We start from the raw sequence: 122,436 nt of genomic DNA on the forward strand, positions 1-122,436 counted from the left end.
TTTTTTTTTCGACGACTGAACTATGATTTCTTTTTCACTTTGATGCAACAGAAATGCTGCCTACAACATTTTGCGTTACATAACTAAAATGGGTCTGTATTTGCCGGTTGGACAAACGTCAAAAGAAGGACCATCTCCCTCAGATTCAGAGAAAATGGATAACCTGTGCAATTGAGTGTCAGTGAGTAAAATAGAAATTGTATCCCCTGCATATATTAAATGACGCTCAGAAGGGAAAGAAACCTTTAATTGCATCAAATCTGGCTCGACACTATAACTAAACTAACATAACCCAAATGTGTTTGTGGAAAAAGGATAATATGCAATAACAAATGTAAAGCATGTTTTTGATGAAAAAAGGCATTGCTTGCGGGCATAAATTACTTTTTACTTGGTGCACAGGTTTTGCAACATCTATCCGACGCTCTTAACAAGTAAGAGGCTGTCTTGACAGGTAGCCAGTAACATTTGCATCATGATTGGGGAAATTAACAAATCACTTAAAAAAAATGCAGTCGTCTCATTGACGTTGCAGAGTCTCAAAGAGCTGCCGCACTCAGGCCCTACAATGAGACGCCCCTGTTTTCAGTCTGGCTCAGACTGAGAGAAACATTTTTACCAGGATGATGGCAAAAGAAGCTTTGGATTGCCACAGCGCAAGCTGTGAGCCAGGACTGGGTTTAGGGTGTTTTGACCAGTTGGTGCTACGTTCACGACGGGAATTGGCTCGTTGTTTCCAGTAAAAACAACCCGATAAAATCCTGAGATATCGGATTCATCGATGGAGGAATGAAAGACCACGGTGGCTTTTATCCTTCAAAGGAAAATAAAAAACATCCTGGAAATTTTACCGACGAGAAAAAATAGGAGGTTTTATTTCCCGGTATCTCTGCACTCCGTATGTGCATTCTGTAAAAAAAAAAAAAAAACAAAAAAAAAAAAAAACTGCACATACCCACAAATGCACCTTGGAGCATGTGAGCGTGACAGCAGGGAAGAGGGGTTCCAGCTAGTTTTATTTGCTGCAGGAAAAGACGGCTCAAAATTCTTTGTAGGAACCCACCTGTTCTAAACCCATCTATTTTAGCTCTAGCTTAATCCATATTTCCATCACTGGGACCAGCATCCTTTTCCCCGTTGAAAAAGAAGCATCCATCAGTGTCATGCTGCCACCACCATGGTGGTGTTTTCATGGCGCACAGAATTTAATTTGTATTTTAAGAAAGAAAAAAAAAGGTATTGTACTCAAACCAGCCAGATGTTTGGCAGCTATGTGGCCATACGGTGTACAAGTCAACCAGATAACTAATCCGTTACAGATACCACTGATCCTAACGTATTCAATTGGATTCAACTCAACTCATGATACACTCATCTCGAGGCAGTTTCCTGTGTTTATTCCTGGCGCTTCCAACATCTCCCACAAGCACTGGAAGGACCAGAGAGCAGACGAAAAGACGAGGGGTAGTAAATCTGCACAAAGCTGCAAAATCATCACAGGACGCTTGGTGTCGAGAAGAGAGTCTATGTGCAGAGTTGTGGGGTAAAATCCCAGCTGAGATGTGTGCAAACCTGGTCAACACCTTCTACAAACATCTTAACACTGTGCTGGCCTATAAAGGTTTACTCACCAATCATCTCTTACTAGGGGATTAGATACTTATTTATCTTTCATGACACTCAAATAAATTTGCAACTTTCTTATGGTATTTGGTTTTTTTTTTGTTTATATTGTGTCGCCTCTGTCAGTCTTCCCCAGGGCAGCTTGGCTACTAACATAGCTCACCAACGTCAGGGTGTGAATGTGTGTGTGAATGGGTGAATGACTGAACTGTAGGTGTAAAGCGCTTTGTGAGGTCGTCAAGACCAGTTAAGCGCTATACAAGTACAAGCCATTTACCATTTACCATTAAAACTAAAGCAGATATAAAAAATTAGAGACTGTTCATCCTTCCATAAATTGTATGTTACGTCTATCACTTTATGGAATTTAGCAGTAGTGTTTTGAGTGTAGAACAATTTGCCCAACATTTAGACTTCTACCTTCTAAATGTTATTGAAACCCCTGGTGTGTTTGTTTCTTTGCGTCGGCAGCCTGTTTTCCTTGAGTTCAAAGGATCCCTTGTCAGTTGAAAGTAATACACGAGCTGAAAATAGACAATATGGCATTAGTTAGACCAAAATGATCAAATGTTTCAGCGGGAACAGGTGGAGGGATGCTCTCACGCCAGTGACGACGCGGATGTGACAACCCGATTTGTTTTTTTTTGTGTGTCTTTCGAGCAGTCTTCCATCCGGTCGAATGTTCTTATTGCCGGAGTGAGAGCATGATGGGTTTCGCTACCGGTGCCAACAGTGCCATGGCTACCAGCTCTGTCAGAGCTGCTTCTGGCGCGGCCACGCCAACGGCCCCCATAGTAACCAACACCAAATGAAGGAGCACTCGTCCTGGGTAAGGAAACAATCCGGTTCTGGCGTCGCGTCTCTGCCGTCTCCGCACAATCTAAAAGTCAATACGCCTTGAAGAGCGGGGAGTGATTTTTTTTTTTATGACGGAACAGCTGTCTCTATGCGGTTAATGATCTTTCAGAAACAATCTTAGGGGGGTTTTATGAGGTTTAGCTATTTTGAAAATGAAATTGTATTGATTGAAGTCGCTGTGTTACCGCCTTCCCTTAGAGCTCAATCATGATGTCATAAATTGAAAGCAGGGAAGTGATATTACCCAGGATCCTAAATCCATATCCAATTCCACAGGAAAGGACAACAGCTCGTCCGGCTTCAGGACTAGAATGACATGATTGAAAGTATTATTGTGGGTTAGGTAGATGCAGCTACACTCAATGTGTTCCTGAAAACTAAAGACAAATGTCCCATTAAAATGAATCTGAAGCGTCTAAGTGGCATTTAGGTCCCATCTCTCCTTAACAGTTTGGTTTTGGCAGCTTCTCTACTGTAACAGAGTCCCAGCTGCCTCTCTTCCTTCATAAAAAGGTTTATGGAAAAATCCAATCATGTTTTCATCCCTAAACGCCTCGAGGCGCTCCGCGTACACGACACCTTTTTTATTTCAGTCTCCGAGCAGTGCATCATAAAGTCGATTTTTAAAGGCAAGACATTTTTTATTCGGATAGTTCATTTCATTGCAAGAAATTTAAGCGCCTTGATTAAATAAGTTACAGGACCAAAGGGTCATTTTTGTCTCTCCAGATATGAATAATATGGATCTTAAACGGTTTTTAAAATGAGTTGCAACCACGAGTGTTAAACAACACACACTGAGAAAATCCAGCAGTTCATATTTCTGAGAAAAAAAAAGAATCCAATAAGGAAGATTCTATGAAAAACAAATTACTACAACAACATAATAATAAGGTAATAATAAGATATGTACATAAGAAATACAATTTAAAGGCAGCTATTGTTTGTTTTTATCTTTACTGTAACAATAGTAGCCCTAAAACCTTTTCACAGTTATCTCAAACTAGAAGGAAAGTATCACCTCACCACAAAGAGCATAATTTCCCTTTGGGATAAATAAAGTACTTATGAATTGAATTGAAATCTTTAGTAAAGAATGCTTGAGTCTTTCCTACTCATCCATAATGTGATCTCCAGCTAAGCCAAGTTTGCCACAGACTTTTTAGAAATACTGTAAAATTTGACTTTAGGGTCGCAACTCACACAGCACATATATTTCACACATCTACAGCTTAATTTATACAACCATTCGACTCAAAGGTTGCTTTGTTTTTGCACCCTTTGGCCAAATACAATATTACAAGAACGGGTTGATCAAAACACATTTAGACAAACGATTCAGAACTTGATGTTTCACAAAATGTGCCCAATTTCCTTCACATTTAGACCCACATTAAAATGCCCTTTTATGATTCTTCATCGTACCTAGAGGATGAGAAGCAGCGACAGAAAGATTGTGGCCGAGACGCTTTACTGCAGAGCTCCAATTTCTAGTTACGTTTTTGACAGAGAGCTTGTGGAACAAGCCTGCATCACTTTTTACATTATATTTTAAAATTTAAAACAACTGCTTTGGCAACGAAACCCTCTGCTACGTGTTGTAATTGCATAATTTAAGTTACAGGTGTGATTTATTTAGCAAATTGCATCCACTTTCGAAATCTTTTAATTTTTTTCATGAGCAGCGTAATTAACACTAGAATATATATCGACCATTATGTTCAGCAAGCACTCCCAAACGGGGCACAGAAGACTAGTTTGAGGAGAAATGAGGAGATAATTTACAAGTATTTATCTCCTCATTTCCCTCCTCCTCCGGTTACACGCTGACCCCTAAACAAGGCACACTGCCAAACGGGATGGTGTCTCCTCACGTCTACATCAGTAGGAGAAATGTGTCGCAACCTGCCCGTTTATCTGTATTTTGCATATAAGATAAGAACAGTTGTAACATAAGACCTTTATTGTCCCACATGGGGGAAATTTGGACGTGACAGCGGCAAAGACACAAACAGAGTTACACAGAATTTTTCGTAATGAAAAAAAAAAAATCTAATCTGATCTAGAGTTGGTTCTAAAGGCCAATATAAAAATATAAATAAGCATTGCACAATTATTGATAATACCGCATACTCAGGTAAAAATAAATAAATAAACACCATCCTATTCACAGAACCGAGCAATATGAGATAATAACATGTTAATAAGCAATACTATGCAATAATATTTAATATGCATTGGCAGTACAGCAACACCTCAGAGTAGCTAAGGTGTGTGCAAGTGTACCTTAGCATCTGAGAGTCAGTGTAAACAATTCATGATCAGATCAGAACCTGTGCAACCATTAACACGTTGTTAACAGTTATTGAGTCTGTTGTGAGCAGCGGATAGTTTAAAGTCTAACAGCAGCTGGGAGGAACAAGCTGCAGAAAAGCTCCTTTAGACATCTGGGACGCAGCCCAGATGTCAGCTACATGCATGGCGTGGGAGAAATTTTCCATCAGTGATGTGATTTTTCTTACAGTGCTTTTGTGTCCCACCACCTGCACTGGGTCCAGGGGACATCCTTGTGAAATCCTTGTTTGTCTGAAGTTTCTAAATAAATGCACGCATCTAAACCACACAGCACAAATGCTCCAATAATCAAATCCACTGTATCTCAAAATCAGTGGGACCAATTCTTACATTTAAAAGTCAAAAAATACAAACATTCAATGAACAAATGCAAGATTCACACAAAAAAAATAATTTAAAACATAAGATTTTACTTTTTATACCACAACTGCCTTTGAACAGATCAGTCACAATTTGGCCAGGCTCAAAAAGTCATCCTGCCCTATTTTCTTTTTTATCACAGAGATACACCATCATTTGGAAAATCCTCTTTAAACTGCGTTAAGAAATGTTAGGACTAGAGACTGAGAGCCCAGACTAACATTGTAAATACTCACTTTGGCCCAACATCAAGGGACAAGCACTGTAGTATTTGAGGGACTTGTAAAATAACCCAGCATCATTAGATATATGTCGCCCTCTGCTGGTTATTTATAGGAGTACATATTATAAGAACTCTAGAAAGATAGATAGAAATCTATCTATCTATCTATCTATCTATCTATCTATCTATCTATCTATCTATCTATCTATCTATCTATCTATCTATCTATCTATCTATCTATCTATCTATCTATCTATCTATCTATCTATCTATCTATCTATCTATCTATCTGTGTGTGTATATATATATATATACTTGTTTAGGTCAGATATCCTAAATGCCAAACTAGAGAGAGTTTTTTTCCCCCATTACAGTACAAAACTCTGAAGTTCACATACCCTAGAATTACACCGCCTTTAAACAATTTGAAGAAGCCCAAAAGTCGATATTGTTGCAGTATAACCACTTCATTCTTTATTGATAACATTTGAGCCATCAGGAGGCACGCCTTTGGATGTGTTTTAATGTAACACCTCACATACACGCTGCTTCAGAATGTGACATCAGGAGAAGATCAGAAGAATGGTGCAATTTCCAGATGCCAGAAGGTGCCATGTTTATCAGTTTATACAAGTATGAACACAATTGCGAATTCACTAAGGGACAAAGACGCAACGTTTATTGGACCTATGTCCTGTGGTTTGATTAGACTGAATTGAATTTGAGATTTGGCCATTACGACCTTCGTCACATTTGTAGGAAAAAGGCTAAACCTTGCTAGCCTGAGAACACCATCCTGACTAGTGGGTACATCATGTTTAGTGGTTGTTTTGCTGCAAGAGGAAAAGGTGTAATTTAGAAAAATGGATGACCAAAATGGAAGAATATTGTTGGGAAACATTGAAGCAACATCGTGAGAGATGCTCTTCCTTGTTCATACACATGCTGCCAGATTGGTTACAAAGTGGCTTTAGGAGAACAAAGTCAATGTCTTGGTGTGCGATCACTAAGTACTGACCTCCGTATAATAGAAAATGTGTAAGCAGAGCTGTAAAAGTGCGTGTTAGCAAAATAGCTACAAAACCAACGGACTTACACCGGTTCTGGCAGGAGGTAGCTATTCTGAGAAGCTTGCAGAAGAATACCCAAAACATTTTACCCGAGGCACACTGGCAATTTTACGAAAGACTAAGTAGATGCTTATAAATGTCTAATAAAAAAAAAAAAACTCTAAAAAGTTCACCATCATTATTTGGGCCTTTGGCAAAAAAAATTATTTTATTCTAAAAAAAGAACAGGTTCACTCTGATTTAGACCATGACAAAATAGTAGTTATACAGTGTATGTAAAAGAGAATATGAAAAAATTATAAAGTTTGATGGAGTGAAATACCTTTATGATATATGTGGACATGCACCATTATACATCCAGCGTACACTTGCTGGTAAAAATATTTTCTAGCAAACAGAAATTCTAGGTCAAAGCGTCGCTGGGAAGAATATGATTCCCCCAAAACGTCTCGTTAAATCAGCACCGTGTATGCAGGAACCACTGCTAACCCACACCTTGCACAGGGCAGACATGCCTAGGTATGGTTTCTGAAATGAAGTAAGCCGGTGTGCACAGGAGCAGGTGACGAGTGCTGTCTTTCCTGCCCACTTTCACAGAAGTCTCCGGCCAAAAAGCTGAGCCACGCAATCAGTAAATCTCTGGGCTGCGTCCCCATCGGAGAGCCGCCGCACCCCGTGTTCCCCGAGCAGGCCGAGAGACCTCAGGAGCTCCCCCACACCGTGTAAGTGCTACTCTCCACACTATTAGTTATGCCCACAGCGCAGTAAAGGCTCGATGTGCTTATGATCTGTAGTCCTGTGCCATCATGTAACGGCTTCCATCCTTCCATTACGCCGACATCACACGACTGATGTGTGCCGTCTCACCAGGATGTCTAGTCCCGGGTTATTTGTTAACGGGGGGAAACGTGATATAGTGCGCAGGCTGAGGCGCTGCTGCCGCTGACTCCTCGGCCGTCCTCGTCAATCTGTTGGCAATGAATCCGGGACGACGGCATCAATCTCCCATTCCAGGCTTTGCGGCTCCTGCAAGGCATTATAGGAAATGCGTTATATTCTGCTGCTGTCCTAAACTCTGCACGCTCATTTACATCTCAGCTGAAAAAAAACAGGCCGGTTTGTGGAATCAGCCTCCGCTGCTGCGACTCATCCACACGGCGCACATCGCTGAGGCCCCCCTTGGTTTTAATTTTTTTCTTCAGCACCATTTCTGGGCTATGGAAGCCCATTTCCGCCACTCTGTTAAAAAAATAAATAAAAGTTATCTGATTATAATGAGATAGTATCTCAAAATAATGAGATACTATCTCATTATAATGAGATGCTATCTCAAAATAATGAGATACTATCTGATTATAATGAGATAGTATCTCAAAATAATGAGATACTATCTCATTATAATGAGATGCTATCTCAAAATAATGAGATACTATCTGATTATAATGAGATAGTATCTCAAAATAATGAGATAGTATCTCATTATAATGAGATAACTTGAATTGGCTCTATAGCTTGAGATATGCTCAACGTGATAGAAAGAAATGGATATTGATAATTATGGAAGCCCTCTGGTTGCCACAAAGCAAAACTCAAGGTTAATGCTTTAAAGACATGACGAATAGCTTTACTTATTCAGCGCACAAAGCGGAAATAGCTCAACTTTCTGATCAGAGTTTTCTACATCTCCTATGGTTTTTTTTTCCATTACGGAAAGCTCCTTCATATTCCGCGCACAACCATAAATCTAAGCTGTCTTTTTATGCCGCTGCTGCAGGCAAGTGTCAGCGAGTAATTGATAGAGAGCCGCATTTTAGCAGGAGGATGTAGCTCAGTAAACTGCAGAAAAAACAGACTTTTTTTCCCCCCCTGTTTGCCCCGTGTTCCTGCATGATGGATACCATTAGCTCCGAATCGGTTCTCGCATCCAGGCTCCTCCCTCTAGCAGGAAGTTTTCCTTCTTTCCTCCGCCGTGTCATTCACTGAAGACGGAGGTGACATTTGCATAAATGTATATTTCATCACATCGTGGAGAATAAACTGTGGACCCGAGTGTTTCGTCTACTCAGAGATGAGGCAATTGGATTAGGTTGTGCAACGGAGGCTGTGTAGCATGAAATTACATCACACAAGAAGATTAATTTAGTGATAAAAAAGAAAAGAAAAACAAGGCCGAGACTACATTGGATAATATCTTTCCGATGCCCTCAGCAGGCATTTATCCATTTGGTTGCTCTTTTTTTTTCTTTTGTTCTTTTTTTTATGACGTTTGTTTTTTGAGAACATAGATCTTTAATTCAGCATATGTTTTTTCTTGATTTATTGTTCGGAAACAAATGTGGTCACAGCCTTAAATATAGTAACAAAATAAAAAAACTGGCGGCAATTTTGGGGGGAAAGAAGTGGTTCCCAGAAGAAAAAAGGAAAGAGATTTTATAAGCCTTACAGATTGGGCGCTTCTTTTATTTCGGATTTTCTTTTTTTTCTTTTTTTTGTGCCAACGCTTTGTTGTTATCATATTCAAGGACCGTTTTGAAAAACGTGTTCATTTCATTGTTGCTATTAACTTCTTCTTAAGTTTTGCAAGGTTATCATCAGCGTTCCTGCAATGGGTTGTAATTATTTCTCTAAAGACAATATTGTACATCACAAAGTCCTGCGAATCCTCACCTAAACGTCAATACATGTGTCTTTTTTGTAGTCCTTCACAAACTCCAGGGCCTATGTTTGTCTTTTAACTACGTGTGGTGGTTTTATTTTAGTAATTTTAGTAATTTACCCCATTTAGGCCTGATATTATTAGTGTATTTATAGAAAGCTTATTGGCCAATGCTGAGTCTAGAACATATTTCACCCAAAGGCACTATAAACTATATTGTGCCGTCATATGATATCGTGCCATATATTACCTCATCACATTGAAATACACAGTCATATGGCGTCATGTAAAACATATGCTGTATCAAATCTAAATGTATCGCACTATGTCAGACCTTTAGCAAATATCGTAAGAACCCCTATCACATAGGGTATCATATCTATATATATGATTTTGTATCAAGTCGCATCAAAATGTATCATATTGTGTTGTATTACATCAATATGTATTATGTTGCATCATATTAAAATCTATCATATCGTGTCAAAACCAAAATACACAAAAGAATATAAGGAACCCTTTGAAAACACACCAGTTCTCAATTGGAATGAAACTCACGCTGCATATCCATCCAGATAAGGAATGGCGAATGTGCGAGGAACAAAAGGATGCCACATCAGCCCGCAGGGGGCTCAATCCAAAGTCAGAGAGAAATTGACAGGGAAAACCTGATGCAGCAGGCTGGTGCAAGTTGCTGAAATGTCGTTGCACCAACTCCAAATGATCTTCAGTAGTTTGTATGACCCCATGTGTGCTTGTATACAAGCCTGACAGCGTCTGGCCATGCTCCTTATGAGATGCAGACGGTGTCCTGGGGGATCGCCTCCCAGATCCTGACCAGGACATCACGGAGCTCCTGGACAGCCTGAGGTGCAACCAGTTAGCATCAGACAGACACAAACATGTCGTCCCAGAGATGTTCTGTTGGAGTTAGGTCAGGGGAGCATGGAGGCCAGTCAGTGGGGCATTCAGCGTGCTGTTTGTACTTTTGGAAGTTCATTTGAGAGGTTTATGCCGTTAAAAACCCCATGAACGATGATTAGAGAGTGGCTGTTTTTTTTTTCTGCCTGTCTGCTATCAGGTCATCCAGCTGTTTTTTCTGCTTCTGAAATGCAGGCTTGTGGTGGGATGTAAACACCAGCCAGAATAAAACAAAGCAAACTCGCTCAGTGAATATTAGGGTTTGACTTTTATTTAAAAATGACTCCACGTGAGGGCTACGTGTTTTTCTATAACAGTGTGACATCAGAACACCAGCCTTCATTTACATAAAATCAGATTCCACCTCCCCTTTGGCTCGCAGAGAGCGCCGTGCTGCAGTCCTCTTGAAACAGCTGGAAGCGGTCAGAGGTGTGTTCCTCAAGCCAGGCTTCAGTGAAGCAGAGGAAGTCAGAGTTTCTTGTGCTGAGAAGGGCATGCTGGTCCGTTTTGTTCACCAGGGAGCAGACATTTGACTGGTGGATAGAGTCGTCCCTCCTTACTGTCGGAGAGCCGCACCTTTAACCCATCGGGCCGCTGAAACTAATTAATTTCCCTCTACAGGGATGATGAAGCTTATCTTATCTACATATTAATAATTGAATGATTATTAAAGAAGTGTATGTGCTCATTTCCTCCACTGGTTAGATGGTGGATCAGCCCATCAGCTCTCTCTGTTTCCACCATCTTAAGGCACTCTTGGCTGGCTAAAAGACCTCCTCACCACTCCTAACATTTGTTCACTTTAGGAGCTCTCTTAAGGCCTAGGCTGCTATGTGAATAACTTTTATCTAACCGAGGTACGGGTCCTAAAATGACATCACCACTACTTTGGGATTTTCTGTTAAAGGGTTGTTTAATTCAGTCAGAAATATCATAGCTGTTTTGTGTTTCTTAAAAAGGTCAAAGTGCTTTGGTAGGATAGCTTCATGGATGGAGAAAAAACCAGCATGAAAGCTATTTGGCAAACCCTGAAAGCTCAATAATGCCATGCTTTTCTTTAAATTGGAATTAGGCTTTTTAGATGTGCCACAATCCAGCAGTGTTGATGTTGGGGAAACCATGGGGCAGTTTTAATCTGGTATGAAGGGGACCTTGGTACGACATAAAAACTAAAACTGGCTCTCAGCTTTGAGCCTTGCTTTGCTAATAAAATAGTTACAAAATGCATCTAAAATCACTTGGTTTATAAAAATGTAAACCCTAACTATATCTTGAAACCCCTTTCCCCTTTTGTTGCCACGGGGCGATAGATAGCTGACCCAGAACAAATCATTCCCATATTTAATGGGCATTTTTAAAGCTCTAGTGGTTGAATTGTCACCATAATATTCACGGTTCTAGAGTGTTTTCCTCCTACTGATTCCCTCACATGATGAGTTCCATTTTCTTTCCTCACATTTGCTTAACGACATTGATCCCAAAAAAGAGTAACACTAGCCTACGATGTGGGTTCTAAAACTTGAGCCGCACTTTGCCAAGTTGGATAAACGTTAACTTCGATGAGGTGCCCTTTCATATTATAAGTCACCGTTATAGCGTGTGAGTGTGTGTGTGTGTGTGTGTGTGTGTGTGTGTGTGTGTGTGTGTGAGTGTGAGAGAGCTGACAAAGCCTCTGTGAGAACGAATGGCAGAATCAGGCTAGAGCGTCAGGTTTGATCAGGCCACCCAAATGGAAGTGACGCGAGCTCCCCTGCTGTCCAAACCTTCACGACGTCCTTTGACAAAGTGCTGCTGTTCTCGTGCTGTTTTGAAACACGTACTGGCGTCTGAAGCGAAGTCTAGAACCGAGAACCGAGCTGTGAGTTTTTCTCCTCACTCAAACTGTCAGGCGGATTCTTGGGGATTTGTGTTTTGGAAGTGGAGATGCCGGTTTGGGAGCCGCTGTCTGTTTGTCTGAAAACGTATCTTACCTTCGGAGGTAGTTCTGCTTCTGCCAAAATGGATTTTAAGTGAAACGGCAGGCATTATCTATGCTTTGCATTCCAATTTAATACACGCTTTGTTTTAAATCGTGTGCCACATTTTATATTCTGTAAGTAAATTTCCCTTTACTATGAATTCATAAATTTTTTTTAAAACACTCATCCAAGCCTTAAAATTGAAAGTTGTCTCCTGGTCAATGCAAAATTCATCAAAGTCATAAAAACAGACATTTAAGCCACGTAACTGATCATTCTGAGATTCTCAGGATTGGGTTTTCAGGCTTGTTTCAAGGCGCCGTCCATCGTGAAGCAGCTCCTGTCACAAATTCATCAGCTGTTTAAACGACAGCTATTTCATGAGCCATTAAAACTTTATCAAATTTGCCTAATGGAAAAGCAGAGTAATGGTAAAATCTCTACTATAGTGTGGATTTAAAAAAACTGAATTGTTTTCGCTGTTACTTCTCTTTACTTTTACATCAGTGACTATCATTGGAAACACTTTGGTTGTTCCATATGAAGTCTGTATTTCATACAGGAAGATCGTTGGTGGTGCACTGCCTCCATCCTTCCTTTCCTGTGTGAGTAATCATCATCTTCTATGTACAAAGAACAATAATTTCTATTGCAAATTTCCATGACCATTTAAAAACGTCGAGATCGCTCCAAATCTGGAAAACTTAAATCCAATATGAAGGCCTGATTGCTGTTACCTGACTCCGCCAGATAGATTTGCTTCGCATATCCATCTGGAAACCTTCCGTTGAAGTAATTTTGGGAAGGGGCGAAAATACTGGTTAGCTGATTGGCCTATGCTGGTGATAGACGGGCCAAATGAACCAATCAGATTCGTCGTCGCTCTGTTACGAGCGACGACAAAAACACAACCACAAGCCAAGCTACTCTTGCTGCTGCAGGTAAAGGCTCGTTAGCTCAGCAAAGAAATACTCTGTAATTCCGATAAAACTTGCTCGATAGCCACGTTAACGCTAGTTTCATCGGCTGAAGCCGCCATGTTCTTTAGACTGAACTGTCGCGCTTCCCGTTGCGTCACACCTCAACCCGCCTCAAAGCCAACGCTGATTGGACGTTCGTTTGGTGAACGGCTCCAAATTTTCTTTAACGGAGAGTATCCAGACTGATCTGCGAGTGAAACCTTGAAAGCTCGCGAGATCAGGATGGTCTCACGAGGTTATGATTGCTGGTCCTCTTATCCAATCATAATGCTACTGTCTCAGAAATCACATCTGTACTAAGATTGTTCTTCACAGACTTCAGAATTTCCCTGTAAACATGGGAAATGTGGGCTCCTCGCCTATGAGGTTTAGCCTCGGTGTGGAGAAGCAAACATCATCTAGTTGAGGGCTTTGTGGAAGAAAAAAAAAATTCCCATAAGTTGCGATAATATTTTAGTTTTTTATCGTGCTGCCGTTGCTTTTAAGGCTTATGTGACAACCTACAGAGCCGTCTTGGTGAATTGTTCATTAATAAACCCAGATTGGTTTGTGCCAAGGAGGTTGCTTTGTGAGAGCTATTCAGCGACCTGCTTCTAATGATTTCAGATTTCAACAGGAGAAGAGAGACCGTCCGTCAGAGAGGAAAATTGACGGCTTTGCGAGTCAGAGGACTTTGAACCGGTTGTATGTCAAACGAACCTAAGCCAGAAATTCTGATGAGTTAGGACTGTCCAGGTCAATATTCATAGCATCAAGGAAGAGAGCATGGCGTCTACTGAGCTATAGGACAACTGTGTAGGTTTTGACCGGTGCAGGTACCAAGATGGCATGGTGTTTTAAAGGCGGCGTATTTAGCCGCGGGTAGCGGTTGGTTGTGTTTCCATTAGTCAGAAACGAACAGGCCCGTTCCACCACCTCGCTTCAAATGTATGAGAGGTGTGGGTGAATGCGTGGTTGGTCATATGTTTGCTGGAAATAAGCCAAATCCTCGTGCCGCCGAGTTTGGTGAGGCTATTAATGAACCAATCAGTGCAGGTTAAATGTCCTGATGACAAAGCAGCACCCTTCTGCTTCCAGTGCCGGTGTTAAGCAGACAAACGTGCTTCAATCATGCCAGCACGTGTCAACAATCCATCATTTTACCCTCAGAATAAACATTAAGTAGATGGGGGGTAAAAAGTGCTATAATTATGTGCTGTTAATTGTCCTGGCTAAGGGCTATTTTCTTTCTTTATTTATCACTTCATTCAGTCTTATTATAAGAAACTGACAGCTTAGGAGAATGTTGTCAATACCACCGCTGCTTGGGAAGCCCAAAACCTTATCCCTAAGCCCCCCAAAAAAATACAAAATAGTGAAAAGAGGTGCATGGTGGTGAGATAAAGCCCCTGTGACAATAGAGTTTAGTCGTTAGTTAATTGATTTAGAGTCATCAATGTCCATAAGACGACGCATCCAATTAATTTCCCCGCGCTCGCCACGGCCAAATGACAGAATTGATGATGTGATTTCACTCACGAGAAGCAGTTACAGCGGGCCTTGGCGCGCTGCAGGCTTTGATCCTTTAGTGCCTGAAGGTTGACCTCTGAGTCACCGAACAGACGTCTGGGCCGCATGTCCTCCAGCCGCGTTTTATAGGTAACGACCCACAGATCTGCAGGCAGTTGTGTGAGCCAGTAGGGATGCATATTAGATGCTGACTTATTTTTGGAAAGAAAAAAAAAAAGTACTCAAACCTAAACATCAGGATAAGCTGTTTTTATTGGACCGTGCTCTTACGCAGGCGTTGCATTAATAGATTCAGAAAGCGCCGAAGATTATTTTTAGAAGGCTTGCGCTGAGGAGCTTTTGATTTATGTAACTCGCAGAAGGTAAAGGGAGGAGTTAAGACAGGCAACCGTGAATATGGTCGCAAACCACACGTTTTTAAATAAGACAAATTTTGCTAGTATTTGGTCCTCCTTGTAAGCGAATGGCATTTCGCAGCGTGTCTGCATGTGGTGAGGTGAAAATACAGAGACGGAGCGAAGCCTCAGAGAGGAAATAAAAAGGAGCGCGAGTGAGACACAGAAAATCTACGTCGTCATGAAGTCATGTGACTGCCGAGTTTCCTTGGAGACAGCAGCAGTGTAGTACATTGAGATGCTCGCCTGCTCAGTTGAGGGCAGATTAGGCATCTGGCAGCAGCAGCAGCAGCAGCAGCAGCAGCAGCAGCAGCAGCAGCAGCAGCAGCAGCGGTTGGATGTGTTTTGCCACCGAGGCAGGTGCTCTCTCTCTCTCCTCGCGGAGGTAAGTCTCGTGCCTCGTCCTCTTGTCTGCACTCGATGTGGCGGCGTACAAACCTTTTTCATATGACTTTTTTCTTTTTCTTTTTGCATACTGTTTGTCTTTTTAGTCTTTCTAAGGAGAACACAGACAGCGTGTGCGACGTCCAGCACCGACACGTTTTCTTTGCTCTCCTAGTAGATAAGGGAAAGTTGCATCAAATGGCTTCAGTGAAACAACAAAACATGATTTTTTTTTTTTACTTGTGTTTTTTAATTCACTCTGTTGAGGGGGAAACGTAAAATCATCACATCACACCCCTCGTGGTATCTGTGAGCAGATAATCCTGTTATTCATTCAAAGGAAATGTGTCTTTCTGGTTTGTGTTTTGTTTTATAAGGAGACTAATGCAACAACGGTATGCTATTAATAACTGTGTTCTCCGGATGTAAATATCCTCCTTTAACTATAGATTGCTTCTTGGACCAGTAAGCACAGATGGGGGCACGGGGGGCTCCACAGTGTTCTACCCCTTATGTTGTAGTGAAAGATGAAAATGAAATTAAACCAAATGGAGGTTAGTAACTAGAATGAACTACCAGGGGCAGAATCAGGGGACGTTGCCACAGAGAAGGGCAGACCTCTGTGCCTCCGTGAGCCGCCGCTGTTTTCAGAGGGATGTTTTGATCCGTTAGTGAGACTCTGTGGTCCTGATGAGCCCCGCCATGAATCCAGACACCACCTGGGCCGTGTGGCTTTGTTTACTCTTCCACATCACCTCCCGCAATGTCACCTTCCCCTGTTTTTGGTTGTTTTTTTTTATATATATATAGACTTGTGTTTTAATTAGACTTCTTGTTTGCTCTTGTTGCTCTTGCACTTGTTAATTAGATTTGAGCTAATTGCCTAAGAAAAAAAAAAAACCATCTGCCTCTGTTTGCAGTAAAGTCGATTGTATCACAGCGGTCCTACCATGCTGCCGTTTTTCTTTCTTTCTTTTTGTTTTTTTTTGGTGCACCGTAATCAGTGGTTCTTAGTGATTCCTCTTCCCTCTTCCCCTCTCACCTCCTTAAGTACAGCTGGATGAAGCTGAAGTTATAGAGGAGCTGATTTATGATTAATGATAAAAATGCAAATATCCCTCCTCCCGTTCCCGGTGTCAAGCAGCACAAGACCTCTGCAGTGTAGCAATAAAAACCTGTAATCTTGTCTTGTTTTAGTCAGCCGAAAGCGGCGACCGTCAACATGAACGACACATTGCTCATGACCTCTGGGGCACCCACTCCTACCAAAAGGTAAGCATAACCAAGAGCCTGGTGTCTTTTTTGAAAATGTAACTTGAATATCCTCAAAAAAATGACTAGACATCTGGGCTCGGATGCGAGTGTTAAGGTAGACCGACGTGTAGAAAAGTTTCAAAACTGCTAAAAACTTCGTCATACCATTGCCAAGGTCCTTTTAGTCGATTGGGTGAGATGCCAGAGAAATCTTTCCTCCGGACGGGAACGTTCACAGCTTGGTCTCTCTGTAGCAGCTCGGAGAAACGTAGCATAGCTAATGTAGATCTGAAAAACGTGACATGCATTTGGTATTAAGTCACTCTTTCTCCGATACTCCTTAGAAAACAAATACCTTGCAAACCATTTGTCTTTGGAAGGCACTTCATTTGAAAATGACTCCACCTTTGTATAGTTTAAGCTTCGACTAAATCCAGCTGTTCTCTGTAGGCCTCAGAGGCTTGTTGGAGAACATTAGTGACCAAATCATGAAGACCAAGGAACAAACAGGTCAGGGATGAAGTTACGGAGACGTTTAAGTTCGGATAGAAAATAATATCCCAGGCTTTGGGTATCTCACTGTGCACTGTTCTATCCGTTATCAGAAAACAGAATATGACGACAAATCCCACCAACACATCGCTAAAGAAATATTAAAAGAGGCAGCTAAGACATTCATGGAGACTTTGGAGGAGCTGCAGAGATCCACGGCTCATGCGGGACAATCTCTCGTCGGGACAACTAGCGGTCATTCACTCCACAAGTCTGGCATTAACGGAAGAGTAGAGAAGAAGAAGAAAGTGATTAAGAAGAAAGCCGTAAGAAGTCCTGTTTGCGGTTTGCCACAAGACATGAAGGGGACGCTGTGCGAAAAGGGAGCTTTGGTTAGATGAGACCAGAGCCTTTTGGACCTACCATACATGCTAAACGTGTGGCAAAAAGTTAATAAACCCTTCCCTAAGTGAAACATGGTGGTGGCAGCAGTATGTTGTGGGGTTGCTTTTCTTCAGCAAGGCAAGGCAAGCCACCTCAGAGCTATGCACTACTGTAAGCTTAGCTTCTAATGTCAAAATAACATTAAATATAAGGTATATAGATAATATGATTGATGCCTTTATTGTCAATATATTCCCTTTCAGACTCAGGGAAATTGTTGTTTTTGTTGTCAATTTTGGCGTGGATGGCCTCTTTTTTCATTTTTTTGCTCATGGTTACTGTAGCATTTATATATGATTGCAGTTCCTGCACAAAAATGGTCAATTATTGCCGTGAGTTGCCCAAAATCCAGGTAAACCCTTTTTTAATCACTCCTGAATTGAGCCTGTGCTCAAATTGTCTCTGATCTGATCTGATCAGTGGAAAATAAGAACAGCAAATCCTACCGTTCCCTCAAAAAAATCTTTTTCTTTTGCCTCCGAGCGGCATGACCTTCTGGGTGTATTTTTAGTCGAAAATATGCTACGCTGTCACAATGAATACGCGATCACTCCTACCCAACAGGATGACATGGCAGAGAGATTTACAACGGAGCCGGAGCCTGGTGATGGGAGCTGACGGCGGGCGAAGAGAGGCCCTAAAAGCAGCGTGATCGCCCCCCTCATTTCAGCCCCTCTCATGTGAGAGCCGGCTCTGTTATTATTATTTACTCACGGCGGCAATGAAGCGCCGTGGCTATGAATCCATGCGATGGAGGGCACACTGAGGGAGCTGTGATGTAAACACGACCTCTCCTGTGGGTCTGTGCCGATTAGATTTCCCCCTTCTGTGTGCTGTATCGCTCCATCCCATCTTTCCAGCAATTCTTCTGCTCCCAAGATCAGAGCACTCAGAGACTCAGGAGCCCCTGCGGCGCATTAATCAAGACGACTTTGTCAGAAATTCTGGGAGACCGTGAATGAGGGGTGTGGATGTCTCATTTTCACTGGTGCTCCACCGTGGGGAGAGTTATCAGCCTTCACCAAGGTCTTTGTCAGCTGAAGGGCAGCAGGAAAAATTGTTCGGGGGAGAAAAAGGATCTGGCAGTGTGAAAAAAAAAAAAAAAAAAAAAAAAAGAACCAGCCAATTTAAAATGTCTTTTTACTACATCTTTGAAATCGACTGAATCTGACACTCAAACGAATCAATTATAAAGATATTAACATTTAATTGAGATGAGCAGAACTGAACTAAAATATTAATTTTCACAGCGCAGTGACTGCTTTAGGATTAGAGCTGGTGAATCTAACAATAGGGAAGACGTAAACCGGGTCTTGCATCCGAACCCATGGAGGTCCGTGGATGGCATCGTGTTGCAGCTACGATGCGAGGGAAGGCGACACTCTCCTAGGTTTCTCTATCCGTGGCCGTAATGCAGAAGCCCGATAACCTTTGTCTTGACATTTTGCTCTGTGAGTCAGTGCTGCTTTGTGAAGATGTCACTTGCGGAGGATGCTGTTGCCTTGGAGGACCTCGCAGCGACTGCCAACCTGCCATTTGAAGGGCGGAAGTAGTGCGTGAAGTCATACCGAGGCTTTTATAATAACGCCGCACCGATTGTGCGAGGCGCCGCTCTGGTTGTAAATGTTTAATGTTCTGGTTACCCTGTTTTGTTGTTCATTGGCTCTCTGTGATTTCCGCGCTTGTTTGATTAATGAGAATATTTTTGATTAATCTGCAGTCTTAGTTGATCACAGCTTAAACCTCTAGCAGTCCCTAACAACTCGTATGATGAGAAACTCCGGAGACAATCGTTGCTATGCTGCAGCAACCAGCGCCTAAAATAAAAAAAATAAAAAAACGTTTTTTGAAGAGTTGAAGAGAAGACATGAAGGATTTAGGGCTGAGGGCAAAGACAAGATGGCTGAAGTGATGTTTCCTCCTGACTGTCACCGGGATCACAGGGATGTTATGTGTTTCACTGAGAACATGCAGTGCCATGGAAGCCTTGTCAGACCCTTTGAGCTTTTTTTTCTTGCATGTTGTCACATTGCAACTACAAACTTTAACGTGTTTTATTGGGATTTTATGCGATTGATAAGCCCAAAGTAGTGCATAATTGTGAGAAGGAAGGTAATTGATATATGGTTTTAGATTTAAAAAAATGGGAAAAGTATTTATTTTGAGTCCTTGTGTACTTTGTAGAGTCACTTTTTGCTGCAATTATATTAAAAAGCTAGACTAGTCCCTATTAAAGAAAAACAACCCCACAGCATGATACTCTCACCACCATGTTTCACAGGGTTATGTGTTGTTAAATTCTACCACATATAATGTTTTGTATGTAGACCAAATACTTACATTTTGCTCTCATCTGAGCAGAACCCTTTCTCCTACATATTTGCTGTGTCCCCTGACAAGCTTGTGTCAAACTACAGATTGGACTTCTTGTGGCTTTCCGTGCGTAAACGATTGCTTTCAAAAGCCCGATCGGTGGAGTACACGACTAAAAGTTGTCGACGGCTTGTGCCACCTGAGCTGTGGGTCTCTGTAGCTACTCCAGAGTTACCACGGGCCTCTTGGCTGCCTCTCAGATCGATGCTATCCTTTTTCAGTTTAAATGGCCGGCCATGTCTTGGTAGGTTTGCAGTCGTGCCACACCCGTTCTTAGGAAGGACTGGATAGTGCTCAAATGTTCAAAGCTTGAGATGTTTTTTTGTTGTTGTTTTGGTGATTGTTATTAAATTGTTTTGTTGTGATGTTCCATTGTTATTACTATTATTTGTGGGCTGTGCTTGGCTTCTATAAAGATGTAGGCAGCCATCATTTGGGACTCTTCCTTTTTCCAGTATCGATAACTGTCGAGAGAGCAGCCTCAGTGCTGATATCTGTAACCATTTCTCTGGATTGTTTAGATTAAAAGTGTTGAAGTATGGTTTCTGTTTCGAGAATCATTTCCTTCAAAAGAAGTTATTCAACGTGCAATCGCTTCTCCGGGGGTTAAAGGACCGGACAGGGCGCAGAGGTGTCTACCTGCCGACAGAGGACGGTACCTTTGACATAACCTAATCCTGTTTTAAACTTCTCCAGGACTTTCTCCATGGTCTTCATGGGGCTGTTTGTTCATTAACCTTCCCTAACAAACCTCAGAGGCCTTCTCAGAACAGCTGGATATAGACCGAGACTAAATTACTGGACTCTATTTAGCAATTAGACCTCATCTAATTTTATTCAGCCCTTTTGTTGTAATTTTGATTTAAAAATGTTTTATTGATTTTTACAATTAAATGTTTCCCAGGGAACTTTGATTCGGTGCCGCATTGTGTTCAGCGTGGTTGAGTCGTTCCCTATATCTGACAGTTTGGTAATAAATATTAATCTGCTGTTATGATTTCCCAGCATTCTCTCGCCCGTTGTCACATGAAAGCCCAGGGAGTCAAATATGTTCCTGCTGAATAATGCAAAGCTCCCCGTCGCTCCGCTTGAGTTTAGTCATGCCGAAATGGGAAAAGCGGTGGAAAACATTTTGAAAAGATTGAACTCAGCTTTCACAGACAGGTGACTAACTGTACTCAGCTGTGTTTCAGTCACACTGTGTTGAAACAAATTAGGGATGTCCTGATCCAAAGTTCGTCAGCCCCATATACCGAACCGAGTCACCATTGATAGGCATTTATTGAAACTGACACCCAGTGCAGCACTTCATTAAAGTTAATGCCATGCATCCAGTAGAGTAAAATGCTATGTTTCATCAGTATTGCATGATTCACATTAGCATTGTGATTGTGCCCCACTCACCATGAGCTTCCGGATGCTGCGGTATTTTTCTTTTTTTCTTGACAGCGAAAGCTGGAGTTTCTGCAGAACGACCTTATGTTGCAAGAGATTTATCTGACTCTCACCTACAGCTTTGAGTAAACTCTCGACTTGCTCCTGGCTGCTGACATTAGCTGAACTGCTAAGCTAATGGTAGCATATTTACTCTCCGTTTTCAAGCACGGAATCCAGTTGACTGTGTTTTGTAAACAGACTTCTTTGCTTCGAGCGTCATAAAATTGAATGAATAGTGTCTCAGTTGGCCTTTGCATAGCGCTCTCTTCTGCCTGTGTGAAACAAATTGGGCAGACCACATCGCATGAAACAGACAGGTGCAGCGGCCAATTCAGTCTCTCGTGTAAACATCAGAAAAACACTCAGAAGTCAGAGCTCAACGCTGGGTGTGACATCCTACCTTGGTTCAGAGCATTCTAGTTGCAAGTCAGACATCAGTGACATTAGATATTGGCATGGGTATCTTGGTACCGACTGCTATGAGCAATACAAGCTGATAATGATGTGTTTGTCTTGTTTCAATGTGTTAAGAGAAAATACTTATTCTATAGAATTGTGTTACGCAGTTTAGAGAGATACAAACTGTCACAGCTGCTAATAAATAGTTTATATTGGCAACATTTAGTTGCTGAAAAAAAACCATTTATGACCTTCTGTATGTGCGGAAGCCATACTGCAACTTGTTCCTGTTCCAACAGAAAAATTGGAAAATCCGACTCCCGTGAACACAGAGAATGCACCATCAGAGTCATTAAATCAGCTAAATAATGTGCATGGTTTCTAAGATATATTTGGAAGCCAATCAAACCAAAAAGCTGAAATTTCTCACAATTATTGGTGCACATTGTAGCGGCATGGGTTGACGGGGGTGCGGCGTATACAATTTTTAACAACATGAGTAGGGAATTGAGTTTAGTCGGGGGCACTGATAGTGGTCATTTAAAGTGTCTTCATCCGAATGTCAAAATTCTGATTAGCCAGGATTAAAACCTCATCTGCTGTATTACATCCTTCAAACCAAAGCCTGGACTCCATTAATCTCACAGGACCAAGCAAAACACAGTATTTGAAATTACTTAAAGAAACTAGTCACAACTGGTAACCATCCAATAGTTGCTTAGGAATGAAAACTGTTTTAGATGGACTCTATTTTAAATCTGATTGCTGCAGAGCTTGATGGATGAGATTCATTGACTTCTGTTGTCTCCTGATTGTGAAAGCCTCAAGAATAACCAATGTGAATTCCTCAATGTTTCATATGCTGTGATTTGAAAAAAGTGTTAATTCCCCCTAAATATATTCTTTTCCACATTTTGTCACATTACAACAACAAACCTTGGTGTATTTTAGTGGGTTTTTATGTGACCGACCAACACAAAGTAGCAAATAATTGGAAAGTGGAAGGAAAAGGATACAGGTTTTTAAATGAAGGTGACACAGCAAACATATGGAATAAGGTAACTTTTTTACCTCATAGGTAAATATTACATGCGGAGAAAAACTAATAATTCACACCAGCCAAAATTCAACCTCCCCACTGAGACACACGGTAATGGCAGCATCAAGCTGTGGGGAGGCTTTTTTTTCCCCAGCAGATGCAGGAAAGCTAGTCAAGGTTTTGACGTGAATATGGAGGGAAGAGTATTAAAGATCAGCATTGAAGGACAGCTTGTTAGAGGCTTCACAGCTGGCACAAAGGCTCAACTTCCAGGAGCATAACCCTAAATATACAGTTAGAGCTACAAAGAACTGGTTTAGATGAAAGGATATTTGTGTTTTAGAATGACCCAATAATATAAAGAGAAACAATGTTTTAACAGCAGAAACTCTTTTCTGCTGTTAAAACATTGAATAGCATGCGTCCTTCCGCTTCAGCTCTGCATTATTTTGCGTTGGTCTGTCGCATAGAATTCAGTGAAGCTTGTGGTTGTGGCGGGAAATTATTTGACATGGTTGAAAGGGCCTGAATACATTTGCAAGGTGGTGTAACCTAATAAATGCAAACTTAAGAAAGTGTGTCATTTAACATTGCAGGACATAAAAGTAACTTTGCCTTGACTCTGCTGTTGTAATAACTTTGTTTTGAAGTCATGCAATAATGCAACGTGACCTCACAAAGCAGCGGTGGATGAAGTGACTATTTTTGACATCTCTTTTTATTTTAAGTAAAGATAAATGCAGCATCTTCAGCTCCCTGTGGGGTAGGGCTGTTCGATTGCAAGGTGAAGCAGTGAAAATGCTCCAAAAATAGCGCTCACCTAAGCTCATATTGACTTTCTGTGCCAGCCTATATATATTATTGGAGCCCCCAAACTAGGAACCTGCCGACAGCTACCTGGTCCAGATGACACTCTGAATCTGGGAGAAGAGCTGTAAAGAAACCACACTATCAATATGATGCTCCAAAATTTCGAGTAGACAATTCAAGTTTGGTCAAAATCATTCAGAGAAAGCGACATGACCGCATGTAGGACAAAGAAAGATGTTGAAAAAATTCGACATTTTTCAGATGTTGATGAAAAATGCTTCATCTGTGACGAAAATAAAGCACAGTTGCCAGCAAAAGTATTCACCCCCCTTGGCATTTTTGACTTTTTGTAGCCTGACAAGATGGACTCAAAACCGATTGCTAAAGAGTTTTCTCCATTGTTTAGAAAACAGGCCTATTGTGGTCATATGGACAAATCCTCCAGTCTCTGCTGAGGAGCTCTGCAGCTCCTTCAGGGTTAACTTTCGTCTCTGTGCTCTTACTCTGATTAATGCCCTCCTTGCCCGATCTGTGAGTTCTGGTGGGTGGTCCTCTCTTGGCAGATTTGTTGTGGCACCATGTGCTTTCTGTTTGAAGATGATGTATTTAATGGTGCTCCAGGGGAACATCAAAGATTTTGATATTTCTTATAAGCTCACCCTGACTTGTACTTCTCAACAACTTTGTCCCTGACTTGTTTGGAGAGCCCCTTGGTCTTTATTGTGTGATGCCTGTTGCAGAAAGGTGTGTTTATAGCAAGCGAACACGCGAGGCTTACATTGCACAAAAGTAAACTTCCTTCCACTAATTATGGGACTTTTGAAGGCAATTGGTTGCACCAGAACATTTTAGGGGCGAAAGGGGTGGATAGATATGCACATGCAAATTTTTAGTTTTAAAGTTATTTTTACCAACTTCACCAACTGAGACAATTTTATCCAGATCCAACACATATGGTAGGATTAAAAAATATTACATTTTGGTTGGGGTTGGGATATAACAAAATCAGTAGAAAAGTCAAGGGTTATGCAGCTCCCTCATGTGTCGCTATACTATTACAAGAAACCACAGCATCTGCGAGTCTGTGAATTATTCAGAAAGAGACCCATTTAGCAAGATGTTTTTTTCATCATGTCACACATAAGATGACCTTCTTTTCCATTAGTTTGTGACACAACGTTTAGGCCTTAAAAAGATCTGCCAAATACTTTGGCTCCTACCTCGGTTCATTCAGCGGTTATTTATGCAATAATAAAGTAGTTACAATTATCACAGTACACCAACCGTTTTACGAGGCTGTGGCGTAGCATTTTTCTAGTTACATGTCTCATATATTTTTTTCCTTGTTCCCACCTAAATGTTTCAGTTCATCAAAAGAATTTCTAATATCAAAGACAGATACTCTAAGTGAGAACAATACACAGTTTTCAAATGAGTATTTTATATACTAAGGTAAAATAGCTATACAAACCAAACTGGACCTACTGTATATGAAAATATAATCACACCCCCACCCCACATGTCGAATCATAAATTTACTGGGACCAACCAGGGTCTTTGGTTCAATTTTTACTTGCCACACTTTGCCCTGATTGTTACAGGGCAGATCACCTACCGTATTTATAAGGTGCAATAAATATTCTTCCCAAGTGTGTAATATCACTCCGCCCCTCCGCGTACACAGCTCTCTCCTGAGAGAAAGCTATCCTTTTCTGTCGGGTGGACGGAGAAGTTGGACTACACTGCCCTGCTTCTAACATAAGGCCAAAATAAATGTAACAATAATAATTTTTATTAACTTACTAGGTTTATTGTTGCTAGCGCGGGCTGTCTAAAGGCTCCCACACGCTCGGGCGTACTGTGCGCATACTGTGAGCTAGTCAGACTCCACCCTGACTCTCCGCGGATGTTTTACCCTTTATTGTGGAGCGTACTGTTGTCTATATTTCTTGTGTCAAATTCCTACAATTCACACGCTTTCTGCCAGTGGGACGAAGCAGCATAACGGATGGTAAAATGTGTAATGAGCTAGCTGAGCACCTAGAGCTGTCTCTTTTTCAGCAGGCTCCCACCTGTCAGTGAGAACAGAGACGGACTGTGATGCCACACGTCCTTGCGACCGCCTGCTTGGAGCAGCTCAGTGTATCAAGCTCGGTGTCACATATAAAACAGTTCGATGTAAAGACTTCTTGCCTCCGAGAAGTTTACAGTGTAGCACGTACCTGTATGCGTGGAGTCCGCTCAGAGTCCCCCTTGAGTACACCTCAAGTACGCACAGACCTCCGCGGAACGCCCCAGTATGTGGGAGCCTTTGCATGAATGCACTTCTAGTTTCGACATTACAGTCAGGCAGTCTTGTAGACAGCTCAGGGATCCGATCAGGTAGTGACACAGTGTACCGTCATGCTCCGAATATCCATCGAGCGACTTTGTTGCTTACCAAAGTCATATTTACACATTTTAACAGATTTTTGAGTGCATTGTACCACATAAAATTGGTTAGTAAGCACAACTTTAATCACATATAAGGTGCACCATCATTTTTTGAGAAAATTTAAGGATTTTAAGTGGGCCTTATAGTCTAAAAATATGGTATATAGAACCTGTCTGACAACATGAAGTAGGCTGAAAGATCTCAAAAAGCAACATATTATTTACCAGCTTGGACAGGATTACAAGGGACCTTTTAAGGCTTTGGGGCTCCAGCCAATCACAGTGAGAGCCAGTTTCAACAAATAGAGAAAACATGTTAACAATGGTGAACTTTCCCAGGAATGGCTGGCCTGCCAAAATTATTCCAAGGGAACATCAACAACTCCACCAGGATGTCTCTAAAGAACCACATCTAAGGCACTGCAGGCAACACCTGCCCCGGTTAGGGACAAGGTTCATGTCTTCAACAATATGACAGAGACTGAGTAAAAATGGCATCCATGAGAAAGTTCAAAGGCCAACCCCTGCTGACTGAAAACAACATTAAAACCCAGCACAGATTTGACCAAAAAAACCCATCTTGATTATCCCGAAGGTATCCTGTAAACTGGCACAAAGATGAAACTTACAACTGCCCTAAAACTAACATGGCATTTCAACAAAACAGCATCATGCTCACAGTCAAACATGGTGGGGACAGTATCATAGTGTAATGGTCTGGCAGTGCTAGGCTGCTTAAGGACCTGGACAACTTGATGTAATTGATGGAAGCATGGATTCTGCCCTCCGGCAGAAAATCCTGAAGGAAAATGCCAATTTAGCTTTGTGACTTTAAGCTAAAAAGCACTTGGGTTGACATACAAAGGTTTGGAAACGACCTAGTTAAAGTCTGGATTTAAATCCAGTCAAGGTGCTGTGGCATAATCTTAAATATGCCTTTTAGGTTTCAAGACCCTCCGATGAAGCAATTCTGCAAAAGGCAACAGGTCAAATTTCCTCCACAGCAACTAGACCCACTCATATTCAGTTATCTGATAGCCGCTGTTACCACCAAGGGTGACACAGCCAGTTATTAGCTTAGGTTTAATTAGTTCCCCCCCCCTTTAATAAATAAAACCGTCTTTTTAAAAGTGCTTTATGGATTAACTCTGGCTATCTTTGTATGGGTTTTAAAATACCTTTGGTGATCTGAAACATTAGTGTGGAAAAAAAGCAAACAGAAGAATCCGTAAGGGTCAACTACTTGCTCAGAATCCAACGTGGGACACGGAAAGGCTCTGTTTTTCAGAAGGTGTGTCGATGCAGTGGGTTTGCAACCACAACGAGTTTGTTGGCTGTTGGTCACTCTCCAGTAGAAGTTGGATCGCTCCCCACACAATTTGCGCTCTCATTCCCTCCTCATTGCAGATGACCTGCAGGGAAAAAGCAGCATATGTCCCATCATCTGCCCGCACCATATGTCATGATCATTTTTTAACCCTTTTTGCTTTATCTGAAATCTCCTTTCACGGCTAAAATGACCAGAGCAGGCGCTGGTACTGTCATGAATGTGTCTGGCATGCTGCTTATCCGATCATCATCATATCGTTGTTCTGATCAGTCGTTACTCAATTTCTACCAATTCTCGGCTCAAAGTCAAGTGCATTAAAATCAAATACAATCGACATCATATAATGATGTTGGTTGTTCTGTTTGCATACATTAGAGCTCCGTTACAGTGATCATGTGTGTGTGACGCGTTGCTCTGTGTTTGACTTTAACCCAGCGTCTTGGAGAGTCCCAGCCGGTTGGATGAAGAGCACCGGCTCATCGCGCGATACGCCGCGCGCCTGGCAGCTGAGGCCGGCAATTCAGCAGTAAGTCCCTCACATAAAGCCTCTTAGGGTTTTATTAGATAAACCCTAAGAGGCTTTATCTTAGATAAAGAGTTATTGTGTCTTGTATGGAGTTGTTTCTTTATTGTTTGTCTCTTTGTTGGAAAACTGTAGAGAAGTTTATCAGTGACAAAAAAACCCCCGCAGTATTAAAAGCTTTTCTCTGAAAGTTAGTGTTCATGTATCCCAACGTCAGGACACAGCATTATGACAACTATGTGGAGGTTTTTTTTATCTTTACATTGCTGCTTATTGCAACTGTACCCTTGCCTCTTTGTCTCTTTAAAACCTCAAAACTTCATCCGGGGAACGACCTAAAATCTGGAAACAGTTCAGGATCCGTTTTCAACACAAACAGGGTCTCCTTGCAGCCCCTATATCAGCTAATGTACCATTACACCCCTCTTTGATTAAGTCTGCTTTCCAGGCTGGGCCAAGTAAAGGTATAAGCACTGTAAAGGATCTTTTCAGGGAAGCCAAACTGTATGTCCTTCTGCAGGGAGTATTCGCTTTAGCCTCCACAAACTCTTTTAGATACATGCAGCTGCAAAGCTTTGAAATAAAATCATATTCAGGCTCTCCATAAAAATTTTACTGAGCTTTGGCTATTTTTATGAGAAAAATTTGCAAAAATGTCACTTTCTAGATTTGTAAAACTCATAGAGACATAACCTGGGGATTTATTGAGGTGTGACAAAATGCAGTTCTACTTAGTCTCAGGGGAGCACACTTATCAGATTTTTATTAGTAAAAAAAAAAAGTATTTTTCCTTCCACTCCTCAGTTATGCACGACCCAGTAGAACGCACAGATGTCTGAGCTCGTAGCGTGATAAATTGTTTGAAAATTACATTGAGCATGAATAATTCTGCATGGTGCTTTATAATGAACTCCTCCTCTCTCGCCGGTTTTAATGAGCGTTTTGTTTTTTGCAGCAACAGTGTCCTCCAACAGATCTGAGTTTCAACTTTGACGCCAACAAGCAACAGAGACAGCTGATTGCAGAGCTGGAGAACAAAAACAGGTACGATTAGTTACTGACTCTAATTTATTGTTGTTCATTTTTTTTAGATCAGAGATCCTCAGATCCTGACTCTCATTACGTTGATACGTTCTAGAAGAAATAAAAAAAAAAAGATGATACCAAGATGTTGAGCAGCCCAAATGCTGTATTAAGCCTTTTGTAAGGAAGAAAACCATCTTCCTTACAAAACTACATCGTCTAGCGCTGTTGAATTCAGCTTTGACTTTCTGCCTACATGTTAAAGTGTCATCACTCTGTCTTCCTGTTTCAATGACTCAAAAGTCCATCATGAGGCCTAATCCCGATTTCCTGCCTTTTGCGAGTCTTTTTTTGTTTGTTTTTTTAGCTGGCAACGCTTATCTGCTTACTGTCAAAACTGTCAGACTCAGAATTTGCTTCTCCCGCCCCAATCAGGGAGATCCTGCAGGAGATCCAGCGGCTCCGTTTGGAGCATGAACAGGCCTCCCAGCCCACTCCGGAAAAGGCCCAGCAGAACCCCACGCTGCTGACTGAGCTGCGACTCCTCAGGTATGAGCCTGCCGCTGAAACAGCACCAGAATGACGTGCCTTATAGCCCACAATAACCGGAGGATCCACACAGATAGAGGGCAAAGCGTTGCCTCGAAGACGCTCCGGCTCGCCTTCCTTTTAGCTGAAATAACGTAGTCGTAACTCAGACGCTTGTTTTCAGATTCACTGCGACAGCGGCAGCTTGTCGTGCTCCAGAGCCCTGCTCACCCTTGGGTTCGGTTCTCGGTAGAGACGTCTGCAGGAAGAACGGGCCCTGAAGAACATCTTATATGTGTTCTCTGTCCTAAATAATAAATCAGAAATCGTGCTGAAAGCCAACAGAGGCAGAAATGCCTTTTTTCATTTCAATCTTTTTGACTGGGCCACTCCAGCGCCTTCATCCTGTTTTGGTGTTTTCTGAGCTGTGCAGAGGTTAGAGTCGCTGGTGTGCTTTGGATCATTGTCCTGCTGCAGAACCAAGTGTGCTGGAGGTTCTGCTCACCAGCCGATGGCCGGAGATTTCTCTCTCAGGAGATTTCATGGTAGAAAACAGAGTTCATGGTTCCAAAATCCTAGAAAACATCCAGCGATTGGTTGGAACCCATGAGTCAGCAGTGGTTTTAGCCTTGGGACTCTCCCATGGATGTCATGTTTTTTTTTTTGTTGGATCAATCATGAACCTGGACCATGACTGAGTCAGGTGAATCCTGCAGTTCTTTAGTTTTTTTTTCCAGTTTTTTTATATGGATGAACAGTGCTCTAGGAGGAATGTTCAGCCCCTCCTGGGAAGGTTCACCACTGCTCTTTGTTCATTTGTGGTTAAAAGCTCCCGCTGTGGTTCACTGGAGGCTGGAAGCCTTAGATAAGTCTCTGTAACCTTTTCTGGACTAATAGATACTAATGCCTTTGTCATCTGTGACACTGGTACACATTGTGTTGCCTTTTGAAACATTCAGGATCAAATGATGTCGATCATGTTTAGTGGTTTGCTTTAACGAGGGGAGTGAGGTTTTTCCACACATGGCCATGTGGGTGTGAATAAAGACACGATTTCATAGCCGTGTATTATATTTACTCGGGTTGACATTGTTTTATATTAATTTATTTTAATGTTTTGAAACGTTTAAGTTTGACCAAAAAAAAGAGAAAAAGAGAAGATATTTATAAGGGGAAAAATATGTTGCACACTATAGATGCTGTACTTGCCAGGTTTGGCTTGACCTTTTCCCGTCCCAGACTAAAGGATGTCTCAAGGAGAAGGACCGGCCGATTCGACAGCCTGTAAACATGGGATTCCCAAACACCGACACAATCACCCTTTAAACCTCCGTTGTTGTTTTTTAGCCTTCTCTGCTCCGCTGCTGAACCGCTGGTTTAATGTGCTTAAAGGGTAGAGCTCCGGTCTCATTTCATCTTCCTATAGGATCTGGAAATGGACAGTTACACACTGTAAACACCAGAGGGAGACAATTAGCCGCACTCCACATTCACTTCTGCACTAACTGGGCTCAGATTGCAAAAAGTGTAAATCTCATCTGCCCTCCTTATGGCTAAAATATTTCTTCTTTTCTTCTTCTTTTTTTTGCACATGTTTCAAGCTGTTTTAATGTTTTTTTCCCCCTTGTCAAGATATTAAACAATAAAAATAACCTACTAAGCTCTGGCAGAGTGAGAAGGAGAGGTTATGCAGCAAATAGTCAATCGCAACACATTTTCTAGTTATTTATGGTGTTCTCCTGTTGTCTTTGTCTAGATTATTTTATATTTGAAATTTTAGGTTATAATCGCTTTCTAGGCGTGTGTTGATTTTAAACTTACGTGAAGATGCTTTCGTGTATTCAAATGAAAACTGTGACACAATGTGTGCTACCACACCGGGAGCCCACATTACGGCTACATCTTTGTTTTCATTTTACTGTATAACAACAACGTGAAAGGTCTTTTGGTTGGTTTTGCACAAAGATCCGTGTGCAGGTGAATCATGTCAAACGCGTGCCGTGTCGCCTGCCGTCCACAGACACAGGAAGGACGAGCTGGAGAGACGCATGTCGGCCTTGCAGGAGAGCAGGCGGGAGCTGATGGTCCAACTGGAGGGTCTGATGAGGCTGCTGAAGGTAAAAGTGTCTCCTGATTCAAGAAGATTTATCTGCGGGTGGGAGGATGAGACCTTGGTGCAGGTAGAGCATCAAAAGCCTTGGCTCTGCTGTTCTTCTCTGGATATTTACTGGCTTGTTGGTGCTAATCTACCCTAGATAATTGGGATTTGAATAGCTGAAATGTGTGCACCTCTCCAAACCCAAGAAACTACCTTGATGTTGTGCCATGTGAATGTGCCATGCGATGCATGCCAAATTCACTCTCTCCTTCCTTTTTCATTAATTCTGTTGCTCTCGCTCTTCTTGCTTTTTCTCTGCTTACCTTTGTTGGCTGATAGGATGAGGAGCAGAAGCAGGCTGTAAGTTGCTCTTAATTCAGTTTGCAAAGCGCTTAGTCGAATGTCTCTATACTTCCCCCCCTCCTTCTCACAGATACAGTCTGCACAAGTTAATAAAATCGATTTAGGAACATAGCCCATTTTTCAGTGACCCAGACCCGGTCATGCTGCACAGCTTCTGATCGAACCTGAGCATTAAGGTTAGTCTTGACGGTCAATGCCATGTCCAGATGTCAGAGACCTGCTCCTTTCATCAGCTTTACCAGCCCAGATGTAAATGTGACTGCAGCCTGGCTGCTCATATGCCTCCTGGCTCTGAGCCACCAACCTGGACTTTGTCCGCCTCAGCGACACAGCGATCCTCTCTGGGAGATAAAGCTCCAGACTCAGCACAGGACCCACTTTTACACCCATCACATCATATCCATTACATGAAAGATCTGCATATATATGTACATCTATATGCAAAAAAAAAAAAAAACTGAGCACATTTCTTACAACATGAAGCATTACGTGTGAACTTGGACCAAATGTGTGAAATGTACCCCCATCTGTGTCAGGACATTGGACCATGCTGGGCTGAGAGTCCAGTATTCTACACAAGGTTCAGGAGTATCTCAAAGTGTCCACAAAATATGATCTAATTTAATCAGAAAGTATCCCAGACTGACTTATTTTCTGATAGGAGCCATTCGTACTCTGCATGCAGAATTGAGTGAATTGTTTCATCAGCGCAGACAGAGCGTCTGCAATCATTGTATGCGATTTAAGTGATGCGATTATTAGGTCATTGCTGCAGCTTTTGATTTGCTCTGGTCTGTGTCCTGTACCGCTCACATACTGAATTGTGTTATTATGATGCAACACAAGCCACAATGCTGCTTGACATGTCTTAAATATGGAGGTCCAGGTACATATTCTCTAGCATCAGATGCATAGAAAGGGGGTGCTAGAGTATCTTCTGCGGGCACATCATAGTGTGAGGAATGCGATTGGGTCGGGGTTTTTCCTCGGACGCTTAAATGTAACAGGCAGAGAGGACATGTTTAGTGTAAACATGACCTAAAATTGCTAGTCTAGGAGAAACTATTTAATATGATCCTTTGTGTTAAAGCGGAGGGAAGCCATCCTTCTTATTATCAGTGAATGTTTCAAATGTCAAGGAGCTCCATTTACACACATGTTTACGTTTGTAAAATCAACGTTACAGCTAAATGGTGTTTGGCTGTAATGTTTGGTCACAAAAGAATGCCTCTTTTGTAAAGATGCACCAATCAGTCAGCCAGAGATCAGAGTTGACCAATTTTCCCTTGATGGGCTTTGATCTGTGATCAGAAGTGAGCGGATTGGATGTTAAAATTGTCACTTTTTTTCCAAATTCATTTACTGCATAAAAACTAAGAATTTCCATAACAGCTCTATTAATCAGCCAACAGCATACACTTTTTAGTATAAATCAAATCTGCTAAAAGTTGAGGATATTTTGATTCAAAAACATGGATCATTTTCTAATTCCATCTTTTTCTGTCTAATTTAACTTAGTCAAAAAAAATCTTTTTTTGTTGTTTTTATAATCAAACAAACTGGTTTAAATTAGAATTGACAGGTCAGACTTTAAACAAAACCAGATTCTTTAGAAAAAGCCTGATTGGTGCATCTCTTGCTCTTTAATTTACCTGCAACCAGGATTTGTTGTCTGCTGAAACAACTGGCAAAATCTAAAAAAAAAAAGTGAGCAAAGTGAGCTTTGGATCAGCTAAAATGAAATAATAAAGAACAAATAGGAAAATTTCATTTTAAAATTTTGAGCAGTGTCGCTGGTCAGTGTTCCTGAATGTTTATTGTTATTAAAAGAAGCGATGCTTTAACATTTAACGTTAAGTTTTTCAAGACATCTCCGACTAAACAGAATATTTGAATTATGTGCCAGGGTTGTTGTTCTGCTTGTTTACTTGTGATGTGCAATCCAACTGCCTTCATTCTAGCATTATAAATAGGAGTGCCACAGAGAAACTTCATGTAGCCCAAACAGTTTAATAAGGCAGTAAATAAATCCATTTGCCAGATACGTGTGTAAAATAAAGCGTTGTTTGACTGGTTTTACCTTCTGCAGTCCCAGTCTGGAGGCTCTCCTCATTCTTCTCCCAGCCACGGTGCCGGCTGCTCCATGCCGATGCCCATTCGCTCCACCTCGGCCGGGTCCACCCCGACTCACACGCCGCAGGACTGCCTGGCAGGCGTGGGAGGAGACGTGCTGGAGGCCTTCGCTCAGGGTCAGTCTGAACCCACACCTTAAGGAAAAAAAAGATATTAAAACCGTTAACAAGCTTGGTGCTTCCAAGACATTCAAGTTGGCAGGTATCTGAAGCAGTGCCTTAAGCCGGGTCATTTATTGTTTTTTTTTTACATAAATCAAAAAGCTGGAAAGTAGCTTTTTTCTTCTGTTGATGGGTGCTGCAGGAGTAATAACGGCCCGTTTTTGCTGTTCCCCAGGTGTACCGAGAAACCTTCGGAACGATCTTTTAGTTGCTGCTGACTCAATCACAAACACCATGTCGTCGCTGGTGAAAGAGCTCCACTCAGGTCTGTCTCCAAGCTGTGCTGAAGGAACCTTCACTTGTACTTAATCCCAGTTCCCAGAGCGGAAATCACTGCATCTAAAATGTTGGCTTCTGTTTTCAAAGTGGATGACGTGGGAGAGGACGATGAGACCCACATGAGGAACGGGGGAGACAGAGGTGGGTCCAGGTACTTGCTGATCCCTAAAGTCTTCTAGCTGAAATGATCAAGGCCAGGCTTGCTGTAACGTTTCTAGTATAAAATCCTTTTCTATAAGACTTAGACGTAGACATGCAACATGTTCTGTCTTTATTTCAGCTATGGCAGAGGGAAAATGCAGTTACATTTCCTATACAGTGCCTTGCAAACGTGCTCATTTCCCATAAACTTTTATCACCTTTTTGTCACATTTGCAAACTTCCTTGTGTTTTTTTGGGGGGGATTTTATGAGACCCTTCGACACAAAGAGGTGTATCATTTTGAAATGGAAGGAAATGAGGGCATGAGTTTCCATTTTTTTACAAGCAGAGATTTGTGAAGTTGTGTTGATCCGCTTTCATATCGCCAGTGGCCTCCAGTTAAACGAATGTTTTATTTTAAAATACTTCAAAGATGGCTTTACAGCATCATTAAGGTCAAATAACTCAGGGAAGGTGCCGGTTTTATTAAATGAAGCAAATGAGTCTAAAACAGCAGAAAAAACCACAAGCATTTTCCAGCACAGCTTTGTAAAAAGACGTGGTTTCAGCTGAAAGTCGACGAACTATAATAGCATCTGTATGATTCGGCAACCACTCGTCATTTGATTCACCAGCTTATTTTATTCTCACTGACACAAAACAAGGGTGTCTGGTTTATTTCTAAATGTCAACCAAGCCTCTCTTGACAGACACGTACCTCTCAGAAATGCACACTACTCTTTTTAAAATGATCGGTGAGGCAAAAAGTAGAGACGATGATACTTTTAAAAATTTCCTCTCCACTTCCCGCACATATATGATGTGACACTAATCTGCACAATGAAAACAGTCGTTCAACAAAGGGTTCATTTAAAAGTGTGCATGCTTACCCAACCAGGTTGGTGGTCTTTCTCCCTCTAACATATCTTTTGTTTTTCAGTTAATTTACACAGTTAAAAGTTAACATAACTCCGATGAGTTGAATACATTTAATATTTCATAATGTGCACATTTATTCTTAATATCACAAAAGAACGTATCTCCAGTGTAAAACATAAAGAATGACATGTGCAAAACTTTATTTATGCATTGCCTGATAAAGTCATTGAGATTAAGCTTAAAGCTAATAAAACTCTTTCTGGGTGACAGCTGACGAAGCCAATGTATATAAAAAATAATAATGAACAAAAATAACACCAGTAAACTATGTATCCAGGGCCAAAAGTATCATTATCAGTATCAGTAACATCAATATTGAAATTTAACCTGGAAGTATATACATGAAATAAATCAAATTTTCTATAATTATGTCAGTGTTTCAATAATTAAAAAAAAAACTGAGTATAAAATGTGGAAATAATTAATTAAAATAACTCATTTCATTTAAATATGAAAACAGGGTGGGCGGCTCTCCATTTCTCAAGCTCGGGTCCTCTACTAGAGTTCTGGGAGCTTGCGGGTTCTTCTTAGGAACTTAGCTATTCTTAAAATAGCTAAGTTAGCTATTCTTAAAATATATATATATATTATTGTATATATATATATTATATATATATATATATATATATATATATATAGAGAGAGAGAGAGAGAGAGAGAGAGAGAGAGAGAGAGAGAGAGAGAGAGAGAGAGAGAGAGAGAAACTAATTAGGCTTTTATTTGCAAAAATCAAGTATTGCTTTTAAAAATACATTTTCTGGCAAAAGTCTAATAACCTCGCATAAAAAATTAAGGCGTTCTCATTACTTATAATTAGTAGTTTATAAATACATAGGTGCCGGTGCACCCACTGGGAGACGTCATGTTGCGTCACCATTTCTGATTTCTGCAGCCGAAAGGGGCCAAACTTGTCAGCCATACGAGTGTCAGCCATACGCTGTCTTATTTGTTAAAAGTCAGCAAATGTTTTCTTAAAATGAACATAAAAATTAGAAAAAACAGAAATTAATAAAGCCAAAAATTGCCTCCAAAAAACAAGAAAACATGCAAGACAGAAAAATATTTATAACAAATACGCAAAAAGAAAAAAAAGAAAAAAATACAGACTTTCAGAACAAAGAGATGGGGAAAAAAAACAATGAAAAACTAAAAAGACAGAAAAACTAAGAAATATACAAGAAAGAAAGAAATAACTGTATAAAAGACAACATAAAAAGTAAATGCAGAACAATTCCCAAAGCAAAGAATAAAGGGAAAAAAATTACAACAAAAACACACAAAAAAGCAACACAAACAAAATTAGTTACAGTATCACCAAAAAATGAAAAGAGACCATTCCTTAAACAAAAATAAAAATGAACAAAACGGAAAAGAAAAGGCTTCATCTTACTTTGATACCCATAAGTGAAATCAAGGAGGGAAAAAATAAAAAGGGAATAATAATGAAAGTAATTAGAAAAGGAAAATGAAAGAAAAATGTTGAAAACAACAAAAGAAAAAGAGGGAAAGAAAGAAAATGAAAGTGAAAGGACGAGAACTGAAAAAGAAAATGAAAGAAAGAAAACAGGAGCAGCTCTCTCCCTGACCTGCACCGCGTCCCTTGCTCTTCATGATGCTGTGCGACCTCTGAAGGCAAATTGTTGCTCCAGGTTCTATTTCAGGGGAACAAAATCAAAGGATGCTAAAAAGAAATGCATGCCACACTTTTTCCAGACGTCACCGTTGTTTTTAGTTATTTATATATCCGAACCATTTCTCATTTCCCTTCCACTTCACAACCAGGTGCTCCTTTGTGTCGCTCTATCGCACAAAATCCCAATAAAACACATATAAGTTTAAGAAGTTCAAGGGGTGTCAATACTTTTTACAAGGTTCTGTAAACATGCTGATTAGCAAATTGAATAACTATCCGTCTAGTTTGCTGCTATATTTCCTCAGCTTGTTTGCTGAAATAATCAGTTACCAAACATCCACACTGGATTGTTGACTGGATGAATAAACTGAAGCGACCAAACAAATTGTAATTTGTTTCGAAACATTTCTCACCAACAACACCAAAAAAAAAAAAAAAAATTGCTGCTTCAATTCCCACGATACGTTAAGAGGACTCTTGAGTTAATGAAATGAGATGAAGTGTTTGCACTTTCACCTGTTCTTGACTGCCATGACAAGAGCACTAAAAATGAAAAACTGAAGTGCAAGCACTTCCTAGTGCAGAAACAGCATCTGCTCCCACTAATGACCGCGTTGCTGCTTTATTTATTTGGCCCGGAGGCGCTCCGGCTGCTGTTAAATATCTGCGTGGCACCAATAACGGCTCATAATATACTCGTCTGGCTCTATTAAAACGGCCTACCGCTGCCTTTGCTCCGTCCAAAATGAGCTGGACGTCGTTGCGCCTTGCCACTGAGACAGGTTTTCATTCATTTGCCCCCGGGACTTTTTCGGGGGGGGCACTAAATCCGCTCGCTCTGTTTTGCGCAATCCAGGCACAGTGAGACTACAAAAGCACTGAGGGGAAGAGATCCCTATCCCCGCCTGCAAGGACATCCCGTCATCAGCTGGGAAGACTCGGCGTCAGCAGGAGGCCCCTGGCATTAGCACGTAGAGTAATGCATGCGTCTAACCCTGAAAAAGGATTTCACTATGTGAAGTTACAAAAAAGAGAAAAATCTTCGCACCTTTTGCGCCTCGCAAGATGTGTCTAATTAGCAAGTGTGTCTGTTGTCCTGTAAAAAAAAAAAAAAAAAATTGTAAAATTACTCGAACAGTTTCCCTCCTGACTGCAAGGGAATGTCTTGCTGTGCTTTTTTTTCTCCCCCTTCCCATTCCAGCAGATCGTCCTGTACATAAGCTGCTGTGAGCACACTCACCAAGGAGACGTCCCGACGCCACCTGTTCTTGGTCACGCCATTTTTTGTTTTTTGTTTGGAGTGGTTTACGTTTATCTCCGACGTTTCCTTTCCTTTTCGGGTTTCGCACGAAGTTGCACTCGTGTCTGGATTTAGGTGCTGTAACTGTGCCGCACAATGCTACGCCAGGCCTCTGTTAGTCTGTGAAGACATGCTACGGTGTCGGAAGTGTCCTCCAAATCCACGCCGGTTGTGTTGACGTGCACGGCAAAATTCTGTGAGAAGAAGCTCGAGGAGACTCAAACTCATTTTGGTGCATTTATTATTTAGTTTTTTTTTTTACATACTTTTGGAATTTGCTTTACTGTCATGAGTTATGTGATGGAAAGAGCCAGCCGGAGGAGTACTCAAACTCCCTGCTCACGGTTCCCACACCAGCAGAATGTGCCCAGGAGCTCCTTGAATTCCCCTCACAGCAGATATCTTAAGGCACGCTTTGACAATGAAAGCAGGAACCTTTTTTTTTTTTTTTTCCCCTCTGAAGGTTAATTTGTGGAGCGGGCGACAGCAGAGTCCACCGAGATTTACCTCAGCAGCTGAGCGAGGGGGGGGGGGACGAGGGGGGCAGGCTCCTGTCAGGACAATACAAGCTGTGATTGTTTTCAGCAATAAAACTATTACCATAAATCTAGCACAGCGATTACGTTTTAAGTACCGCATAGGGTCACCACGAAGCCTCTGGTAAGGTATGATTGTAACAACTTTTGAAGGGTTTTTATCGCCGCTGACTTCCAACGCTCTCTTGCTTTAACTGACAGGATAGAAGAGAAAAGACCCAGCGTTCTTCTAGCTCTAAAACTAGTGCTCGTTTCCACGGATGAGATTGGGAAACTGAGTTCCAATCTCATCAAGGTCAAAGTAAGTTTGTAACATTCACAAATATTAAAATAAAGCCTGAGAGATGCGGGGGTAAGACCTTGTTCCTGAAAAGGCTTCCACAGGGACTGTGCCTCAGAGCATAGGGTCGTTTAAAGCTCTGACGCTACTTTGACTAAATGATTTACTCCCTCTTTCACCATAGCTGGCTGTAAACGTTGCTAATTTCAAAAGTTAACACAAAAGCAGAAAGTGTGAGCTTTATACTGTTTTAAAGGCGATGTGACTGAATTATTAGCACTCTGCCTCCACAGTTCCCCTACAGGAGTTCATGGTAAATGAAAACGCACCATCTCCCTACCAGAGCCTCTCTCTGGGGTGTGTTTCTACCCTGGTTATGTATTTTTAATCTTTATAATCGGTGGCTCGGCGGAACAGGCACATGGTGGAAATGCTTCCTGTCGGGGGAAAAGCGCCCGTCGTGAACTCACGTTCGTCACGTTACTAAAATAATGGCCTAAATAAAGTCATTTTTTTCAGGTTTTTCAGAAAACACACAAAATAATATGGCAATAAGTCATTAAATTGATTCAGGCAAAAAATATATATATATATATATTGGGAAAAATATGACTTAGACCATTATACTATTATTATTATCTGGCTCGTGCAAACCTTCTTGCTGCTTAGAATCAGTAATTTGAATTCAGACGTTCTGAATCCTGCGACGGACGCCACATATCACAACTTTTATCTAAAACAAGTCATTGCTGTAATTTTTATTTATGTTTTCTTTTTTTGTTTGTTTGATCGATTGTTCAAAGGACAAACCAAAGGAGATACGGTCCAGGCTGGTGCTTGTATAAGTCGTCTCATAAATCTCTTGACAATAGAGCAAATTAAGCGAATTTACCTCGACTTTAAGCTGATGATTTCAGGGAATGACGCTGTGCAAAAAGCTTTGGATTAGGGCTTTTGGTCTTCTGGTACTTCACTATAAAAGGGCAAAGAAGCCGCAGATGGCCTCCAGAACAACCCGTGCACGTGAACACACTGGCTGAGTCTCATACTACTCTGCTGCTAATGCGCTCCCAGAGAGCAACGCTTGCCAATCAGAGGGCTACCGCAAAACGCACCAACGAGCCAGGTGTCCTTTACCCCCAGCGAACGGCGCCTGAAGGCCTTCGTGACACTCAGCACAGCGCAGTGCCTCCCTCCAGAGGACGCCGAGCGGCTGCTGGTCTCTGCGTTTGTCATACGAGGAAACACTTCAGCACATTTTAGCTCATTCACCGTGTGAGGTCGCATAGGCCATAGTGAGCAGGTAGGTAGCGCTTCAAATAGTTTTCCGTAGGTGACGAAAGACAAAGAAACAGAAAAGATTCATGTGCAATTGAAGGTATGTGCTCAGGGACTGCGGAGCTGCAGTTTGCTGTTAAAGTCTTTAAATGTGAGAAATAGTTCCCCTCAGACCGGGGAGGTCACGTTTAGTCAACAGGTGCGGCGGACGTGCTTCTGATCACATTTACACGGTTTTTATCAGGACTTCCCAAAGCCCGTCTGAATCAGTATTCCTGGTCTGTTTTAGGTAGAATGTCTATATGCCTGTGCAGAAATTAATCGGTCAGCAAATCGTGAATTAAGCAGTAATTAATTATGCATTAAGGTCACATTTGCAGGCCCCACCTTGGGAAGATGTGTAAACGGCCTGAAAATAAAATCATGTTGTGCTGCGGCTTTGTAATCTCACCCTGAAAAATGAAGAAAAATCCTTGAGGCTTATTGCAGGGGGAGAATCCTTCCTATGATTGCAAATAGTAGGTTTTTTTTTTTAAATTATTAATAGCCCGATCATTGGTACTCCTAACAATCCCACTAAAACAAGTGTGCCTAAAGCTTTTTTTAATGTATGTTCAACTTTTTAAAAGTTGATCAGTGTTTTTAGGGAGTTCTAATCACTAATCAGCGGCCTTCTGTTTCTCTGGTTCATAAATATGGCCTAACGTGGAGGCCAGTTTCGTTTAGTATTCTGTGCATCTGGTATTTGGTGGTCACAAAGTCTCCGCTGCAACCACCAGACGGTACCCACACGTCAACCAGTTGTTTGAGAGCGATGTGAGAAAATAAGCCTTTTTCTTTTCACAGCTGGAACGCTGTGCTTCGGCGAGACCGAGATTGCGTTTGTTCGGGAACAAACCCTTGAGATGCGTTTGATGTGACACAGAGGAGAAATATGTAAACAAAAACAAAAAAATACTAGCACACGGGAGAATCCATGATGCTGGAGGCCTGTTTCTCTGCCACAGGCTCTGGGAACTTTGTTAGAGCGCATGGCGTCGTGAAACCTTTGAAATACCAGAATCTTTCAAACAAAGACAAAAAAACACTGCCCCACTGGCTATTGTGATAGAAACAACTATTTCTAGAGATGCGCCAATCAGGCTTTTCCAGGCCAACACCCATTTGCTGTTTTCTATGAGCTCTGACCTGCTGATTCCAGTTACTCCGTTTATTAAAGGACTATGACACATGAAAGGCTCTTTGATGGCGGTAGGAAGGAATTACAGGATTATGAACCGTTTAATACATCAAAGTTGATCTCTAACCTTGCTAAGTTCTAAAAAATCAGCACCAGAGAACATGCTCTCACTTGATGCTTTTTGCTGACTGAAAATAATAAAAGAAATTTAATAAAAGAAAACTCTAATGGCTTAGTATTGACCTGCCTTTCAATCTGAGCCAGTTAAGGGGAAAACTGGCCAATTTTGATCTGTTACCAACTAACTTAAGCGTTTCTAAACGAGTTAAAAATAAAATAAAAATCAAAGGTTGGATTTCTCTAAATTCTTCTGTGAGATTACGCCGCTGCAGTAAAAGATGACTTTATTCTAGGGCTTTGGACATGTCCGTATCAAGGGGGCCAAACAATGTGACGGAGATGGTAAGCGAGAAGTTTTTTCTTACGTGCTACTCGGTTGGAAATCGTTTGTCTGTCGGTAACTTTGTGTCTTTTGGAACAAAAGCAAAGTGTCCCGTTACAGTCAGACAAGCAGGTTTATCAGGCAGGCTTACCTTCACACGTCTGTTTGGATTTAATTTCAAGTGATTTAAGGTATCAGTTTCTAAAAGAAAAGAGTTTGTTTTTTTTTTGCTTTGGTTCTCCAATCCTGATTTTAATGAACTGCAGAAGGTACATTTTGTTGTTGTTGTTGTTTTTATATTTATTTTCTAGTTCATGCACTAAGCCTGTCCTATAAGCTACATATAAAAGGTTTCAGCGACCTGCTACACACTGTGTCAAGAAAAACGAACGAAAAGAGGCTCCTATGTTGTCGTCTATCTACATGTGGATTTATATATATATTTTTTTTTTCCTTTTTGTTTTCTGTTCTGATGTGTGTTATCTTTTTTTTTATTATTATTGCTCTGATTCTGCTCTGCAATATTGATGGCGTATAGTCGTTGTAACGGGCTTATCAAAAACCGCTGATTAACTGGTACTCGTTCATGGTCACAAAAACATGAATTCATTCGAAAAGCAGGAACAATCATTTTAAACCTCTGCTGCTGTAAAACATGTTTAGGTCCACAAATTATAAAAAAAGAAGAAAAAAAAAAGCTGAGATGCAAAACAAAAAAACAACCGTCACCTTGTCCCCCTTCATTCTGATCCTTTCTTTCTGTTCTTTCGGTTTGTGCCTGTAGCTGTACTGTAAAGTGCTGTATAAAGTAACCATTCAGCCAATGAGATAATCCGTCAGCCTCTGTGTCAAGCTTTTAGTCTGTGACTGTAGACATTTTATTTACTTGTCAGTTATCGTCAATTATTTGATCGTGTTTTTTTTTTTTTTTTTGGGGGGGGGGGGCGGACTCTTATGCTCGGCCTTTACATTTGTGCCAAACTGTTTGCAGACGTCGTGTGTCATATAAAATACAGGTATATATCACAAGTATATCTGCATTAGTCTGTTGTCAACCTTAATCTGTTCACAGAATGCCTGGGGATGGAAAGTCATCTGCTGCTGAAAAGAAATCACGTTTAATAGTTACAATATTATTATCAAAATAGGGGAGGAAAAAAAAAAAAAGAAGTATTTCAGAGTGATTTGTTTTATTTTAACCAGTGCTGAGGCAATACTGTATGCAACCCCACTGTCAGGCCAAACTCGGGGGTAACACAGCTGGTCACACAGAGGTGCATACGTTGTGATACTTTTTTCTCTTTTTTTTTTTTTTTTGTTTCTATAGTTTTCTCAGAGACGAGGTGCAAAGCAGACAGCACAGCTTCCCTGATGTTATTTATCTTAGTGTGTATTCTGTACGGTTACGCTTCTTGTACACATTTGTACTCATGTTGATTTGACAAAACATAGTTTTATGTCACAGAACCACAGTCTTTTGTAAATACATCAAATGTGAGATATATTAAAGAGATTTAAAATATGACGCAACGCTGGTCTTGTCGCTTTTTTTTTTTTGCCAGTCTGCCAGGACTCTCGCTCAGAGTGCTGGGCGGAAAACGCACACAATCACTGCTTCTTCTGCACCACAGCCTAGAAACTGCTGGGGTATTTAACCCAAATGCTGAGATTATGCTATTGGAAGATAAATTGGATTATTTTAACCAAACGTTACATTAAATGATAAATCATCATTCACTACAAACCATCATTTTGAACCATGCAACAACCTGGCCCGACTGCACCAACCATCTACCACTGAATGAAATGAGAGATGCAAAGGTGGTAAATTCATGCTGTACAATCATCTTAACATCAGTGGGCGGTGATATTAACTTAAGTTCACACACGAGAACCTTTGTTGACCTAGCACTACATTAGCTGTTTATCTGTTACGTCTTTAGTATAAACTAGTTATAAGTATGGCCAACATTCACACGTCGACTGAGGATTCTGAAAGTCAATAAAAGCTACAAAACTACGCCAGCTGACTTCATGTCCGCCATTGTGAAGGACGTGCAAGACACGGCTACTGAAAATGCAGCTCCTGAGCTGGTTGTAAGATGTGGCAGTCAGAGACGACGAGATGAAACTGCACGTCTAATCGTTTGAGGGTCCCCATCACAAACTGGGACGAGTAAGCGGAGAAACCATGAAAACAAAGATGGTGGGATTGTCATAGAGAACCGTGTTCCTGTCTGCTCATATTTCACTTCAGGCTGGTCTCTGATGACGTCATATTTCCTGAAGGAAGAGTTGTTTATCGTTTTTCAGACATCACCAGACCGGCGCTTGAGTTAGATCAATGAAGGAAATGTCATGACCCATGAATCCAAAAGAAATGGTTAAAAAATGAAACAACTAGACTTCTATTCTGAAGCTGAAGTCCAATTGTTTTATTTTTTTAACCTTTTTTTTGGATTGCTCATGACCTGGATGACTGGGAATCTTCACTAAAGTCATGACCCATGCTTGCATACCCTGCTCTCCTGTTCTGTTGCCTATTTAAGCCCGCCTTCGTTTTTGCTTAGTTGCTGGATTATCTCGTCTCGTCCCTGTCCGTTACCTCATGGTAAGAGCTTTGCAGCCTCTGTTTATGTTATATGTCGGTTACCCTGAATTATCTGTCCTGTTTTTTGAGTCTGTCCCAGCCTTTTTGTCACCCTGGAGGATCCGTCATCTTTTTCAATAAAAACCCTTTTTTTTAGCATTAGCTCCGTGTTTGGCTTAACTTTGGATTCACCACAGCAATTCATTACATGCATACGTTTTCCAAAACAGCTACACCTTAGTGGTCCATTTTTGGCAGGCTGGGCACTGGTTGGATTTAGGCTTGGTGCATTGTAGCTTGCGCCTCGTTGAAAGGTTTTAAACCAAAAACTTGTTGCTGTGGGCATCGCCGACAACCCTAAATAGTTGCCCACATGGACGTTCTGTGTGAAATGTTGGGTAGGCTAAGCACACATGGCTCTGGGTGCATTTGCATCCTTATATCTCATATGGCTCTAGCCTAGTGATTAATATATTGTCTTAAAAAAACCATCCTGTTTTTTGAATCGCTGCTTTTATTCCTGCTGTTCTCCATTATTCCTGCATGTGTCACCATGTTTATCCTGGCAATCTCGACAGCCAACAGCTCATATCGGGGTGTTGTGCATCAAGTTTATTCTGTGTTATGCACATTCAATTGTTTGTCTTTGAAAATAATGTTAGATTTGATGAAGTGGATGTCTTTAACTGAGCTTTTTTAATGCAGTATTAAACTAAAAATAAAATCCTTCAGGCATGATGGGTAATGTAGTTCTCAGCCCTGTTCTCTTATATCAGGAAAGACCTTTCTTTCAGTCCCAGCCGGGGCCTTTCTGTGGGAAGTTTGAATGTTCTCTGTATGCATACGTGGGTTTCCCCACGTATGACCTGAGAATGGGCTATATCAAAATAACCCAAATGTAACAAATAATTAGTAGCGGTAGTAATTTTATTTATACAGCACATTACATTGTATGTGAAGTCAGTGTATGCTAAAATAACTATATAAAGCATGTAGAATACAGACTCCTAGTTATGCATTCATTCACTCAGTACTGGGCTACAACCATAGCATGAATAATATTTTTGTCTGATCTTTAAGCACTTTTTAGAAATAGCCAGTAAGAAAGACACATATTGTGCCTTTTATTCAGATCAATCAATTAGAAACACCAAAGATGACACACTTTGATAGATAAAATTAGTCCAGCACCTACACAGCGACTTCCAAAACTCACCAGAAGCATGATGCATCCGCTAGGACTTGCCTTTCAGATACTGTCCGTCTACTGCAGACGTTTTCCAAAGCCTTACGCTTCGTCCTTTATTCCCTGCTTTTCCACTTTTTTCGTTTTTACAGACACACCCTTTACAGTATGTTGTCATGGCTGGCACACGGCTTAGACCGAGACTGAGCAAGCATCCCAGATCCAGAGGAAAACCTTTAAAAAGTCTCACACAGGTTTGTTCCAGATCACTTTAAAAGTATCCAATAAAGAGGCAATGGAAAATCTAATTAGGGTGTGTTTAAAATGTTTTCACTGTACCGTAGCTGTTCAGTAATTTGACATGGCTGGATCGCTCCATCTCTATATGACTAGTAATAATGCCTGCTTTGAGATCTAGCATGTTCAACTCTGAATGTAAATAAGAAAGTCAAATTTTTTCAAGGATTTAAGTTTAGTTAATATAATGACAAAATCCCACATAGCAAAAGGGGAATTAAAAGCAGACAAATTAATTTTGTATTTGCCTGAGGAGCATAAATTGTATAAAGATCTGAGCCATGTTAAGAAGCATTTTTAACAAAATCACCAATGCCACACACTTATTGAAAATTCACAGAAATAGATGGAATGGTAGCATGTTTTAAATTCTAACCTTACCTTTTTAAAACTGTTTTTAATGAACATTTCATTTGTAACTCATGACTTCCTGTTTCCATGAAGTATAAATAAACAATAATAAACAATTTTTTTCCAAAGTTGTCCGTTGGAGAACCTCAGCAGGACGCTCCGTCTCGAAGTCACAGTGTTTCCCAAACAACCATTAGATGATTTCTACTTTCTAAGTAGTTTTTTGTAAGGCATGTCAGAAAAAAAGCCTGCCTGTCCTGCCATGACAAACATAAATAGGTTGCCTTTGCTCGGTCCTACAGAGATTTTAACTGGAACTATGTGCTTTGGTAAGACAAAACGAAAATGTGATTATTCGGCAACAAGTTCTAAAAGTGTGATACGAAGCAAGAATGTGTGAGGGAGCGCCTAATGCCAACTTTCAGAGGATCTGTGATCCTGTGGGCCTGTTTCTTTTCCGTGGGCCCTTGGAACCTTGTTAGAGTGTATCAAATCAAATCATCATCATCAAACTGAAAATGCGACCTCAGAAGTAAAATGATCCAAAAATATGTAGCTACAATATAGCAACCAATATTATAGAAGCCAATGTTATTGAAAAAGGTTTGGCCATTTTAAAAGGAATAAAAAGCCTAAAACTGGACATAGACTTAGTCTTGTGACGCCCTCCAAGGCTGCTGGATGGTGCTGTGGTCAAAGCTGACGCACACGGATTCTCTTTTGTAACGTAGCTTTGCGGCACTACAAAGTTAAGGACATATAAGGAAAGAGGTAGTGCCAGTTTATTTGTATGTTTTCCTTGTACGTCAACTCCTATTTTTTATTTATGTATTGTAATTCAGTTTTCATGTACTATTTGGATACATGCATGTCGGCACAAAGAGCCAGAACAGTGCCAGTTCAGGTATCTAATTACTGTAGAAAGTGAGGATTGAGTTGTTTTAATGAATTCCTTGAGTTTTAACTAAATGATTTTAGCAACAAAAAGTATCACAATGCAGCGTCTGAAACTGACATGAAAATATGAATTTACATATCTAAACCAGGGAATAACATTCTAAATAAAGATTTTTGTCCAACCATAGAAACTGGCTGTTACAACCATAATCAAAGAAAGAGAGTGCTTCATATCACACACCCTTCATGACAGAATACAAAGATTATGGCATCCGCCATAGGTACGTTGGATGAGAACACTAAAATGAAAAAAAAAAAATAAAAATATATATATATATACACAGAGAGAGAGGGAGAGAGATAAAATTGTGTCCTATTTATATGTTATTACATTATCAGCGCAGTTATAGCATTTTTAAACAACCTTTTTCTAATGCTCGGCCAGTAATAACAATCAGACAATGACATGATGACATAAGACAACGTTGTACGTCATTGAAAATGATTACATTTAAACATTGTCCAAAAATATCACGTTATTGACAGTTATTAGAAAATAAATAAACACAGAAATGGACAAAAGGGCACAACATCAATCTTCTTCTATGACGAGCACGACTGTGCCAACAGGAATGGTCAAATATCCATCTATGTATAAGCTCCAGCATATGAAATGTGGTAATAGAAGTATAAATGTGGCCTTAGTGGCCAATTTATTAACTGCAGTGATGAATCTGCCTGGATTTGAAAAGATCTTTACCCAGGCTGTCAGACTGGGTACAGATCTCGATAATAGAGCTTGACATTAATAGATCTTGATACATGAGCAGACCAAGTGGTAAATCAAGCCTATTGTTTATTTAGTAATCCGGCAGGTGAAGCCCTCGGAAATTAATATACATCAATGTCATGAAGCAAATGTTTACTTTGGAGTGTAATCTGACCCAAAATAGATACCATGCTTCACTTCCATAACCATAAAGTGGACTTAAACATCCACTGAGTGCAAGGTTTATGTTGTGATTGGACATTTAAATTACTCAGAGTACAACATCCTGGCAGAAAGGAACTCAGAGCCATGTTGATTTGATCAAGCTAATAAATCCAGTTATGTTCAGTTACAGATGAATAGAACGATGTGATATAAGTAACATAAGTAAGCAAATGATAGTGGAGAAAAATATTCTAAAATTTCCAACCTTCTTTTTTTGTTGTCGTTGCAAGTTATCACAAAAGTGTCATTCGGCCCTTTTACTAGACAGGTTAAAATGTTGAGTTATACCTGATAATTTCCCCACATATATGCAGAATAAAAAGATCCAACATAAATGTTCAGATTTAGACTGCAAGTGTAACTGATTTCTCTTTTTTTTTCTTCCTTTATCTGTATTTCTGGAGTATGGGAAGTCATATCTGCTACAGTGATTCAAATAAAATAATTTGCATCTCATGACCATCAAATACTGTTGGGCCAGAATTATTCAGACCCTCAAGTAAATTTAAGTGTGAAGCAATCTTTAAATTTTATCAACATGCTTCTCCTGTCTGGGGGTAATATTAGGAGTTTGGAGTAGGGGACGTAATTGGGGCCATTATAAGGAGACCTTCCAACCTAAAAAACGTTTAGCTCCCCACCAAAGATAAATCATCAGATACTAGTGGATACGTGCAAAAAGCAATTAGCAGAAAGACATGACTAGATTTATGCCACAAAATAGGTTTTCATTGATTATTGAGAAGGATATAAATACATTTCGTCAAGCCATTTCAGGGTGGTTAAAAGGTATGTGCCTGTTTTCATCTTATATTCCTATTTTTATCAACATAAAATAGCCACATTATCGTTTTCAAAGCGGATACTTCTAAAGAGATACTTGTCTCGTTTCTTATCAGAAACAACCTTCTTGAATAAATTAAACTAATTTTATATCTTAATCTGTCAGGGGCAATAATAATTGTGCCCCGAATTTCTGCTGTATCCTGATCTTGAGAAACTTTCTCATTAAAATCTTATAACTTGTCTGCCTGCTAATTTACCTAACTCATAATTATGCAATGGCTCAATCAAAGTTCTGACGTGCCCTAGCTAGGTCATTATTACACTAGAAGGTGGTTAAGATGAGATAGTAGCCTATCTTTTTACAATGAGATTGGTAATTATGAAATCGCTATCTCATAACCATGGTTCACAGTAATGATTATGATATGACAGTGATGGAATCCCTTTATTACAAAGGATATGATTTTATCATATCTATATATCCTTCCGTCCATTGTCTAGACCAGTTCATCCGTGCAGGCTCTTGGTGGTGGGGATCATTGGGCGAGAGGTGGGTACACCCTGGATAGGTCGCCAGTTAACACTGGACCGTGAGAGGAAGCTGGTGTATCTGGGAAGAACTGAGACATGCACAGGGAGAACATGCAAGCTTAATGCAGAAAGAACCCAAGCTAGGATTCGAACCCTGGACCGTCTTGCTGCAAGGCAACAGCGCTCCCCACTGCACGTAATTCTAACTTAGCTGCCACATGGGTATAGAAACTATTTTTTGTTTTCATCTCAGAGATACCTGAGTTTAAAGCTCGGGTAGGGAGTTTTGAGAAAGCCGCGGACTTAACCTGAAATTTAAAACGAGCACACCTTACAGGCCCCTCCTCCTTGCTCCCTGCTGCCCTCCCACCACACCTCATCCCCCCCTAGCGGAGCCTGCAGTGCTGCCCCACTGGCCCAGAAAATAAAGAGTACCTGTCTTTATTTTCTGAGCAGGAGCCACTCCAGAAATTGGCAGTTTTCCTATAAAGCAGGTTGTTTCTCCGTTATTTCTCCGCACAGCTGTAGCTCACTGGCAATTGAGCTTGAATGACAGTAGCTCTGTACACGGTAGGTGGTGGGAGCACACTGCTAACTGGGGGCTAAAACCCATAGACCAAAAATAATATCTTGATATTTTTAAGCAGAAAGGGCGATATACAATATTCATCTCAATATGTTTTTCTTTTCACAAAGTAATTGTAAAAAGGCATCTCTGAATCAAAGCTTTATCCCAAATGTCTCAGAGGCATATTTCTTTTAGCAAACAGCTGTAGATAAACATGTGAAACAGATGAAGAACAACCTTCTGGAATAGATAAAAGTATAATTATAACTAGCGTTGCGCCGATGCCATTTTTTGGCTCCGATACCGATACCCGATACCTGGCTGTGCAATATCGGCCGATACCGATACCATCTGTTTGAAATTGATGTGTGTGTGTATATATGAAGAACTGCATACTACTTAGGATAGTAGAACTTTTTATTGCCTACCTGGAATGGGTGACAATAGTTGAATAAACTTTTGGCTCTCAAAACCCAAAATAGTGCAACATTTGTGAACTTCTAACATGTATAATACTAGTCGGGAGAGAGAAGACTGTGTTCAAGTGACATACAAACATCAAAATGCTATCGGTGCCCTATTTGTTGGTACTCGCCGATACCGATACCACCATTTTAGTGCTGGATCGGGGCCCCGTCCCATACTGGTATCGGTGCAACACTAATTATAACCAGTGGCGGCTGACCAGTAGGGGGCGCTCGGGCGCCGCCCCCTTTAAATCGTTTAGATAATAAATGATTTCTGAACTGCAAAGTACTTAGAAATGTATTTATTCATACTGTGTGTCCAATAGACATGTTAGAATTTATTAAAATAGTAAATACATAATTCTATTTAATTGCTCACATTGTGCACACTTCCTCCTTTCCTATGTGCGGGGCGCCGGTCTAATGAGAGTGAATGTAGGCGCAGAAACTTGGGCAAGCACGTGACCTGAGGCTGACTTTTAATTGGTTATCTAGGTTTTTTCATTGGGGCGTACCGCTCTGCGTCCCGGACACACCTATTCTGTTGTGTCATTACTGGTAGAGTGTCAGTACTGGCTATTTTTTTTAAAAACATTGTGTGATTGGACAATCCCCGATTCGACTCATTAGCGCAGCTGCAGTTTGTTAGGTTGATTCACGGCTATGCTTGCAAAGTTGAGTAGTTTCAAAATGAGAGAAAATTCTGTTTTGTCTTTACAAAAAAAAAAAAAATGCTTTTACAAAGCGTTCACTTGAAGAAAAAAACAGGATAAAGGAGCTTGGACCGGATCGTCTTAATTTACAAATTCAGCAGCAGCCAAGTGATCTCTCCACTCCATGGTTGGACAAATCAGTGTAGGTAGTAGTCAGCCAGTGAAGAGGCGTCGGACCCTCAGTGTAGAAGACCATGAAAGGATTGCTGCAGAGGTGAGTTGTTGTGGAAAATCACTGTTACACTGGTTTATAGTAATGTTATTTAATATATTAGGAAGATGTGTGTTGTAGTTAGAAATACCTTTAGTTGTGTCTATGCTGTGTAGGTATGTTGATGTAATGTTTGTCAGCAAGATATTTTATTATTTAAGTTGTACTGAAGTTTATGGGTTATGGGGAATAAAACATTTGGTTACTGAATTTTGTATAATCTTGTCCCACAAAAATGCTGTTACACATTTCATAACACAGCCTTAAAAAATGGCAGCAAATGTTATTAAAATCAGGAAAACAATCTAGAAGAACTCTTTTCAGAAACTGTCACGCTCTTGAAGATCCTCATCACCACACCCATGACCACAGCTGAAAGCTGAAAGATGCTTTTACACTCTGAAAAGAATCAATACTTTTCTGAGAAACTCAATGACTCAGGACAGGCATTGGCCATGTTGTCAATGGAGAAAAGACTAGTCACAGAGATGACTGACTTTAACAAGAATATAATTGAGAAATTTGCTGGGCAGAAGGAAAGGAGGGTAAAATTCATGTTCAAATAGTGCTATTTTTTAAGATTTGTTTTGTTTGTTTTTCATTTGTTTGTTTGTGTGCGCCCCCCTCAGTTTTTTTAGCACCAGCCGCCACTGATTATAACACAGCATAGACCACCTCAATATAAACAACATAGCCATTCATTTATTTACCTTAACATTTATATTTTAATAACAAATTTTAAATGAATGTGTTTCACTTTTAGCTTCAGCCGTATTCAGGCGGCCATTGTGAATAAGAACTTGTTCTTAATGACATGCCTGTAAAAATAAAGGTATAATAATTGCGACAGGAACAGTTTTCAGGGGTCTGCAACCTGCAGTTCCAGAGACACACGTTGCTCCTTGACTCTGTAGCTCGCTTAATATATCAAACGATTACATTTTGCCCCGATTTCTCTCGTTTAGTTCTTCATCTTCTTTTTCCATGAAAAGACACTGTCCCCCACCCTGCCTCCCCCCTTGGTAAATCTGGTCTAGAACCGCCGCTGCAACTATGACACCAGCACTCGTTCTAATCGCGGCAGTGAAACCGACTGTGTTTAGGACCCGGCGGAGCAGAGCGTCTCCAGGCCTCCGCAGTCGGTGCATCTTGGACCGGAGGAGGGCTGGCCGGCTGGGGTGGCGGAGGACGGGGGCGAGAAGAGGAAGGAGGCTCCGGGAGCAAAGCGAGACAAAAAAAGGGTCAGGCCTGGGACTTGGGAGACTGGGTAATGAACACACGGCGATTCGCGCTTTTCTCGTTGACCCGCTGCAGCCGGCTGTCTGCTAAGCGCGCAGAAAGGGTAACCTCTATGCGAACAAAAAGCCCGAAAGCGGAAGGCGCTCGGTGGAAACGGGGAAATAGCGAAATGTGTGGGGAGGGAGGAGGGGAGGTGGGGGGTTCGCTTTCCATGCAGATGATGCTCATTGGACATCCAGAGGTGAACTTGACCGTGTTTAGACCGCGGAAGCAGCTTCGTGCCTTCGTGATAACCCCGTAGTCTCGCTAAAGGAAATAACGGGGATTTACCCATCAGAAGCCGTGGCCTGTATAACACAGCCGCCCTCCCGCGGGTCATGCTGCAGACTTCCCCCGGCTGCAGGACACGTCTGAAACTTTGCCATTTTTTTTTTTAATAGACGGCCAGGTGAATTACAGACGCGCTTCGCTCCAGTCGCTCCCCTGGAAGCGTGCGGCTTAGGGCGCATATGGTGCGTCGGAGCAGAAAGAACGCATGAGTGACCCCCCCCCTCAGATCGGCTGAAACAGCCTCCCCCCCCTGACACTTTCTGCTTCCTGACTGCAGAAATGAAGCCCCCCGTTACATGTGGCTTCTAGATGGATTCCGTACGAATTATAACAAGCTGTAATTTGACCGCCAGATGATATGAGAAGATCAAAATCCCGTTTCCAGGAGCGCCACAATGAGTGCCGCTGCGTGCGCATGGCTGGAGTAACTTCAGCCCATGTGCGGATGAAATATTAATGCACAGAAATATGTGCAACAGTCTTAATAGCCCCGCAGCATTAAACAAGCCAGCGGCTCGCACATTTAGCACCCTGCCCCGTGCAATGAAGACTTACAGCTCAGCCACACACACATGCATGTGGTGCGAAAGGGCCTGCGGGCTATAGTCGCCATACAGTACAGCTATAGAAGCCCGAGTGGGTCCTATAGCTGCGTGACGTGAACTCCACAAAGAGAAATCTGAGCAGCAAAGCCAAGTTCAAGTGAGCAAATATGCGCAAAGTGGGTCAGATGTTGGGATGGACTGTTTTGCAAGGCCCTGATCTTAAAGCATTGCCACGCCAGTAGAAAAGTTGATTTAGATTTTTCGCTTTATTATCACTAAGATGCATGCAGGGTTAGAGCAAGTACATTTTAAAGAGAGATGAACGGAAAATAGAAATAAGAGAAATAGGCCACAAGGCAAAGTGTGTTCTAACGTGTTTCTTTTTAAGAGAAGGATCCCTTTTTTGTAGAAATTCCCTGATCTCGCCTTTCCTGGCCAGTACCGATTCACAGTTTTCTCTTTAGTTTTCACCTGCTGGTCCTGACTTTGACCAATTCCACTATTTAGAATATAGGAAAGAGAAGGAGAGAAAAAAAAATAAGTTTTTTTTTATTGATGTATTCAGAAATTGCAGAAATGATCCCCTTTGCCTCAAAGCATATGTCCTTCGCTTAGATTTTTACAAAGCTCTTTATAAAGAATTGTACATATAAATAAATGCTCTTAGTCGATGCGCTTAAAGACCAAAAATTGAAGGACATCTTACTGTGGAGGAATTTACTGAGTATAGGAAAAAAAGTGTTTCCATTTTTTTCAGTTTTGGACCCACCAATCACCAGACAGCCTACCGAGGCAAAGTTAGCCGTTTGATTGGTGCATCCCTAACGATTATGTTATAGTCTCATACAAGTGATGAGGTTCCTTAGCTTCACTTTTCTTTTGTTGCATCCTGAACACAACTCCTTTCATAGTTCTAGTTTTCTAGTAACTATCCTCCTGTCATGTCAAATGAAGATAATCTCACTGATAAATCTACACAGGTAGGTAATGAGAGTATTGATTTTCACTGCAGGATTTCACAGAAATACAGAGGTCTTTAAAAAAAAGTGCATAGAAGAAGAAAATAAAATGCAAATTCTGTTTTTTTTTTTTGTTAGTTTGGGTTGATAAAATCACACGAGGCACAAGAGTCGAGCTGATCAGGAAGAATTAGTTTGAGAAAGTTTCCTTCAGATTCTGAATTATTCCTCTTCAGTTCCAGTAGGTCCTCCTGGCCCACTTCACAAACCACTTCCAGGTGTTTACTGCGCACCAATCTACGGCGTTTTTTTTTTGTTGTTGTTGTTTTTTTGACGCAGCTTTACAGAGTCCAAACAAACACCTTTGTGGTGGGGTTTTTGAATAAAAACACGTTAACATAGATCAGCAGACAAAAATTAAAATCTTCGATCACCTGTCTTGTGCCTTATGTGACGTCACCAGAGGCGTGTGCGTAAAGAAGCTTATTTTTAGAGAGTAGATTTGATCCTGAATAGATAATTTACAACAAAATCACAAAACAAGTAGAAAACCGGACCACAGCTTGTTGCTGTTTACAGGTGATGGACTAAATATGAAGAGACTCATTGATTGAGGCTAGTTGCTTTAGACTTTTTCACTGGCCTGTCGCAGTCGTCAGATTTTAGTTTATTGATCCTAGAGTCTGAGAGCGCTCGCGTCGACGGAAGTTGTGTTTGCATTTTTGAACTAAAGCACCGTCGAGCGTCTCAATATCACAGGGAGGCATCAGCCAAAAATGCGGTTTCCTCCACTGATCGCAGTCAGCTCCAGTATTCGGTGATTCAAAGGGGGATCTAACACGTTTCTCATCTATTTTTTTTTCTTCTCTATTCCAGGAGAGAAGAGTGGAAGGGTCATCTCTGATTTCGTCATTTTTTTTCTTCCCCTTTTGAAGTTCATTTTCACTGGAAACTTCCCCCCGGTATTACCGCACATCCCCTCATAAGCCTGTAAGACTCGACGATGCCATCCAACACTGTCACCAACACCAACTCCACCTCATGCAAAGGCTCCGATTTCGCGGATTCGCCCGGACACAGAATGGTGAGAAGCTGCCGTGCGTGCGACGGTGCAGGTTTCCACGCGGGGCCTGCTGCTGTGTCTGCGGGACACGGCAGCTCTCTTCTGTTGGATTGCGCGGCAGCAGCTCCAAAGAGTGCATGCATGTGTGTTAGGACATTTGTAGTTAAAGCTAGCAGGGCACTTGAAGAGTCCATCGCCTGCTTCTGCCTGGACTCATAAAATACAAGCCGGCAGTTTTGCATTCTGCTGACAGATAAACAAGGATATCATCCCAGACTAGACTTACCTATTTATTGTATTATTACATAGGTATTACACAAGTAAATCACAGAAATTGAACTGATACGGATATTGGTTTGGTAAATTTATATTCAAAAGATTTATAAAAGGTGGATAAATTCAATATCGTGCAGCATGGACGTCCCCTGCAGCATCCCCCCCCCCCCCCCACCCCGTGCAGAGGCCGTAGCATCGCTGATGAAGAAGTGTAGAGGCGCAACTGTATAATGTGACGTTTGCAGGTGTAATGGTGGTTGCTGACGTGGGCGTTGGCTGCTGTGGGTTTAGTCAGAGCTGGAATGGCTCCACCGCTCTTCAGCTGGAGGGGGGGGGGGGTCTGTCCTCTTCCTCCATGTTCCCATTACACAGCGCTGCCCCTTCGTCTAGTTGCCTGGCAACAGACGTTGCCTTAAATACCCGGCCACCCAGACGGAAATAGTGCAGAGGCATCGACGGTGGAGCAGGGTTCACTCCAGGCAACAGCAAATTGCATTTCAGGCTTTTTTTTTTTTTTTTTTTTCATTGTTTCCGAGGAAATGATCGCAGGGAGGGCAGTGTGCGGGTTTCGTTCGGCGGGTCGGAGCCGTGGGCGCTCTTCCTGCCGCAGACGGGATTGTGCGATTCACCAAAGTGGTTCCCAAATGAGCCTGCGCACCAGGCTGCACTCAGAACATGCCATTATCTATGCAAATTCTGCTGGCCCGGTAGGGGGGGAAAAACAAAAAACGGAGCACCAGGCACTCTATTAGAAATCACCCAATAAACCGAAAAGCATCTGCACAACACACGCAGAAGGACTCCTAATCACATCAGGCCGCAGGTATACATCTAAAGGCCTTTTGGTAAAATCTGGATTACGCTCTAAAATGAGTCCCCTTCCTTTTCATTTTCACTGATCAAACGTACAGCAGCGTCAGTCGCTCTGTATTTCTCCACGTTAATTAAGATACCCCCTTGGGACCGTCATGGTTGATGGATTCATCTCGTTTCAGCAGCAAACAATCTAAGGGTGTAAAGCAGCTCGACTTTTAAAATAGCTGTGCACGTATGATAACCCCTTTCAAAGACTAAAAACGTTGTTTTTAAGGTTCTTTGTTATTTTTTCTTCTGTTTAGTGGGTCTGTTGATCGATTCTGCAGGGGAATTTTATTTTTTTTCCCCCCTGTGAGGCGTCGAGGTTGTTGCAAGTTATCACAAAATTGCAACCCCTAAAAAAAAAACATCAACAGTGCTGTCAGACTCAAAGCTACCTGGACCCCTCAGTGCGTCTCGTCGAGCAGTGTTTGCTGCTCAGAGAGCCTTCTAATGAAGTGAAATAAGATAAAAGTGAGAAACCTTAGAAGGATCCGCTACTAGGGCTTTCTTGATGATAGGTGTTGTGTGTTAACAGCCGAAAGTGACCGGTTCTTCATCCAATCATCTGCTAAGCGTTGGTTTGAGGGAATGCTGAGGAGGTTGGTGTGCAGTGATAGCTTCCCAGCATATAGTGTTTTATATGTAAGCCAAAAAGTTCCCATTTAATTTCATCTGACCAGAGCACCTAGCGCTAGATGTCCGCTGTGTCGACGACGTGGCTTCATAGGCTTTAAACGGGGAGGTCTTACTGCTTTCCTTATTAAAAAAAAGCTTTTTTTTTTTCTTTCCGCTTTGTTCTACACATAAAGGCCAGGTTCGTGGCCTTGTCCTGTTGACAGATTCTCCCACCTCAGCTGTCCAGTCCAACTCTCCCTGGTGCCAGAAATGCCCTCGCTATCAGTCCTATTTGCATTTAGACCTGGTGCCTGCATTCCCATTCTGTCAATACTGAACCCGGAGCATCCCCATTCCTCTCTCTCATCAACCCCAGGGCCGCGGCGTGGTGGCAGACGTGAAGCTTTGTTCATGCCCGTTGACAGTTTGTATTAATCAAAGGGAAGCCGCAGCAGGGGGGGGGGGCTGGGGGAACGCGGGGGCAGGTCTGTGCGTTTGCAGCCGTGTCAAGAGGCAATTGTCTTGAAGGTCAGAGGTGCATTCACGGAGCTTTCACTTCAGCCTAGTTCAGAAGGGCATGTCGCTCGGTTTCTGTCTCTCTCATTGTCTGCCAGAGACGCTCAGTGACCTGCTGCGCTTTCCGCTGCTCTGCATCTTGTTTCATTTCTGCATCGCTGCAGAGTTTAGCGTCGCTTCTGCCGCGACGCTTGTAGCGATTTCGATGTTTGACTTGTGCCAGGTTTAAGGACGACGATCCGTCAGAGATGATTTTTCACGAATGTTTATCTTTACTAGCCGGTCTTACTGGGTTGCTTTCTCTTCACAGGGTGAGAGCACAATACTAGGCACGGACCTAATGGAGGAGCAGAGGTCAGCTTTTAGCAGCGCCTCTTTTAAAGCTGGAAAACCTGGAAGGAAGCGTAAGCAGTTTCCAGTAAGTATTGACCCGACACGGTAGAACAGGGGCCTCTACACCAGTGCCTCCATGCATACTTGTTATATGGCTCAAACTTAAAAGCTGGGCGCTTGCATTGGTTTACCGCATCTTAACAGTTTTTAAATCAAATACAAAAGTAGAAAAAAGTTTTTTTTTTTTTCCATTTCTAAATTCTGCTTGAACACAGTCTATGATGTAACCTAAAAACACCTACCCACCGTTTAGACAAAGTTTATCTTTTAAGTATTGAAGCCCAGTTGCAGTGTATCCCACTTCCAATCAGCTCTGACTAGCATCCCTGCCCCTGCTGAGCAAAAGCCCCCCCACAGCATGATGCCGCCACCATAAGTTTCACGAGGGAGATGTTGATTGTTGAAGCAGATGTGCGGTTTTAGTTTTCCAACACACATAGCCTTTAGAATGGAGGTCTCGTCTGATCTGACCGCAGCATCTTCTTTCAAATGCTTGCTCTGCCCTATAAAGGGGGTTTAGCAAACCGCAAACAGGACTTCTTAGGCATTTTTTATGGTTTCAAGAGATTTTCCCTCCTGAGCTTGGTATCTCTGTAGCTCCCCCAGAGTTTTCTTGGGCCTATTATCTGCTTCTCTGATAAATATACTCCTTACATGGCCTGGCAGTTCATTTTGGAGGTCAGGAACCAGCGTCTTTAGGCCCACCTATGGCTTCATAGCCCCAATACAGAATCGAGAAGCTTTATTGTCATTACAGGTTACCATAATTACATTTTTGGTGAGGCAGACACAGTGGACATAGTCTGGTTTAAGGAATCTTTCTGTCCAATTTTAGGCAATACCTTCATAGAGCTTGCGCAACAAAATGACATTAGTTGTACAAGAAATGTGCAATTTTTCAGTCTTTTTAGATTGCTGGGGTGTCAACAGTGCTCCATGTTTCTTAAAGTGGGTTTAATCTTTTCATTTTCCACAGACCTGGACAGGATTGAGTCGGCCTTATTCTACTCAGTAAACTATATTCTCTCCCTCATGTTAAATGTTTGACTGAAAGATTGTTTTCTTGGTTTCAAAAACAGTAAGAAAATGAACTGTGGCAAATTTATTTGAATCTAAAACTAATCATGGATGGTGTATATTTATATACTTCTAGGTTTTTCTTTTTCTGTTAAGGAACGAGTGGGTTTTGCCGTTCTTGACAAATGTTTGTCTTGCAGAAGCAAAAGCAGAAAAATCACTGCTTCTGCAGCCATGCCATACCAGGCATGCAGTTGTGCCATGCTGGTCATGATGGTGGATTTGAACAGTTCTCCGGGACACCTTTCAAGCTCGGCATGTTGCGTTATACTCTAACCCGGCTCTAAACTTCTTCATGATGCTCTTTGTTCACTAATGGTCTCCAACAAACAGTTCAGGTCATGTTTCGGTGCTGTTGGGGACCCAGATGCAGAGACGATGGCAACGGGAGCATAAAAGGAGGATGATTTAATGACTGGGAAAATTAGGATGAGGACAGCAGAGGATCTGACATGGCGTAACTGAACCAAGGGGTATTTATACTGGGTTCTTTGATTACTGGATGCTGTGGCGATGAGTTGATGAGCAAATAGAAAACAGCTTTTAAATATCAGGAAACTAGGGAACTGAGGTAAAAGCGGCGGTAGTATCCTAAAACGCAGGAATACAACGGACCCTGTTGAGTAATTAGTCGCCTTCTGACATCACGGGTCCTATTTAGGGGTGTGACAGTAAAGGGGGCCGAATACAGATTTCTTTTTAGATTTTCCTTAGTAGAATCTTTTGAAAACCATGGACAGTTTTCCCTCTGTTTCACAATGATTCACCGCCTCGTGTTGGTCTGTCAGACAAAATCGCAGTACAACACATTGAGGACGGCGGGCGTAACGTGGCAAAATGTGAAGAAAAGTGCGAGGGATGGGAATGTACCAGCGAGGCGTTGGAGAAACGGGGCCTTTGTGTCGATATGTTGCAGCGACGTCAGGTCGGACTAGTTAGGGTTTGGCTTTTCATCTGTGCCGTCTGCCTTAGTCTGACGGCTCCAAATCAACCAGCCAGTCAGTCGTGCGTTTGTCCCCGGCGCAGAAACCTTTCTGCTGTGGCTAATGACGCTGGATTTATCATTTATTTAGCATCTGGAATGAAAAGCAAAAAAACGGTTCAGGGCATCAGACGAGAAGACGCGGTTGCTCCTTCTCACCCCACCCTAAGCGTTTCCAGTATTAGAGATACACGCTGGGACTGCAGTCGCTGGGTGCACTGCAGACGGGAACTGTCGGCGATGTTAGAAAGACTGCAGTCAAATCGGACAACCTTTATTTCACCAGACAGCACCTAACGGGTGCAAACACGAAAGCGTTGTTTTCAGCCTTTGGTTGTCTGATAAGCTGTGAGACAATGTAGTCTAAACTACGCTGCCTACACACGCACAGACATTACCTTATTTCCAGTGTTTCTAGAATTATTATTTTTTTGAAGATCTAAATTTGGCAGAAAAAGGTCGTCATGGTCGTGCGTCTGTATTTGGCAGGAGCGGATTTTATGAAGTCCGACTCTGAATCAGGGAGTGTGGTAAGTGGTTTCCCAGCTGTTGGGGGGCCGGATGCCTCTGGTATTATCCTTCTCCGAATGACGCAGGCATACCAACATGTCCTCGTCCAACGCTTGATCCCATCAGGAGATAAAACACAGAAACCGTAGCAATCAGAGCCCCGATAATCGGAAATGGCCGGCGTTCCCTTGATCGGATCTGACCTGAGATCACCGGGAAGAGAACGTTAAAAAAAAATCAGCTTTTTTTTCAGGGAGTGCTTTTAACGCACTTATTTTTAAACACAAGAGGTGAAGGGAATAACCGATCATATTTAGGTCATTGCACCCGTCTGCAGATGGAATAATATATCGAGGCAGCAAATGAACATGTGTGTCCTCTACTGCTGATGACGAGACTAATGTTACTTTTACTAATGTTACTTTTACTAATGTTACTTTGGCACACACCGTTTAACTAGACAGTTTTACCAAGCACGGCGACTTTCAGGGGTGGACTGCGCCTTTAAATTTCCCAGATCTCAATCCAATCAGGCATCTGTGGGACGTGCTGGACAAACATGTCCGATCCGCTCTGCCGCTTCCCGAACTTAAACCGTCTGCCGCTAACGCCTTGGTGCTAGATTTCACCACACACCTTCAGGAATCTATCGGAGCCCACCCCTCCATGGATCATAGCTGTTTTGGCAGCAAAAGAGGGGCAACCAAAGGACTATCAGGCATGTCGCCACTAAGTTTTGACCTCATCTGCGTGTTTTTCGACCCATAAATTAGAATAATCGTAAAGTCGCATTACTTTCTGTTGGATTCAGACCTAACAGCACTATTTAGGAACGTGCAGCAGATATATATGTATATTGTCTTTGCTGGTCAATGTTGCATAAATGTGCTCGTATGTGTTAATAGTCATGAAAATCAAAATCTGACTAAATCTGAGTTAAAGCAAGCTGGAAGTTGGAGCAATAATTACTAGACAAACTTTCAAAGCCCTACATGGACAAAAGGATTGTTTTCTTCCCCTGTAAACCCGGGGAAGCTCCGGTAAAGACAAGTATCATCGTTGTCTTGGTTTTACCCAGAAAGGTCAAAGAGCATCATTTCCTCCTTTACCCATTAACTGACCCTGTTGTTTTTCTAACCTCCATGAAGCTTTCCTTTAATGTTTAAGGAGGATACTCCTCCATAAAGCACTTTCCTGCTTCACTGCGCTGCTTCTTTCTGCTTCTTTCTGCTTCTTCCTCTCTTCTAGTTCTAGTTTAGCATACATTCAAACTGGACTACATACATTTTGGTTGTAAAGCAGGTTTTTTTGGTCAGAAACAGAGGAGTATATTGACTATTTTCGCTAAGTCTCTTTTTGGCAAGGCTTTGAGTTTAGCATAAAGACACACATCGTTTGAAAAATACTTTTCAAACGATGATTTCATTATCCACTTTTTCATAGAATTTTTATTTTTTCCCCCTCGGGTCATAATAATATTTGAACTTTCTAACATTTAGCAACTTGTATGATCTTAAAATCAAGAAGTACTTTAAGCATGAACAGCCTTTTTAAGGCTATGCCACAGTTTATCTTCTGGATTTAAGTCTAGACTTTGACTAGGCCACCAAAACATTTTGATTATATTTTGTGCCTCTCAGATTCCCCGTTTTCTCCAGCTGTGGGTAATGGTTTTCCCCATGGTTGTCTGGGACACTGTGTCTTAGAAATGGCTTTATAAGCCCTTTCTCATACGCGTCGGTGGCTTTTCTCACCTGTTCCTGAATTGTATTGCTTTTTGTTTAGCTCTTTTTGCCTGATTCATGTTGTCAGACTGGTTCTTTTTAAACGGATCTTGATTCTGTGGGTCAGGCACTGAACAAAAAAAACTGTAATAGATCACAGTTAATTCCCGACTCTACGTTGGAAGATTTTTTTTTTTTCCACATATGGCCAGGCAGGTTTGGAAAGCTTTTTTCCCTTAAAAGGGATATATCACTTTTTTTATATTTTAAATACATTTTGTTGTGTACCTGGAGTTTCTAGGCATGTAGAAAAGATGAACTTAGTCTGTCCAGGAGCTGCGTAGATATCTTTATGTTCTGCTTGGGCCATAACTTTCAAGCCATTTTCTCTATTCTCTATTTTGAACAATTACGTCGCAGTATTGGTTGCGGTACTCCTAAAAAACAACGTGGACTTCCGGCTTACCAGTTCTGTGTGAATCTGACGTTCTTTATTTATCTTTTGCGGCGATTCTGTAGTCCAAGCTCAAGGATGTTGAACCTACAGCTGGATAAGTGAAAATCTTCGACTGACCGTCAAGATTCATTGCACCGTCCCCAGCATGCTACAAAAATGGCCGATGGGGGTGGAGTGGAAGCCTCTGCCACCTGGAAGGGGGTTGGGTGTAAAGTGTCTCTTGTAGATTTAAAGAGACAGCACCAAAATGAGTTTCTCTTGACACACCTCAGAACAGGGGGAAAAGTAGGGGCTCTATGGCAACATTAACGAGGAATTCAGACCAAAGCATCGCAGTTGCACTTTATATAGACCACAAATGAATGATTCAAATGTGGAAAGGAAGGTATTAAAGGCATGATGTGTCCTCTTTAATAAGTGAAATCACCATTTCAAAACCGCTTCCTCTATATACTTCAGTTATCTTTTTCTAGGATTAAGATTTGCTGATCTGATACATTTAAGGGTGACGCTACGTTTTATCCAGTCATCAGTTACAGCCATGTTTGCATATAAGCTGCGGCGCACCACGTTGGATTAGCGGTTCAGCGTTGTGCTTTTGACCCCTGCCTCCCTGTCTGGGCTGTCTGATTTACCAAGCTGGGCCTCTGACCTCTGGGACCCGCCACATGTGGTTCACTGGGTCACTCCTTGGGTTGCGTAATGCTTTCAGCAGCAGTAGGGTTGCACCAAACATGTTCGTTCATGCACTCTTTTGCCTGTGTTTGCCTCGGTTATTGTGCGTGTGTTTGCGCGTGCTTGCTTTGTAACATAAACACGTCTTTGTGCAAACCTAGTCAGTCTATGAGACGGAGCTGTGGCTTTGTTGCTTTCCTTCATCGCGTCAGACTAATTCACTGGCAGGCTGCTGCTTGTTTGGCTGGACCTGTTCAGGTTTATGGATCGTTAGTCCAGTGAGGCCAGACGTCTGCAGCCTGAGAGGGACACTTGAAGGCCAACTTTGGTCTTATGGCGGCTTTGTTTTTATTGGACATCACTGCTTCGACAGAAGTTTGCTTTGCGTGGCGTTATTGCAGGGTTTTGCTTTGCGTCCAGGCGGTCTTCAGCTCTTTGCTGGCAGGGTCACATCAAGAGCAGAAATCTTGGTGTGTTCATGCTGAGCCCCCAGGGAGTGTGTTGCACAAATCTCATGAGGTTCTTGCTGTTTATCCACGCTGCACTAAGTCCAGAATGTTGTTTTGTGTGAAACTCAGCGGCATTCTTGAAAAATGTCTTTTCAGACCAACTTTATGGTCAAAGTAAACCAGTCATGTGTTTTCCCAGGCTACAGCGGATACGCTACAGAGTCGTTCAAAAGCGGTCACACTGCTTGAACTTCTTTAAAAAACGTAATAAAATTTAACGCTGAAACCAAAACTTTGAATGTATTTTGTGGTGGGTTGATGCTTATTGACCAGTGCATCGTTTGGAGGAGGAAGGTGAATGTCATATAGTTTTCAGAGTTTCTCACAATATCAATCTAAAAGGTGTGGCTTCCATTTCCATTTGCAGTACCAAGTTTTGCTGAAATTGCAGCTTCTAGTATTTTGAGTTGTGTCTCTACCAGGTTTGTACGTCTAGAGATCGTGAGATCTTAAGTATTATTTGAAAGAAAAGTCAGACTGGATGTAAAACATCAGTATGAAGAGCATTTTTCAAAACCCACCATAGATTCACTTCTAGACACGGATCTAGAAGAGATCCGTGGCTTCATGGGCCACTGTAACCCATGAAGGCTTTGATCTAGACCAGGTATTCTCAAAGTGGGGGTCAGGACCCCCACCCCCCATCCGGGGTATCGCGAGATGATCCAAAGTCTCTGACTTGTCAATGTCAGAGACATGCTTGTTTTAATGTACCAGATTTATTACGATTTTTTTTCTAGAAAATGTACGACTTGATGACATCAAAAACCATCCAGGTTTTGTTTTCTCACAAATATTTACTTCTCTGTGGCCAGTAATTTATATTCTTTCATCTACAATGATCATAATACATGGGGGGGGGGGGAGTCACAAGAATAAAGTCACAATATGTGTACAAGAATAAAGAACATTATAAGAATAAAGTCACCCAGTCGTTTGCATAATCATTTCAAAGTCCTGACACTAATAAAAATTTGGTGCTGATTTGCCAAAAAGATTTAGTTTTTTTTTCCCTAATTGTGAATCTGATACCGAAGTATAACTTTACAAAGATACTCATCGTTCCTCACTTTAACACAGGGGGAACGGTTCTTATAAAATCACAACTTTATTCTTACAATTTTATGTATTTTCATAGCCCCAGCCCCCCCACCCCCCGACGTTCTTATTGTTGGAGTCAATTTTGGAAACCCCTGATCGAGACCCTTCCATTGCAGCTCTTGCTGCACGTTTATGGTCGTGGCCGCGCTGGAAGTTGAACCTCTGCTCCAGTCTCAAGTCTTTTACTGCCCTTTATTCAGCTTTATCCATTTTCCTATCAACTCTGCCAGCTACTGCCTCCCCACGATTTAATGCTTCCACCCCTTGTTTCACCATGGGTTTGGCATGTTCAGGGTAATGTGCAGTGTTAGTCCCCCCCCCCCCCCCCCACCCCCCCCCCCCCCCCCCCCACACACACACAGGTGTTTTCGGGTGTAGGTCACAGGGTTCGTTTTTTTGTATTCTCTATCTGACCAGAGCCCCCGTGATGCCGTGTCCTCCGCATTGGCTTGCAAGCTTGCCAGATTTGTGGAGTTGAGCTGCAGATCTCTGCAGCTCCCCCAGAGTTACCATTCGCCTTTTGGCTGCTTCTCTGATTAAAGCTCTTCTTTCATTATATCAACCCGTCAGTTCAGGTGGCGGCTGCCGTACTATTTCCAGCCAACCCTGCTTCGAACCTCTCCACATCTACAGAAAAGATAACGTCCCCTTTAAAATACACTGAAGTTTGGGCTGTACCATTTTGCCAAAAAATCCAAATTGCGCCATATTTCAATTACGTAATTACGATTCCGATTTAATTTTGACTCTTCTCTGCATTACCCACAAGCCACAAAAATGCCCCGTAGATCGAGATGTTTGTAAACAAGGACTGTTTAAAACAAGAAATTTAACTGTTTTTATTAATCAGAATATTATTCAAGAGAATAGCTTTTAAATAAGTTGTTGAACATATACTGCAATGTGCAACCAACAAACCGGTACTTAAAGCTATTCCTAAAAGTTTCTGGTAAAAAGGTATGATTATATGAACTCTAAAACAAATAATAACATTAGATTATCTCCCTGCTGCGCCTCTCTTCCCTTCCATGTGGAGGCAAACCCACTTTAAACATATTACAGACACCTAAAGGACGCGTCTGATCCATTAATGGTTACATAGCCAAAAATTGCAGACCTCTGTGATTTGGAAGTTTGCGATTATATTGCAAATGCGATTAGTTGTCCAGCCCTAGTGTAAATAGTTTAGCTAGACAGCGTATTTGACATGTTGATACACTGTACAGCTGGAACGACATCATTAGATCCTGGAACATGGTGTCAGCTGCAGACAGGCCAGCTCCTCTTGAATGGAGGCTACATTTATGGAGCAAAACCAAGCGGACGGAGGGAAAACCTTCTCTGTTGTCCAACAGCCAGCATTCCTGGCATAGTTCTGTGCTGCTGTAACGGTTAACGCTCGCCTACAGGAAACGTACTTTTTGGAATGTTATTCCTTCCCCGCTTGTAGGTTAATGGCCGTGTAGCAGGTTTCCCGGCTCAAGGCTTTGAACTTTCCAGCTGAGGGAGAGTTCTGTGGGAAAACACCGCGACTCGCGCCCTCATTAGCCAAGCCTACCTGCAGTTTAGACGAGATCTATGTGTTTCACGTTTTTCTCCCAGAATTCCGGCATTAACACTCTCACCCTCCCTCTACCCCCCCCCCCCCCCCCCCCCCCCTCTCTTCGCCTGCAGGCCGAGAGCTGCGCCTCTATCACAGACTGCGCGGGCGTCGGCAACAGCTACCCCGGGCTGTGCCGGCCGACCGTATCGCAGGTCCACAACGGAGACGTGGATGCGCACGGAGACAAGACGCCCGACGCCTGCTTCCCCAAACAGGAGAGGCGGGAAGTGGAGAACGGAATCCCCAGATGCCTGTCCTCCTCCTCCTCCTACCAGGAGGAAGAGGAGGACAGCTCCCAGGGTCGGAGCCCGAGTCCCTGCCAGGAGAACGGCTTCCCGTCTGAGCGTGGCCCGGAGAGCGACAAGGACGACGGCCTGATGATGCCGCGCAAGAAACGAGGGAGGCGGAAACTGGAGCGGCCGACGAAGTGTGAGTGGTCGGGCCTGTCCGTCTGAACTCTGTGCGTGGCGGACGGGAGCGAGAGACTGCAGCGCTGAAATTTTCTTAAAATCATTGTAATTTTCCTTGATTAGAGCAGGTAAATGAGACTATTTGCCAATGGAATAAGATTTTTGCACTTAAAATAGGAACAATTCATCTCCATCGTCTTATTTCAAGTGCAGGATGTCTAATTATATTATTTTAGTGATGAATTGTTCCAATTTTAAGTGCGAAAATCTCATTCTATTGGCAAGTATTCTTATCTACCTGCTCAAATCAAGGAAAAATACAATTTCAAGAATTCTTTTACTTATTTTTAGTTCCCTTTTTGCAGTGTTCACCTAATATCACAAAACAGCAGAAGAAATCTTTATTGCCAAGAATTGTGCCCAAAAATCCTTAAGATAATCTTGCTGCAGCCGAATGTCACACAGAAATGCTCAGAGTAATCCAACCATTAGTTTGAACGCCTTTATTCAGCTGGGTCAGAATGCCATCGAAAGAAATATTCACCTCCTACCAAATCTGGCCTGGAAACTTTTTAGGAAGCCACGCTGTCAGTTCTTTCCACCAAAACCCTTTTTAGCCAAGAGGAAAACCCTTCCAGTAGTCTCTGGCATACAGGTCCAGCGTGGGTCCTCTCTTTTGCTCTGTTCTCTTTTTTTTCTGTCGGATTTATGGCTGAAGACAGAGATGGCTGTGGTAAAAGGTGCCTGTGGCGTCTGGTGAACTGTTTTTTGCTGATTTATCCGTATGGTTTGGATCTTTCTCTTGCTGAAAGACCTAATGATCAGCCTTTTAAGTTTTCCTCGTAGAGTCCACATTTTGTTTTGTCAAACAACCATCCTGGATTCTTTAGAGTAAAAAAAAAAAAAAGCACACAGCATCACAGATCCTCCATCGTACATGACAATGGGCATGTGTTGGTTTTTTGTTGTTTCTTCTTAAAAAGCAACAAACAACGTTACGGCCTTTTTGATTTTCACTCTAAACCCACAGAAAGTGTTTTTATAGATTAGTCTCGTCTGACCAAAGCGCGTGGTTCCAGATGAAGACTTACTGGAGTTCTGCAAACCACCGGATTACGCTGCTTATGGTAGCAGGAAAAAGGCTTTTTTTTTTTTTTTGCTGTTTCGAAAGGTAGAGTGCAACTTTATTGATGGAGACATGGTGACCCAAAGAAGACTCCTCACAGTCTGTAGTGGCAAGGTAAAAATAAGTCCTGGTCCCCATTTATTTGCCTCAGTTCCAGGTGGCTTAAACGCTTCAGTTCGTAGATATGGGTGAGTTCAGGCAAGCGTCTGAGCTCTAAAAGCAGTAGCCAGGATTAATGGACCTGTGTGGAATAAAAAGAGAGAGATTATTATCTTAAAAATTGTAATATGGATTTTAAAAACGGTTTAGTTACAGGGTTAATTGGCCTCTCTAAATTCTCCTCTCCCCAACAGGGATAGACGTGTTAGAAAATGGATGGATGGATGGTTTAGTCACATTTAAATGATAAGAACCGAATAAATGTCTTCAAAATAAAGGTTGGACTTTTAAAAAAAAAATACATTTGTCTGACATTAAAGTTCTGGGATTGAAGAAAAACATTATTTTCAGGCTTTTTACTCATCTTTACCAGATGTGGGTGAGGGCATAAAGAGTCCTGTCACTAATAGGTAGTGTTGCGTCCGGACTCCCGCGATCGCTCCCTCTGCCACGTGCCTCCCCGCTCCCCTCTCGTGGGCCACAGAGTCACCGGCTGTGACCTTGATGAGGACCGAGGTAAATAAACGTAGGGGAGGAGCACCTCGTCTCCTGGTAACGCGCCTCCTCAGGGAGCTGGCAGGTCCCCCGGCGGCAGCCGTGCCAGCTGGATGGCGCGCTGCCCAGAACTCCTTGCAGACCGAGTCGGCGCTCTGTACTCACCTGATCTGGGGTTGTGGGGCTTGTTACGTCTCGCCCAGGCAAACCCTGGGTTAACCCCGCCTGCTGCTGCTGCTGTAACAGGCTGAGCATTAGGACTCTGACCTGTGCCTCCAGTGAAATAGCTTTGCTTTTGTTTCTGCACGTCTCCTCCACTGTTTACTTTTTCACTTCTAATGTGGAGTTTTCTGACAGGGCGCAGGGTACAGCGTTGCCAGTAGGGTGTTCATCCTTTTCGGCAAAAGGATAATTTCACGAGCAAAGAGGGGTTTTATTCTCGCCGGCTGGGAACTGAGCCTCGGCTCTGTTGCCCAGGAAGGCAGCCGCCGCATTATTTGCACACTAATTACTCGCGTTTGAGTCTGCAAAGCTTTATAGCAGGGGAAATTAAAACTCTGCTTGGCGTGTTGTTTTCACGGCAGCTCTGTCGTCAAAACACGTCAAATCTGCTTCAACAGAAAGATGTTGTTTTAAACAATAAAAAAAACCACCTGATCAATAATTATTAACGGTGCCATGGAATAGATAAAGGCTGCAACGGAATAATTTGCTTTCTTTCGTTTTTTTTTTTTTATAGGAAAAAAAATGAGGAATTCGCTGCTCTGTGAAAAAAGTTTCTAGCATTTCAAAATCCCTGCTCTGAAACTAGATTTCAAAGCAACTGTGGCTTTATGAAAGTCTTTTTCCACACACTTTTATGACGCATTTATGAATGCGTCATAAAAGCCTTCAGACCCCTTGTGTGGTTCCACATTTTGTGTTACAACCACAAACTTCTATGTAATGTTTGGGGGCATTTTATGTCTGAGAACAATGAAAAGTAGCACATAGCCGTGAGATTGGAGGAAAAAAGACGACATTGCTTGTAACCGTTTTCGGGAACCGCTTCCCCTTCAGTTAAAGCTGCGCATCTTCTTGGGGTATGTCCATACCTGCAGGTCTAGAGGTGAACATTTTTGGCCTTTCTTCTTGCAGAATAGTTCTAGCTCAGTCAGACTGGATGGAGAGCGTTTGTGAGCATCGTTTTTTTTTTTTAGGCTAGCTGCAGGTACTCGACGGGATTTATTTCTGCGCTTTGACTGGGCCGTTCTGACCTCCGTTCCATTGTTACTCTGGCTGCAAGTTTAGGGTCCCTGTCCTGCTGAGAGACGAAGCTACTCCCCAACCTCAAGTCTTTTGCAGCTCCTAACAGGTCTCCTTCATCCCATCCACTCTGACTAGTTTCCATGTCTCTGCTAGAGAGACGAATCCCCACAGCATGACGCTGCCACCGCCGTGTTTCATCATGCGAACCGCGTGTTCAGGGTGACGTGCAGTGTTAGTCTTCCACTACGGGTGACGGTGGTGCACGGAGCTAGGGATTTTTCTCCTATAACCGGCGGGTTGCCGGTTCGAACCCCTGCTCCACCTGTCTCAGTCGTTGTGTCCTTGAACAAGACACTTCACCCACATTGCCTGCTGCCGATGGTCAGGGGAGCTAGTGGCACCGATGTATGGCAGCCTCGGTGAATGACTGAATGCAACGTGAAGCGCTTTGGGGCCCTCAGGACTTGATAAAGCGCCATTCACACATAGCATTCTGCACGTAAAAAAATGTATCGTTGTTCTTGGGGCGGTTACTGCTGAATAAAAACCTGCTGTGGTTGTAGTTCTACTGTTACAATCATAGAGTGGAGAGCTTGGCAGAGGGTGGGTGGGGGGGCTGGATCGATAGTCAGCTAAAAAGGGTTCCTGTTATCTCACTGGAGGGCACGGGAAGGATTTTAGCTCCGACCGGAGTGCAACTGAGCTCCAGCGACGCCAAAGCTGGCACCCGCTCAAGCTGGCAAGGTATGCTCTCTCTGGGCATCACAGGCCGGCTCCTCTCACAAACCCAGTGACCTTGGCACTCTGCATGCCTCACCAATTTGTTGTGTAGTCGTTATGTAGTCACTTATTCCAGAGTATCACAATGAGAGCAGTGGGGAGGGGGCGGTGGGGTCCAGCCAGACGTGGATTAATCTTGAAGTGCTAAGTGAGAAGACTTTTGCTTGGATAGGTCTTTGAGGTCGCTTCACCAACAAGTGTAAAACTTGCCATCAGAAGTCGCCTCCCCCCCCTTTGGTGGATCAAGAGTTAACACAGTGCTTGGGCATCAACTGTTCGCTCACTCTGTGCCATCTTACTAATTTAGGACCCGGCCGCCTCACAGCTGTCTGCGTGTGTTCTGCAGCGGGGCAATGCAGCGCTCACAGAGCCGGGCCACTTTTAGAAACAGTGCGAACCTATTAGCAGAGATGTTGGCAGGAGCTTCTGTGATCGAGCTAAATTTGGCTTCCTCGTGTTTTTCGTCTGATCGTGCCATGGACAAAAAAAAACTTCCATTAATCGCGACTCCAGACAGCTGCTGTAGTTTTTCGGTTCTCAGTGGCCTTTGTCTAACCTCATCAACGCGCTGCTGAACACAGACAGCCAGCGCTTTTGAAGAAACAAACAACATACCCATGTTGCTGCAGATATCCGGAGCTGAAACCGTGGCCAAGCTGGAGGGAAGTCCAACTGGAGCGTTTACTGAGCTTGAGTCGGTTTTATTAGACCGCGGTTTGAGGGCCCCTGACACCGGGCTATTTTTGTCTGATTTAATCTGCTGCTGAAGTTCTCACTGTAGCTTGAGCAACTTCCTCTTGTGTATCTACGCCAGTTTTCTTCCTGTGCGATAGTATCGCAACAGTCCTCTACATAATTCATTCACTAGTAAAAGAACAATGGCCATTAGGAGGGCATCATCCACCCGGTCTGTTTGTAGGTCAAACAAAACAATTTGAAATCTTTAGTAGAGATGCACCGATTTCACCTTGTGGCCAATTTATTTATTTATAATTTTTTTTGTAAACCTTTTAGCTGCCAAAACCGATTATAGCCCGTTTTGATTTCTCTTTAAGAACCATAACGAGATACAGTTAAAAAAAAAACGCATTCAAAATGTATTTTTTAAGCGGCCAATAATTGTTTTTGGTTGGAGTTAAGGTTTTAAAAAAAAAAGTTTAAAATTCCGTATTTATGGAAATATGATTAATGCAATTAACACAGAAGGTACTCCCAGAATTAGCTTTTTTAAGGCTTTGCATTTACAAATATGGCTCAGTTCAATGTTGCCTGAAGCGATTAACTGGCGGGCTGTCCACGGTGTATCCGCCTCTCGGCCAATCACCACTGGAGTTAGGCACCAGCCCTCACTGCGCCCCTACGCGAATAAGCTGGTGTAGACGATGGATGGATGGATATTAAGAGCCCATTTGGAGGCCCTGAGAAAGTGGATCCCTACCTTAACCCTAAAATTTGCAAAATGCTGCCACATCTCCAAGTCCTTCACGTTCCGTGACAAACAGATGTTGAGCAACTGTACTCCGTTCAGCCTTCCTGTATTCAGCTAAAAGTCTTGTTCTCTCTCGCTTTTTCACAGCCTGAATGAAGAGCCAACATGTCTGGACATGCCATACAGAACTACAGTGCCCGTCCTGTTTGCTCGCTACGATACAACCTTTTCTCCCTGGGCTCACATACTTGTCTTCCAGCTCCTTTTTTATCTCGTATCTTCTCAAACGTACCGACAGATAAATGGATGATTTATTTTCTTTAATAATTGTGCTCTCAATGGTTGAGTAACGATAGGATTTTCTGAGATTCTGACCATCGTAGCCGTTCAAGCTGGAAATGGTTCTGTTCCAGTCACCAGACAATTTCTTGATTCATCTCTAATCCTCAGCAGGGATTTGTTATCTCTTACTTATACTATGTTGCATTTCTGGACTGGTATTTCTTTTACTCGATGTGTTATGTGTGGCACTATGTGGGCAGAAAATGGAAACAATCACTAATCTCTATAACAAAGAGGAAATCTACCAGCTTTTTGCCATCTTGAGAGGTTTTAAGCTGTAGGGCTTTAACAAGCAGATCTTGCCCAAATGATCTCTTTCGGTTCTACAAATCAAATCATTTGTTCAGCTGATCAAGACTAAACTATGAAAGCCATGGCTCCTTTTTTTTTTCAACTACTTGTTCTTAAATGCTTGAATGCCACACAAAAAAAAAACATCTGTGCTCTGATGAAAAAGTAAAATTGAGAGCTTTTCCACCCAAAAAGTCTCCCCCTCTTTCCCACAGTTGATCTGCAGTCCAAGGAAACTTTAGCTGTTGGTTGTTCGCCACATATACTTAACTCTGTTCAGCTTTTAATCATTTCTAGACACATTATATACAGCCACCAAATCACCGATGTGAAACAATATACGTAAGCCGTCGTGACTCAATGTGCGACAGCGAGGGCGGGGCCATGCTAATAGCAGCTGGCTCTGCGTTTCCCGAAAGGAAAAATGTCAGGCCAGATGTTAAACGGTGGCCAAAGTAAACTTGGCCGCCTTCCACTCTCATCAGAATCTGGGCAGTAAACCCAGGCCCTTATGACTCCGCTTCTTCATACTGTACCTGAGCTCTCAAGCCACTCTGATCCTAGACAGAGTAGCTTGCACATTTTTGAATATGCTCCACAGGATTCCCTGGTCCACCACCTCCTCAAGGATCGTATTGATTCAACTTTATTTTTGCTCAAATCCATCGTCCCAGGTGTAACTCATTAATGCTTGGCGTGGTCTATTGATGAGTGAAAGGCGAGATGAGTTTTGCATGGATGAAAGGACTATCAATGGCAATTTCCTCTCCCCAAGTGAATGATTCAGGTCATCCATTTTGTCACTGTCTTCCCTCTAGATGTGGAGCACAAGGAAGACGACGGGTGTGACACAATCAAGACCGAGGTAAGATTTCTGTGCCGTCGTGTCTTTACTCGCTCAAGTTGTCTTTTTGCCTATGACGATATGGCGTTTCGTTTAGTAGGATGTCTAGTGTGACTGTAATTGCTAAGAGTAAACATCAAGGAAAAGAAGAAAAAAAGTCTTGCTGAGATGCGGACGAATGATCCGTGCCGCTCTTACTTCTGTTCATTGTAAAGGACGCATACCTCTGTCAGCATGACGACAGGAAAAAGGAGGCAAGGGTGCGCCTGGCTCCTAAAGGAAACGATCAAACATGTTGAGCGTTAGACTGACTGCACATACGTGTTGAGGTTACATATGATTATATGCTTGAATCCTCTGGCTAAATGACCGTTGCCTGTTGTTCTGGGATTGCTGATACGCGGGCACAAGGTCAAATTTGCTCAGCATCTTACTGGCTTGTGGGGGCTAAAAGTAGGGCACAATGGGGAGTTTTTCTTCCCACTGTCGCTTCATGCTTGCTCAGTATGAGGGATTGCAGCAAAGCCATGTACAATGCAGACGACTCTCCCTGTGGCTCTACGGTTCCCCAGGAGTGAATGCTGCTTGTCGGGACTTTGATGCAATCAACTGGTTCCCTTATATAGGACATTTTTGACCAATCTGTATAATCTGACCCAATCTGTATAATATGATTGAACTTGATTTTGTAAAGTGCCTTGAGATGACATGTTTCATGATTTGGCACTATATAAATAAAATTGAATTGAAAATTGAATTGAAAGTGAAGTGAAGCCTGTTCTTAACTCATTGGGTAAAACCTCTAGCAGCAAACATTTTGTTATATCTTCATTGTTTGTAACGGCAGGGCCGCCATCTTGTTTTACAAGCATGTTTCACAGCTTGTATTTAGCTGCAAGTTGAATTCAGGTCCACTCCCAGATGAAATGCTTGACATAAAAGCAAGTTTTAAAAACAATGTCTTTAATTTTATTTTTTTGTGAAACAAAAAGGAAAGAAAAAAATTGATTCATCGGACTTGGTATAATAAAATCTGAGATTTTATTTTTAAGCCATATCGCCCAGCCCTAGGCTAATGCCCGATCGTTTTCTGGTAACGTTATCATCTCATGGTGCTGTAGAAACATTTATATTTGTTATGATAGTTCGTTCACAACAAAACAAGGTACAATCTACCAGTCCCCGCACATTACACCATCCAAAGATAAGATCATCTCTCAGCCCTCCTCAGGTGACCAGCAGATATAGTTCTTAACTCGGGGCTAGATCATTCCAGACCTTAACTTTTCCTCTCATGAAGTCGTCGTTTTGTTTATTTGGATGCATGCGAGGAGTCACCAGGATGCTGAGCAATAAGTTACATCATCATCTGCTGGCCTCTAGGAGACAGCTGAAAGTTTTGTGTTAAAACACCAAGTTTCCAATTGAATAAAAGTCACCTCAGGTCACCACCACCATATTTTATTGTAGGTATGGTGTCCCGTTGGGGATTTTCCTGTGATTTGTTGCCCAAAGGTTAACGTGTGGTTTCATCAGATCATCACACACTTGAGATTCTTAGCTCAAAGTAATTCTGTCTTGCAACCCTCCTCCTTAATCCAGAATTAATGAGAAAATAGCAGATTGCTGTGACGTGTAAAAGACCAGGAGTACTTGTTGGAAATACCTGCAGCTCCGTCAGTGTTGCTGTCAGCCTCCCTCACCAACCTTCAGATGAGCTAACGTGAGGAAACGCCTACTAGAACAGCTAACCTTTATTTTAGCTTAGATTCTCTAGGACTCCTGAAACTGAATTAAAAAGTGCTTCAACAAAGGATTAGGTAAGGGGTTTTGTTTTTTTATGTGTGAGACATAGTCCTGTTCTGGCTTAAATGTTTGCATCCTCCTTCTTTTCTTTTTCTTCTTTTTTTTTTTACTTTTTACACAGGAACAAACAGGTACAGGCTAGTGCGCACATACAATAAACTAAGCAGTGTGATTTACATTGCATTACTGGTCTGAATCGCAAAAACAAAGAGAAATAACACACACATAAACAACAACCGCAGGAGCAAGGTATATACCACACAGAAATGGCAGATATATTTCAAATTCCCAATGGGAAATTCTTTGAATAACTATTCCATTTTCCCCGAGTCTCTTCTTTCTATCCTACTTCTTTTTAATAGCAAACCTACCTACACCCCCGTCTCATTCCAAGCTCCGCTGACGTTCGGCAAGCGTGGCGAACACTTGGATTTACTCACTTTTTATATCACCTGCTAATAATTTGGCTCGTGATATATTTCAGTGCAGTGATTTTCTCTAGACTAACACAACATGAAAAAACGGAATAAGTTATTTCTCCTGCATTTCAAACGTGACTCTTTGCTTTGAGCTTAAAATGTAATGACTGAGTGTTTCTTCCTTCGCGCCCTTCACGTGACAGGAAGCGGCTACAGCCAGATACTGCATCTTTTTCCCTGTCACCGTCATTACAAACATCTCAGGTTATTTAGTTCAACAAAATAACACGAATGACCTATGGTACAGTTCAGCAAGCCGTGGACAAGAAATACTTTAGATCAAACTGGGGCATTTCTACTAATGACTCATCCTCAATGCAACCCTTCAAGGATGTTTGTCAACCCTTTTCTGTCTTCAAATAGTGTTAAATGTGATGCTGTTGTCTTTTCCTCACAAATGGCTTTTACCACCCTATCTAACCTTTGTCACATTTATAAAATGTGCTGCTGCCAACTTAGCTAAAATGGTGCAAGCACTAAATCCCAGATTGAATCAATGATTTCACAGCAAATCATCAATAGCCCTCACTTCCATTGCCACTCAAAAGCCTGCGACTTTTGAGTGGCAATGGAAATGAGGGCTATTGATGATTTGGAGGTGAGGGCACAGCTAAAGGTTTCACTCTTGGAAGACGAGGCGACTGAGGCTTCAGCCTCAGACATAAAGGCCCAGCATCAGAAGCTCTAAGGGCCGCGCAGTCACTGGCCCCGTCTTCACACATCAGAGACGCTGCAGAAATTCACAAAGTTTTAGACAAAAAAAGTCATCTTACTGAAAAGCTAAACTGCCCTTTGTGCTGTTTGGTATGGATTAGTCACCATTCATTTCCCAATCCTATTACTCATCTATCACGCTGCTCTGGAAAACTCTGAAAATGTCACTGTGCAGCCACCAGAAGTGTAACAAAGCCAAAAAGTACATATTTTTAATTGGAAGCTTACAAAATGAACAAATAAATCTCAGAATTCATGAAAAAAAAAATCTTCCCCAGCTCTTTAAAAAAGGTTTTGCACTTCTGTACTGTCCAAAGTAACAAACAGCTGACCTTATGCACAAGTTGATGATTTCAGCATCTCCTACTTTACCTGTAACTTCAACTAGACCCTACTTAGCAATCTGCCATTCCTCTGCTCCATTTTCATAAAGCCAATTTACATTTAGACCTTTATGACTTTCTTTCACTGTTCTCCTTTGGCGCGTCAAAAAATGACTCAGTGGCTTGATGGCGGTAGCCACCCATGCATCACAAAGTAGAGCTATCTTAGTAGTTAGCTTGGTACTGTAGTAGTTGTAAGGCGATATTATATACAAAGAAAGCCCCATAACTCGAAAGCCAAATTTCCAACAAGTCTTGAAGTTTGCAGATCCTTCGCAGTAACATTTGCAATGAACTGAGTTTAGGGGGAGCTTCGATCTCATGAGCCCAAATGGTTTCCAGTTAGTTTTAGCCCTGCCTCCTGGTGCAACCATGTAATATGGTTCCTCACGTTTGTAATGCTTTAAAAGGATTTTCTTTTAGTTTAACGCATATTTAATATGCTGTGGCTGGTCGCCAAGTCATTTTTGCTTTAAATCACAGCGCATGCAGTGAGTGTGACCTTTTCATGTTCAGCTTAAACTGTCCTGGTGCCACACTTCCACACTGACCGAGGTCCTTTTTCACATTCTTTAAAATGAGGTCATAAATTAGCATGAAGAAAATCAAAGTTTAGCAAGTTGCTATTCAAACCATAATCACCCATGTCCACATGTCGATGCATCGGAAAATAGATCTCCAACCCCTACGAAGAAAGATTTAGAAACTATACAGGAATGAATGAATCGTAAACGCAGATCCTACATATACAGGTGCAATGAGATAAATTTGACTCTAAAAATTGTGTTTTTTGCAAAAATGAAGAAGTTGTGGTTTAGAAAGCTTTCATTTTGACTTTATTCAACTGTATATGTCACAACGGACATTTGTTACTTTACCACGTTTTACCAAAGAGCTCCAGTAACTTTAAAAGGTGGCTGTAACTTTAGCAAACAACACCTCGGTCAGTTCCCAGGAACACTGTAAAACCTTAAGGGGATTTTCCACGAAGCAGAGGCAGCGTCTTCCATTTTTAGCAGCTGTTTTGCTCCCGCTGTTTACTTCATTTCTGCACTCGATCAGAGAAACACATTGTGGTGAATACATTCAGGAGTAACCCCACCAGTCAAGTCCAACAGGTAGGAGCAATTTGCTTCTACAGCATTTTTTGCATCAGGTGGGAGATGTTTATTTTTTTTTTTTTTAGTGTTGCGGGTCTGAACTTGAGGAATCAACAAATGGTGTTGTTTCTTAACCAGTGTGTGATGCTACAGACTGTAAAAGAAAGTAGAGGGATGTATCCCTTTAACTCGTTCATTTTGGGTTGAAAAGCACTGACGGAAGTTAAAAATGAACCAGATTATATACATTTGGCATGAAGTCCATACAAATGTGCTAAACGCTAACTATACTGTATGCACATCTACCTGTAAATATATCACACAGACCTCAATTCTTCTTTCTCTGACGTCCCTGACCTGTTTCCTCATAAAACCACCAGCTCATCTCGTCTCTTTTTATTTCCTACTGCCCTAAAAGTACCCAAAATTTCCACTAGACATGTTATTCTGCACAATCTGCATAAAGCTCAAGAACTTTTGATGTGGAGAATCAGGAGTTATTTTCTCTGACTTAGATTCACATAAATGTCTATGAAAATATGCAGGCAAAACAATAATTGTCTATAACGCTAACACATTTGTGAGTTCAAAAAACAACACATCCAAATCTTTTTTTTTTAAACAGCGTTAGTGTTAAAACAGCTCTACTGGTTTGAAGACATTTAGACTCGTCTCACATGAGTTAGATTTGACTTAGAATCAATTCACAAACGTAATGCTTTTGGACTCAGCAATATCACAAAAGGCTTGGAACTTGACTTGGACTTTAACACCAATGATTAGTGACTTTACTAGGATGCATCTAGCCTTTGAACAAACCCAGGACCTCCAGATCTAACACACCACACAGGTGGAATCACAATGATGAGAAGTCAGTTCCAGCTGGAGAAAGTAAAAAAAACCTGATATTTTCCTTTGCGTACACTAACTGTGAGAATTGGGTTACAGAGAAATAAACTACAGCATGGAAAAACCTGCGTTCACTATGATCATTGGAAAGATAATTTTTGGCGGTACAGCAATCATTTATCTTTGTTGATTAGCTCCAAGTCTATCACATTGGAAGGCCTCCTAGCTATCACCTGAATCTTTTTTATTTTTTTTTATGTTGGACATGTATTGGACCTTGCATGCCTTTACTTTGGACTTCACTCGAGACTTCCGCGGATAAACTTGGGACTTACTTGTTAGTTAGAAAACAGTGGCTTAATCCGCCTTGTTTGCTATTTTAGCATCAGTATAAATTTATGTTCTGCTGACAACCGAATATTCCAGTAGGACTCAAGAATCTACATCAAAGGTCAAAATATGTTTATTATATATAAATTTGTTTATACTGACTTTCCACTATTGTTCTCTAATAAAGTAGCAGATGTTAAAGGCCTTTTCTATAGGAGTTTGAAAGAGATCAGTATATAGCATGCATAGTTTATCTTTCAACAAGCTTTGCTTTTGACTAGTGTCTGTGTCAGAAATCCACAAACAGCTACGTGCTTCTTCTCTCTTTGAACCGATGAAAGAAATGGTACCTAATGGTCTATAGATCTGAAATATCAAATACACTTGGAAGCATCTGAGGAAGGTTTGTTCCAATGTTTTTTGAAACTGTTGCCCAAAGATCTTAGACGCTGTGACCTCCCTTCACAAAATTGCCCAGTTTGCTTAAATTTAAACCAGATAGATCATCAAACTACCCATTTTAAATAGAACCTCTCTCATAAAATACAGTGACCGGTTAGACACACGGTTTTGATTTGTTTCTTTCATACCTTAAACAGGGAGGTCGAGGCAGGCTACGAGGGGGAGTTGGTTGGGAGATCAGCCTTCGACAGAGGCCAATGCCCAGAATAACCTTCCAGGCTGGTGACCCTTATTACATTAGCAAGCGGACCAGGGAGGAGTTGATGGCCAAGTGGAAAATGGAGGTGAGTACCCCAACGCTAAACCAGCCACCACAGACTGCAAGGGAAGAGGCTAGCATTGACTGAAGCGCTTAGAATCATGGATAGGGCTCCCGGCGCATTCATGACCAAGTGTATTTGATGTGTCATTTGATATTTCATGAAGGTACCATTTATTTCAGTGAAATTTCCTCACTTGCCTTCTGCTTTTCATTGCTCTGTTCTGGTCTTTTGCGTGAGCAGAGGAGAAATCACATCCACCCGAGTGGGTCACATCTGGTTCATGCTTCCCTGCTGAAGGCATTAAGTTTAGATTTATGCCGTCCTCCAGGCTTTTGATGTCTTACTTCAGAGGAAGAAGTGAATGTTGATAAAACTGATCACAACACGCAATGTGTTTTTTGCTATAAGCGTCTGAGATGAGTTGATTTAATTGAGCTGTATTGACCTGGGTTACAATGAGTTAAGCTCAGTGTAGACAGATTGAGTTGAACTCACTTAAACCGACTTAAGATAAATTGAGATCAGTTTAACTGAGTTAAGTCAAGCTGAGTCAAATTAAGTTGAGTTGAATTAAATTGAGTTGAGTTATGTTGACTTTAACATTAACAGCAATAAAGTTAGTTAATCTGAGCTGAGTTGAATTAAATTGAGTTAATCTAAGCCAATTCTAGGTAAGGTTGGATTGAATTCAGTTAAATTGACTTCAACCTAGTTAAGTTGAGGTACACTGAGTTGAGTTGATTCAAGTTGAGCAAATTTGAGTTAATTGAGTTTAGTCCAGCTAAATTAAAATGAGTTGAGTTAAACTGAGTTTTGATAAACTGAGTTGAGCTGGGGTAAATTGAATTAAGTTGAACTAAGATGAGGTAAACTCTGTTGGGTTAAATTGAGTTGAATGAAAGTGAGTTAAGTTAAATTCAACTGTGTTAAGTCCAGCTGAGCTGAATTGCATTAATTTGAGCCACATTGAGCTAAGTTGAGTTAAACTGGGTTAAGTTGAACAGCAGCAAGTAGTTTCCCAAATCAGGGCCTTGTTTGAAAATGTTTACTTTCTGGATCCAGATATATTGAACTCGTGTTCCTCCACTTGACTGATTTGTGTTGGCATGTTAACCTCAAATGTTGATTTTGAATTGAAGGAAATGATGTTGACTCATTAGTGTGTTATACACGTTGGTAGACTTAAGTGATTGGTTTAAGAAAACAAACAGGAAAGTGTTTTTACATCAGACTGAAGCTGGAGACGATTTTTTTTTTTTCTGGCACAACAGCAATGTTTCTTCCAAGTAATCATCAGGCGAGTTGTAACTATAAAAATAATAAACTCAAATTATCTGTTTAAGAATAGATCCTTGCCAAATGATTCTATTGAACCTTTTCACATTTTGTTGCATTACAACCAGAAGCTTCAATGGATTTTACTAGCCTTTTATGGAATAGACCACCGCAAAGTAGTAAATATTTCTAAGTTGGAAGCAAAGGGCATACAAAACTTCTTAGTAATAAAAACCTGAAGAGTATGATATGCGTTTTGATCCAGCTTACATTACTCTGATAAGCCTAAATACAAATCAGTGCAACCTTCAGAAGTCAACTAATTAGAAGATGAGGTCCACCTCTGTGAACTTTAATCTTAGTCCAGACAGAGCTTTTCTGTGAATGAAGGTCTCAGAGATTTCTTGGTCGAGTATTATCGAACGACCAGCATCAGGAACACAACACACAGGTCAGCGATAAAGCTGTAAGTCTATCTTTTGAAAATGGAACAAGTATGGTGCAAACCCACAAAAACATGACTTCAGCTAAACTGTCAGGGTGGGAAAAGAGAGCCTAAATGGGAGAAGCAGTGAAGAGTGTCATTGTTACTCTGGAGGAGCTGCAGAGAAGCGCAGCTCAGTTGAGAGAGCCTGTGGATTGGACAGTGATTGCCTGTGCACTCCACAGATCTAGTGTTTGTGGAAGACTGACTAGAAGAAAGCCAGTTTGCCTCATGTCATACAGGGGTCATCGCAAACGTGTGTGTAGTGTTCTTTAGCATATTGTTGTTTTGAATGTAAATGTGTTGAGATCTAAAACAAGGAGCTCTTTCAAATGAGACCATCCATCCATCCATCCATCCATCCATCCATTTGTTTTCTGTCACGCTTATCCCTCATCGCCAGTCTGTCCCAGGGTGCAAATAAGACCTTCCGTCTCAGTTTTATTTAAGAAAGAAATGGATGAAGATGCTCTGGTCAGCTTTTTTGATCTACACTAAAATGCTGTAGCAGGGTTGTCCAAACCTTTCATCATACGTGTTAAAATAGTCAATTCAAAAGTACTGGAGAGTCAAATGTATTTAAAAAAAAGTACCAACACATTTATTGCGAATATTGTTTACCTGCTCCACAAAGTATTAGCACGTAACACTTTAATTCCACAAATTAGTCAGATTATCTGTAAGAAAGATTCAAAACTTGCAAAGGGTTTACTGAACATTTCAAGTTGTAAGATGACTGTAATTTGAATGTAATAATTTTGTCATAATTAAAAAAAAAAAAACACATCCATCCCCATCAACAGCCTGTGCAGGATGACGAAATCATTTATAAATTGTAGGTGGGGGCCGCACAAAACCAGTCCAGGGGCCACAAATGGCCCCCGGACCACATTTTGAACACCCTTGTGGGACAACAGTCTTGAAAGGTTTTTGTAAAAACAGCCGAAGGTGACTCCACAAAACTAGGACTCTTTGGACTGAATACAAATGCGCAGCACACCTTTCAGACATTTTTCCAGACATGTTTTTTTTTCCACATAATAAACCAGTTTGATGCATTGAGGCCTGTGTGGAGCCATCAGCATGTGGTCCCTTGATCTGGTGATAAAGTTTAATTAACAACAGACCATTGAAAGTTCATTTGTTACCGTATGATCATAGATGGAAGAAAAACTACTCCAGTCGGGCATTAGTGAGGCATACAGGATTCTAAAAGTAATAAGTAAAAGTAACAAGAAAGGATTTCTTTTTTTTGCCATTTCCCTACCATATTGCTAAAAATCACTTTTACTGTCAAATGTTTTAACTCAGCCCAAACTGTTTGCTCCTGTGGAAACGTTTATTCAGGTCAGATATAGTACCTTTAAATGCATATGCTCTGCATTACTTATTAAAGCCTACATAATCAAAGTGATGCTGATCAGCTGTTCCATAACAGGAAATCTTTACAGTACGAGCAAGGGTTTTCATTTTTTTTCCCCCCGCTTCTCTCCCACTCAGCACCAGTAGCGGTCATAAAAGTGTCTCCCTGGAGGAAATATTGCCAAATTAGCAGGACATGTCGGGGCCCCTGCAAATGAAACGTCGTAAAATATGAGTCAAGTGTGTATTTAAAGCTTTTTAAACCGAAGTGTATTTTCCTTGAAAGTTAACCACAGCGTGCTGTTTTGTTTTGCTCCTTTTTCTTTTATCCGCCAACATTGCAAAACCTTGATGCGATTCGCATAAACGCTGGTTTGCAAATCTTGCCATCAAGGTTGTCCTCTTGAGTTCTTTTGCATGAGCTGCAGAGGATGTCGGTGTTGCAAACTCCTGCAGCAGGGACAGCGCGGCGGTTTAGAGAGTTAGTTTTGGCAGTTTTTTTTTTTTCTTTCTTTCTTTCTTGCGGCTTGCGTGTTTTACAGCGAACTTCTCCCTCACTCCCTGCTCATTTTCTTCCACCGTCCTTTTTCCGCACCCCTCCCCCAGCTGCTGAAATGAACCTTGTGCTATGGATATGAGGGTGAAGATGAGGTTCGCTGCAAATATTCAGCCACGCTGAGTCTCCTGGCCCCCCAACACTTGCAAGTCCTGTCCAGCCAACCAGAACTGCCTTAGTAATCACCTGACCCTGAAGTCCCTAGACAAAGAAATGTTTTTTTTTTTCTTTTTTTTTCTTTTTTTTTTGCGCTCTCTTCCACCCCAAGTGTGGGGGTGAACAAACCCAAGCCCCACACTGGATTATGAGGTTAGCATGCTGGCGTATGTATGGGTATGTGCACTGCGTTGTTTTATTGATAGCACATGGCGATAGTGTCTGTATCTGAGCTGCTTGGTTACGGTGAGGAGAATATGCTGACATAAGTTAATTTCCGCGAGAGTTGTGTTGTGGACCATCTGTGCAGCATGGCTTAAAGGGAACCTGCCTCTTTAAAAAAAAGGGAAGGGAGCGCAGGCTTTAGCCATTTTTGGGGAAAAGCTGCTCTGGCTTGAACAGAGGGTTTTCCCGTGATGATTTTTTTGCTGAAACATTTTGTCACCTGTAAAAGTTGTAACGGAATGTTGTTGTATTTTTTAAAGCTTATTTGTCAAAGAGACTATTTCTGGAGGGCATCATAACTTTCGAACAGGAAAAGGTTAGAGTTGTTGTGCTGGCCTTAAAGGAGCCTCCTCCTACTTTTGTGGACTCTGTGTTCTGCTTTATTCAACCAGATTCTTTTTTAAAACACTTTATTGTTATTCATGAGACTTTAAGGCCGTTCTGACAGCATGTGTAAGGAGTCTGCTACGATTCTGCAGAAGTTTGATTTAATGCATTTGGACTTACAAAAGCCGGGTGTTACTGAATATACTTTTAATTAGAGAGGCGCTGATTTTTGTAAAGCTTTAACCTGTCTCTTTAAGGAGTATGACTTATGAAAACAATGCTGATTATTTTTTTGCTAGCCTTTCTGCTGTGACCGGCTTTTAATTATTTGTAATTGGAGCATATTTGACGTCACTTTATGTGTGAAAGAGAAGAGTTGTTGTAATTTTTAAATGACAAGGAAACAAATATAAGGAAGTTGCTATTTTAAATATTTCCTGCAATACTTTCAACCTTCCTGTTATCTGCTAGAACCCTGGCGCTCTCTCTATCCGCATAAACCACAGACGTCATAAACATGAAGTTCCTTTTTTATGATCTTCTTTCATCACCGTCTTTTCCTGTGACTTGATTTTAAATACCTTAATGATACTAACACAAATGGGTCATTTTCGGTCTTCCTTCCTCAGCAACAACTCCAACACAGAAGAGTGTTGTTAGCATTACCTGACAGGTTTAGGTATGGTGTGTTCACTGATTGGAAAACAAATGGATTTTTAGGTTTTCTACCAGCTGGCCAGATGTCAGGATCGATCAAGTAGAAAATGAGTCCATCATTGGTACTTTTCCTTCTTAGTTTACAGTCCTGTTCAGCAGAGCCGATAAGACCTTTTAACTAAAGAATGGTGCATTTCCTGCTTGCCGTGCACAAGAAACTGCTGTAGAAGTAAAAAAAAACAAAAAAAAAAAAACATTCTGTTTTAAAGTTTCAGGTATGGTTAAAAAAGAAAAGTACATAGTCGAAACAAATTTTACGTTTCCTTTTTGTAATACAAGTTATCGGGGTGCTTGCGTTGCGGTGCTTTGGTACATGTTTTGCCATCCTAATGTAACTTTGTTCATTTCAAACCTTTTTAGTAAACTGATGTTAGGTTCGGTTTATTTGCAGCTGAAAGCTTTCAGACATTATGCGCAACACTCTTTGTATCTTAGCAACTGCACCCGTGAGTCTCTGACCATATAAGATTAAACGTTTCCCATATAAAGTTAAAAGCCTCATTAAACACAACTGATGTTTAATCGTTTACTGTAACCGCGGCGTTAATGTGCGCTTCGCAGCTAGGGTTTGGTGGAAAAGTATTATTTGCACTCGTACCTAGAGACTGCTTTTGTGTTCTGGGAGTTTTCTGCCACCCAATGCACTCCGTCACCCTTTGAGCCCTCGGGGTATCTTGCCGCACTGCTACTAAGTCAGATTATCTGCTATTGTGCAACCAACATGTCTCTACACCCTGGCAGAGACCTGAACAGCTTCTGTTCGCGCAGCAACAGAGCTTTAATCAAAGTCTTCCACGTCTAGCTTTTGTGTTTTAAGGGGCAATATGTGGCGGTTTCTTCAACACATTTGCTTTGTTCCTGTTTGTACGTCTACAACTTGTACATGTGCTGTTTGTCTTCAGCGCTGTTCTGACAGGAGCTATGAATTAGTGGCATTACTGAGGTGTCAGTGACAGGCAGGCATGTGCAAATGATAAAGACCGCATTGTATTATCTCCTCTACCTCCTTTTCTATTTGCCCCTTTTTAGACTCGGAGGGCCTGTCTCACTCGTAAAGCGACACACACACACACACACACACTGTGAGGCCCCCAAAAGGGGGGCATTTACCGCTGAGAAGAAGTCCAGAGACAAATATCTGCTTCTTATAGGCCCTGTGCTTTGTGTGCTTCTCCAAATGATGTGTTCGGTGTCACTTTCTCATGGACTCTGGGTAGGAGAAACCTCAGAGAGAGTGGGATCTTAAGCAAACTAAATGTAGCTTCTTGATTGGCCTTTGCAGATTTCTCAGTTTTAACTGATTGCTCAGCGACGGAGATGAAGAAGGTCACTTTGGGCCACTTTGCCAAATTCACCTCCTAATATCAGTCAGCAAGAATCAACAGTTTGCCGGTAATGATTGTAGATTTTCCTCCCGCTTTCTTTGACCAAACTGGCTGTCATGTGATCGTTTGTGTAGTTTTTACCTCCTGGAACTACAGATCTAAGCAGAACGTGGAGCCCTAACTCCAGTTTGCTTGTGTTGGAGCCAAGAGGCCTATCGTGTACGGCCAGGGGCTTTGAACCACTCTTTCAGCACTACAGAACAGTTATTTATAACGCACAGCTGAGCTTCTTGATTGTAGAGCACATGTTTCTACTCTTCTGAGGCAAACCCCTCCCCATTCAGCCAAGGCACCCTGTCCTCTTAAAGGCACTATTGTTTACGAGTCACACTGGGGAGGAAGACGAGAAGGGGATTCTGCTATACTCTCTTTCCCCCCTACTTTCCCAGCCATGCCACCTCTGGAGATTGATACCATGTGAATCCTGAGAAGCTAAAAAAAAAAACTCCTGAGGAAAATAAGCACAGCTGTGCAGCGCCGCTCTCACATGAAGCGTATAGCATGATCAGCACGTGTTGACATATGGGGGCTAAAAGGTTGTGGATCTGTGCGCTTGTCCACGCATGTACAAGAAGAGAAGAGAGTTTGAGCCGAAAGCGAACATGCGTGACCGCTTGAATGTGTTTGTTTGAGAAAGAGACATCAGAGCGAGTGCAGCTGTTGAGGATTTACTGCCAGAGGCTTTAGTCTCGGGCGCGTCTTGTCCTTTCTGATCGACCTACTGATTCAGTGTCATGGTCTCCAAACTCGCTGGGCTCTTGTCTTCACCTCTTCAGGTCCGTACTCTATACTACTTCTGTATACATTGTGCTTGTTAATCCCCCACCCCAGAGTCAATACTTGCTTGAACCACATTTTTGCAACAATTGCAGTTTGAAGTCTCCTGGGCTACGTCTCTACCAGCTTGGTACATCTGGGGAGCAAGGTTCCTCCCCATTACCATATTTTGTCTACTTTGACTACAAGTCTTTTTTTCATAGTTTGGCCAATCTTGCGACTTGTATTCCAGACCGACCTATAGTCCGAGAAATACAGTATTTATTGCTAAATTTCTCAACTCTCCATCCAATCCAGATTGGATGGAGAGCATATGTGAAGATCCATTTCAAGTCTTTCTAGAGACTTGCTGCTGGCTTCAGCTCTGGATCATAACACACGAAGATGTTTTGATCTAAACTGTAGATCTGGCAGTATGGTGTTGAACTGTGGGAACGTGAACGTCTATCCCAGTCCCAGGTCTTTAGCATCTTCTAACAGATTTACTTCCAGTATTGTCCTGCGTTTAGCTCTATTCATCTTCCCATCAACTCTGACCAGCCTCCCTGCATAGCATGGTGCTGCCACCACTTTGTTTCACCCTGTGTATGGGGTGTTCATGGAGTGTTCAGGAAATTTCTGAAGGTAATGGGTTGCACTGGATTTTATTTATGGCTATCGGAGTGATGGAACCTTAACAGAAGTACATGGTACACTTTTGATAGTTTCATTTGGAGATGTAAATGTTAAAAACTATGTCGTTTTATTTCAACTTCACAATCATGCACTACTGTGTTGGCCTATTAATTGAAATACCATTAAAAGTCAAAATGTGAAACAGTTGAAAGGGTACTAATCCTTAAATAAACCATCCAGTTTTGCATTTAGTTTGCAGTGAGGAGGCTCATGTTGTACTGCCAAATTCAAAAGCTGCTCGTTATCTAAAATTTTATGTTGTCCCTTGGTTTTGTTTTAGGCAGAGAAAAAAGCCAAACTAATGTCAGAGATCAACATAATGAAGGACTTCGAGAAGAATGAGACAGAGACCCAGAAAGAGGAGGTTTCAATAATCAAACACCCCCAGCCTTCAAAGCAACAGCCTCAGCCTCAGCCTCTATCACAGCTTCAGTATCAACAGCAATCACAGCCGTCTCTGCCACAGCAACAGCAACAAAAACAGCCACCTCAGCAGCAACAGCAGCAGCAGCAGCAGCAACCTACCGACCCAGCGTCCCCCCCTGTGGCAACCACCCCGGAGCCTGTCGCCATCGGAGGAGAGGAAAAATCGTCCCCAAAGTCTGGAGACACTGAGCCTGAGTATGAGGTAAACTGAGGCAGAACATGACTCGCTCTATTTGCTGTCTTCTGAAAAAGCTTCAGGGATGTCCATTTTAAAAGGGATTGAGTCTAGAATCCATGTTTTTTATTGCAGCTGTTTTTAAACATTTGCATTTGAAGTGCACAACAATGTGCACTATAAAATAAACCCCATATAAAGCATATGTGCTTTATATCCACATTAATTAATTATTGTGTATTTCGCTGGCTTTGAATACATCCGATACTGTTGCATGTTTACATATATACATACATATTTAACATTGATTGTTTTTAACAAGCTGAAAAGGTTTGTGGCATGACTGTCACAAGTTAGAGAGCGTATATATATCCCGCTAGTAGGCACCACTGCTACCAAATGTACATAAGTTCAGTTACAGCTATGACCTGATAACCACATTAATTAACTTCTCATGCTAAGGTATGCAGGTTCTCTGTCTGCACTCGTGAAGATACGCCCTAACCTAAAATGCTTGGCACCGCTGCCACAGGAGGGCAGTCTGTCTTCTTTTATGATTTTTCCTTCTTCTTTTGTGGGCGACTGTGGCTTGATGGGTTGAGTAGTAGTCGTCTGGCAATCAGAAGGTTTTGGGTTCGATTCCAGCTTCCCCTTGCCACATGTCGATGTGCCCCTGGGCAAGGCACTTAACCCCAAATTGCCTACCGAGCTGTATGGGGAGTGTTGGCCTCGTGGTTAGAGCAGCGCGCTTGCGCTCAGAGAAGGATGCAAGTACCCGGTTCAATCCCCAGCGCTTGCACTCTGGGTCCCTGAGCAAGACCCCTAACCCCAGAACGCACATGGCAGCCCACTGCTCCCCAAGGGTGATTGGTTAAAAGCAGAGAACAAATTTCGTTGTAATGTATGTTTCAATGACAATAAAGATGATATTACTATTACTATATCACTCTGATTAATCAAGCAAATTATTATTTGACACCTCGAGGGCACTCATAGACTGTATATAGAGCATTTCTGAGGATTTGATGTTTTATTTCTTCACATTTAGACCAGAAATGCTGAATTCAATTTAAGTCACCCCCAAGAGACAAAACCAAAAACATCAGACTCGACTTAGACTCATGCTATAAAATCTTGTAACTTAACTTAGACTTCAGGTATATAACTCAGCAAGGTGGTATGTGAGCTACAGGTTGCAGCAGCTGTGTCAGATGATGTTAAAAGATGCGCTTGATTTATTAGTCAGTGGCGTTCATGAACCGTGGGCTGTTAATACCTCAAACCAATCTGCTCATGTCAGATGTAGCTTCATAATTGTGCCCTACACAGGTGTCTCCTCAACTCAATACTGTATTCATTGGCTTTGACATTGGATCGACAAAACATGACATCTAATATTTTAAATGTAGATTTAAAACATGGTCTCCCAATACTATTAATGGGTGTCCATGTCAGAAAAGGTGCAGTAGTACAGTTTATAGTAAAGGACTGGACAATATGATACATTTCTAAAGTAATATAAAGCAGCTTACTAATTTTCTGCATACTGAATTCAATTTTAACAGATGAAAAGATAATTGGATTGACTTCCTAAACCACAGAAATGGAGTGTTCTAGGAAGAAATCAAATCAGTTTATTTATATAGTGCGAATTTACAACAGATGTCATCTCAGGCCGCTTTACAGAGTCAGTTCAATTAGATCATACAGACAGATTGGTTAAAATGTTTTTGTTTTTTTTTGCCTAAGGAAACCCAGCAGATTGCGTCGAATCATTGACTAGCAGAATTCACTCCTGCTGAAAAACTGTGTAGCCACAGTGAACATTTGCTTGCTTTGTGTTGCTGACTTAGCAGCAATCCCTCATGCGGCGCATGCATGTGGTTTGACTTGGATTTGCCTCTCAAACACTCGACTTGGACTTGGAAAACACGACTTGTGGGTTAGACACACAGGAAAAAAGCACTTTTTAGATAAACCAACATACGTTGAAACAAGAAAAACACATATGGCACCAAAGGAAAGCCATCATCTCAAAGACAATCTTTATTAATAAAATAAATCATTGAGTATTGTAAGAAAATTGTAAAAAAAATGAACTGAATAACTGCATAACTGTAAATTTTATAATAGCATGCTGTTGTAATCAAGGAACTAAGCTGACCAGCATGCAGTTCCAACCTGTCATCCACTAGAAATACAGAGGAGTCTTCTGAGTTCCCAGACCCATTCCTAGTGTTTTTAAAAGTAGTGAAAATAGGGCTAAGCACCAAATATTTAAGCATGTACCAAATATAGATGCAACAGAACCATGTAACGCGATATTTGTGAAAGAGATGACATGAGCGGCTATATGTTAGTACATTTCTTTTAGTCTTTGTGTAGGTCCTAAACAAACTCAGCTCGAATAACCTGGTTCATCACGATGACTGGAGTCACAAATTACAAAAACCTTTTTTAACTACCTGGGACTTGCTCTTGAAACACTTAGATTTTAGTTCTGGGGGAAACTGGTTTCCAAGCACATTTACAAAGACTAAACCCACCTTTGTGTGTCTGTAACAGCTGTGTTTATAGATCATCAAAGCTTTAACCGATCACAACCTCCCCCCACTCCTCTTGAAGCTCTTCACACCTACGATGCATAAAATCTCAACTATGCTATGGGTGGCTTTTTGCCTTTTGGAAGTTTCATGAATAGCACCGGATATCAGAAGAAGAGATCAGGAGGACAAACTTATCATATATTATCCAGATGTTGTATAATGTATTATACAACATCTTATATAATTTAAGCATCATCTGTGTAGTTCAGGTGGCAGATATCCTTCACACATCCTGGCACACTTGGATATTGTGATAAATCCTTACTGCCTGGATTTATTTGTGTTTTTGTGGTCAACCAGATGCTAAATTAAGTGGATATGGTTCCTTTGATTATAGCACATATAATAGACTGAAATCTTGGCATGTATTATGCAACTTAGCTAAATTAGACATTGCTCTGGCCACGAGATGGCAGCAAAGTGATTCCAATACAATTGTTGGTATGTGTAGAATATGCATCAACCGGAATGAGTGGGATACATACATCACTTTGGCTGCGTTTAGACCAGAAGCAGTTCAAAGTTCATTTGTGACAGTAGCCTGAAAGGAGTTAACATTGTGCAACCAAAGAGAAAAGAAAAGGTTGAAAGCTGAATCGTACGTAAGGATCGCCGCTTTCATTTTCTATTGTCTTTGAGGTTTGATTTGGCCACTCCGAATTTGATCAATATCAATGTTTTTTTTCTATTTATAAGGCCCATAACATATAAAAGAGAAAAAAATGTGTTGCAGTTCCTGGATTTCTCTCCTTTTTTTGTTTATTCTAAACTGTATAAAGAGTTAAAAGGAGATGCATGTATATTGACCAAATAAATACTTCTAATATAGTAATTAACTTTACTGGCTAAAATTTCTTTTAAATAATTTTTGATTTGGTAGCACAGGGTTGTTTGCACTGTTGCCTTGCAGCAAGAAAGTCCTGGGTTTGAACCCCGGCCTGGAGTCTTTCTGCATGGCGTTTGCATGTTCTGTGCATGCATGGGTTCTCTCCAGGTATTCTGGTTTCCTCCCACGGTCCAAAAGCATTACCATCAGGTTAATTGGTCTCTCTAAATTGCCCTTAGGTATGAGTGTGAGTGCATGGTTGTTTGTCTCTGTGTTGCCCTGTGATGGACTGGGGACCTGTCCAGGGTGGACGCCGCCTCTCGCCCAATGACCGATGGAGATAGGCACCAGCGACCCTGCAGGAACACACGGGTATAGATAGTGGATGGATGGCAGTGAAAGTTGAGCATACTGTGTTTTGGTATGAAGTTTATTTTTTCCATTTTATAATTTGTTGTGAATAATTTGCACATATAGTATGCAAAAATAAGGCTGCGTATGTTATCTCTGTTTTGATATTGTGATCTTTATTTTTATATTGTGTATTTTGGTTAAAGTTTGGTTAATTCTTTATTTTAGTTTATGTAATGGATTTTTCCAAACGAAGAAAAAACGTTGGGAAAGGGTTCAAAACCACACGCAGAAGTTAATGCAGAGTGGGTGATTCGTGTTGTCTGTTGGCTGCAGGACGGCCGTGGTTTTGGCATCGGCGAGCTTGTTTGGGGGAAGCTGCGAGGATTTTCTTGGTGGCCAGGCCGCATCGTATCCTGGTGGGTGACGGGCCGGAGCAGAGCTGCCGAGGGAACCAGATGGGTTATGTGGTTCGGAGATGGAAAATTCTCAGTGGTGAGTGTTTCGGGGCCAGCAGCAATATTTCTGTCAGGTGATTTATTTTTTTTCTTTAGCCTTTTCTAACAAAACAGTCTACTATTTAGTGGTAACCACGAGGTTCACAATGAGCTTTTGTCACATTTATTTGTGCGTCTGGTGGCTCTTTTGAAATCTAAACCTTGCAGCTTTTTTAACACTCAGACACGTTTATGCCCAGGATGTTTGTGGTAATGCAAAGCCAAACATATTCGGGTTATTCTTTATTTTCTGTATCTTTACAGGTCTGTGTAGAGAAGCTTCTGCCTTTAAGTTCATTTAATAATGCCTTTCACCAACCAACTTATAACAAACAACCCATGTACAAGAAAGCCATCTACGAAGTGTTACAGGTGAGAGATTCAGAAATATATTTTCATACCACAGCTTTTTCACTTGAGATGCACAAATCAGAGTTCCTTTCTGATTTCCTGTCTCCATTTTATTAAAAGCTTTGACCAATACTACAAGAACATATAAGAACAGCTTTCCTGCACTGAACTATCATTGTTTATATCACCAGCGGAGGTGGCACTCTTGGTGCGAGAGCAGTCACTGTAAAACGTGCTACATTTGCTAAATTAAAACAAATGTCTATAAACAGTCTTTGCCATCATTGAAGATTACCTTTAGCTTAGGTTGGAGCAACGGGGATTAACAGCAGGATCATCAGCAAAACTAAACTTTTCCAAAAATATATTTATTTTTCATTTTGTGGCACTAGTGGTCTTTACGCGCAGTAATCAGCCAGAAACAATGCAGAGAGAGAAGGAGGGAAGACGCTCAAGGTGTGGGCATCTTGCAGTGAGAGTCCATCCAACAGGTTGAATATCTTATTGAAATGCAAAATGTGAAGATAAAAACGATTGCAAACAGTCCTTTGAAATGATAAAAATGTCCACGATGATATTGTAATTGCACTGTTGTGGGCTGTCTGAAGTGAACCTGCCTCTCCTTGAGAGGCAACACAACCAACCAGCCACCCCAGAAAAACATTCGTCATTAGTCTCTCTTTTTCTAGCCTGAGTCAGACTAGAGGGGTGCTAAGGTCATCATACACATTTAAGACAGCAGACATGCCACTCAAACTTTCTGTTATCACCTCAAAGTCTCCCTCTCTAGGTTGCACCGTGGATGTCTCTGTAGAAAGTACAGGTTCCAATTTAATAGCACCAGATACGTTTTGTTCTTCATTGTGAACTCCTCTGAAACTGAAAATAGCTAAGACTATATGTACATTACTCTGCGACAGCCTCCGTGCTGAAAAGTGCAGCAATTACTGCAACCAGGCATCGCGTTTAGGAATAGCACTGATTAGCCAATGAGGGGATTTTTGAGCAAGCTGAAAAACGTCAGATTCTGATCACCAGCCTATTGTTTGGTGCTTCTTTAGTTGAAATTATTATGAAACTATTAATTCAATTTCAATTAAATTTTATGTAGATAGCGCCAGTTCACAACACATCATCTCAAGGCACTTTACAAAGTCAATTCAATCAAATCATACAGAGAGGTTGCATCGAGTCTTTACAAGCAGCATTCACTCCTCCTGAAAGAGCGTAGAGCCACAGGAACACTCGTCTACCTTGTCGATGGCTTTGCAGCAATCCCTCATACTGAGCATGCATGAAGTGACCGTGGAAAGGAAAACTTCCCTTAATCAGATTATCTGACCCCCCCCCCAAAATGGCGTTATAGCTAAACAGAACGGCAGACCAGGTGTATCTACTACTAAAAAAAATGAGAAAATAAAGTTAAAAGTTGGAATGACACCAAGTAATACAAAATTGGAGAACAGTAGGAGAACTCAGCAGAGTGAGAGAAATGGGTCTTTATGTCCTCCTGTAGCCTAAACCTGTAGCAGCATAACTACAGAGATAGCTCAGGATAACCTAAGCCACTCTAACTATAAGCTTTGTATTACAGCAGGATATCCTGCTATATCAGTTGTGGAGTTTGAGTTAGTTGCAAAAATATGTTTTAAATCTTAAATTGTGGTGATTTGGGTTTCCTTTGTGGATAAAAGAATACAGCCGCATTAAGATGTTTGTAATATGTGTACAGGTGGCTAGTAGCCGGGCAGGAAAAGCCTTCATAGCCTGCCCTGACAGCGACGAAAGTGAAACCTCCAAATCAGTGGACCAGTTAAACAAGCAGATGATTGAGTGGGCCATGGCAGGGTTTCAGCCCACTGGACCTAAGGGCTTGGAGCCAGCAGAGGGTGAGAAGACGACACCTTTAATCCTGTGGGAGCTGGGAGAGTCCAGAATAATTTCCATGATTTCAACTGTGTGATAAATTTGTGCTGACTTTGTCCCCCGCAGAGGAGCGTAACTCTGAGGTCTACCCTGAGACGTGGGTGGAGCCTGAAGCAGCAGCCTATACACCCCCACCAGCCAAAAAGCCTCGCAAAAGCACAGTGGAGAAACCGAAAGTCAAGGACATCATCGATGAGGGGACGCGAGGTAAGGGGCCCCCGTTTGTTGACGCATACGACCGTTATGAAGGCGTTATTCCGCAAGTGTTCCCAGGAGCAGCATGTTAACGAGATCTTCATTATCTTAGAAAAAAAAAAGGGACAAAGGGTCAAGTTGTTGCTGATTGCTGCTTATTACAGTGTCACCTGCATTTAGGGTGAAACTACATTATGGGTTTAAACGGTGGAGCGCGGCAGTGTGTTTCCAGAGCAGCCATGTTGACTGAGTTAAATCAAAGGACCTGACATTAAATGGAGCAGGGGCCCAGGATGCTGCCCTGTCACCCCTAATCTATTTTCCAGTTCACCATCAGACGAAGGCGTGCTCTGTTTCACTGGTATGAGTGGATGCAACTAAGTTTGCTTGATTTATCGATGCGTGTCCGCTTTGTAGACGTATTCTTTCCAGCCTCGTCTTCTTCTAGTTTGTAGTGCTTTTGTTGCGCAGTTCAGAGTTTCATGGCCATTCATAGATCCTCTCTAAGAACTATAATATAAGAATTGCATACAGCTAGGCCTGTCGCAATAATCAATTGATTACACAATAAATTTTAATCACATGATTAAGTAAAGTAGTCGCCATAATTAGCGCAGGCATGCTTGCTTATTTCCCCCCATGTTTCCGTCTCCTCTCTCTGAGACGGGACAGCAAAAAGGTTTCAGTACGCTGCATCGGCGTCTGCTCGCCAATCTCTTCTCGTTTCCTCATGTAGGAGGGGTAAAATCTTTTCAGGGTTTCCCGCAGAAAACGGGAGTCGGAAGCGCGAGGAGCGATGTGCGACGCAGCAGCTCGAAGGAGGGGGGCGACCCTTAACTGGGTGCCGTAGAGTGCGTCAAGCTAATAGCAGCTAGCGCGTTAGGTTAGTTCACCGGGAGGTTTTCTCCCAGACGTGAACTTTACTGAGCGTTTTATGTTGCTCTCAAACATCGAGGCATTTAAAATAAGCAACGCTTAGACCGGCTTGTTAACATGAAAATTAGCATGAGAGCCTCGTGAGGGAGAGCCAGAGAAACGCTAGTTTGAAAAGAAATTAAATTGGTGTCAAACCCGGACACAACCGCGGCGGGGTGGGAGTTTTTTGGACTTAGACCAAATGAGGCCATTTGCTTAATTTGTCTGAGCCTGTAGGTTGAGAGGATATCATGTTAGTTGAAAAAGGTCTCCGAAGGATGATTATATGATTTATCGCAATACCTTTTAGAAATATTTATCGTCCAGCAAAATATGTTATCGTCACAGGCCTACATACAGCAGTTTTTCTAGCCTTTTTGCCATGAGCAGTTATTAATGTTTATGTTAGTAGCAGTGGTTGGGTGCCTTTGTTGTGCCTGAGAGAGTAGTGCTGTAGTCTCTGCTGTAGTCGGACTCTACTAAAGGATAAAACAGACGGAGCGACCTGGATGCATTCTGATGGACCTTCCTGTTATCCGCTGTCTCTATATGGCGGCTTAAATGAAGCGCAGACATGCCCCTGCATGTCGTAGGAAATACAGCTTCCAGGTAGATAGCTTCTCACATCTCTGTGCTTCCTCTGTTCGTTTTAAAACATCTCACTGGGGCCCAAGCTGCTGGTGCCCCTTCCAGGTAATGCTTTGGTACGGTATGTTCGGTCATCAGAAAAGGATTGGACTTTTTGATTGTCATAAAAATAAAAGTGATTGTTTTGTGTGTTTATTTGTTGTTGTTTTGTTTTTTTTTACAAAAAAAGTTTCCTGAAGACAAGTACAGTGGTGTGAAAAAGTATCGGCCCTCTTCCTGATTTTTTTATGCTTTTGCATGTTTGTCGCACACCTAAGTGTTTCAGAGCATCAAACAAATTTAATGTTAGTCGAAGACAACAGAATTAAACACAAAATGCAGTTTATAAAAGGTTTGTAGTAAGGGGGGGGGGGGATCGAAACCTACATGACCCCATGTGAAAAAGTGAAGCAGGACAACAAACGCAGCAGCAAAACAAAAGACTTTCGAGTGGCCTAGTCAAAGTTCTGACCTCAGTCCTGTTGAGATGCTGTGGCATGACCTTAAAAGGCAGTTCATGCTGGAAAACCCTTCAGTGTGGCTAAATCACAACAATTCTGCAAAGTGGAGAGGGCCGACACTCCTCCACGGCTCTGGAAAAGTCGTCGCAATGGCTTTGATTGCAGCTGCTGCTGCTAAGGGTGGCCCAACCAGTTAGCAGGTTTAGGGGGGTGATCACTTCGTCACGCAGGGCCATGTGGCTTTGGATTCTTTTTTTTTTCTTCTTCTTTTTTCAACCCTTAAAAATGAAAACCTTCATCTGAAAACTGCGTGTAATATTCAAACTTGTTTGATGTTCTGAAACACTTAAGTGAGTTTGACATTATGATGTGAGTACGAAGCAATAAAATGTCCTTAAAGGTTTTTGCAGCAGCCTTCATTGATTGATTCCCTTTTCTTCCTCAGAGCGCCTCGTTTATGAAGTGAGACAAAAGTGCCGCAGCTTAGAGGGTAAGTTCTCCTAACGTGCTCTCCAGATGTTTCCAGACGTTTCTCACTGGCCACAGTCATTAAGAAGCAAGCTAATCTAAACGAATGCAACTGCTTCTATATATAACACACAAAAAAACAAATGCTAAGATCTATATCCTCTAAGTGACTCGTCCCAGCTAACCTGTGTCACGGCTGATTAAATCTTTTCACTCAAGTGTGAGGTCAGGGTATCCACTCCTCTCTGACCCTCTGCCTGTGAAACCCTCCCCCTCTCTCCTCTTCCTCCAGACATCTGTATCTCTTGTGGAAGTCTGAATGTGAGCCTCGAGCACCCCCTGTTTGCAGGAGGGATGTGCCAGAGCTGCAAGGTGAGAAACCGCCCACCGAATAACGGCAAACAAGAAATAACGGCCCCAAAAAAACTATAGAGAGTTTTATTTATTTATTTTTATGTATTTTTCACGGCTTAAATTAGTTTGTTTATCTACGTGCTTTGTAGAACTGCTTCCTGGAATGTGCATATCAATACGACGACGACGGTTATCAGTCGTACTGTACGATCTGCTGCGGCGGACGCGAGGTGCTCATGTGTGGAAACAACAACTGTTGCCGGTAAGGATTTCATTTCTTCACGCAAACCTACGTCGTGTCAGCCTGTTCTTTGGTTCAGCACCATTGAGACTGGTCTGCGGGAGGTATTTAGGGGTAATTAGTGTCTTACCAACACTACATAGCTTTTTAATGAGCGCTCAGTTTGGAAAATCAAGTAGTGTTCTTCTACAAAAGTGGTATGAGGGCTTGTTCTAGATTTAGTTCTTTACCGGGTTTATAAACGGCACATCTGGCAACGACAAAAAGGTCTTGTGTTGATAACTTACTGTCCAAAATGCAAAGGTCCTGATTTATTATTGCATTGTTTTAACAGCAAGCTATGATCGGCAGAAAACTTTTTATTAATGTTAAAGATCAAAGTTTCGTTTTTCACCGCCAGAGCAGAGCTTGCAGCAGCAGAAACAAAAAGAGCCAGTGTTTAGCACTGGGACCAGTTTGTTGGAGAAAAGCCAAAGCAGAGCTGTCGATGGTCAGTGTAACACCACCAGAAACCAGAGATGAAAACTTCAAATGTCCAAAACGCTAAAAAGAAAATACTGGACAGGGCGTTTTGACGTCATCTTTTGCCTCCGGGCTTCAAATGCAGTCATGAAAAGTCTGGGTAGGACTTTCGTTTTAGTTGACCACTTTTCACATCTGGAAACATTTTGAAAAAAAAAAAATTAATGAACATACGAGATTTTTCCAAAATGTTTCTCAACCCCCATTTTCTAAAGAAAAGCTCTGATCATGCTTAATAAATACTGTGGTTGTTATATCCATTTCTAGTTCTTTATCTTTGATTTGCTGCGTCACACCTTGATTTTAACATTTGACTCTCCAGTATTTTAGTTTTTGACTCGCTGGCTGACATTAAAAATTGGAATCCCAATTGGAGTTAAAGGAGCCATTTTTGGGGGAATTTTTCAATGTATCCGTGTTCTTCAAAGCAGATAATGTGCTTTAAAGAACGTGCATTTAGCGTGAGAAACCCCAGTTGTTATTAGGCATAAACAAGAGTTACAATACAGATAATGAAATGGAGCTGGGCTAAACTCATCCAGATGCCAAGGAAAGCAGGAAAAGTGATGTATTTTTCTCCCAAAATCAAAAGGAACCGATGAATAAAACAACAGCTTAGGCAGTTTAAGGTGAATATTTCTTCTTAAATCTCCAGAAGGCTCTAAATCTGCATCGCAGAGTCACACAAACTGAAGTAATCTGAGCTTGACAGAAAACTGTTTGATAGAATATTTTTGCTTTGCTTTTCCCAGGAGCTTTTTTGCTAAAAAAAATTCAATAAATAAAAAATAAACAAAATCTAGAGGTCTGAGTTTTTCCACATGCTTAAAGTGTCCTGATGGAAAAATACTGCTGCAGCGGTCATTACAGTGATGGAAAAACCCAGACATCTTTCAACCTGCCTTACTGTTTTTTTTCCAGTTCATTTCAGAGAAACTCTTCAAGCTTTCTAGTTTATAGCGTGGACCTTTGCACAGGCAGGGCCTTGCAAAAGTTTTCACACCCTTTCAACGTTTTCACATTTTGTCATGTTACTGCCACAGACTTCAATGTATCGTATCGAGAGTTTATTTGACCGGCACACGTACGACTTGATGGGGAAGTTAAAGGTTAAAGAAAATGTGCTTTTCCAATATTCCTATGGGAGAAAAATCTGAAAACTGTGTAATGCTTTTTGCTTTCTTTCCCCTTTCACCTGCTGCCACTAAAAAGAATCCATCATACAGGGTGCTTGCGCAAGTCTTGAAAGTCTTAATAAGTATGGAATTTTGAAACACTGTTTTACAGACCTTAAAAAGTCTTGAATTTTGTGTGAAAGTCTTAATACAGTATGGAAAAAAAATGTATGATAGAATTTTACAGTATGCTCAAAGGCATTGTGAAATGAGAAATAGGAAGGTAGGCTATAAAACTTTAATTTTACTAACTGGTCACGTACTGTATTAGCCTGATGGAATCAAACACTTGTTTGATGTGAAATTCATGTACTTGTGATTTTCATGTTTTGAAACGTTTTCATCAGTAAAAGCATAATTTACTGTGAATAATGCATTTGCTCATTGAATACTAGCCTATAAAAATTAACATTTCTAATAAACAGTTTGTACAATCTCAACCAATGAAGTAGGCAGTAGGCACACAAGTATACAAGTACATAAAGTTAAGGTCTTGGGAAAAAAAAAATCAGTTTTAAAAAAAGTCTGGAATTTTAATTTGGAAAAAGAGCAAGCACCCTGATCATAACTGACATCCTTCATATTTCCACCCTGTGCAGTTTGAGCTGAACATGACTACGGCTGGTTTTTGCGAGACTGGTTTTTGCACGGCACTGTGTGCGCAGGGTAGATATACTGCACACATGCTCTGTTTTTAATAGAGAATGGCGCTGAGCTCTATCAGAATGTGTAATCTCTGCGCTAAATCAGCACTTTATTATTTCTACTCCATCAAACCCAGAGTGCGGCTTATAGGACTCGCTGTTGACCCTTGGAAGTCATCCCAAACGTCATAACGCTGAGGTCAGACATCATCGCGGAGGGCATGCTCACAAACGGCGGACAAATATTATATCAAGCGCGGTTGTGCCGTTTGTAATCTGAACCGAAGTCATAAAAGAAAGTCCTGGCGAAGCAGCCTCGATAAAGTAGTCACGATGGAAAAATGTCGACAAAATACCGCCGAGAACACAAGGAGGGCTGTCAGATCCACGGCCGACCGATCAGCGCACAATGCCTGGCTCTGTGTCGACGCGGCAGCGTTTGACATTTGGATGATAAGCCGCTCGCTTGTCAGACCGGGCCTTTGGATGTAAAGCTGAGACTCCAGCAGGGTGACCTGTTTCTGACCTCTGACTGAGGCTGAGAATGAGAAGAAAAGAATCGCCTAGCTGGGCCTAATTTGTTTTACAAGGTTGAAAATACGCCGCGGTTTTGTCCCTGCCACTGAGCACCGCTTTGTGTTTAAAGCGCGCGGATCTCTGTGTTGCGTTCAGGTGCTTCTGTGTGGAGTGCGTGGACCTCCTCGTCGGGCAAGGAGCCGCCGTCGCCGCCATCAAAGAGGACCCGTGGAACTGCTTCATGTGCTGTCCGAAGGGCGTGTTCGGTCTCCTGGAGCGCCGCGCCGACTGGCCCAGCCGGCTGCAGACGTTCTTTGCAAATAACCACGACCAAGATTTTGTGAGTTGTTTGACCCAAAGCTTTCGTGTCAGAGTGAGTGACCTGCAGAGGAGTTTCTCTCTGTTGCCTGGCTGACTTTCCTTCCAAATGCCCCGATGGTAAATGTACAGGATCCACCAAAGCTTTACCCCCCGGTCCTGGCGGAGAAGAGGAAGCCCATCCGTGTTCTGTCGCTGTTTGACGGCATAGCTACAGGTTGGACATTATTCTCCTCCTCTGTCACAGTCTGTAGGTTTGGCAACACTTCAGTCTTTTTATTCGGAATCAATTGATGCTCGAGCCGAATGCAACAATCTATCACTAGACGATCCACGCTTGGTTGTTGTTGTTTTTTTATCAAACGTGGATAGATTTGTAATTCAGTGCACCCCGTGCAGGGCTGCTGGTGTTAAAGGAACTTGGCATCCAAGTGGATCGCTACGTCGCGTCCGAGGTGTGCGAAGACTCAATCACGGTGGGGATCGTCCGACATCAGGGGCGGATCATGTACGTTGGGGATGTGAGGAATGTCACACGCAAACATGTGAGTTGAGCTTTGCTTTTTTTGGGGGGGTGGAGGGGGGGAGGAGTTTTTTTTAACTTGCTTAAACTCCACCGCCATTCAAATGTCTTTGCAGTGCCTTGCACAAGCATTTGTAGGGCACTTTAAGCATTGCAACCACGAATTTCTATGCATTTCATTGTAATTTTCTGTGACTTACCAACACACAAAGTAGCATTGTCAAGATGAATATGAAGGAAAATGAAAATTTCAGCTATTGTTTTAAATAAAATCTGCGTTCTGTGGCTTGAATTTGTATGCAGCCCTCTTTACTATGTTGCACCTTAATAAAATCCAGGGAAATCAATTGCCTTTACCTGATTGGAAGATGAAGTCCAACCTGTGTTTTGTTTATTCTGTGGATTAATCCAGCTGTTCTGTGAAGGCCTCAGGGGTTTGTTACAGAGCATTAATGAACAAACAGCATCATGTGCACCAAGCAGCACAGCAGAGAGGACTGAGAGCTAAAACAAAACACGAGAGCATTAATCAGAGACTGTACGCCTTTAAATTTGGAGGAGCATCAGAGATGAACGCGATGGCAGGACAACCATTACCTAAGCTCCTTAACGCTTAGCAGCTATGTAGGAGTAGTAAGAAGAAGGACTGAACTAAGGACTGAGGAATATGGGCTTCAAACGTTATTGCTTTATTTTATGTGCCATAACGATAGAAGCGATGATTAAAAACTCATAACAGAGTATCTGCCAACACATCTATCATTACACACGTTTAAATGCTGCTCTAACAATAAAACCTTTGTCTGATCAAACAGGGCTTCAACTACATCACCTGCAGCTGTGCTCCCTCTGTCACCACCGCGTAATTTCATTCAATCATAATTGCAAACGTCAAAACTGCAAAAGTACCAAGCTTAACCGTACTGTTATTTTTTGGGGTTAACAAAAGTCATCAGTTGGAGTTTATCGTAGATCCCAATTTTTTTTTATTTTTTTTTTTGCGATGAGCTTTTCAGACCATAACAATAAACCATTGGTACCTTTTTTAACGCAACAACACAACATTCAACAGAGGTAAAGCTGAGAATTACTTGTTTCCTTGGGATCAAGCTGAAACAGACATTAGTCTGAAATTCCAAGAGATTTAAAGCAGGTTTCTTTGTACAAGATGATTTTTCATTAACTCTTTGTGTCTCCTTTGTTTGACTTTGTTGTTTCCTTGCACAGATTCAGGAGTGGGGCCCGTTTGACCTCGTCATTGGTGGAAGTCCCTGCAATGACCTCTCGATAGTCAATCCTGCTAGGAAAGGTCTTTATGGTAGATTTGAACGACTTTGCTTTATATTCCCCTGACATATTTTGTAGATCTCTCTGATCCAGATATGATGTGACTGTGCCAAATACAAGAAGGCTATTAGATCACGTTTTCTTACTCCGAGGACTGTTTTTGCCCCACAGAAGGCACCGGTCGCCTTTTCTTCGAGTTCTACCGGCTGCTCCACGAGGCTCGGCCGAAGGAAGGAGAAAACAGACCTTTCTTCTGGCTCTTTGAAAACGTGGTCGCCATGGGTGTCAGCGACAAGAGGGACATTTCTCGCTTTTTAGAGGTTAGCTTCTCCAGTGATGAAGCACTTTCTGTGAGTTGAGCACAGTAAAAAAGAAAGTACACCCCCTGTCGATTATAGTAATCACATAAGATGGTCTATGACTTATCAGGCTCTAAAGTTATTTAAATCTATCCTCAAGTGTAAAAAAAACAAACATGCAAAACGTTTCTCATCATATTATTTTTTAGAGCAAGATATACATATTTACAAAAATATGTAAAACACTAGAATGGGAAGGGGGGTTTACTTTCTTTGAACGATGGGTTTATGTCAAAAGGCAGGACTACTGGGTTATGACTGCCCCCTTGTGGACAGTGATATGGAAGAGATTCATCTTCTCATCCTTTTTCTTCTTGTTCCTTTTCTTGTACTTCAAATTTGATTCTGTTAAAGAGCAACCCCACCTCCAAATTGACTTTTTTATTTACTAATAAACTGTATTCATGAGTGTCTTATAGTGCTGTCTACATGTTCCCGTCATTTTTTTGACAATTTACTTTGTTGGAGCCTGCTTTTGTGTCTAAAACTGTCTGAGTGGCGCCCTGCTCGTGTTGAACAAGTGTACTGCATTTGAGTTTCAATTCATCGGTGTTGGCTCTAAAGTTATCGTGACGTCACCCAGCAAAACTGACGTCAGCACTGACGTGTTTTTTCTCTCTCGGGGAATCCCTCACCTCTCTTTCTGATTGGCTACACATCACATTCAACAGGCTGCGTGCTCGTTTGTCCTCGGAGGACACCACACGCGCTAGGATATCAGGGCAAGACAATCCAATATGTTGGAATATCGGAGTGTTCCTGACGTTCCACCGAGCGGACCCAATCGCTCTTAACACACCACACATGGCAGGATATTTTCTTAAGATTATTTTAAGAGACGCTGATAATCAGCTGTGAACCAGCTGTGAACAAGCCTTTAGATGCATCTCTAGTTTTTGACTAGGGATGCAATTATGAGGATTTAGCTGTCTCGGGTTCTTGTAGGGCTTTGACCTTCTAAAGGTGTTTTTATTTGGTTTGGATGTCTCTTTAAGAACTTTGACATAAGAAAATATAAAAGCCTAGCCTTCATGCCTCACTGTGCAGTAATCAATCCTCCACGGAGAAGTCAAGCCGCGTGTGTAGAAATGTAAAACTTGTGTTTACCAGTAATGTAAAATAAAGAGAAACGTGTCATTCAGACATTTTTACCTTTGCATCTTATATTAACAATTAAGAAGATTAGCTTTTCTACCAGTTAGAATGAAGGAATGAATATGTGTGTATTTTATACAGTGGTTCTAGTTCTTTACTTTAGATCAGGGATTCTCAAAAAAGCGCCAACGTTCCCAAAACCAACACATTAATGCCAGAAGTTCAGCCTTTCTGTTTTCTGCTGAAAGCCTCGCTCTCTGCCAAAGTTAAGAGTTGCGACGTTCACGAACGAGCCCTCATTTACCGTTGCTGTTTGTTCTTCCTTGTCTTTGATCACAGTGTAATCCGGTTATGATCGATGCCAAGGAGGTGTCCGCTGCCCACCGTGCCCGTTACTTCTGGGGTAACCTCCCTGGCATGAACAGGTCAGTGGTCGGCTTGGCAGGGAGAAGAAAAGGAAAGGATGAACATGAACTGTCACAGGAGGGACTGCCTTTGTAGATATATTTGTCCTTTCTAAGCAGGGACTGCAGGAGTGCATCCAGGAGAGCTGACTTAGATCTGTTTTTAGCGGCAGTCATCGGAGATGCTCCGTCAAACTAAAGCCTTCTGGATCATGTGCATAAATTGTAGTAAAAGCAGAAAGCAATTCAAGTCTGGTTTATTTTGGATTTGACTCCCAAGTATTAAGACAGTCTGCCATTTCACTCACCACCACAGCTGTAAATGAAGTCACAACTGAGACAAAAAGCCTAAATGTGAACGACTCCCATGACCTTATCCTCCCCAGGCCTCTATCCGCCATGTGCTCCGACAAGCTGGACCTCCAGGACTGTTTGGAACACGGCAGGACAGCAAAGGTACATCTGTAGAAATCAGCAAGTTTGCAGAAATTTGTTTTAAAAAAATCTTGTTACGTTAAAACAATATCAAAGACAGAGATTAGCCTTTATTTTATTTGTTTCTAAATATATTCTACACACAGTGCTGGCTACATGGAAAAAGCCAATAAATATACCTTTTATGCCTTTTAGGCATAATCTCACCTAGAATATTTCCATTTGGACTACATTTATTCAGTGGGGTGTAAAAAAAAAATCCTCTGCTAAGCTGTTTTTTTACTTAGCTAAACTAATTATTAAATCATTAGTGGCACAGTTGTTGTTGAAAAAGAGGTCTTTGATCATTTCTCGGCACAATCTCTCTAGATAATCCAGAATCCTCTCCTGTGCATTGTTTTGTTTAACTCCTTAAAGGTTTTAGGTCTGGGTACAAAGACGGCAGTGGAACACGGTTGATATTGTGTCTCTTTTTTACCAAATGCACCGTGTTCCTGCTGAAAGACAGAGTCATGACCAGTTCTCCATTTATCGATACAGTTCACCAAATTTTTATTGAATGTATCAGAATCAGAATCAGATATACTTTAATAATCCCAGATGGAAAGCATACTTTCTAAAAAAGCATATATATATATAATCTTTTCTGTTTAAACTGCACATTTTGTCTTTAACAGCTGCTATTTTTTAATTTTGTTCTTTTTGTACAGTGACAACAAAGGAGTTCTGATTCAGATATCGGTTTGTGATGTTACAGACGGACAGAAAATACTTTTTCCTGACGTTAGTCCCAAATATGAAGATATTGTCTGTTATCTCCATGACAACTTTTACTTTTAGATTCCTCTCTTTGCTGCAGTCCTCAAACAGTGAGCTTTTTGTCCCACTGACCATCCTGGTTACATGAATATTGGTCCAACCTTGTGGTCTGTGACAAAATGAAATTAGCTTCTGTGTCGTGGTAAATATATCCTTCAGGGAAACAGTATCTTATCAATACTTACTACTTATCCAGATTTACCTAAATAAATACTGGATTCCCCCCCACTGAATAAATCTACTCCAATTAAAGGTTAAATTTTTCTAAACTTTTCTTCCAATTAAAAAAATTTAGTTTTAAGAAAGATTTTATGCAAAATATGGCCTCAGAAAATTTGCCACAGTTTTCTTGATTTGGAAATGCACAAATTTCCAAATTCTTGGCTCCGTGATTTGACAGTCTTGTAATCAGTCCCAAGAATTTTGAGAAACACTACTAATTTAGAATGATTAAGATGTCTCTTGTCCAAGAAAAAATAAATGTATTACAGCCTAGTTAGTCATCAGGAAAAGTAAATTATTTTAATTCATGTTTTGTTTTCTTCTAGTTTGAGAAGGTGAGGACCATCACCACCAGGTCTAACTCCATCAAGCAAGGAAAGGACCAACATTTCCCCGTCTATATGAATGAAAAGGAAGACATTCTCTGGTGCACTGAGATGGAAAGGTATGAATAAACAAAGATCTCATTAAAAAGTCTTTATCTATGGGATAGTAATCAATTAATTATGTTATGTTTATTTTATCAGGGAAAGAAATATTGCAGTTACTGTTGCCTTTAGGTTGGCCTTCCAGCCACTAGCAGACCCAGCCCCTGGTTGGGCAAAGGAACAATAAAATACATTTCTGACATATAATAATGCACAAAAGAAACAAACAGTAACCCTAAAAAGGAAAGTCCCTGACTTAAACATATATTTTTTTTAAGTTTGTCACAACTGGATCAACAACATTATAATTAACCACATGACAAAGAAAACCAAACATATAAAGCTAGACACTATTGTACAATTTGTTCCCATCCAAATCTTTGTAGATTTCATATATATAATTAGTTTTACGCTAGATTCAGGATGAGCAGGTGAAGCTGTCTATGCAAAGCATCTGTTCACAGAATAAGATTTGAACATTACCTCTAGAAACAGCTCTGGTAGATCTACTGCAGTTCTGCAGTTTCCTGACGTAATCACAGGCGGGTGGAGGTACAAGTGCCTTCAAACAAGTAGATACACACTTTAAAGGAGCAATAAGCGAAATTTCATTGTTTTGAATAGAAAGACCTAAAAAAAAATTGTGACGTGAAGAACTAAAAGTATCTTTTTAGATGGAATATGGTATGACGTCAGTATATTTTGTTGAATGAGGCAGTGATGATGTACTTGTTTTTGTCAACAAAAAAATTTCATATTTGAATCTAAAGTGACTCCAAGGACTTGGATGTTGACTGGTAGGTGGTAGGACTAGTCTGTCAGACCTTAAGGCAAATGTGAAAAATTGGAAGCAACAAAACACTTAAATGCAAGTTTCTCATCATCTTTAAACAGATAAGGTCAATTTTTTCGTGGTTTCGGTATATTTTAAGAGCTGTTACTATTCAGTTCCTCCACAATAGTTCTTCTCTGTTAACTCTTTAATGACGTTACTCTAAATTCTGACCTGGAGCAATTCTACAGCAGAATGTTTTTTTTTTTTTTTTTTTTTTTTTTTTACAAAACAATAAATGCATTTAATTTTCTGTGTATCTGTTGTGGAGCACAAAGCCTCCAACAATGTTGATACCTTCTCTAAACCTGAATTCAGCTTCTTCCCCCAGCTACGTAGAGAACTATGTCATCAGCGTACAGCTGAAGGCAAATATTAAGAAATACTTCTGGATGATTGTTAATGAGTAATTTAAAATAATGTGACCAAAAATGGCTCCCTGTGGAACTCCTGTTGAAGAAGACCTAATGGTATAGATTAAAATGCACTGTTCACTGCACCTTAAATATTGTTAAAACCCTGATAATGAAAATATATTTTAAGAGTTTTGAGGTTAAGATATGGTGATTGTCTTGTCTTTGGTAATTTAGAGTTCTTTGTCTTACGCTGTTTGTTTGTCTATGGTTGCTCTCATCAGGGTATTTGGATTCCCAGTCCACTATACAGACGTTTCCAATATGAGCCGACTGGCAAGGCAGAGGCTCCTGGGCCGATCATGGAGTGTCCCTGTTATCCGCCATCTGTTTGCACCACTTAAAGATTACTTTGCCTGTGTTTGAGAAGCAGGAGACGTTGCCTTTCAGGCCATTTAGGAACAAGAAATAAGATCAAGAGCCTTGATCCTCAAATTATACTCTGGTATAATTTGTAAGCGAAACATTGACATAGATTTCACGCTATCTCTTGTATTTGAATTGTAATTCTTATTCTATTTAATTTTTTTTGTCATTTTTACCTTTTAGCAGTGTTATTGAGTATTGTTTATTTGTTTTGTGCAAGCTATACTTGTATGAGGGGAATTTTGTTCCTTTTTAATGATATCAATCGAAAAGCGTTTCAAATGCTAAACTATTAAATATTTTTGCTTCGCAAAGGAAAAAAGGAAATTCAAAATATTTTCCTTGTAAATCTAAAAGTTTTGATTTTAAATCAAACTGTTTTGTTCACAAAGCTAGATATTTCTTCTTTGCTTTTAAAGTATTTAGTCAGGCCTTCGCAACTTTTGATTGAAGCCAATTTTTTACGAGGCGTATGACCACATTTGCTGTGGGAGTCATATGAGGAGTAGGAGGGGCTAGCGATTGTGCCTGAATGAGCTTTGTATGAAACTGGCTGATTGTTGGGTGTAGGTAATCATGCTATCTGGTCAATCACGCCTTCTTAGTGTTTAAATTTAAAGTCTGGTTTTTTTTTTTTTCTAAAATCTAAATATGGCAAACCTTAACTTGACTTCTCTACACTGAACAGAGCATTGCTTATTTTTAAAAATAGCAGCATTTTTTAAGGTTTTTAGTTTTTTTTTGCCCCACATTAGGACCACGTTGTATAGAGACCAGCCTGAATATGACAATGTATAACGTAGTTTAAGTGTTACTCACCCCAATGTAAAGGCATAATCCCAACCCCAGACATTTAGAAAAATGCCACTAAGGTGGGCGATTGCAAGAGTCACGAATAAGCAGTAGAAGTCTTAAGCAGGGCTCGTTGCTGCGGTGGTCAGGACGAGGTTAAATTACCTGTTGAAACATAATGTGACCATGATGATATCTGGTGGTTTTGCCAGAGATTGGTCTTTTGAGGTCGAGGATCCCCCCCCACCCCCCAAAAATGCAGGGCTGTCATGACCAAAGCATGTATTGTTTGAACCAATAGGAATATTCTTCTGCAATACCCACCATTCAACCCTAAGAGGGCAGCACTAAGGCAGTTTTAAGACAAATATTACAGAACTAAACAGATTTACATAAAAATAAAAAATAAATTACACATTAATGTTAAAGTAGCACCCTTAGGCTCAGTTTATACAGTTTGTCTGCAAAAAAGGTGGCTTTTGGGGTCAGATACACTTTAAACCTGGACTAAATCATTACAGTTATAACTAAAACAGAGCAAATCTCTTTGTGTACCCCTTAAGTTCTGGGTGCAGAAGGAGAGATTCCTCCAGAGTGGATCCATCCAAGAACCGAAACTTGGTGGGAGTTTCCATATGGTCTTTTCAGACGACATTGACCAGTAAAGGAAGATATTATTTGTCGCTCTGGAAGTTCATGCCTGCACAACTTGCTAAAAAAGTGGCTTCAAGCTAAAAACTTGTGGAGGTGTGACCAAATTCTCATAGGTGTAAAAGAAACTTTTGGCCTTTTAAGCAAAAACTACAGATGCTAATTTAAGTTTCAAATATATTATTTCTGCAGACAAAAAAAAAAAAATTTAATTGCATTTGTATTTTGCTCTCAAACGTCTTTTTTTTTATTTTATTTTTATTGAAAATCTTTTTTTGATTGGTCGTATCAAAAAGGAACAAAATTCACCTCATATCCTTTGAGACTACGCTTTCTCCCCGAGACACGGAGGCACGAGCGCTGAACGCGTTTTACTAAAGAGACGGAAGTCCTATGGGGGATGTATGGGGACGGCGTTCGCGGTGCGTAAATGGTGTCGACGCTGCAGCATTGTGAACTGCAGGTGCAGCCGTGCTTCCAGCTACTGAGCCTCACCGAGATGTGAAAAGTGTTTTTTTTTTCTTCTTCTCCGGTGTCGGGAGGGCCGTGTCTCTGATAATCCAAAACACCAGATCACATATACCTCTTTGTTTACAGTTTCTATACACAGCTGAAGGTAATAAAGGTACTACTGTTATATGGTTACAATACCATGGTGCTCCGAGATGATGACAAACATCATAGCCCATGTGGCACTACAACATTAGACAATACAGAGCTCTTTAACCTGTTGCTAAAAAAGGACTTCTGCTGGAGGTTTTTACATTTAATAAAAAAAAAAAAAGAAAACTTAGTTCTGAGAAACAGACTTTGAACTGAAACGCGCAGCCTGTCCTCTTTTGCAGTTTTTGTACTGTTTCTACTGGTGCTCATTTGATCCGTCAGCCTTTCTGCACGCAGGCCCTCGGCCCGCATCTGCACAAACAGGGTGTGAAGCTAGCCACATGGGCGATGATGTTTCTGTCGTTGAAAAAAATAAATAAGACAAAACAAAAAAAAAAAAAAAACTTTTTAAGATCAAAGTCTTCGGTGAGCTACTTTTTTCCTAGTGTCACCCTGACTAACAATATTACTGTACAACTATCGGCAAGCGTTGGTGCTGGAGGCTCGGTAACCGTCCTCCTCGACGTCTGCCTTTCTGAACTGAAAAAACTGTCAGGTGCAAATACTCAACAACATGGTGCGGCTTCACAAGGTTCTTCTACCTTTTTATAGCAATTTTGTGCTCTTTTATCAACATTATAAAGCACTTTTATATGTATACTTTCTTGTTTTCTTTTTTTTATTATTATTATTATTATTATTATTAAATGATGGTTCTTGTGAAATGTTTTTTTGTTTAGTTTGATGATGTGAACTGATCTACCCTTGTGTAATACTTTTTGTATACAGTAGGGCTGTGCCAATAGAAGTAAAAGTATGGCTTTTTGATATGTGAAACTTGTTATTGGACTGTGTACAGTTGGTGGATTGATGTTTGTTGACCTTTCCTTTTCTACTCCATCATCCATACCGTGCGCTATTTTAACGCAGCAGCGCAACCTCTCACCACTAGGCATGGGTCGATATGAGATTCTCACAACGTGATCACTTTGAGTGAAAATGCCACGGTTTCATGGTATTTAGACAAAAAAAAAAAGTTAAAATAAAGATCAATAACGTGAGCTAACTGCTTTTATGAGAAGAAGAAAAAATATACAGTTTTTCCTGCTGCTGCTAAAGTAATGCAACCTGGTGATTATTAAGGTTGTATACGTTTATCGTCTGTTAGACTTAAGTGGAAAATAGAGCATAAACGCAAAATAAATTCAGTAGTAGTTTCCTGCTCTGCTTTTTCTTGGCTAACAATTTAACAAGCAAATATTAGCCTGGGAATTAGTCGGGCTCCCTGCTCCGTTAGCGCACACGTGCCGCTCGTAGCTCGCCAATTGTAGTTTTAAATCAGCGAAACCCACGTTTTTTGGTAATAGGTGGCGTTCCTTTAGTTTCCACACCACAACTCACTCTCTGAGCTGTTTGTGACCGGAAATATCACGCTAAAGCTAAATTTGTCTTTCTTAAAGGCGAGGGAAAGGTGTAGTAGCTTTCTTTCGGCCGGCTGACCAGCAGTGCTCAGCAACTGTTGGAGGAGGGGGTAGCTCTCTACAGCCGGGAGGGGGGGGGGAAATAAACTCCGGTCACTCAAGCACTTTCTCTGGCCTCTCATTAAAAAGGATTTTAAAATCGTAGGAACGGTATGAGAAAATTTTATCGGGTCTAAAATCGTAACTTTTCAAAAACATCAGGGTACCTTGATACCGGTTACCGCCCACACTCAACGAATGTAAAAAAAAAAAAAAAAATAAATCTCTGTTTAGGGTTCATATTTTGTCTCTTGTGAAGGAGAGCCGGGCGCCTGGTATTTCCCTGGTAAGTTTGAAAGTGCGGCTCACCCCCGAACCCGGGGGGGGGGGAAAAAGAACGTTATTTCCCTTGATTTTTAACTAAAAGCTAAATCAAGGCGGATCGACGCCGCAGTTTGTCAAAACAAAAAACTGACGCAGTGTTCGACAAAGATTCTCAGCACTCAAAAGATTTAAACAGCCTAAGGAAAGCAGATGTAATCACGTATCTATATCGTATTTAAGATTGAAATTTTTGAAATTTTTATTTCTCTATATAATTACTTTCTTAAGTGACCTTATCGCCATCATTTCTATCCTCGCGGAAGAGTCATATTTTTCCTGTCGTGGGAAAAAAAAAAAAAGTTACACCCCTTCATATTTGTACATTTTTCTTTACATTTTGTAAATAGACATTTTCTGTCACTGTTTTCAACTCATCTTTAGTTTTTGTTTTTTGATTTTTATTAATTTCATATAAGATGTACAAACATAATTCTTTGTTAATATATATCATCAACAACAAAAGAAATCTTTGATAAAAGTAAGCGATCAAGTGAAAAGTGTGATTCAGAACTTGCTTTAAACATTAGACGTTAGTCAGCTTCTACGTCCCGACCAGTCTGTGTCGAGCGAATCCAGATTCGATGTCTTGTGATGTTAGCATTGGCTGATGGACAGCTTTAAGCGGAATGGTCTCAGCGTTAGCCGCACAGCCCTACCTGGTGGTGTTTTTTTTTTCTTGTTTTTTTTTTTTTTTGTTTCCTTTCAGTTTTTCCTTTCATGTTTTTTGCTTTCTGCTTATCTAAAAGAGGGATTGTAGTTGTTTCCAATGGTGCTAAACAGTTCATCTTGTCCAGAAACATGCTGTATATTTGATTGGGAGAGAAACGAAAATGACAACGACTGTTTTTTTGTTTTGTTTTTTTTAGTTTCTGCAGCGACGAAAAAGACCTGTTATTTCACCCATACAAATATATTAACAAAGGCATTTTAACTTTGTACTTGAAAAGATAAGGATAACAGTAAAGAGAGGTTTCCTATATTGTTTTAGACTATAGATTGCTAGATTGCTGTAGTTGGTGCTTTATCTGTGGGGAAATTGTGTGAGAAAAAAAAAAACAGTAATAATTTTTACTATAGCATACTGTATGCTTTACGCGCATTGCTTCTTAACCCTACATTCCATGCTGTAATATTCATGTCTATTATCATGCTGTTGATTTAAACTGAGTCTTTTTTATTTCTTAGTTGTTTTTATATCAGCAACCAGTTTTTTTTTTTTTTTTTTAAGTTTTTACTGTTCAAGGCAGGTCAATATCGTGTAATACTGTTGACGCTCTCTGTGACGCTCCTTTCCGTCGGGTCTGATTTATGGCCTATATACGCTTTTTTTCCTCAAGCTCAGTTCGTACAGCAAATGTAGCAGCCATTCTCCGCGTTGACCCACCCCCACTCCCCCATACTTATGTTTAGTGTCCAGAGAGTGGATAAAGGCTCTGTATGTACTTGTGCTGGAGAACACTTGAATAAATGTCTTGTTTTTGTGCAAAAAAAAAAAAAAAAAGACATCCACCACTGTCTGCCTTTTTTATATTTATATCTTTAATTGATGAAGTAATGTGTTAATCTTTTGAGTGCAGTTGGAATTTATAAAGTAGAAAACATAAGGTAAGCATTTTATTTGGTTAATTTAGGTAAATACAATTTTTAAAACATACATTACTATGACACGATAACAAGCTTATAAAAAGCTTATAGCATAATTCCATCCATCCATCCATTTTCTTACTCGCTTTATCCCTCATGTCGGTCGCGATGGGTGCTGGTGCCTATTATAGCATAATTCATTTCATTAAATTAATTCTTATTTTTTTCATATTTTTGTCCAGTTGGTTATATTGTTTTAAAGTATAGAACTTTTTTTGACATTAAAATCACAAAACAATATGTGATTTATTTATTTTCATTTCCCCTACTAGACGATGAACTAACCATGCAGTGTTTTAATTGGACAAATAAATCAGCCAGATTTCTTTGTAGGAAATGGATGTGTAACTTAATTGTCGAGCCAAAACTCAAAAAGGGTTTTGTATGTGTAACGCTTTGGAATCGAGAACCCGATTATTCAGCCAGACACGATGTTGCGCCTAAAAATGTTTATTAAAAGAATGAAGAAACAGAAGCTGGGTGCTGGCAGGTCATAGTTCAAAGTAAAGCAGGGTCTGACGGCAGGGGCAGACGGCTGAATAGCCTGGAGGCAGAGAACTGTTTGACAGGCTTGGGCCTTACATAGAGGCGGCAGGAGAAGGCAGACAGGTCCAAAAGGGCTGGGAAGGAATCGTGGTCAGAAAGAACTCCTTGGTTGTGTCCAGAAATCAGGCTGAAGAGGTATCCAGCGATGGCAAGCTGAGGGCCGCACAAAACCTGACCAGGGACCGCAAAGAGCCCCCGGGCCACACTTTGAAACCCTCTGCATCAGATGTAAATTAAGCACGCCGTTTAGTGGTCTGAAATTTTCTACATTTGGACAATAATCCAACAATTACCACCGTTGTTAATACGATAGACCAAAACAAAGTAGCGCTTAATTGTGAAGTGGGAATAAAATAATATGCCCTGCGATAGACTGGCGACCTGTCCAGAGTGTACAGCGTCTCTCACCCATTAAATGCTGGAGATATAGGCACCAGCACCCATCGTGACCCCAACAGGGATAGGCATGTTAGAAAATGAATGGATGGATGGATGGAATAAAATAATACCTGGTTTTCAACTTTTTTTTTTTACAGAAAAGAAAGAAAACTGTGAAGAACCCATATACTGAGCCTCCTTTCACACTGAGAGCCCCAAATAAAATCCAGTGCCACCAGTTGCCTTCATTGGACATCTATTTGTAAATAAATATATGATAAGAGACTCCATGTGTAAGTAAATCTCAGTAGAAATCCAGCTATTTTATGAAGGTTTTAGATGTTTTTAGAGGGCATTAGTGAAGCACTTCTGGAACTTCTTGTCTTGCTTTGAATTGAAAAAGTAATTTTGGGTGAAGAGAGAACTGAAGTCCGTCTACCACAGAACTGAACTCGTTTTTTGGTTTTTAACCTTTCTTCGGGGAGGGATTACTCAGAGAAGCAGCAAAGAGGCTTGTTGTAAATCTGCCGAAATCTACAGTTCAGGTAGGACAGAAGGTTGACATGACAACTATCACTTGTGGACTTCACAAATCTAGTAGGAATTTATAGATAAATGGTAAGTAGATGGTTACTGTTGAAAGTAAGCTGTAAGAACAGTTTGCATTGGGTGTCCAGTGAAACAATAGGCTGTGGTCAGATAAGGCCAAAATGTAACTTTTTGGCTAAAAGTTATGACCAACTAACAATGAACATCTCCCTGAACACACCACCAGCAATATGAAACATAGTGGTGGCAGCATCATGCTGTGGGGAGTTTTTTCTTCTGTAGGGACAAGGAAATTGGTCAGTGTAGATGGGAAAATGAATCCATGAATCAAAACCATTAGAGGCTCCAAAACACTTAAGACTAGGCCGGAGGTGCACCCTCATGGAGAGCAACAAGCCCAAACGTTTAGCCACAGCTTCAGTATAATGGTTCTGATCAAAGCATATTTATGTGTTAGAATTACCCAGTTAAATCCATGCCTGAATCTGTGAATATCTGTGGCAGGAGTCAAAAAGCGATGTTCTCCATCCAACCTAACTGAACTATTTTCCCAAGCAGAACGGGTAAAAACGCCAATCTGTCAACATGTAAAGCTGATAAAGAGATGTCCCAAAAGACTTGCAGCTGTAACTGCATCAAATTAAATAAAAGGAATACAAAATGCTCACTACACTTTAAAGTTTTTTTTCTTTGTAAAGAAAATTGAAAACAATGTATCTACCTTATGTACATTTATCATAGAAAATTTCGAAAAATTAAAAAAAAAAAAAAGTTCAAGAGGTGTAAATACATTTTGAGGCACTGTGCCATGAAGCCCCCTAGTGGGGGATTAGCTCGTCTGCGTGTTTGCCATCTTTGTATCTGCGCTGCTTCAGAAACATCCTCCTGTTCTGCGTATTAATTTGTTTTCTTCGAAATTGTTCTTCTATTTTTTTGGTTATTTAATTGAATGTATTTATATATTTGAATATTCCAACATAAATCAAAAGTAATTAATTGATTTCACCAGTTAAATGTGAACTACACAAAGCAAATAATGGATTTACATGGAAAAACTTAAAATTATTTCCAAATTCTTACAGTTACAGCAATGATTTGGCATAGTTAGGCATCTAAATTATAAAGAATAAAGAACTGCAACAGGGTGTCTAAGGCTGCTTACATTTATGAGCCTGCTGGGCAAAATATAATATATAGATATTATCGACCGGCTGTGTTTTACAACATGATCAAAACGTGTTATACCTTTGATGAATTCGTTTTTGTTTTTTTTGTGTGTGTGTGTATTCATGACAACAAACAAAAAGTAACTCAAGTTTACCCTACATGCTGCCTGAGTCTTGTTACTCACAAAGCAATTGGCCACGTTAGAAATAGAAAACAGAGCTTTTTACGGTCCATTAGCCAAAGTCACCCATGATGACAGATAAAAAAGCTCAGCGTTGAGGATGATCCTTGCTTCTCATCACCCTCTTCGCCGGATAATGGTACAGCCTCCCCTGAGCGGACGCGCCCTGCGTCTCTAGTAATTGGCTGCTTAGGGGACCAAGCCTTCATGGAGCGCCGCTGATTGGAGCGCCGTGTCGTCTCGCGGCCGGGATGCTGCGGCGCGCGGGAGGTTAGCTGCAGAATCACAAAGCGCCACCGGAAATCAGAAGATACCGCTACAAAATAAAAGACAGAATTTGCGGAGTCTTTCACGACAGGAATTTAGAATTTGGTTGTTTTATTTAGTCTGCTGTGCCGCTGCAGATGGGACCATGACAGCCAATGAGACGTATTTAAATTGACAATATTTAAAAAGCATTTTATATATACATTTGTTTGTTTGTTTATCCGTTTAAAACATTAGTTTAACCTGTTCGACATTAGGTTATGGCATAATTAAAGCCGTTTAAATCCGACAACATTCAGTTAATGAGCATTTTAGGTGTTTTCAAATCGAGCTTCCACCTTTGAGTCAGGGTTTAGGAATTACAAGTATGTTGTCCCTGAAAGTACTTGATTTAGAGGATCAAATATAAACGGAGAGATTAAACATGCATTGCCTTGAAGAATTACTTTTTGCCAATCCAAAAAAAAAAAAGTATGGCATGCATTTAATAACAGAATAAGACCAAAATTAATCCTATTAGCAAAAATATAATCCACGTGCAAAATGGCATATTACACATCAACCTGAGGACATCTTCTTCACCAAGAAACTTAGTGGTGGGGATGTTTTTATATATTTTTATTTTTTAATGGGGACAAGGAGGGAAAAGAAGAAAGCCACAAGATGTCCCGTTTGCTACAAGCCGTGTAGGGGACACCCACACATGGAAGAAGGTGCTCTAGTCAGATGAGACCCACATCTAACTTTGTGGCCTACATGAAAAACCCTGTCTTTGTTATATATAGGGGTATGCATGGTGGGAAATGCAACTTCTTGGAGGCTGCAGGAGACTTAAAAATCTAGTGAAGATTCTCTTTCCAGCAGGACAACAATCCTAAACACTCAGAGGATTGTTGGTGATGTAGATTAAACCAAAACCAGGAGTAAGAATGTCCCTGAACAAACTGACCTTCTGGGAGAACAATAGGGGCAACGCCATGCTGCAGGGGTGTTTCCTTAACAAGGCATTGTAACAATAAGGCAAATTTTAACTTTGGATAAGGTCAAAACAGTTTTTAGCTAAATGCATGCCTCAAACCTTACACCTATGCACTTATCAAGACATGAGGAATATCCTTTGGGGTGGCTTATAGCTATAAATCCCCATGTTTTCAGGTTCATGTTTTCGTAATTTAGAAGCAACATTATGTTATGTTAAAGTAGAGGATCAGCTTTCAGGACTGGATTTAAGGTGAATAAAATATTTGACAAAAAAAATGATGTAGGCTAATAAATACAAAAAAGTGGTGGATTTGATTTGACTTTTATTGTGAAGGGGTGCGGGAGACGTCTTTGTTTGATCTCTTCGCTGACTTTACGCAGATGATGCTGCGGTGTGCTGGTCCCAGACCGGCCGGGAAGGTGTATCCATCTGGTGTGAGTATCTGCTCGGGAAGGGCCATCCACGGATTGTGTTGCCGTAACCAGAGCGCGGATTGGAGCAGAAGCAGCAGCAGCAGCAGGCCCAACCTGGAGGTATGTGCTCCACATATTAGCAGGATTATCAAGGCCAGTGGGCTTCAGCCAGCTTCCAGGGGGAGCTGTCGCCTTAATCATCCCCTGATACCCGGACACTTTTGTCTCCACGCAACCCCTCCCCGGCGGCTAGACGTATGGGGTGTTCCTGCCATTCACAGCCTGAAGCCCAACCACACCTGCCCCGTCCGTCCAGACGGGCCGCGGGGTTTAATTAATGTCTGGCCACATAGATCGCCACCAAGCGGGCGCACTGAGATGCGAGCGCGGTTTCTGGGTCGGGAGATGACGGCTGTGCAGCTGATCATGATGGGGACCCGTTTCTTTGTGCCATGTGTCATCGTTGGACTGCGCCTGGACCCAACCAGCCAAATCTACATAATCATCTGGCAGATTAATACTGGGATAGATAGTTTATGCGTGAATGGGCAAAATGAATCACAAATCAAAGTTGGGCCCACATTTTATCACACGTTTATATAAATCACCTGCATGAATCAGCTATTATAATCAGCATGAACACTTTTCAAACACCGGTTAAAGAGGCCAACATGTATTCCCTTATGAACACCTTCCACGCCCAATCGCTGCTAAAAATCGCAGAAATAAGAGGTGAAAGCAGAGCGGAGCAGCACCACAGCTCAACCTGTAAGCATCCACGGATGTTTTTTTTTAAATTATTATTATTATTTCAGAACCTCTCCCACTATCGGCCGTCGGATCTGAACGCGTGAAGGAGTCCATGCCTTGCAGTAAACTTGCCGCGCCCTCGGACGCACGCGTCCTGCACTGCACGCACGCACAGACGGAGAGATGGGCACAGCCCGCGCCACGCACAGTTCCCAACATCCTCACCACTATGATGCGCAGGGAGGAGGCAGGAGAGAACCCTGGAGATTGCTCCTTTGTTGCTCATGAATTGTTCATCGCTGACAGTAACCCAAATTCAACCACAGCCTTCTCACAGGAGAGAAATCATTTACCAGGCAAACCTATAATTCCTTAAGTTTATACAAACAATTCTTTTCTTTTTTTTGCTGAACAATCGTACAGTTTAATTATTATTATTATTATTATTATTATTATTATTATTATTATTATTATTATTATTATTAATTAAGGGCTGAACAATTATTGTATAGAAAACCTAATGACAAGAAAGAAATACATAAAAATTTTCTGTTTTGTAAATGATTTCTCTATAGCATTATCTGAAGAACTCAAGCCTTTTCTTCATTTATTAAAGTGTCGTATTCTGGCTGTACAGGCAAACAAGTACACTATGGAATGGAATTCTGGACGGCAGCAACTTTAATAATCATCTAAATTTTAACCAAGCATAATTGTAAAACTGATGAACATTAACTACTTAATTCTGGCAAAGCCTCCTACAGCCCTCTATGTAGAACTCAAATGTCTGTGTGGGTCCAGTCTGTGGTGCCCAGTAGAGAACAGTAAGTTGTGTTTTTATGGGATCCATTATGTACAACTTTGTTTGCTAACTCGGTGATCACATTAATGTCTGAGCTGTCTCCTCTTACACAACTCTTAGTTGATCATTTAGATCACGGTTTCAGGATTTCCCATACAATGCAAAGTAATGACATCCAGAATCGCTCCTAGTCTAAAGTTTTATTGCTATTAACGATAGAGCCAGGGTTTTTTATTTTAGGCAAGGCAAGGCAAATTTATTTATATAGCACAATTCAGTACAAAGACAATGCAAAGTGCTTTACGTGATTAAAATATAGCAAAAATAAAACAGAATAAAAGCAAGTAGGAATAAAATGTAGATAGAAAAAAAGAACAAAAAAGTGGTGATTCAGTTGACTAGAACAGTTGAAGGCAATCTTAAACAAATGTGTTTTTAATCTTGATTTAAAGGAACTCAGGTTTTCTGCACCTTTACAATTTTCTGGAAGTTTGTTCCAGAAAATACTAAATACTGCTTCTCCTTGTTTAGTTCTGGTTCTAGGTATGCAGAGAAAGCTGGAGCCAGAAGACCTGAGTGGTCTGGAGGGTTGATACACTGATAACAAGTCTGTGATGTATTTAGGTGCTAAGACACTCAGGGATTTATAGACTAACAGAAGTATTTTAAAGTATTTTAAGCCTTAGTTTAAAAAAAAAGTATTTACTTGAAGACAAGCTGAATGTTTTAACCAACTGAAGGGTCTGTCAATGAATTTCTTAAGCTAAAAATTAACTCATCTGACATGCAAGCACATGCTTCATTAGCCTGTGTTTTGTTCGAGGTTCCATGACAAAATTGGGGAGAGTTTAGAAAGGAAATTAACATCAACAATTGATAAATGAAAATTGTCGCTGCAGTTTTACGGGTTAAAATCCATTTGTTTCTTTTATAAGTGCCCGGTGGGTTTATTCGGTCTGGTTGCCTTACAGTTTTCAAACCACATTTGTCCTGCAAAAGACACGATAGATTAAAGACACGACGGACCTTTTCTGGTACTGACAACAAAGCAAAGAGCTCAAAATGATTCATATTTCCCAACAGATTTAGATTTAAAGCTATTTGCTGTGAATGATCGAGATTGCTACTCATAAGAAGTGACACAGACATCCCTAAAAAACTTCGATGGAACAAAGAGGGGCGCCTGCTGTCTCTGCCCATTTCCTGCCTGATTGCAGTGAATGAAGGCCACTATCCTTAGAGACCTTAATCAGATTCAAGTTCGGATTCTGACTGGATCGGTCCAAACTGTTAGTATGACTTGGAAAAAGACATGTCAAGTAATGTTTAATCTTACAGGGGCATGCCTATCTCTCTACCTACCTACCTACCTACCTGCTGCCTATTTCTGCACTCATAACAACAATGATAATTATATATAGATGCATACATAAGTACTTAAACCAACAGGACACATTGAAAGTAATTCAAAAAATGCT

At 41.3% G+C, this 122,436-nt stretch overlaps 3 protein-coding genes and 1 long non-coding RNA gene across 17 annotated transcripts in view; 3 read left to right on the top strand and 1 right to left on the bottom strand.

Moving 5' to 3' along the window:
* The first annotated feature begins 2,341 nt into the window (after window positions 1–2,341).
* LOC105932410 (dystrobrevin beta) lies at window positions 2,342–38,952 on the top strand. 7 transcript variants are annotated; one of them, XM_012871570.3, is made up of 12 exons: window positions 2,342–2,452; window positions 7,087–7,211; window positions 16,490–16,564; window positions 27,739–27,829; window positions 28,782–28,870; window positions 29,285–29,398; window positions 31,398–31,494; window positions 31,815–31,835; window positions 33,928–34,087; window positions 34,308–34,397; window positions 34,499–34,552; window positions 37,981–38,952. In XM_012871570.3, exons 1-12 carry the CDS (start codon window positions 2,432–2,434, stop codon window positions 38,004–38,006), a joined length of 963 nt encoding a protein of 320 aa, XP_012727024.3. In that variant the 5' UTR covers window positions 2,342–2,431; the 3' UTR covers window positions 38,007–38,952. The 7 variants fall into 7 exon arrangements, with proteins under 7 accessions (XP_012727024.3, XP_036006307.1, XP_036006308.1 ...); XM_036150414.1 differs by having other exon boundaries at window positions 34,499–34,562; window positions 37,981–38,155; XM_036150415.1 differs by having other exon boundaries at window positions 7,090–7,211; window positions 34,499–34,562; window positions 37,981–38,155.
* A 13,887-nt stretch (window positions 38,953–52,839) lies between these two features.
* Window positions 52,840–113,282, top strand: dnmt3ab (DNA (cytosine-5-)-methyltransferase 3 alpha b). 7 transcript variants are annotated; one of them, XM_012871562.3, is made up of 23 exons: window positions 52,858–52,998; window positions 55,681–55,888; window positions 58,443–58,550; window positions 67,235–67,592; window positions 74,262–74,308; window positions 80,548–80,694; window positions 88,893–89,240; window positions 93,333–93,491; window positions 93,758–93,865; window positions 95,577–95,733; window positions 95,837–95,977; window positions 98,414–98,458; window positions 98,729–98,808; window positions 98,940–99,052; window positions 102,045–102,228; window positions 102,339–102,423; window positions 102,606–102,751; window positions 103,957–104,047; window positions 104,188–104,336; window positions 105,810–105,895; window positions 106,261–106,330; window positions 107,677–107,795; window positions 109,248–113,282. In XM_012871562.3, exons 2-23 carry the CDS (start codon window positions 55,808–55,810, stop codon window positions 109,387–109,389), a joined length of 2,964 nt encoding a protein of 987 aa, XP_012727016.2. In that variant the 5' UTR covers window positions 52,858–52,998; window positions 55,681–55,807; the 3' UTR covers window positions 109,390–113,282. The 7 variants fall into 7 exon arrangements, with proteins under 7 accessions (XP_021176694.2, XP_012727016.2, XP_012727017.2 ...); XM_012871563.3 differs by having other exon boundaries at window positions 103,957–104,038; XM_036150681.1 differs by having other exon boundaries at window positions 52,867–52,972.
* LOC110369079 lies at window positions 68,062–70,810 on the bottom strand. Of its 2 annotated transcripts, none has more exons than XR_004933386.1 (2): window positions 69,229–70,810; window positions 68,062–68,940 (listed from the first exon to the last, which is right to left on the bottom strand). It is a non-coding gene; the product is annotated as an uncharacterized LOC110369079 (long non-coding RNA). The 2 variants fall into 2 exon arrangements; XR_004933387.1 differs by having other exon boundaries at window positions 69,013–70,810.
* Window positions 113,283–119,373: 6,091 nt separating the features above from the next.
* Window positions 119,374–122,436, top strand: part of dpysl5a (dihydropyrimidinase like 5a) — a gene marked incomplete in the record, with an annotated part of 13,918 nt that continues 10,855 nt past the window's right edge. Inside the window, 1 exon segment of the mRNA XM_036150682.1 lies at window positions 119,374–119,513.

The sequence above is a fragment of the Fundulus heteroclitus genome, chromosome 19 (assembly GCF_011125445.2).
Source record: "Fundulus heteroclitus isolate FHET01 chromosome 19, MU-UCD_Fhet_4.1, whole genome shotgun sequence".
NCBI classification, from domain to species: Eukaryota; Metazoa; Chordata; class Actinopteri; order Cyprinodontiformes; family Fundulidae; genus Fundulus; species Fundulus heteroclitus.

Excerpts from the sequence above, each read along its gene's own strand:
- LOC105932410 (XM_036150414.1), top strand. The coding sequence starts at position 2,432 with ATGAAGGAGCACTCGTCCTGG. Across the intron at positions 7,212-16,489 it reads CAGGAGCTCCCCCACACCGT|TCAGCCGAAAGCGGCGACCG; the intron begins GTAAGTGCTACT and ends GTCTTGTTTTAG. Across the intron at positions 34,398-34,498 it reads GGTGAAAGAGCTCCACTCAG|TGGATGACGTGGGAGAGGAC; the intron begins GTCTGTCTCCAA and ends CTGTTTTCAAAG.
- dnmt3ab (XM_012871562.3), top strand. The coding sequence starts at position 55,808 with ATGCCATCCAACACTGTCACCAACACCAACTCCACCTCATGCAAAGGC. Across the intron at positions 55,889-58,442 it reads ATTCGCCCGGACACAGAATG|GGTGAGAGCACAATACTAGG; the intron begins GTGAGAAGCTGC and ends TTCTCTTCACAG. Across the intron at positions 58,551-67,234 it reads GGAAGCGTAAGCAGTTTCCA|GCCGAGAGCTGCGCCTCTAT; the intron begins GTAAGTATTGAC and ends CTTCGCCTGCAG.